Genomic DNA, 123,155 nt, shown 5'->3' with positions numbered 1-123,155 from the left:
CTAGCTGTCCTTTTAGTTTGCTTTTGTTTTAGGTGTGGTTGTTAATAACTGTGAGTTTGCTGTCCTTTCACTGTGCATCTTTTTTATCTTCTTTTTCTTAGATAAGTCCCTTTAACATTTCATATAATAAGGGCTTGGTGATGAACTCCTTGAATTTGATCTTATCTGAGAAGCACTTTATCTGTCCTTCCATTCTAAATGAAAGTTTTGCTGGATAGAGCAATCTTGGTTGTAGGTCTTTGGATTTCATGACTTGGAATACCTCTTTCCAGCCCCTTCTTGCCTGTAAGGTCTCTTTTGAGAAATCTGCTGACAGTCTGATGGGGACTCCTTTGTAGGTGACTGTCCCCTTAGCTCTTGCTGCTTCTAGGATTCTCTCCTTCATTTTAATCTTGGCTAATGTAATTATGATGTGCCTTGGTGTGTTTCTTCTTGGGTCCAACTTCTTTGGGACTCTCTGAGCTTCCTGGATTTCCTGGAAGTCTATTTCCTTTGCCAGATTGGGGAAGTTCTCCTTTATTATTTATTCAAATAAGTTTTCCATTGGTGGCTGTTCTTTTCCCCCTTCTGGTACCCCTATAATTCGGATGTTGGAACGTTTAAAGATGTCCTGGAGGTTCCTAAGACTCTCCTCATTTTTTTGAATTCTTGCTTCTTCACTCTTTTCTGTTTGGCCATTATTTGCTTTCTTCTGGTCCACTCCCTTGATTTGAGTCCCAGTTTCTTTTTCATTGCTATTGGTTTCCTGTGCAATTCCATTTATTTCAATTAGTTTCGCCTTCATATATTTGTCTAATTTGTGGCTATAATCAACCAGTTCTGTGAGGATCCTGATCACCAGTGTTTTAAACTGTGCGTCTGAGAGTTTTGCTATTTCTTCATTGCTTAGATTTATAGGTTCTGGGGCTTTGAGATCTTCTTGAGCCATTTTTGGTCTGTTTGTGCCCTTTAAGTGTGAGGAGCGGAGCCTTGGACTACCAGGTCGCTGGGTTGTGATGCTGTATGTGGGGGCATGGTCAGAGCGGGGAAATGGTGGCAACCTCTGCTGTTTCGCGGCACTGGGTGAGGAGCAGAGGCCGAGGTGGTTCACCAGGGTAGTGCCACTCAGAGTCGCTGGGTTATGATGCTGTATGTGGAGGCGGGGTCAGAGCAGGGAAATGGCGGCACCCTCTGCTGCCGCTCGCCACTGGGGCCTGCTGGGTCCTGTCCAATCGCCCACTCCCTCGCTTGCCTATCCACGCACGGATGCGAGACCACAGTCAACCCGTAGCCCTGCTCCCTTGCTGTTTCCCCTCAGTCGCTTGCTGAGTTGCCCACCAGGTCCAACCCCGTGCCTGGATTCCGCGCACCTGAGTCCGTCTGATAGAGTTTTCGTGTGCAACCCCGCTCCTCCAGCTGCTGGTTTCACCCTTCTTACTGGTCAGGCTGAAGAATTTGTTGTTATCAGACTTCCAAAAAGTTCAATTTTCTGTGTTCTGGCTGTGTTTTCTATTGCTAATATTTAGTCCTCTCTAAATTTGGTTGTGTGAGGAAGCACGGTGCCTCCACCTATGCCTCCATCTTGGCAGAAGTCCCTCAATTGTCTTTTTTTTAACCACTAAAAGTTTTTCATGGGCTGAAACAGAAACTCTGTACCCATTAAGCAATAACTGCCAGTCTCTCCCCTGTCTTTCCCAACCTCTCGTCTACCGTCTCTATGAATGTCCTATTCTAGATGTTTCATGTAAGTTGCAATATCCAATATCAGTTCTTTTGTGTCTGGCTAATTTCATTTAGCACACCACTTTCAAGGTTCATGTGGAAGCATGAATCAGAACTTCATTATGGAAGAATGATATTTTGTTGTAGGTTCATACTACATTCTGTTTATCCATTTTTCTGTTGATGGACACTTGGGTTGTTTCCACCTTTTGGGTATTGTGAACACTGCTGCAATACACATTAACATACAAGGACATATTTGAATCCCTCTTTTTAGTTCCTTTGGGTATACGCATATACCTAAGAGTGAAATTGCTGGGAAATAGGAAAATTCTATGCTTACGTTTTTGAGGAACCATTTGTGGGGTGGGCCCCACCCGCAGAGCCCCCCTGGCCACCACTCAAGTGAATAAGTCTACTGAGACATGATCTGCTAGCTAATCTCTCAGAGGAGAAGGGCCTTGAGCCTGTTCCTCAATGGGTTTTTATTGGGTTTGATTTGCACAGGAATACAGGTAAACTCATCAATCATTGTCCGCAGTAAGGACCAAACAATAGAAAACATTCAAAGGACTATGAAAACTTAGATTCTAAGTGAGGGTCAGTTAGCTCAAGGGCCATGAAACTTTGAAAAACGAACTCATTTTATGTCTGGACCCTTATCAGAAAATTGAGAGCATTCTCAGCAAAGCAGGTTTCACAGGATTTTATGCATTCTTTCTTAGTTCTGATCACCCAGGGAACTGTCTGTTCCTGCCCAGGGCTGCACCACCCTTCAGCATTGTTTCAGGCTTAAGTCGGGTGGGGGAAGTAAGGCAGCCAAGATTAGGAGACTTCTTGCAAACAGAATAAGGATTCAGGCTATGTCAAAGCCAAGGGGTGAGGGTCTGTCACCCCCTTTTTCTATAGCCCCCCAAGTCCTTCTCTGATGGCCCCGTGTGGCCCTGCTTGTCTTAGGTCAACCCTCCCTTGAGAAATCTTACCCGTCATTGGCTAACCAGTCAGCCGCCTGAGGCAAAGCAGGGTGAAGCAAAGGGGGCAGAGGCGTGCTCCTGCGGGGAAGATAAGCTTTATCTCTTTAGTGGCTTATGGTCCCAAGGTCTTTTACTCTGCCTTAGCCACTGGGGGGTGGGTGGGTGGGTTACAGTTTCTGAAACCAGGTAGAGCAATTCCCAACATCTCTCCCTTTTTTGTTTATGAAATCAATTGTAGTTGTTAAACCTGTGAAACCTACTATCTGCTGTTCCCGAATTCGATATTGAGAAAATAACCTCCATATACATCATAGAACACAAATAAAGAGAAAGACAAGGAGACACCCAAGGGCTGCTAGGACCCAAACTCATAAATTCAGTCCATCAAACCAGTTCTTAGGGTTCAGCCATTATAGATTATTGTGGAGGGTCTGGAACACTTTCTGTTCAGTTAGGCATTTGATGTCACCGAGCTGCTGGTAGAGCTCAAGCTGGAGCTGATCAAACTGTCCTCTGAGACTGGTGGAGAACGTGCCCTGCAGGCGATGATGAACATCTTCCCAGGAATGCTGACTGGAATTCCACCTCGGGGGTGACGCACAGCTTAGAGAAGTCTGGATTGCAAAAGTCCAATGGAGCAGAGGTGGGTCACAGGCCGGGTAACCTTTTCTATGACATGGCTTCAGCTGTCTTCGCTGGCAGTTCCAAAGGTCCTCCTGGAGAGGAAACACAAGCATACCCTCTTCCCGACGTCAGTAGTTCAACTGGGCCCTCCCATCTTCCTTCCCCTCAGGTCTCTGTAGAAGACCAAGGGGTGTGGGCCTACAGACCTGTTTTGCACAAGGTGTTTGTCTATGAGTGACTTTAAATTATCACCACAATTCAAAAAATTGTATGTATATATTGCTAGCATGGTTAAATTCCTGGGGCATGTTTCCTGCGCATATACCTAAGACTGAAATTGCTGGGAAATAGGACGATTCTATGTTTACCTTTTTGAGGAACCACCAAACTACTTTCCACAATGACTGCACCATTTGACATTCCCACTAGTAAGGTATTAAGGTTCCAATTTCTCCATGCCCTTACCAATACTTGTTATTTTCTTTTCTTTTTTTTTTTAATTGTAGCTTCAGATCTATTTTAACGGTGGTTGCGATGGTGGCAAATTTCATACCCTGGATTCAGATACACATTCTCATGAATGAAGAATACCCACTGCCACTCCATTGAGTGTTATTTCCTAGACCAGCAATTTTCAACCTGTTTGATCTCATGGCACACATACGCTAATTATGAGAATTCTGCAGCACACCCCCCAAAAATGTATTTTTTTGTCAACCTGACCAAAAAATAGGTGTAATTTTGGTTGATTTACAAAAAAATAATAGTAGTAATTACCTACTCTTTTTGCTCCACAGTGACTTTTTGAAAAATTAGGTGCCTATACTTGTATATAAGGATTTCTGATAACAAGTTAGCCAATGAGATGCAACCTTGTTATGCAATATACCCAATAAGATGCAACTCTATTGTATGACCTACATATTTATGTTTTAAGATAGAGCATTCATATCTGGCAGCTATTGTTGTGTTGGCTGGTGTCATTTTTTAATTTCACAATCTAAAAAAAAAGAGGTCTGTGCCCCCGATTAGTCAGGTATTGCATGTTTTAAGAATTTTTGCAGCACACTGATTGAAAATTGCTACCCTAGACCAATATTTCTTTACCAACAGATTCTAATGCAAAGTATAATTCATAAATACAAAACTCCCTCATAAGCACATAACACAAATTTTTGATACAATTCCAGGGACCTCATCACCTCCCGAAGTCCATTCAATCACCTCAAGTGAAATCCCTTGTTCCGACAATGGACAGCAGAGGCTTCATCTGATGACCCTTCTGTCCACTACTCTTCACCCCTGCCGCTACTGCCTAGTTCAAGTCACTATCTTCTCTCGAATGGTCATCTGCACTAACGTCCACTGGGCTCCCAATTCTCCTCTTGCCTCCCTTCAATCCATTCTCCACACAGCAGAAAGGTCTTTTACGAAAGTGTTTTAAAAGATTTTTATTTATTTTTAGAGAGAGGGAAAGGGAGGGAGAGAAACATCAACCCACTGCACACCCCCAGCCGGGGACCTGCCCCACAGCCCAGGCACATGCCCTGACCAGGAAGCAAACCAGCCACCTTTCTGTTTGCAGGACGATGCCCAACCCACTGAGCTACACCAGTCAGGGCAACAGAGAGGTCTTTTTTTTTTTTTTTTTAAAGATTTTATTTATTTATCTTTAGAGGGGAAGGGAAGGAGAGAGGGAGAGAAACATCAATGTATGGTTGCCTTTCATGCATCCTTGTGGTCGGGGTCTTTTAAAAACGCAAATCATGTTGCCTTGGTCCCCCTGCTTAAACACGACAGTGCGCTTAGCATAAAATCCTGACTCCTCTGTACGGGCAACATGACCTTCCCCACCCCTACAGCTTCTACGACTGCCCTCCACCTTGTTTCCTGCACTCCACTAGCCTTCTTCCTTTCACGCAAGCCGATCTCCCTCCCACCTTAAGACCCTCGCACTGACTTCCCTCTGCCTGGAATGTTGTTCCCTCCATTCAGTTCATGTCTGGCTCTTTCCTATCCCCAGGTTTCAGCTCAGATGGTACCTCTTTGGAGAGTCTTTCTCTGACCAGCCTATAAACCAGCAGTGCCCATCTCGATCTCATTCCTATTTATTTCCTCATGGCCTTTAGCCCTCTTCCAGATCATTATATTGACTTATTTGGTGAACTGTTTTGTAGTCTGTCGTCCTGGATGTGCACTCCAAAGTGATGAGGGCCTCATCTGTCATGTTCACTGCCATATCTCCAGTGCTTACTTAGAACAGTGCTTGGCACATAGTAGGTGTTTGGTAAATACTACATGAATGTACAAGTGAGTGAATGTCTTTATGTGTTTCTGAATCGTTTTCAGGTGTATGTTGAGTCTGTACGTCAGTGTTTGCTCACTCAAATAGACCTTACGCCAACTCTGGCTCCCTCCAGCCTCGCCTGAGCCCTGGACGGCCAGGACCACGTCCAATGCATCCTGTGCTGGGAGCAGCACTGCAAAGGCACTTCCTATAGTGAAGGACCAAGTTTGGCATTTCCAATCCATTACAGACTGGTACTTTTGTTAAAATGCAGTAAAAATGTGGCGATGTCATTTTGCTAGAGAATATTCTGAAAGCTTATTCTCAATTTCTGTACTTATATTGTTCTGCACAGGTAATAACCAGTTTACTAATAGGCACTAGTAGTTACAGTCTGTGCAGAGTTCAAAGGGTCTTTGCTATCAGGACTATAAGAAATTAGGGACTTTTTCTGTCTTTTTACAGTTTCCTTCCTTCCATTTAAATACTTGATCCATTTGGTGTTTTCCAAGTATAAGAGATGAAGTAAGGATTTAACTTTTTTTTTATTCCACAGAGGCTATCTAGTTGTCTCAAACCATTTATTGAATGAAATCCATTTGTTTTCCCCAATTTGAAATGCCACCTTTATCAAATAATAAATGCTTACATGTGTTTCGGTTTATTTGGGAATTTCTCTCGTCTTCCACTAATTTGTGGAATTAGGAACTTATATCTAATAGCTTTAATTAGTAAGCCTTTATAGTATGTTTACTATTTGGTCAGGAATTTTTAGAAATATTTTCTTGTTAATTTTTCCGTAAGAATTTCAGACATTGCCCTGGCCCGTGTCCCATAAACCAAAAGATCATGGGTTCAATTCCCGGTTAGGGTACATGCCTAGGTTGCAGGTTGGTCCTGGTCCAAGGTGTGTGGGAGGAGATATTTCTCTCATATCAATGTTTCTCTATCTCCTTCCCCTCATTCTCTAAAACTGGAGTGTCAAACTCATTTTCACCAGGGACCGTATCAGCCTTGAGGTTGCCTTCACAGGGCCAAATGTAATTTTAGAACTATATAAATACAACTACTCCTTAACTAGGTGCAAGGAGCTTGGTGCTGCCAATGGGTAGAAACAAAGTGCCGGGCTGGACAAAACAAGGTAAAGGGCTGGATTTGGCCCGAGGGACCTCGTGCTCGCCACCGGTGCCCTAAAATCAATAAGTATGTCCTGGGGTGAGAATAAAAAAAAAAGTCTGTTTTTTAAAATAAAAATTAAAAAAAATTTAGACATGGTTCATCTAATTCCAAAACAAAATCCTGTTTGTGTTTTTATTGTACTCTCATCAAATGTCTATCTTAATGATACAGAGTCTTGCGAGGTAAGAACATAGCTTATGTTTCTATTCAAGTCTTTTTCTGCATCCTTCTGTAGACTTAAAATTTTTTCTTCACACAGATATTGTGAATCATTACTGTCAAGTTTATTGCTAGGAATTTTTTAAATATATATTTTTATTTTATTGATTATGCCCTTACATTTGTTCTATTTCCCCCTTCATTCCCCTCTACCCTGCACACCCCTCCCCCACCATTCCCCCCTTTAGTTCATGAACATGTGTCTCAAGTTCTTTAGATTCTATATTTCCCCTACTATTCTTACCCCCCCATCTATTTTCTATCTATTGTCTATGCTACTTATTTTCTCTACCTTCTCCCCCCTTCTCCTCCTCCCACTCCCCTGTTGCTAACTCTCCACGTGATCTTCATTTCTATGGTTCACTCCTGATCTAGCTGTCCTCTTAATTTGCTTTTGTTTTAGGTGTGGTTGTTAATAACTGTGAGTTTGCTGTCCTTTCACTGTGCATCTTTTTTATCTTCTTTTTCTTAGATAAGTCCCTTTAACATTTCATATAATAAGGGCTTGGTGATGATGAACTCCTTGAATTTGATCATATCTGAGAAGCACTTTATCTGTCCTTCCATTCTAAATGAAAGTTTTGCTGGATAGATCAATCTTGGATGTAGGTCTTTGAATTTCATGACTTGGAATACCTCTTTCCAGCCCCTTCTTGCCTGTAAGGTGTCTTTTGAAAAATCCGCTGACAGTCTGATGGGGACTCCTTTGTAGGTGACTGTCCCCTTATCTCTTGCTGCTTCTAGGATTCTCTCCTTCATTTTAATCTTGGTTAATGTAATGATGATGTGCCTTGGTGTGTTTCTTCTTGGGTCCAACTTCTTTGGGACTTTCGGAGCTTCCTGGATTTCCTGGAAGTCTATTTCCTTTGCCAGATTGGGAAAGTTCTCCTTTATTATTTGTTCAAATAAGGTTTCCACTTATGGCTGTTCCTCTTCCCCTTGTGGTACTCCTATAATTCAGATGTTGGAGCGTTTAAAGATGTCCTGGAGGTTCTTAAGCCTCTCCTCATTTTTTTGAATTCTTGTTTCTTCATATTTTTCTGTTTGGTCATTTTTTCCTTCCTTCTGGTCCACTCCCTTGATTTGAGTCCCAGTTTCCTTTCCATTACTATTGGTTTCCTGTGCATTTCCATTAATTTCAATTAGTTTAGCCTTCATATGTTCCTCTAATTTGTGACTAAAATCAACCAGTTCTGTGAGCATCCTAATCACCAGTGTTTTGAACTGTGCATCTGAAATTTCGGCTATTTTTTCATTGCTTAGATTTATTGGCTCTGGGGCTCTGAGTTGTTCTTGAGCCATGTTTTGATCCATTCGAGCCTGTTATGTATGAGGAGCGGAGCCTTAAGTGTTCACAAGGGCGGGGCCACCCAGGTCGCTGGTTTGTGACACTGTATGTGGGGGTGGGGTCAGAGAGGGAGCTATGGTGGTCCTCTCTGCTCGCCTGGTCTGCCTCATCGCTCCCCCCCCCACCTGTTTATCTGAGCGCAAATGTGCCAGCCCGCCACCCTGCACTGGGGCCTGCGCGGTCTGTCTCAATGCTTGTCTCTTCACTGGTTTATCTGCATGCAAACGCGTGACCGCAGACAGCCAGCCGCGCCGCGCCTTCCCCGGGTCCGCCTGTAGCTACCCCGCACCTGGGATCTGCGCCCTCAGCTGCCTGCAAGAATCCTGGGTTGGGGGATCCTTTTTGCCCGACCCACTCCACTGCTGGCTTTGCCCCTCTCACCGGTTTAGCTGAGCAGGTCACTGTTTTCGGACTCCGTATTGTTCGATTTTCTGTCATTTGGTTGCGTTTATTATTGTTAAAACTTTATTGTTTTTAGATTTGGTTGTTCGAGGAAGCAAAGTGTTTCCACCTACGCCTCCATCTTGGCGGAAGTCTATTCCTAGGAATTTTTAAATTGCTTTATAAGTGGGATTTTCTACTATATCTTTTTTTATTATTATATCTTGTAACTGTTGTCACCCTAAGATGCTGGAACAGCCTTACAGGAGCAGTCTACCCCAAATAATGTTGAGGACTACTCATCTAGACTAGCAAGTAGTGCTCAACCTTGTTTCCCCTTGCAATGCATGGTACCCATCAATCTGACAGGTGTTCCTTGTTTTTCAGTGACTCCAGCAAAGATCAGAGAGGCTGTGGTTCATCAGCAGTTAGTGGACATGCATGTGTACTAGGCCCTGTGTTAGGGGCCGGAGACACCATTGTGACTAAGGTAGCGTGAGTACCTACCCCCTTGGAAATTGATCACATAGTCCTAGTCAAATGAGCAAATGCAACAAACAATTGAATAATTATTATATATGGGTGCAAAGTTGTGCAAAGGACTATGGGAGTAGAAAGGAAATCATCCGTCAGGTGTTAATAGCCACTACAGGCTATACCCAAAGCTTCAATTATCTCCCAAATGATATTCACATGTCGTGCCTCCAGCTACGCCTTTTCCCTGAGCTCCAGATCTGCCACTTCCACTCCCTCATCAGGAAGTAGAGTCTGATTCCCCTGCCCTTGGATCTGGACAGGCTTGTGTCTTATTGGTAGTCAGTAAATCATAGGGGATGGGTGGGGCTCTGTGTGATGTCCAACATTGTGTCATATGAGGCAATGCAGTGTGGCTCTGCCTTGCTCTTTGGGATGCTCACTCCTGAAGTCTTCAGCTGCCATTCCATTGCGACTACTTACTGTTTAACTATTCTGATTAACAACTGGAAGGCTCTGAGGCTGTCATGCTGGGAGGAAGCTCAAAGGAGCCCATGCAGAAACCACAGGGACAGGCTCAAAGGCACCTAGTCAGTGCCTGGGGGGGGGGGGCTCTATCCCCCCAGGGGTCCAGCCCTATGTTAGAGACCCCAAGTTAGAAGAACCTAGCCAAACTCTTTCTGACCCCCATCTATGTATGAGAGATAATGAAATGTTTGCTGTTCTTTTAAGCCACTAAATTTGGGAGCGATTTGTTTTGTAGCAACAGTAACTGGAGCCTGGGCCACGTGCTGTCCTGCCAAAGGGTTTTGCACATGTTTGGAGTACCTAGAACACTTCCCACTTGTGCCCAGTTACCACCTTCGTAGCCCTTTTAAAACATATATATAATTTTATTTATTTATTTATTTTTAGTAATTGAAAGCAGAACTTCTAGTTAGCAAGTGCTCTGAGGCAATGCGGTCTGGGTTTTGATCGGTTTGTGGCTTATGATCAAGTGGCCTTGCTGGATGGCCCATCTCTGCCTCACCAGCAAAAGTAGAGAAAAGCTACATTCCCTTCCACCTAAGGCCAGAACAGTGTCCTCTTGTGTCAGTCTCCTCTAATTTGAATTCTTTCCAGGTGGATCTTTACATTTTACTTCTTTCAGAAAAAGTTTTCTGACCACCATCCTCTTCCCACCGAGGAAAGGAGGAGATGCCCTTTCTTGAAGTATCTGCAGAATCCTGTAAGCCTCTCTCATTGCTCTCACCACATTATGCCTCTGCCTCCTGACCTCCCCCTCCAGTTAGTCAGGCCCTTGAGTGCAGGGACACTTCGTTTTCGGTCCCTCTGCCTAGTACAGTGCCTGGTGTACGGTAGATGTGTTTCAAAAATGGTGGTTGAATAAGTGAATTTAAGGGCCTCACAGGATGGTAGTTCTCTGCTGATCTGCACAGGAGACAACTTCATAATAGTCACCACTGATGCCATTGCCAAGCCCCTCTCAAAATACTTTTTTTCTTATTATTTTTAAAGATTTTATTTATTTATTTTTAGAGAGAGGGGAAGGGAAGGAGAAAGAGAGGGAGAGAAATGTCAATGTGTGGTTGCCTCTCACATGGCCTCTACCGGGGGACCTGGCCTGTAACCCAGGCATGTGCCCTGATTGGGAATTGAACCAGCTACCCTTTGGTTTGCAGGCTGGTGCTCAATCCACTGAGCTACACCACCAGGGCCACCTTCATAGCCTTTACATCTTTGCTACAGCTACTTGCTTCAGAATGTTAATAAAGTCCCCCATGATACCACATACCTTTTTTTCCTGCATTTATCATAATTGTATTTGGAAGTTCTCTCTCTGACAAGTCATCAACTCCATAGACCAGCCTTTGACCCACACAGTTACATGGTAGACCAGGCATTGCAAACTTGCATGTCAACAAACAGGAAAGTAACGTAAACAAGAGATGTGGGCAGTGTGGGACGGTGGTGAATGAAGTGAAAACAATGTCCATCTTCGGGGAGCAACTGCCACTCACAGGCTCTGTGCAGCCAAATCTGCCTCACTTTTATTTATTTATTTTTTAAGATTTTATTTATTTATTTGTAGAGACAGGGGAAGAGAAGGAGAAAGAGAGGGAGCGAAGCATCAATACGCAAGAGAATCATCAATGGGTTGTCTCTCACATGCTTCCAACCAGGGATCTGGCTCACAACCCAGTCATGTGCCCAGACCAGGAATCAAACAGGTGACCTTTTCTTTGTGGGACAATGCCCAGCCCACTGAGCCACACCAGTCAGGGCTGCCTCATTTTTAAAGAGATGATACAAACCCAGATTATTAGGTAACTGTTAGAGTGATAGCAACTAATTAAACCTAAAAACACAGAAGAAAAGAAAAACAACAATCCGAAGATTTAATACTCCTTATTTTTGAAGATGGCTCTGAACTTTCCCTTTGTATATAACTAAGGAATAGTAGAAGCATAGGTTAGTGTGGGGCTGGATAGAATTCAGAAGTGAGTCACTGAGATTTGTTTTTCTCTATTTGTACATAGAGACTGCCAGTCATATTCTCTTCTGTGGGCATAAAGACTTCTTGACTCTTGCCAAATAGTAAAAGAAGTGTTTATTTTTCTTTAGAAAGAAGGCAGAAGTAAGACACCATGACTATTAAGTAAGTTATAGAAATTCTGTGTATTCTTTCCCAGAAGACAAATTATATGTATTTGTAACAAGGCATGGGAACATGCAAATCTCATAAAAGCCCTGTGAGAAGTTGATTTTTATCTAAAAATTAATGTATCTATTAAAAATAGGAAAAGAAATGAGCTATAGAGTCATGGAAAGACAAGGAGGAAGCCTAAATGCATATTACTAAGTGGAAGAAGCCAATCTTAAAAGACTATCCTGCCTCATTCCAACTATGTATATGACATCTTGGAAAAGGCGAAACTATGGAGACTGGAAGATCAGTGGCAGGGGGTAAGGAGGGGCACATAGAGATGTAAGGGTGCTGGCCCTGGAATGACAGGTGATCCATCACGAATAGTAGCAGATAGTAGCTTGGGCTGCTCAGAGCATCACACTTTGGACATCATAACACTAAGGAGAGTCCTATCATTTTTCACATGGGGAAGATAAGACAGGGTATCAAGCTCTACTAATTCTTATGATTTCTGGGTAAGATAGGAAATCATTGTTCCCATTAAGGTGGAAATAGAGGCCCAACTGTATCAAAGGCCAAATCATAGAATAAAATCCAAAGCCTGGACTCAAACAAACAAACAAACCAACAAACAACAAAAGAGTGCCCTCCCCCTCAATGTATGGAATAAGGGAAGAAAGGTAAAACTGGGAGTCAAAGGCTCATCACCTAAGTCCTCACAGAGGATAGTAAAAAGGGGTCAGAACACCACCTTTCACCTTTATACCTTTGAAGGGAGCGTATGATGCTGCAGGGACCCCAACTTTGAGTTTAGGGAAACACCTCTGTGTTTGTTCCTTCATTCAGGTGAGCTATGGGATCAGCCAGCTTGGAAGTTAGAACGAAAAGAAATTCGCCTTCAGCAGAAGGCTGAATGATAGCTAAATGTTGTTTAGTACTGTCTTGGATGGGCGCTAAAGGACAGTGAAAGTCCTTCGACTGTTACCGGGTGTCCTGAGATACAGTTGCAATCAATTTACAAGCAAATTAAGGAGGCTCCGGAAATGAAGAGTCCTCTGTGGCTGAGACAATGTCCCAAAGGCTTGTTTGGAAAGGCCCCTTCAGTCACAGCACCTCATATTATGAATTTATACAAATTAAACTACATTGCCTTGTGAAGAAAGATTGAGCAACAGTTGGGTTGAGAGAGAGGCAGAGAGAGAATAAACTTTTTCAATAGTGGGGCGGCAGCTCTGACTGGGTGGCTCGCTGGGTTGGTCGTTGTCTAGCAAGCTGAAGGGTCACTGGTTCGGTTCATGTCTGGGTTGTGAGCCAGGTACTGGGTTGGGGGCGCGCAAGACGCAGCCGGTCACACATATTTCTCTCCCTCTTTCTTTCTCCCTTCCCCGCTTTCTAAAAAAGAAAAAAAAAAAAGTGGGGAAGCAAGTGAGAGGAGGACATCCGCCGTTCTTTCACTCAGCTTCCTGGGCCTCTCACAAAGCTGTTATTCTTCAGGATGTGATTCTAGAGGTCAAAGATTCCCCATCCCCAAACCCCAACATACCATAGAAGATGGCTGCTAAAATATACTTATCTAGAGCTGTAGGAAAGAAATAGTAATCTGGCACTTCTTGCCTTAACTCACTATAAACGTTACTGATTTTTTGTTTTACCTCCACTAAAATGGAAGCTCCTTGAAGGCAGGGACTTTTGTATGCCTCTTTAACACCACATTTTCAGCTCCATAAACATTTACGAAAAGAGGAATTGAGGGAAAGAGAAACGGTGGAATCAAAGCGGGGAAGAAAAAGGACAGAGAGAACAACCGGAAGAACGAACAAGGGTGAGAAAAGAAGCAAAGCCATCCCCGCTTCCCCGGTGCGGCCCACGTCTCCCGCCTGAACTACGACTCCCAGCAGGCCCCAGGGCAGGACTTGGCGGCTCAAGCAAAACCAGGCCCCAGCCCGCTAGGCTCCCGGCGTGCCTTGCGAGCCCATTTGCTGCCGCAGCGCCCGCCGGGACTTGTGGTCCGACTAGCTGGCGGGGGGTGGGGCTGAGCTGGAAGGGGGGGCTGGGGGCGGGAACAGGCCCCTCCCCCGTCACTTCCTGCTGGGCTGCGGGCGCTGGAGCAGCTCTTCAGCGTTTGTGCCCGCGGCGGCGGTGTCTGGTTCACCTACCCCTTCCTCTGACCCCCGGCCGGGCGGCGCCTGCCTCTTTCGCGGCCACTCCGCCTCTTCCCTCCAGCCGTTTCTTCCTTCTTTCCTTCTTCCTTCCTTCCTTCTCGCCGCCGCCGCCCAGGACCGCCGGTCAGGAGACGAGCTCCGGGCAGCAGCCAGGTGAGGCGGCCCGGCCAGGCCTGACGGAACCCGCGCGGTGGGCGCCGCGGTCGCGGGGAGGTGGGCGGTGAGTGGGGGATTAGGCCTCGGCGGGACGCGCACCCGGTCTCCTTCAGCCGGCCTTCTCTCTGTCCGCGGGGCCTCCCCGGAGGAGGCGGGTTCTCCCGCGCCCCCCGCGTCGGGGCGCCCCGCGGCCTGGACCCTGGTCGCTTCCAGTCCCTCCGCCCCTTGTTGGGGCCAGAAAACAGGTGCCACGCCGTCTTTTCTCATTCCTGCTCGCGCGCGGGGATGCCGAAGCTGTTCCCGTGGCGGGGGCAGAGGGTCTCCGCTTCAAGTTCTTGAGGTCCGCAGCCCCTAAATGTCCCCTGCCGTGTCTGTAGCATAGTAGTTAGGTGTACTGCCCAGGTGTCCAACGCGGGTACAAATCCCAGCTGTGCCTCTTTGGACAAGTCACTTAAACTCTTTGTGTCTTGTTTGGGAAAAACGGGCTAATGCCGTCCCTGCCTCTTAAGGCTGTTAAGGTTCAGTGAATTGGGGCGTGTAAAGCGCTTATCAAAGTGCCAGACCCACAGCGTGTCCCATTAAACCGTCTGCATAATTTATTAGCGTGATATTAAGCTATAACTTAGTGGGTAGAGTGGACAGAAGTTGACCTACCTCTCGTTGGGTTCCCTTAGCGGCCGAAATGTTCAGCGTTCCCACTTCCAGACCCGGTTTATTGTTTTGGGTGGTTAATATCAGAAAGGGGTGTACGTTAAATTGGAACACTGTAAGTAGGCAGTCTGTAAAAGATGCTGCTATTGCCATCTCTGCTGAGCCAACCGCAAGACTTTTCACCAGCTCCCTCTTTTGCCGTCATCCAGCTTCTTGTTGTCAGTCCATTCCTGGGAAAGTTACTGGCAGAAGCTTTGCTTGCGTCTAGCAAACCTTTTTGGAGCGCTTGTTGTTTGTCGGGCTCTGGAGGGGGGGGGTGTACGAAGCTGGAAAATGTCTGTCCTTTCTTGCGCTACATCTCTAACTTCTAACTTTTTTTTTCACTGCAGCTGTGCTTTTATTCCCTCCTCCTTGTTGGCCGACTTTCCTTTTAAGCCTTTGCCCCACCTCCGTGTCGCAGTATTGCTTATGTGGAAGTTTTCTTCTGTTCCGGTGAAGATGTGTGCTTCAGTCTGTTCTGCCCCTGTTCTCTAGCTGTGGGGACGTTTTTAAGGTCACTCTTCCCTTCTTGCAGCTTTAGTTTAGAGGGTGATGGATGATGGAAAGAGTTAAACTAGACTTTTTTGGTTGATTTTGGGCTTTCAGGAATCGGCGTGCTTACAACAGTGTAAATTACATTGCTGCTTGTTGAAGTAAAAACTAAAAATACAGTTGGATTGTTGAGGGAGCAGTTTCAGTCATCCTGGTGACAGATGGGATTTATAAAGCAGCAACTTTAAGGATACTGCGTTTCTTTTAATTCTGTACTTAGTTGTTTGGTGTAGGCTTCATTAGGAAAATGCAACTCATGGAGGTTCACATTTACAAAAGATTAAGAAGTATTCTGTTGAATGAGTCTCCTGTACTTGGATTACTTTAGGTAAACTTTCTTAAACTGTTTTGATAAACACCCATCTCCATAACATAATGCAAAGTGACCTCCCTGTTACTGACATTTAGTTAGAATTTTCTAACACACAATCTTGCCATCATTTCTAGCTTAAAATCTTTGGATGACTCTTTAAAAACATCCATGCAAACAACTATACAAGCAACAGAAGACATAATAAAAAATTGTTGGAAATGGCGTTTTAATATTGTAGTAGTTAACCTAATTTTAAAAAACCCCTTTATTATGGAAATCATGCAAAAGCTGAGTAGTATAGAGAATTGCCATGTGTTGGTCACTCAGCTGTGACTTATAGCCAGAGTCAATCTTGTTTCATGTAATACCTCTCCCCCAGACTGGGTTATTTTGAAACAAATCCTAAACATACAGTTTACCAAATGGCCCCTGACTCTTAATTTGCCACCACATTTACTTTTTATAGTAGAATCACAGTTCTCGTTTTGTTTGTTGGGTTCTCATCCTTATGCATGATTACTATACAACAGGGAAAAAATGTGCAGCCAAATTAGCTCTTGATTCAGTGCTTAACCCCTTCAAAGTCACATCCAAAAATACTCCCTTCTTTGTGTACAAAGGCCACAGTTCTTAAGCTATTAGTATAATTATAATTGGAAAGCAATCAGAAATACTGACATCCCTAATCCTATTTTGGTAGAGAGACCTATCTGTTAAACCACTTTTAGTGGAGAATAACTGTCAGAGTTAAACAGCAGTTAATATTCATAATAACTTTCAAAGTTTCTGTATAGTTCTCATGTAAATATGCTGCTATCACCTTAGGTTAAGAATTAAGCAAAGGATCCCTGATCATCGTGGCTCAGTTGGTTGAGCGTGGTCTGTAAAGAGAAAGGTCGCTGGTTCTACTCCTGGTCAGAGCACATGCCTGGGTTGCCGTCCAGGTTCTTGGTTAGGGGCATTTGAGAGGCAACCAATTGGTGTCTCTCTCTCTCTGCTTTTTCTCTCCCCTCCCCTCTCTCTAAAAAGAAAATCTTTTCTTAAAAAGAATTAAGCAAAGGATATATTAGATTTCAAAACTCTTGTAGAATTATTTACCTAAGACCCCCATCTGCTGTATTCACAAACAAATTTACTATGTATGAATTCATAGCATAGATGTTCATGTTTTTCTTTCTCTCCTAGAATGGAATTTGACAGGAATATTGTTTGTCATTATTACTTATTTTTCACGTTCCTGGTCATGAAGTTTCCAGCCTTTAGATCTGTCACGTTGTTATTTCAGTTGTGTAGGTTTATTTTGTGTTTGATCAGGTACGGTGAAAATATATGTTATGTTTCAGTTATTACAACCTAGGAGATGGGGAAGGTTGTGCATATGTCTTCACACTGACTTAGGGAAAGAAAACCAATTTGGTTGTCTAAGAAAGGACAGAAAATGTATTTTATTTTAAAAAATGTTTAGTGCTAGCTCTGGCTGGTGTGGCTTAGTGGATTGAGTGCTGGCCTGCGAACCAGGTCACCAGTTTGATTCCCTGTCATGGTACATGCCTGGGTTTTGAGCCTGGTCCCCAGTTGGGGGTGTGTCAGAGGCAACTGATTGATGTATCTCTTGCACATTGATGTTTCTCCCCATCTCTTTCTCCCTCTCCTCCCCTCTCTCTAAAAATAAGTAAAATCTTTTATTAAAAAGAGGTTGTACTAAAATGGGGACAATTATAATTGAATGAATGAATAAATAAATAAATAAATAAATATATAAATAAATATGCTTAGTGCTTCCCAGTAGGCTTCAAGTAAGCCTTTATGTTTTTGGAATTGTAATCCTAAATATTGTACAGTTTGTTCAGGCTAAATTGTTCTCTTTTAAAATTCATCCAGAAAATTTATCCATACAGGTTACCTTAAGTTTAGAAATTAGCGTGACTCATAGAATTCCCTCCCCTCCTCCAATTCTGAAGTCCAGTTGTCAACATTATTCTGGGTGTAATCATTAAACATGGGACTGTCCTGTGCTGCTTCATCCAGAGTCTCTCCCCCATAAAATAGTGAGGAAGTATTTAACGTAGGAGGCACAGAGTGGGACTCAGCTTGCAGGGCAACTTCCTGTGATGCTCTTTTCCAGAATGGAGTGAGAGTGAAATTTACCTGTTATAAAGTTGAAACGTTCATGAAAAAGGTATTTTTCGGTGGGATGTCATGGGACCTTGTTTTAATTTTTATTATTTAATTTATTGATTTTAGAGAGGAGAAGGGAGGGAAACATTGATTTGTTGTTTTACTTATTATTTGTGCATTCATTTGTTGATTTTTGTATGTGCCCTGACTGGGGATTGAATTTACAACCTTGACATATTGGGTTGGTGCTCTACAATTGAGCTACTTGGCCAGGGCCGGAGCCTTGTTTTTGTGAACTTCTAAACTGGATCATCTTATTTGTTGTCTAACTTAGTGACACAGAATTGCCTAATTGGGAAAAATGTAAACTTTTCCCCTCAAATGAGAACTTTTAGCATTGCTTTCTTTCTCTCAGAATGGGGTTTTGGAGCCTTCAGCAGTTTTTAGAGAATTTAAGGACCTTTTTTTTTTTAAAAAAAAAAAGATTTTATTTTATTTATTTTTACAGAGAGGGGAAGGGAGGGAGAAAAAGAGAGAGAAACATCAACGTGTGGTTACCTTTCACATGGCCCCCACTGGGGACCTGGCCCGCAACCCAGACATGTGGCCTGACTGGGAATTGAACCAGCAACCCTTTGGTTGGCAGCCCACGCTCAGTCCACTGAGCTACACCAGCCATGGCAAGGACATTTTGTTTTTTTACTACATCTGTGACAGGTTGTTTTAAATTAACTTCTGCTGATGGAGACCTTTGGGGTTAATATGCTTCTGGTGTAATTTCCTACCTGAGCTCTTCTTTAAATAAAACTTTATCAAAATCAAGACAATAGCATTTATGCTAGTCCCAAAATATAATTTACAAGGTAGAGATTGAACTATGAGAAGACATGGTTGCTTTGGTTATTTTTACCAAATGTTTTATTATAAGAATTTTCAAGTGTGTGTATAACAAAATGTAAAGGATTTTAATGTCACCTATGTATCTGTCACCTACACTCTGCCGTTAACATTTTACTACACGTGCTTTATCATGCCTATTCCGTCTGTTCATCTCTTTTAGTTTTTGATATGTTTCAAAGTAAATTGCAACATTGGGTCATTAAATACTTGCGCATGCATAACTGACACAGTTAATTTTAAATTGAGACAGCTCTGTAAGATATTCCTAGATCTTTAAAAGCTTTGTTGATATTTTTAATTTTGCTTTGACTCTAGGACTTTGCTTTTTAAAGGAAATTGTTTAGTAAATTTTTGCACCAAGGTGTGCTTACTGATAAATCAAGTATTAACAAGCTTGAACAGTGTTGACTAAATCCTGTGTTCTCACCTACTAAGGAGAAATTAGTGTTAGAATATACAGCTGTGGTGATTTAAAATGCCACCAGATGATGTTTTGCCCACAAATTATTACTCTGAAGTAAAAAAACTTGGCAGAGAAAATTGTTATTTTAAAAATAGTAAAATTGTGAACTTATTGCTAATAAGATATTTAAAAATATTTACATTCCCGTGGTAGTGAATAAGGTCGCTATATAACAAAAGTGATTTATATCCCTGTGGATGTAGAAGCAAATTCTCTGCAGACTTAATTATGTTTTCTGGAATTACACACTTTCATTTATTTGTTAAAGGAGTGTATTCAGGGTGCTCCCTCAAAATATACTCACTGAAAACAAAAGTAGAAATATTACATTCTAAATACTACGTCTGTCGCTTATCTGATTCTGTTTAATCTGGAATCTGATTTGGGAGGGAAGTGTGATGATTTTGTGAGTTTGTAGCAGTAATAGAAGCAAAACAGATCATTTTATTATAACCTGATACAGAGGTCATAACTGTCCTAAAGGGTTTTGTTTTGTTGTTGTTTTGGTCATGTCTACAGGACTACAAAATCTAAGAAAATCTCTTTAAGTGCCCCGGTGTCTTTTCCCTAAATCAGATTGTCTCAGATGTATGTAGCTTTGGAACTGGTTGCCCAGTGAGTAGGTTGATTTTAGTCATCATGTTCTCTCTTCCCATTTAAAGTACTTTTTAAACAAGTGGTGTGTAGTTATAAGTTTATATTTATAGATGTTTATGTGACTGAGCACAGGATTAGTGAATTTGCTGGATAATAATATTTGCTACTATTTATTGAGCTCTTTCTTACCATGTGCCAGGTTAGGATTACTGAGTGAGGGTTATTTGATGCAGGAAAGGAATCTGAAAGGTCAGATTGAATTTAACTAATAATATAAAAGCTGCTCTTCATTGAGCCTTTCTTTCTGTTAAGAGTTTAAGGAGAGACTGTATGTTTTATTTTTTAAAATAGAATTTATTGAGATGACATTGGTTAATAAAGTTATATAGGTTATGTTGTGTTTCTGATACTTGCAAACGTTGTTGCAAAGGAAGGGTCGTGATTGCTGAGGATACTGAGGTCTGTCTGGGAGGCCAAGTAACTGGAGTGGGGCCGGGCCATAAACTCTTTCCACTAAACCATACTTTGCCTCCAAAATAGGCCCAGGTGCTTTTTGTTTAGGATAATTTTATTCCTCCACTCTCCCACCCACTGCAGCTGGGGTGGATTTTATTCACTAGGACTTTAGGCCAGTTTTGGGGGTCAGGAGAGAGTCTGGTTTGGTAATACTCAGTTTTTAAAATCCATTTGTCATTTCCTTGAAATAGTTTGGAGATTTACAGTTTATTTTTGTTCGTTGAGCTAGATTGCGGCAGTCAAATGAAACTAAAACTTTTAAGTTGATTCAAAGGTTTGGGGGAATACTTAGAAGTAAATGGGGAGAAGGATATTTCAGTAACTTCTGTGTTGAAGCAGGCTCTCCCCTAAATTACTGCTATAATCCTTCATGAGGTTTGTTTAAAATGATTTATTAACTATACACAAGGTTGTTGCTAAGAAAATTAGTTTCTTTAGAATTATGATACTCCGCTCAATTAAAAGTGAGTTAATTGAGCTTCTAGGTTAATTTTAGGGTTAGGTGGTTGGGGCCATTTGCTTCCCAGCCATCGCTAATACCCATTTCCTGGCTAATGGTATTAGGAATATTTAGGGTAACATTCTGTTTGGTGTTGAACTGCCTCCTGAATAACTTCTTTTTTAATTTCTTTGAATCAATGGTCTTCTGAATAAGAAGCCTCTGTGCTTGTACACCCAGGCAGTACTCACAGCCAGCCTTTAAAGGCTGCTAGATCAATGGAATTAAACCTGCCTTTGGATTTTGGGTTTTAGTGAGATGGTGTATGAGTTTCCATTCTGTGTTTAACCTTAACCGAGGCAACTGTGTAATCAGTAATGACATACATGTTCTCATTAATTATGAAAAGGTGTTGGAAATGTCTTTTCTGGGGTTGAAGTGAGTAGATAATGCTTCTTAAATTGTTACTATATTGGCTCCCCTCAGACTTGAGCTTTATGATCTGCTCATTTTGTCTAGGTTTTGTCTGATTCACACTTATCCTTTTTGAAGTTCATGAATTTTCTACTCTTGCAGATTCTATCTTGATACAAATAGGCCTGTTGTCTGCTGATGCCGTTGTGATTTTGTTCAAAATACTAGGCAGTCCTTTCCTATGTCAGAAAGAAGATAATTTATATTTAATGATAAGTCTAATTGTGTTCTTTGTTGCACAATTTAACCAACCTGCTTATTAGGGCTCCATGACCCTTTACCTAGATGACAGACAAATATAGTTAGGTAAATAAGTTTCCTTCTGGTTTGTAAAAGAGTGAACCTTTACAATCTGGAACAGTTAGAGTGAGACTACTTCTAGGCACTACTTCTAGGTAATTTTCCTGTTTAATGAGAACATATCAATTTAAGCACCAAACATAAAAAAAGAATAAAATAAAAAAATTGTTTTGGGATTAATGAGGGTTTTTTTAAGTTTGCTACATTTCTTCTTTTTTAAATAGTATTTTTTAATGTGATTTATTAATACCATTTTATAATATCAGTTACTGTATATCCTAAGAAAGTGATGTTTAAAAGTTAACTTTGGCGTATGGCCTGTCATAGTTTACAAGTATTTTACTTATATTACTAGTCAATTCACTCAAGAACCATATGGTTATTGTTTTATTAATCATGAAATTGGTGGTGATAACCCCAATTAATACATTAAAAGATTGAGGCCCACGGGACTAACGTGGTCAGGGTTATTCACCTGAGCGCCAGAGTTGGGACCCAAACTCAAATCCCCAATCAACAGCTTTGGACACCTACCCAAACAGGAGCTCTTTTATGGTCCCTTGTGTCCTCTGTAATGATGAAGTGACGTTTATTATAAATGATTTGTTACTGCTAATTAAAATGCCACCGTGAATTATTTATTTACATTTGTGTTGGTTCAAGGTTATTTCCCTACAAGTGTGAAGTCCACGGAGACAGAGATTGCATCTTATTTCTGTGCTCCTCTCTCCCCAATGTGTAGAACAGTGCCTGCAAATAGTAGCTGTTCAATAATTATTTATTGAAGGGATAAAGCAATGAATTTAATCCACTCTCTTGGATTAAGGTATGCTTTCTTGAGTGGGAAAGAAAGCAAATTGGGCTTAATCACTGTCTTCTCTGCTGCAGTTTGGAGGCAGTACTATATCTATATCTACATATTAGTAATAATCCTGATGGCTTTGTATTATCATTTGAAAATGGTTGGAGGATTTAAAAATGTTTAAGGAAGTGTAAATGTGTATATGAATCTCAGCTATCACTCGTGCAAAGATGTTTGAAATCTAAATGTTTGCAGACCGATACTTCTCCCCCACTCCTCTTTTTCTACTTTGCTCTGAGTTGTTGGTGCTTGTTTCTTACCATTTTCGTATGTCCAACTTTAGCACTTATTTGTTTCCAATCTAATTTTGCTTTGGGCTGGAAACCTAGATACCCAAAATGTACCATAATTGTTCAGCATAGATGGGTTTGAATTGAGAAAAACCCCATTGGTAAAAGGCATGGGCTCTGTTAGGTGGGTGGTCTAGACATCTGTGTGGGCTGCTGGAGGCCGTTTTGTTTCCACTCATGCTAGTCTTTTGAATGGGTCATATTATGGAACAAAGGGTTCTAGATTGGAAAATTGTTAGTATCGTACACTGTTTACAAAAAGCTTGAGTTGTTAAAATACTGTAAAGCAAATGAGAACACCTTACTTTATTTCTAAATTCATTTGGACAGTGAACAGCTGCTTTTTATTGTTTATTAAGTCACAGTGGCAGTGAAAAATTGGAGTACAATTATGTTGTAAAAACACAAAAAGTATCCCAAGGTAAGGAATTAATTATATTTGCTACTGACTACTACCATTTAAAAAGAGGGGAACCTCAAGCAGCCCTGAGAGTTTGAGAATTAAACTCTCGTATCACTTGAAATCCATTTCTAAAGAAAGCTTATGATTTGAATTTACTAGAGGTAATGTGCTTTCTTGTATTTTGCAATTTGATGTTAAGAATATTTATGTGCAAAATGCCTTTTTGTAAAATTCCTGTGTAGTTGTATTTGCATTCGCAAGCACATGGTAAGGACATTTATAAATAAAATATTGAGCCAGTAGTTAAAAGTTTAAAAATCAGGTTTGTGTGATCAGTCAGTAGATGATGTCCAGTTCCTTTTTAAAAAATAAACCTTAGGTTGACAGCTCTGTCACCGGAAGTGACTGACAAGGAAGTTTCTGCTGTGCCTCTCCTGTTCATGTCCCTGCAGCTGTGCCTTTTGTAGGCTCCCCAGCCACAACGTCATGTTTTCAGAAGGTTCTCTGCTTGTAGATTTTAGGTTTCCCCCAAACTTTAACAATATGTATCTTCATTTTCAGAAAAAGATCTCCTCTAGTAAATTATTATTTCTTATTTTCCAGGAGTTTTCTAACCACATAACCACTCAGATCTGAACCAAAACAACATTGTTCCCGGAGCACCTCTTTTTAAGGTACACCTAATTTGGCTCTATAATTTCAGGCCTGTTGGTAATCCATAATATTTTTTAATTCTTCAGTGACTGGTATGGAAAATGACTTACTTCTGGCTGTAATATTAGAGAAACAGAAGAGACTTTATGTAGTTTTTTTACTTGAGGTTTAATTAGAAAGTAATTAAGTTCAGGGGAAATTGTTGGCAAGCGTGTAAAAACCCTCTGGCCAGAACTGCCATATACTTTGAGTGCAGAGCTGTGAAAATTGACCCTTGAAGTTGTCATTAATGTCACTCAGTCATTAAGCGTCATGGTTATAGAAACTTCTGTAGTTTTTCTTTGATTTCTCAGATCGTTTACATAAACTTGATTTTCAAACCTGTAGACCTAATTCAGTGCTGAGCACTGTTGTGAGATGGGGTTAGGAATCAAGGGCCATTTCCCACTGGCTGCTTGTGATTATCTAGATCAAAAAAGCTTTGTGAGAGTGCTCCTAAGATTTTATAGTCCTTTTTCACACTTTCCCTCTAAGAGCTGATTTGATTATTATATCAAATCTCTGAGGTGGTAATTAGTAGACAAGTTAACCCAGCTTTCTTTGGAAGGAGGAAATTGAAGCATTAAGGAAATTAGACAAGTTGTACAAAGCCCAGTGAATGGATTTACACTCACCACATTGAATTTGTATAATGCTTTTCTTTTGAAAGAACTGAATAACTTACCAAGCCTTAGGATTCTTTGAGGGTCTTATCTCTGATTGGTAGGACTGAAACTGTCAGACCTCCTGTTATAAAATGACTTGGGGAAACTGAGGCACTGGGCAGTGGATTGCCAAGAGCTGGATATATAATTGCTTTCTGATTTGGGAGTATAACTGAAAGCCACAACTCAGAAGCTTGGTCTGATTTAACATTGTTGGTTGCTACTTAGCAGCGAGGCTGGTTTCTTAGAAACTGGGTCTTGGCACTGGTTGTTTTGCATGAAGACGATAGTAAATGCATCATGTTTCTAGGTAGATGGCACATGGTTACAGAGTACAGTTTTTCTTTTTTGAAAGGAAAAGGCAGTTAACTGTTATGTTGAACCAAACCCCTCGTTTAAGAATATGTCACAAGGTACTGCTCTTAAAAATCTCTACCATATTACAAATAGAGATTTATTTTGGTTGGTTTAAAACATTCTTCTATGTTTTTATAAGTTTAGATCTTAAAAACACTTCCAGTTTACAAAAATAATGTGTTTGAGTTTAGTTATTTTTAAGAATTTCTCTAGGGAAGGGAAGAGGGGAGCTTGATAAGATTTCAAAGCTAGAAATTAAAGTTGCAGCTTGTTAGGCTGAGGGGGTAATTTTTTCCACTTCAGTGCACAATATGGTGTGATGATTTTTCTAGAATAAACAGTTAATAATGAATTTTCTTTTAGGGAGTGGTTCTTTAAATGGACCACCCAATGGTTACATTTGTGTGGAAGAAAAATCCTCCCTTGCCTAGTTGGCATCAGACCAATTACGAGGCAGGCCACATTCAGTCACTTATACTGGATGCAAAGGTCTTGAACAGCCTGGGTTGTTTCCAGGCATTATTTTTGGCTGATTTTATTGTCTTGTAAGTGATTGTGTGTTCTTAGGGCTACTTTTCCTAGGTCTTTCTCTTGAGCACCTAGTACATAATCTCCCCCCCCCCCCACCTGTTTTAAGTAGTTTGGTCATATTTCTTTTAAAGAACCATTTAGTGTTGTGTTTTGACATGTGGGCCTACAATTGGACATTATTTACTTGATATTGACATTGTCTTTTTGGAAATGATTATGTCTGATAATAGTGATTGCCATGTTTCTATACTTGTGGGTGCCCTATCTGTGGGTGTTTAGATACTTATTGTAGTCAATGAATTGCTGTTTCCAGGGTACAGGGGATGGCAGGTGCTGGTGAGGGGTGAATTGGGAAGTGAGCTAACTTGCACAAAACATACAACCACATTGCAACTACAAATATATGTCAGAAAAGTGTCTTGAAAATAACTGTCGGATGTAAAGATATTTTAGGTGTATCTCAAGGCTATTGTAGGAAAAGTGGTATATTCCTTAATGGTTTTGGTGGTGGTGTCAAAGTTTCTCTGAGAATGGAGCATCTCAAAAATTAGATGAGCAGATTTATAGTTCATTGCTTAAAGATCTCTTCTGTATTTTTGAGGAAAAGTTTAATAGATTAACTCCTTTGTATTACTGGAGAACGTGTAATTTGGCATATAAGGGTTCATATGTAGTACATGCTTAGTAAATTTTTGTTGAACATTGAATGAATATATCCTAAAATTGTTATTGATACTGTTAGTACCCTATCATGGCAAGGAACTGGAGTATTCCTATGTTCTCATACTACATAAGATTTAATAAACATCTTTGGGGAGATATTTAGTGAAATGTTTGTGGTTGTCTTAAAATCTTGTCTAGAATTGGGAGGACTTCTTTCTTTTTTTAAACATATCTTGTTTGGAGACAACAGTAACTACAATGGTAAATGACATATTGATTGCAAAAAAGTATAGCTACTTCATTTATAAATCATGAGTTAATCCAGTAAAAAAAAAAAGATGTTGAAAATGATGTTTTTCCATAATTTTTGAAGTAGTTACGTCATACTGCAGTGATTTAACAATCTGTTAGTTGAGAATGAATAAGACTACGCATCATTGTGGATATTTCTGTTAACTATTTCTAGGAGTCTGCCTCTTTGTGTATTAAACACATCATTCAGACTGTATTCAGTGTGGCCTACTCTTGATGATTCACTGCTTAGTGAAGAATATGCATATTGTGCCTGATCACTTTGTAGCACATCATGTATAATTTTTAAAAAATGCTTTCGTAGGGTTGGTGTGCCTATATTCCTCTTCCCCACAACCCATTAAAAAGCCTTGGCACGTGTAAAATGAAAGCTGCCGGCCAAGGTGAGATTCTGTATTTATGAGATTTTTTTTTGTCACCAAGCCAAAGTTGGGAGTGCAAGGGCTTGGAATTAGGAGTCTTTTCAAAAGAGGAACCCATAATGCTGTTTTATCACTCCTCTTTGTGTTGCAGTACTGATACATGCTTCATAAATTTAGAATTTGAGAATAAAATGAATGTGTTTTCCTGAATTGGTGTCTAAAACTCTTCAAACAGGAAAAAAACCAAGGACCTCATCTGTGCTGGAGGCAGGGGGCAGGGGGCAGGAGGTAGGGAAGTAGTAGCACAGCAGAGGCTGTGACCAGTCAAAGGTGTTTCCAGCCCAGGGAAAACCGAGGAGTCTTTGTGTTTCAAACTCGACAGCCTCATTTTACTGTGTGTAAAACACTGTTCTTTTATAAGGAGACTCCAACAAAGTATTTTAATATCTCTTGAATCCCTAATGTATCTGGTAGAAAACAATCCTTAAAGATAGGTTAAAAGGAAAAAAAAACATCTTTTCATTTAAGGGTTTAATCTTCAGGACTGAGTACTGTTGAGCAACAGGTTCTAAATTTATACCGAAGTAATATACCCCAAATTCCATGATTCCTCTGAAGGCTGCTGTGAACTATATAAACAGCAGTAGTCAAAAGCTACATTTGTTCTCTGAGTTACGTGGGTAAACAATATTTCCCCCCATTTATAACTGTGATGGCCTCTCTGGGAGAGGAGCATCTGTTTGGGTAAAACATTAGCATCTGTTTTTTTTAGAGCCTTTGAGGTGAAAAAGGGGTTTTCTTTTTCTGTTTAAGAAAATATAAGCTACTTGTTATATTAGTATGATTTTATTTTGTGAGTTAGTATATGTGCACTTGAAACAGCATCCTTGACCCCCCCCACCCACTAGATACTAGTGGGTCCCCTCAGCCCCTAGTTATGACAACCGAATAATATCTCCAGACACTGTCACATGCTTTTGGGGAACAAAATGACCCCTTCTTTAGAATGACTGCTTTAGATTCTCTTTTCAGGCCTAAAGACACATAGAAGTGTTAAATTAGCAAATGACTAAACATTTATTAGCAAATGAGTACTGTTTTGGGGGTCTTAGTATTGGTCATGTTGTAGGAATTAAAAATTCATGAAGTACACAGCCTTATTAAGAGGGCTTAAAATTTTTTTTATTTGCAGTTTTGAACTACTTGTTTCAACCAATTGTTGTAAAGACATAACATCTCCAGGTGAACTTGAGGTTAACATTTTGGGGACAGTTATTTAAAAGCCTATTTGTTCCCTTTCTCAACTTCTAGAAAACCTGTGTATTTTTGTCTGTGATGGAAATTCTGGCAGTGGGCCTGCTATAGACAGTGTTAGCCAAAAAAGATCCCTTTGGGCCCTTCTCTTTCTAAACTTAGTTCATTCATTCATTCTCAGACTCTCAGAGCCACCCAGAGCAGGGTCGGGTTGCTCCTTCTGGGGTATGGGTAGACCCTGATGCAGACACTTGCTTTGGCTACTTTTTGACCTGTGACCTGTGGTTGGTGTCCTGAAGTTGTGAGTATGCTATAAATGATTTTGGAGGGAGGGTAGAAAAATGCCCTCAAGACAGAGTTTAGAAAGACAGGGAGAGGGGGAAGAGCAAGAGAGAAATATTTGTATTTTGGCAGCTGAAGGAAATAAAGACAATAAAGCGAGGTCACATCTGGCTTCGGAGGTGTCCAGCCTGCAGCCCAGGATGGCTATGAATGCAGCCCAACAGAAAATTGTAAATTATTGCATGATGAGATTTAAAACATTATTAGGTTTTTTTGTGATTAGGTGTCATAATATATTTAATGTGTGGCTCAAGACAACTCTTCTTCCACTGTGGCTCCGAGATGCCAAAAGGTTGGACACCCCTGCCTTAAATGGTTTGGGGCTTCTTTCTGACACTGGCCGCTTGTCTGCTAAGACCATAGTCTAGATCTTTACTGGAGTTGTTACTTTGTTCTGATTCCAAAAGGAAACAAGGAACAACTGCAATATCGGGCAGTTTTTTCGAAGAGGGTAGTGTTTATGCTTCTGTGATCCAAAGTCATATTTCATCTGAGGTTTTGAGTTTGGTTTTAGATTTGGTTTGATTTAGTTGAGCTCTGCAGCCTTTTGCCCTAAGCAAGAGAGAATGTGCCAGGACTTCTCAAGTAACTTAATTATTCTGGTCATTCATCTCTTTCTAGAGGTCCAGCTTTCACTGAAAATCATTTTGAGACTTTTTAAAAAGTAAAGTGACAGTTACTCTGTAATAAAACATTTGCTGGTTTCTGCTTTGGTTGGCTTTTTCTGTTCTTTGTTGCTACTAGTTACTTTTGAGTACTTTTGCCTTTAGTATTTTCAGCTTTTTGACGCATGGTCATGAAAATGAGCAAAACTATCCTTGTTTTTGACTTGAGGAGAAATCAAAATTTATTTAGGAAGAATGAATGAATGCCTTTGGGGCTCACAAATTGCAGTAAAACATTCTTGTCTGTTTCTCGAGGGTAGAGGCTCTACCCCCACCGGCCACAGCAGTAATGTTGCCAATCTGAAGTCCGTTCCTTTCTTCATCTTCTCCATTTTTGCTTTTAATTGTATATATACTATAGAATGTTCTTTGCTATTTAGATGATTTCTCAGGGTCAAGCATTGATATGGATCTAACAGTTTTTTTCGTTGGGGTCTGTCTGTAGTTAAATGAGATCATTTCAAAACAAACCTCTTAGGAAAACAGATTTGATCTTTTATCATTATACAAAGAAACAGCAAAGCTGAGAAATACTTCTCTTCAGTCAACTTAAAGGAAGGCCCCGAAGGTGCCAGTCTGAGCACTTAATGAGGCCCTTAAATGGAAGCCGTGTTTACATTCACCCACTAATGGTGTAACCCGGTTTGCTTTCAGCTTCTTAATTTTGAGGCCAGAAACCTTTATCATATCCCATATACTATGGAAAAACCTCTCCATGTTTTAAAATTGTGTTTTTGAATATAAGCTGCAGTTTGCAATTCTTAATATTCGCCAGTAAATATTATTATACCCTACTGATTTTCTACCTTCCTTCCTTCCTTCCTTTCTTTTTAGAGGGAGAAAGAGAGGGAGAGAGAAACACTGATGTGTGAGAGATACATCCATCGGTTGCCTCTCAAATGCCCCCAACTGAGGACCTGGCCTGCAACCCAGTCATGTATGTGCTCTGACTGGGACTTGAACCAGTGACCTTTCAGTTTGCAGGCTGCTTCTCAGTCCACTGAGCCATACCAGCCAGGGCCTGATTTTCTTCATAAAATGAACATACAGAGCATGTGGGTATTGTGAGTAATTTAAAGACACTTGAGAAAATCACAAGGCCAGGAACCTTCTTGTATACCAAGGAGAAACATTTATAATACATCAACATAGCTACATACCAAATGGGGCTGTTTTTCATACTCGAGAAGGTGACACCAATTTTGACTAAATATTGGCAATTACATATCTCCTCTATAATTTACCTTTTTATTTTTTTTCTTACAACTTTTAGGTAGAACTTTAGACTTCATAGCACTGAATTAACCTGCACTGAAAGCTGTTTACCTGCAGTTATTCACTTTTGTTGAAAGTGACCATGTCTCAAGTTCAAGTGCAAGTTCAGAACCCATCTGCTGCTCTCTCAGGGAGCCAAATACTGAACAAGAACCAGTCTCTTCTCTCACAGCCTTTGATGAGTATTCCTTCTACTACTAGCTCTCTACCCTCTGAAAATGCAGGTAGACCTATTCAAAACTCTGCTTTACCCTCTGCATCTATTACATCCACCAGTGCAGCTGCAGGTAAGCGTATGAATCCAAGTGTCTTCTGTTTCAAATGTGTTCTCAGCCTGTTTTTTGATCTGATAAGTAGATTGCAGATGTAGGGAGCTCTCAAATTTACCTTCAGGAAGCAGAAGAAAATATTACTGCCCAAGCTTCTTTATCCCAGATGTAAAACACTTGTTTGTGTATTGGGTTGATGGAGGCCTCGTTTGACAGACCATTTCAAAGTGTAAAAAAAAGAGAATTGAAAACTAAACTAAAGCCTAGTCTGTTATAAAGTGGTCGCTGGCAGGAAGAATTGAACAGAAATTTTCACTTTGGATAGTCATTGTTGTATGGGGAAATTTTGCTTTTAAAATGATTTCCCAGAATTGACAAAGAACTTTTGTAAGTGTAAGCCTCCTTTTTCTATGTCTGTAAGATTTTATCCCAAGCAAGGGGGCAGTCAGCTTTACTGGCAAGCAGAAGAGTGCATTGGCATTTGTTAATGTTTATTTTGAATAAGTTTAAGTTGAAGAGATTCCTGGGATAGTTCAGAAATCATAGTGAGGACCACTTAGAGACTGAACAAAGAAGCAGGGATTTTTAAAAAAGGAAATAAGTTTAGACGCATTCAAATCTCATTAGGAAACTAAAAATGAACTAACTGTGCTTATTGATTAGGAAAGACTTGAAATACTTCAGAAAAAAACCCCTAAAAAACAGTATTTTCTCTCCCACCTCCCTAACGTGGCAAATCTAGTTCAGTGGAGTGTCCACATGTCTCCATGCTGGAGTCACCTTGTAACAAATGCCTTTCAGTCCCTTATACCTGACAGTTTCCTTTGCATTTCATTCTCTGATTTCCTTTACTTTGTAAACCTATTCTTAGAGCTTGCCCCACTCTGAGCTGCAGGGTTCTAGACATCGTCGGACCCGCTTGCCAGGTAGCCTACAGCATTCTTGACTTGTCATAGTCCCTAGAGATTTGACTTCCCCCACATTTGCCGTTTGAGACCGTCTTAAAAGGCAATGGCACCAACTATTTCAGTCCTCTGGGGTTTATTGCTTTTATTTCTAATATGTCTTATAGTTACGTCCTGTTGACTTTGTAAAGCTCCTGCCCACCAAGGCCATTTTGTATTTTCCTTTTATGATTTTCAGAAATAGGTAAGGTCTGAGGATGGCAGCCTCTGGAGATCAGACTAGGGACACCCAGTAATGAGAAGTTCAGTGCGTGGAAATCGACATTTATTGTTTGAGAGATGGTGTCGGCATGTTGCATTTTGTGAAATAACGAACAGAATACAGCTGACAGCTGTTGTGGTATCTGTTCAAAAGACCTTGTTATTCCCTTGGTTGGTTGTAATAGCAGTGCTTCATCTGATTTTAGGTCTTGCCTGCCTGCCATGGTTTAGTTATTCCCATGACTTCTATTCTCTCTCTTTAAAGACATCCTCTCCTAGGTGTCCTGGCCTTAACTGGTTCAGAAAAGATCCCAGCTGTCTTCAGGAACGTGCCCCAGTGTGGTTTGCAGATTTGCATCACTGCTGCTCTAAATCCTTAGACCTTCAGTTTGCTTTCCCTCTTTTTTCATATCCATAGGAGAGCAGCAGTCTGTATACTTGACTTCAATGCTCTTACGTTATTTTTCAGTTCCTTCTAGCATGGCACACCCCAAAGAGAAAACCCCAATGTGTCTTGTGAATGAGTTAGCCCGTTTCAACAAGATTCAGCCTGAGTATAAGCTTTTGCGTGAGCAAGGTCCGGCTCACTGTAAGGTAAATATTGTCATACTGCTTGTGCATTTATAACCCACCAGGAATGTTTTCTGTCTTTTTTTATACTGTTGCAAGTGGTGCTGTGATTCAGAATATGTATTTCAGACTGCTGAGGTTATTTTAAAGAGATGTAAAAGTATAGAATTTTGGCAAGTTACTTCCTTTTTTATCCTTGTAGAATGGGTTAAATAAAAGATATACTTCTGTTTAGGATATTTGACTTTTAAAGCTCCATTTAGTGTATGGTAGTTTAGGATTCTGAATAAAGACAGTTCTCAAGCACCTGTGAATGAATCCCTATGAGTTTGCCAGGCCCTGGCCCTTGTGGCTGCAGCCTCCCTTTGGCTCCTTTCCTGCTTGTTTGCATGTGTACCTTAGACTGAGCAAGGAGGGGTGAACCCGAGATCAGTTTTGCTATTTGTTAGTCACCAGGTAAAGGTTCGAAGATGAGAGGTAGAAATCAGTCCCAAAGTGACTACCCTAGATTGTCTCTGGTGTCAGTTTTCCTCATCATTCCCCTTAGAAATTGAAAGACTGATTATAATTTGAATATTTTACTATTTGTTTATCAGAAATTCAGTCCTTTAAGGTTGTTTGATATTCATGCTAATGCAGATCTTGGAACTTAAATGTTTGCATATCTGGCTTTATCTTTTGCTGCTGTAGTATGAGAGCATGATGTAGTTTGAGTAGTTACAGTATGAGAGGTGAGGGATTTGGCCTCCTGTTTCTGATCCTAGCCCTGTAGTAACATACAATTAAGGGTGAGTTACTTACCGTCTATGCCTCATTTTTCTTGACATGCAAACCTCAAGCCCTAAATGATACCAGGTTTCTTATTTCATCTGACTAGAAATAACACCAATCGCTATCATAAATAGGGCAGTTAGGTAAGTGGCCTTTGAGGACAGATCTGGGTTTGAACCCTAGCCTCTTACTAGCTGTGTGACCTTGAACAAGTTATAATTTTTTTGAACCTGTTTCCTCATCTGTAAAGTGGGCATAATAATACCTACCAAATAGGCCTCGTGTGAAAACTAAATGAGAGAATATATGTCAAAGTGTAGAACACAATGCTCGGTGTTTATTACATGCTTGAGAAATGGTAGCTATTACTATCAAGCAATATGTATTTAAGAAAAAACGAAGTTTCCACTCACTCGAAGCTAGTTTAACATTATTCTAAAGCATAATTTGAATTTTTTTTTTTATTTTCAGCAGGCAATTACTCATTTTTTATCATTATTCTGTTTCTTCTACAGGATTTTTTTTGCAGACCTTAACTTTGGGATTCCCTTTATAAACTGTTTTGGTATTTTTAAAGTATGTATTTTCTCTCTTCAACTTCAGTACTTTAGGTAATTTGGCTGTGTGTCTAACCTATAGCTGTGTTTTCTTAAAACCTACAAATCATTCGAAGTGCAAAAGTTATTCCCTCCTAGATGACCGTTAAGACTATTTAAAAAGTCAAGGTCTGGTGTACTCTTAATGCTGTCAAAACCAAGATTCTAACTTGTTACCAGTCGTCCACACAGAGGCAGCAGAGGGAGACAGCCGCTGGATGAGTGAGGTCCTGGAGAAAGGCAAGACTTAATGGAATTAACTCTTAATTTTGTTTTCTTAGCATCTCCCCCTTCAGTGTCTTTCATGAAAGGACCACGAACATGACCCAGGGCTTGCACAGCATTGCAGGCTTCTGCTCAGACCTTGCAGGCCAGCCAGGGGCCTGTGTTCGCACTATTGGTGCTTAAAATGACTAACCTTGTGACCTGCAGCATCAATACAGGGGACCCCTCATGTTTCGGGGGGGGGGTGAAGGAATCTTTCCTTTTTTTCCCCCTTTAGTGGAAGCTGTGCACTGAGGGAATCCTGAAGTTAAGACCTACAAGAAAAATCAGCTGTGAAGGCAAGTTGCCCCCGTCCCTTTAGGCACTGCACTGAAGTGACCTAGACCTAAAGAAATCAACATTTCTCATGTGCATTGTTTTAAATGAAATAAAGTGATACTCAGTGATAAAATCGGGAAGATAAAAGCTCCAAATAGGGGGCGTCAAACTTTGGAGTGCATCAGGATCATTTTGGGAGATTATTAAAATTAGACATGCTCAGTTGTCCCTCATGTTATTTATTTGAAATCTCTGGCCTTGTTTATTTTACCTAGTTGTTACTCAAATGCACAGCAAAATTGATGAATCACAGTGCTCCGATGGGTGATCGTTTTCTGACAATATTACTTCAATACTAATAGCATTAATATAACTTAATTTTAAGAGTGGAATGGAGTTACCTTTATACTTAAAGGGGAAAAAGAGGCTTGCCATTTGTCGAGAACGAAATTAGCTGTTTTGGGTGCTTCCTTAGAATTGAATTAAAAACCGTTTTTTAGCTCTTTGCTTGCTATAGATTTGATTTTCTTTTGCAAGTGGAGGCAGCGTCTGAATAGTGCAGTCTTAAGAAAGTGAAATGCAACATTTTACAACCTGGCTGACATTCCCAAATCGATTCAGGTTTTTGTCCTACTGGGGTTGTGTTTTCAGAAAGGAGTCCACAAGCACATTACATTAAAACAAGTATTGTCTTAACTTGTGTGAGATGTTGTGTGTCTGCATCAAGTTTGCTAAATTTCCTCCATGAGAAGTAATTGGAAGACAGTTGTTATTTGGATGGCTTCCAAATGTGTCTAATGTTTTAATAAGAAAACATTTTAAAACCTGTGTACTTACTCCCATCCTTCAAACAGTTTTTTCATGGAGTATTATCCATTACTAGTTTTATCTATATCTATATCTATATCTACATAGATATAGATCTCTCTCTGTCTCTGTCTCTCTTTTTGTGTTTGTAAAAACAAAGAAGGTGGTGATAGGGTAAATTACCAACATAATGGCCAGGCCTTTTAAACCATGACCATAAAAAATGTTCAAGGTCCAAGTGACATATTACAGTCAACATCAGGTTTCATGAATTGAGAGCTCACAATTTTCATTTGTAGGTGTTTACAGTACAGCTAACACTTGGAGATCAGCACTGGGAAGCTGAAGGAAGTAGTATTAAAAAAGCCCAACACACAGCTGCTGCCAAAGCTTTGGAAGGAACAAAATTTCCTAGACCCATAGTCCGCCCTTTTCGTAGCGAAGGAAGGAATCCAGGTATTATGCGTGGGCCAAGACAGGTTCCTTTCAAAAGTGTGTCAAGAGGTACCCATTTAGTATGTATGTGAATTCTTTCTAACTAACGTGTTGGTTTTGAAAGCACAGATTCCACACTACCAGTGGCAAATGCTTATCCTGACTCTGAAGCAGTAGTTCCCAATCTATGGTCCCTTGATTCCTGACAATCTGGAGAGGCAGTCATGGACGGTGGGGGGCGTCACCACACAATTTCTAAGATTTCAGAAAAGCTCAGTGACAATACATGTTTTTCCTTGTTAGGGTGTGCAGAGTGCCAAGAACACAGGTTTAGCTGGAATCATTTCACCTCTGTGCTAATAGTGATTATAACATGTTGATCAGAAATTCTAATTGTCAATTAATGTGCCTCCTATCTTTAAAAAGAATGAGAAAATAAGTTCAAATCAGTAGATAATATCTCTTCCAACAAGGGAACCAAGTGAGAGAAGACTAATAAAGAAGGGTGTCTGCTGGGAAGTTGGGAACCACTGTCCTGGTGGCTGTGGGAGGAGTGGTGTTTTGGCCATCACCCCTCCAGTGCCTGAGGTCACCCCAGGGAGGCCTTGATCACACCTTTCTCATTGCTTTTGATTTTCTTGTGGTATTACGTCTTTAAATTCATTCTCTACTGCAGATAAATTTGATGTCAGATCAAATTCTCTTCAGTGATTCAGATTATATTTCAATGTAACTATATGAATTATATAAAAATATAATTCTGATGTTAGGTAGAAAAGAGTTGGTTATTCATGTGACCCTCTAATTTTGCAAACCTGAAGGTATTCTTATACATTTGATTTATGCACTAAATTTAGTTAGACCAGTGACAGTACAGAATCAAGTCATTTTTACTGTCCTGTATATAATGTCCCACAGAGGCGTTTTAAAGTGGATTTGTGTGCACATTTAAATTGAACTTTGCCATTGCTAGTGTTGTTCTGTGTTTGATATGAAAGTGTTGCTTTTAAATGTGGTTGTACACTGACACTAATCCTTCCAGGTTGGTTTTCTTTAAAGGTTTATGAATTGGATGAAATTATAAAAAATTGGAAAATGAGTAGTATATGTTCTCTAAAGCTTAGAATTCTGGGGTAACCCAAGATACACTTGTCCTGTTGTATGTAAAAACAACTAATTTTTCCTAACAAGTATTATTACTACATGATTGGTTAAATCCTAGTATAAATAGTGAGAATGGAAGTATCTGAATATTTTGTGGATCTCATCTGACTTCTTCAAATAGAATTTACTTGTCTCCTTCTCAGTGATTCAACACTTGCCTTTATTACACCTCCGGTTGCATTGTAGCTCTTTGAGTGTATTTTGTGTTCTTTGAGCTTCTCTGGGACAAGAATTGTCCCCCAAGCTTATTAGCACAGTGCTTTGCGCCCAGTTAGTACTTAATAAATGCATTGTTCTATGAAAAAGTATGTACAAACATACTTCTAAGTGTAAGCCAATTACCCAGTAAGTCAGTACAGCCAGTTACAGTGGTTTAAGTGTTCCCAAACAGTAAAATGACTTGGGCAGTCACCCGGATTTTTTAATCATGGAAGTTGATAGATATGTACTGGAACTTATTTCTGGAGACTGGAATGTGTGGCTTTCACTGATAACATATTGTGTTGAATTGCTGCTCCCTTTAATAGCCCCATAATACATTTTGTGTATTAATATCTAGAGATCACAGCAGATTCTTGGATTTCCTCACCCGATGCCTAGCAGTGCAATATATAGATCCTTTCATGAAGTGTATCATGAATCCAATTAATTAAAAGCATGCTCTTTAAAAAAATTTTTTTTACTATCATTCTCATGTCAGAAAAGGAAAAACAGTTCTTGTGTTAATTCTGTGTTGCAGAAAGCATAACCCCTACTGTAGAGCTAAATGCACTGTGCATGAAACTTGGAAAAAAACCAATGTACAAACCCGTTGACCCTTACTCTCGGATGCAGTCCACCTATAACTACAATATGAGAGGAGGTGCTTATCCCCCAAGGTATGTATGTGTTTTAAATAGAGGTGAAGATTTATCTAATTTTTTAAAAAATTAATTTTTGAGAGAGAGCGGGGTAGCGGGAGAAGAGAGGAAGAGAAACATTGATTTGTTGTTCCAGTTATTGATGCATTCATTGATTGACTCTTGTATGTGCCCTGACTGGGGATCAAACCCACAACCTTGGTGTATTGGGACAATGCTCTAACCAACTGAGCTACCCCGTCCAGGGCCATCTGACCTTTTACAAAGAATAGTGAAATCTATAGATTGTGGAGCACATGATGATTTGGTCATTTTGGCTTGCCACATGTTGAAGTCAGTTTTCATTGTGTTGGTGTCTCTGGAATATATCTTGATGTTCTTTTATCTCCTGTTGTTGGAAAGGGCCTGAGCATGTTCCTCGTAGGCAGTGTGTCTTGTGCCCCCAAGTGGTCTTGTTGAAGATTGCCCTGCTTTGTGTAACTGAGTCATTTGATTATGAACATGAGTCCCACAGTACTGCGATTCTCAGCATTTACTGATTTCCTGATTATTATTTACTGGGAACCTTTTGACATTTGAACTTACGTGCTTCGTAAATAGCCTTGGCACACAGGTGTAAAAACAATCCTCATGGAAATCCGAAAATGCCACGTGCTAAAAACCTTCTGCTCTCAGTCATAAGCCATTAATGGATAGAGTAATGATCGTAGTTGGAAGTCTTTATTTCCCTGCCCTACTTGGGGTTGGGGACAACCAAAGCCATTTGAAAAATACAAACTCTGAAGTTTATAGCCCAGCCTCTGCCAGGCTGTAAGCTGTTGGGACTTGCAGAAATGAGGGTCCTTTTGAAAGGACTTCTGTTTAACAATTCCTAGCCTTTTGTGTGACAACACAAGTGTGACTCTCAGATATGAGAAAGCAGAGCAAGTTAAGTTTTCTCATTCTGCCAAAGCCTAATCCATTTTAGGTTTTGTAAATACTGTGTGACATTTCTAATCCAGAGTAAATTTACTCTGCGTATATGATGAGGACCTCGTTGGCCAGCAAACACTAATACAGTTAGGACCCATGATGGAGGAAATACCTGGAATTTTCCAGAGAATGTATGGGTGACTCATCGATCCGAGACTAATTTCTTCACCTCCTTTTATTTTCAGGTACTTTTACCCATTTCCAGTACCACCCTTACTTTATCAAGTTGAACTTTCTGTGGGAGGACAGCAATTTAACGGGAAAGGAAAAACGAGACAGGCTGCGAAACACGATGCTGCTGCGAAAGCTTTGAGGATCCTGCAGAACGAGCCCCCGCCCGAGAGGCTGGAGGTAAGGAGAGAGCAGAGCTGGAGCTCCTCCGCACTGCGGGGCCGAGCAGGGTGGCGTGGAAGACATCGCCTCAAGTTGCCTTTTCTAAGGGGGGGGCATTGAAAACTGTCCGTGACTTTCGTTGTTTGATAGCTTACAAGGTTTTGTATTCTGGTAGCTTTCTTGCCTTTTTTCTTCCCTGTAAAAATTTTCTTAGCAAGAAAGATGCCTTCTTTTTCAGTCCGTGGCATAGTTTTTAGTGAACATGTTAGAAAGAATGTTAGAAAGATTGTGACTCAGTTGAATTGTGAAGAACATGCATGGATGAATTCTGTGGTGCTAAAGGTCATGCTTGTCAGAATCTATTGTGATTTATGGTGCCAGGTTTCTGAAGCCATTTTTGAGTAGTCACTCTTTGTTATATTCAACTACCAGCTATCTGTTGCTGCACAACAAAGCATCACAAAACTTAGTGGCTTAAACATCTAAGGTACTTTGCTCATGAATCCGACTTTGGGTTGAGGCTTGGCTGGGAGACCGTGTCTGCTCCACACAGCTATGGCTAGGCAGCTGTGCAGGAGCTGCAGAGTCCACTTTCAAGTTGGCTCCCTCACACGGCTAGTGGGGCATTGCTGGCTGTCTTCCGGCTGTTGGCTGGGAATTAAGTGGGGGCTGTGGCTCAGAGACTTCAGTTCCCCTCTTAGTTGACCTGTGTAAAGGCTGCTTACACATCCGCATGGTCTGGTGGCTGGGTGCCGAGAGGGAGCATCCTAGAAGACGAGAAAAGGGAAGCAGCTGCCAGTGTTTTGTAAGGTCTGGGCTCAGAGATCAGCACAGCACCACTTCTGCCTTATTCTCTAGGTCAGACGGGCACATAGCCCACATTCAAAAGGAGGAGATAAAGAATCTCATTTTTAAAAAATTCAGGTTACATTCACATCATAAAAATTTACAATTTTAACCACTTTTAAGTTCCGTGGGTTTTAGTACATTTGTAGTATTGAGAACACTCCTTCTAGAGGAGAGGAGTATAGGAGAACTTGGGTCGTGTTTTAACACTACCACAATAGGAAAAGGATTTTTAACTTTCTGTGACTAAATAGGAATCTGGGTCTTAGGAAATCAGTGACTCTGTGCCACCAAGGGGCCAAAGCCTAGTGAATACCTCTGATGAGGCAGAGTCTAACTGCCATAGCTGCAAAAGAAACTCATTGAGCAGAAAACATGGAGACTTCGTGGTTCTATTGAATCATGGCATGGATGCCATCTGAAAATATCTCTGGGAAGCATTTGATTTTTCCTGTTCGAGGAACAAGTTCACAAATAAAGTCTTGCACAGAACATTGTCTGAATGTTTGATGATAGGTATGAGCCCAAGGGGACCCTTAGCAGGTGCCTGCTGCGCTCTCTCGTCCTGAGACTGTTCTCCAGGGCTGGCCACACGTGGACGGGGAGGTTGATTCATTACAGTGCATTTCTATCTTCTAGTGTAATCACACATTTTTACAGAGATGATCTCTTTCCAGTGTCTCTGCAGACCCAGTAAAAGAGAATGGACTATAACTTAGAAGAGGGGGATTTAGCGAAGTTAATAGGATGAGCTTTTCAATGGTGAGATTTGGTAAAACACCAAAGCTAGTGTAATTTGGGGCATTATGGAGGCTTCTCATTTTTTTTTTTAATTTATTTTTTATTGATTATGCCATTACAGTTGTTCTATTCCCCCCTTCATTTCCCTCCATCCTACCTCCCCATCCCCATTACCCCCCCTTTAGTTTATGACCATGTGTCTCAAGTTCTTTAGATTCTATATTTCCCATACTATTCTTGCCCCCTCATCTATTTTCTGTCTATTGTCTATGCTACTTATTTTCTGTACCTTCTCCCCCCTTCTCCTCCTCCCACTCCCCTGTTGCTAACCCTCCTTGAGATCTTCATTTCTATGTTTCCACTCCTGATTTAGCTGTCCTTTTAGTTTGCTTTTGTTTTAGGTGTGGTTCTTAATAACTGTGAGTTTGCTGTCCTTTCACTGTTCATGTTTTTTTAACTTTTTTCTTAGATAAGTCCCTTTAACATTTCATATAATAAGGGCTCAGTGATGATGAACTCCTTGAATTTGATCTTATCTGAGAAGCACTTTATCAGTCCTTCCATTCTAAATGAAAGTTTTGCTGGATAGAGCAATCTTGGTTGTAGGTCTTTGGATTTCATGACTTGGAATACCTCTTTCCAGCCCCTTCTTGCCTGTAAGGTCTCTTTTGAGAAATCAGCTGACAGTCTGATGGGGACTCCTTTGTAGGTGACTGTCCCCTTATCTCTTGCTGCTTCTAGGATTCTCTCCTTCATTTTAATCTTGGCTAATGTAATGATGATGTGCCTTGGTATGTTTCTTCTTGGGTCCAACTTCTTTGGGACTCTCTGAGCTTCCTGGATTTCCTGGAAGTCTATTTCCTTTGCCAGATTGGGGAAATTCTCCTTTATTATTTGTTCAAATAAGTTTTCCACTGGTGGCTGTTCCTTTCCCCCTTCTGGTACCCCTATAATTCGGATGTTGGAGCGTTTAAAAATGTCCTGGAGGTTCCTAAGTCTCTCCTCATTTTTTTGAATTCTTGCTTCTTCACTCTTTTCTGTTTGGCCATTATTTGCTTTTTTCTGGTCCATTCCATTGATTTGAGTCCCAGTTTCCTTTTCATCGCTATTGGTTCCCTGTGCAATTCCATTCATTTCAATTAGTTTCACCTTCATATGTTTGTCTAATTTGTGGGTATAATCAACCAGTTCTGTGAGGATCCTGATCACCAGTGTTTTAAACTGTGCGTCTGAGAGTTTTGCTATTTCTTCATCGCTTAGATTTATAGGCTCTGGGGCTTTGAGATCTTCTTGAGCCATTTTTGGTCTGTTCGGGTCCTTTAAGTGTGAGGAGCGGAGCCTTGGACTCCCAGGTTGCTAGGTTGTGACACTGTATGTGGGGGCGTGGTCAGAATGGGGAAATGGCGGCCCCCTCTGCTGTTTCCCGCACCGCTGGGTGAGGAGCAGAGCCTCAGGTGGTTCACCAGGGCAGTGCCACTCAGAGTCGCTGGGTTATGACGCTGTATGTGGAGGCGGGGTCAGAGCAGGGAAATGGCGGCGCCCTCTGCCGCCGCTTGCTGGCTTGCCGCTTGCCGCGGGGACCCGCTGGGTCTCGGTCCAATCGCCCACTCCCTCGCTTGTCTATTCGGGCACAAATGCGCGACCACAGTCAACCCGCAGCCCTGCTCCCTCGCTGTTTCCCCGCGGTTGCTCGCTTGGTCGCTCGCTGGGTCACTCACTACGTCCAACCCTGCACCTGGATTCTGCGCGCCTGAGTCCGTCTGACCGAGTTTTCTGGTGCAATCCCGCTCCTCCAGCTGCTGGTTTCGCCCCTTACCAGTCAGGCTGAAGAATTTGTTGTTAACAGACTTCCGAAAAGTTCAATTTTCTGTGTTCTGGCTGTGTTTTCTGTTGCTAATGTTTAGTTGTCTCTTGGTTGTGTGAGAAGGCATCGCGTCTCCACCTATGTGGAGGCTTCTCATTTTTTGATTTGACTTTGATGCTAATCTAATTGGAGTCAGGTGGAGTAGGTATTTCTTGGTTCCTTCCAGCCAGCAGTTGTTAAAAGATCGTTGATCACTGGTGTGTGGGTTGTCTGTTTCAGAGTCATTTGAGGAGTTTTTAAAAAAAATCTTTTGGCCCAACCCACAATGATTCTAATATGGCAGGTCTAGGGTGAGACCCAGGAGTGTGTCTTTTGCCTTTTTTTCTATTTTCATGTGCTCTTGGAGTAATTCTAAAACATGGTCAGAGTTTGGGAACCACAGGTTCTAAGTATTATCAGTGCTTTCCAAGCAGATCCCTGCTTCGAGTCCTCCTGGGAAGTACTCCGTTGATTGTCAGACAGGGAAAGTGAAGGAAACTCCTTCACTCCCAAGAGCAACAGTGCTTATTAGCTCAGGCCTGTGGGCAGGGGCTGTAGTAGACATGCCCTTCTGGGCTCACCTCACATCTGTAAGGAGCTCTTTGGAGAACAAAGTTGCAATCTGCTCGTGCCATTCGTCTCCTCCCTTTTGCCCCTTCTCTTCATTATGTGTAGTTGGAGGCAGAGACAGTGCCCTTCAGAAATGGTTCAGGGACTGGCCTTAGCCAGTCCCTCAGGAATAAGAATCATTAACACAGATAAAACATTTTCTTTGCAGTCCCTCAGGAACAAGAATCATTAACATGGATAAAACATTTTCTTTGAACTAGTAAATGAAACACTTGGCCTCCCACCTAAATGAGCTGCCCACTGCTCATTTAGCAGGTGGGCGGTTAGTGGGTAAAGAGAGACATTTTCAAGAGATAACTTGAGCCCTGGCTGGTGTAGCTCAGTGGATTTAGTGCGGGCCTGTGAACCAATCGAAGTTCGATTCCCAGTCAGGGAACGTGCCTGGGTTGCAGGCCAGTTCCCAGCAGGGGACACATGAAAGGCAACCATACACTGATATTCTCTCCCTCTCTCCTTTCCTTCCCCTCTAAAGATAAATAAATAAAATCTTAAGAACATTAAAAAAAATAAAGCAATGGAATTTGATTTAAAAAAAGAGATAACTCGAATATTTTTACAAGTAATGCATTTGAGAGATACAATTTTTTAAAATTCTCAACATGAGAAACAAATGGTTTATAAATTTACCACTTGTAGATAATCATAAACATTTCAGTAGGTATCAGTGCATATATAGGTAAATACACAAACAGGATTATATTGCACAGTAACAACTTTTTCCACGCATGTGCTTATCATGAATATGTTATCGTGCCACTTACTAGTTCCATGGAGGACTCAGGTTCAGCGTGTATCTAAGCACTTTTTAATGGCTGTAAAGTGTTGCATGGTGTGCACATACCAGTTTCTTTTTTCAACAGAGGCTTGGTTGTTCAGTTTGTTTGCAGTTTTTCCTGTTATAAAATAGGTCATGAAGAACACTTGTAATTAAATCTTTGTGTGTCTCTGTGGCTATTTTCATGAACCACAATCCTAGAAGTGGACTTGCACAGTCATGTATGTGGTCGGTTCCCCATCAGGAAGATGGTACCGTTTTGGACTCTGCCAACAGGGCGTGAGCATACTTTTTTGCCCGTGGCCTGCCAGCGTTGGAGATTGTCTGCTACTGAAAATTTCGGAGCATGTGATTGTGTGGCGGATCGTTTCATCTGCTCTGGAACATAGTCAAGGTAGCAGTTTCTGTCTCCAAGGTGTAGTCAGTCGGGTCTCTTGATGACAGGCATCGTACTGCGTCCCTTCCCCTGTGGAGCTGAATGGAGCTCACAGACCCTAACATTAGTATCGTCAAAAGTGCAGTGAGTGCAAGGATGGAAAAGCAAGTATTATGAGAGCATAAAATGCCTTGTTTTGAGTGGCCTCATGGTGGTATACTTCAGAGAAGTTCTTTCCGAGGAAGTCATTTAAGCTGAGACTATTACAATGAGCAAAAGAAGAGGGGGAGGGAAGTACTTTCCCAGCCAAGGGAGCAGCTCATGCAGAGCTCCTGAGTTGGGACAGCACTTTTCCTTTATTTTATTTTATATCTAAGGCTTTTGCTAATAAAGGATGACTTATTTAGTCGTCCCGAGCTGTCTGGAGTAAAATGATCTTAGTTACAGTATCTATAATAGAGAAAAACAGGAGCTAGCCTGAATGTCCATTAGGAGGGAAATGGTTAAATGGGTACACTTACTGAAGGGAGTGTCCGAGGGTGTTAAATCTGTGTACATGTGCATGAAAGGAGGGCCATGATTTGTTTAGTGGGGGGATCAAGATCCAGACCTGTTGTTATGTATATAGTGTAATCCTGTTCGTGTTTAAACAAAAAAGTCACATATGCGCATGTGTGGTGATTATGTCAAACTTAAAATTAAAAAAATATATATCTCTATTGATTTTGAGAGAGATGAAAGGACAGAGAGAGACACTGATGTGACAGAAGAAACACTGACTGGTTGCCTCCCATACACACCCTGACGGGGAATCGGACCCCCCAACTTTCGGTGCCTGGGATGGTGCTCCAACCACCTGGGCCACATGGGCCACGGCACAAACTTAGAAGTTTTCTTGCGGCACCACAGACTTAAAAAAGAAAAATTGTACTGTTTGAGGTTTTTCCCTGGCCTCAAGTCCTTGTCTTCACTTGGACCAGGAACATACTTTGTTAGAACTAAAACAAAAATGGGAGACTTTAATCCTTATTATGTGATCAGGGTCCCTTGAACTCAATTTTCATTTTTGAGCTTTTTTTCCAGTCTCTGTAAGGATTTACATTGCATGACTTCTGTTCTTTTTTAGAGGTTTTAGAAAGAAAAGAGAAAAATACAGTTTTTAAAAAACTAGAATAAAATTTATTCTGTGTTACACTGATTATGTGCGTTCATAGACCCTTTTACAAATCTTTACATCATGGAATCTTAATTTTTTTAGTTGTGGAACATTTTTGCTGTTTGTCACTCTCCATACCACTTCAGTACAGTTCACCGTATAACCCCAAATAGTGAGCAAGACTAACATGGTAAGAAAATGGAAGAGTGTTTGGAACCCCTAGGCAGATGATATAGTAATAAAATAAGTGTCATTATTGCATCATCCTTTAATGTTCTTATCACATTCCTGATGTGCTATATTGTCTGCCAAGAAGATACAAAAGACTAGAGACACCATCTTTTTACTGTTTTAGCTTTCATTGCATCCAGGCGAGAATTCAGAATTTTTCTCTTTCCATCCTTACTGGCAACAAGAAGGAAATTGACAGTGGGAGACATTTCCATTATTAGACAAATCGGAAGATGACTGCAAAGAGGCAGGTAGCACCCTGCACTCTCAGTTGCGATGGTGAGATTGGGTGTCTAAGGACGATCTCAGACTGTGAGTCTTAGATGATACTTTAGATACATTTCCCCTACTCGAGAATCGGTGAGTGAATGATACGGTCTTGTGGTACAGTCCAGAAAAAGGAAATGCACGTTGTCTTCTGGTCATTCAGCAGAACTTCGTCACAATATTTTGCAACATGAACCCAGACCATCCTGTGCTGATTTAAAAAAAAAAAAATTTGCGTGACAACATTCTTTCATTTTTTGTGTTGTTTGGCTACCAGAATTTCTTAATCACTGCCCACAAAATAAGTGGACAAATGCAAAAGGAGGTTTTGTGTACAAAGATGATAGGAAAGAAATAAGCGATACAATAATGAAAAAGATCATTAGCTTAATCTCTCCTAGGAGTTTATAACCATTTTAACTGGTCCCATCACCATTTTTTTAGTTATGGGACCACGAAGACGGTGGTTCTTCTGTAATTTGAGAAACTCAAAATTACGAGTTTCAAAAGTAGTATCTGATAATACTACTAAAGTAGTATTTGATAATACCGCTCCAAGAAGAATCGGAGTCATGATGAGCTAGAACCTACTGGAGGTGGGTTTGGAATCGGGCGTCGGTCCAGGTGGGCTATGCTCTGGGTTCTGGTGTTGCCAGCTGATGAACATTTAGTTGCATAAATGGACCTCACCCATTTCAGGTGCGTGTGCTTTCCAAACTACAAACCTGGGATAAAAACTTGGGTTTGCTATTTTAAATTCATATTGGAATGATTTTTGTTATCCTTTATTCTGTATGTTATTTGTAAAATGACTTAAAGACCCTTTTCATTTTTCTACAGTTTAAGTTAGATGGTAAATGGTGATGACTATTTTTTCCTGGCATACTGAGGGTTAAGCATGGTTCAGAGTGTTTTTTTCTTTTCTTAATGTTGCCTAGATTTTATTGCTGAACCATACACTATGGGATTGATGTTAACAGTAATTCCCACTTCATGAAGGTAAGACTAAGGGCCTACTGCACTTTCCCCATCTTACTGGGAATGGTGTTTGTGGATTTGTTTTGAGTCATTTGCTGCTTCCCCCATTGCAACATTTTGTCCAATTCAGATAATACCAAATTATTTTCATAAAAGAGCAACATGATCTCACTTCCAAATAAATGTATATCGTTGTTTCCTCTTTTGCATTTTTATTTTACTGGCTGCTTTGTCCCTATTGAAATTCCTTTGGAAGCAATGGCTTAGAGCAGTGAATCTCAACTCTGGTTGCTAGTAAAATCACCTGGGGACTTAAAAAACACATTGTACATAAAACGGTATCTAAGCCCTGCCTGCAAAAATTCGAAATCACCTGTCAGGGGCAGGGCTCCGACAGCCGTCTTTGTGAAGCTCCCAAGTGATTCTGATGCTGCTGTGGTTGAGAGCCACCAGCCTGGAGTCTCAATTCACCAGTAGATCACTGTTTCCTATCAGACTTATGTGGAACCTTAGTAAGTAAAAAAATAGCATTTCATTAGTGCAGACTTAAAAGTTTGAATTTTATAATATGAAGGCAATCAGTTGAAATAGTTTATGTGAATTTTCACAACACATAATTATACCATATATTGTTTCCATGCATTGAAAAAGACACACGACTGGGAAAGGCACAGTCTTGTTTTAGAGCAGTAGTTCCCGCCGCCACGGACAGGAGAGCAGCAGCGCATCATTGTGTTCCTTAAAAAAATAAGTAATGCCAGTGGTGCTTAGTGTTGACATTTGCTAAATCCAGTCGCCTGTTACATTCATATTTTTCTACATCTTTAAAATAGGTCAAATTAAAAAATAAAAATTAAAAATTGGGTTGGTATAATGAACAAAAAATAAAAACTTTGGATATATGCATGGCAATTGATGTCTTATATCAGCCTCATCACCTAGTTTATTTCCGACTTTTTTTTGGTTGCACATAAGGAGATCATTCTCACTGACACAGTTCCTGAGCATGAGAATGGACCATTTTTTAAAAGCTCATTTATTAAAAAAAATCTCTGGATAGTCTTCAAATAAATAGCTGTCAAAAGTTTGACAGTCTTCTGTGTGTTAATATTTGATGTGAAACACATACTTTTCTGTTGCTTTCAAAACCATTAAGATAAAATATACATAAAGAAGGTTATCATTGTAATCATTTTTAAGTGTACTGTTCCGTGGCATTAAATATATTCTCAGTGTTGTGCAGCTGTCACCATCATTCATTTTCAGAACTTTTTTACCACTTCGCATGGAAACTCCTGTACCTGTTAAACAGTAACGCCCCCGTCTCATCCCCATCCCTGGGTAACCTCCGTTCCACTTCTGTCTCCATGCACTTGCCTATTCAGACACTCATCTGAGTGGGTGTTGGTGTTTGGCTTACTGCAGTCATAATTTTTCAAGGTTTATCCATGTTGTAGCGTGTGTCAGAATTCCATTCCTTTTTGGGGCTGAATGGTATTCCATTGTATGAATATTTCATGTGTTGCTTACCCGCTCGTCTTTTGGCAGATGTTTGGGTTTTCACCTTTTAGCTGTTGTGAATAATGCTGTGAGCATGTGTCTCTCTGAGTCCCTATTTTAAATTCTTTTGAGTATATATCTAGAAGTGGAATTGCTGGATCACATTGTAAATCTATGTTTAACTTTTTGAAAAACCATCAAACTTTTCTGTAGAGTTTGTACCATTTTACATTCTCAGCAGCAACGTACAAGGGTTCCAATTCCTTCACACCTTTGCCAACACTTGCTATTTTGTGGCCATTCTTATGGGGGTGAAATGGTATCTCATTGTGGTTTTGATTTGCATTTCCTAAGTGATGTTGAGCATCATTTCACATGCTTTTTGTCTATTTGCATATCTTCTTTGGAGACATGTTTATTCAAATCCTTTTCCTATTTTTGAGTTGGGTTGTTGTTGAGTTTTGTAGGAGTTCTTTTTATGTTCTGGGTGTTAATTCTTTATCAAGTATATGATTTGCATATATTTTCTCACATTCCGTAGGTTGTCTTTATTCGGTTTATAGTGTTCTTTGATGCACAAAACTTTCTAATTTTGATGAAGTCCAATTTCTTTTTTATTTTGTTGCCTGTGCTTTTGGTGTTACATCCAGTAAACCATTGCCAAATTCAGTGTTATGAAGCTTTTCCTTGATTTGTTTTCTAAGACTTTTATCGTTTTTGCCCTTACATTTAGGTCTTGAGTTAATTTTTGTATATGGTGTAAGGTGAAGGTTCAGGTTGTGTGTGTGTGTGTGTGTGTGTGTGTGTGTGAGAGAGAGAGAGAGAGAGAGAGAGAATATCTGGTTTTCCCAGCACCATTTGTTGAAGATACTTTAAAATTTAACAAATAAATGTCAAACCAAATCGCCATGGAACCTGTGCCTTATAAGGTGCCTTGCTTGAAGATTTACAGCTTTAAGGATTCCCTCATAAAAAAGCAGGCCTTTTTTTTCTTTAGGATTTAACAAGAATAAAAGTGTGTTTAGCTTAATAAACCACCAGAAATGCTATGCAAATACTGTTGACCAGTCAGAGAGTGAGGGGAAGCCACGTTGGAAAGGAAGCAGTAGCATCGTGGGAGGGAGGGAAGGAACTATAAATATGTCTGGGATAAATGTGTTTGTACAGGACTATATTCTTGATCGCATTTGTTTTTATAAAACTTCATGTTTTATTTCTTTTAATTACAGCTTAATATGATGGCCCAGCGTAGGTATAGGATCTACCTGATAAAACGTAAGGAAATAGGGACAGTCCTGTACACCTTGCTCATTCAGCCATTACAGCCACAGGTTTCTGTCAGACACTTTTAATCTTGGAAATGGGATTTTATAATTTGTTGACTGACGAGTCCCAGTAATATGAGGAAGAGCACAGGTTGCTTGCCTGCCGTGTTTCGGGGGCACTTTGCTGCCACCGAGCTCCTCTCGGTCCCCCTCTGACCGCGGCATCAAGGTCCAGACTGTAGCCGGCAGCAGGGAGGGGGCCGCGGCCCTCCTTGGTCTCAGCTCTCACGGGGGCTGTGTGTGAACCTGGTCACAAAGGCGGAGACTCAGCCTCTGTTCAGGAGATTTGATTAGTTTGCACCTTGCGTTCTGCCAGAAACAGTAAGTCTGAGACACTTGGCACTTTTTAAATAATAGTTTCACTGCAAATTTTTTTTTTTTTAGTGGTTTCCAGGGACTTCATATCCAGATAAGAAACCCACATACTTAAGTGGAGAGACTTATATTTGAACTTGTTATGTCTCACACAGATCTATTTTGACTTTTTCCAAAATGTGACTTGTCAGTCCTCGAGGGGGGCTTTGGCAGGCCCTTTTCCAGAGCAGCTGTGGCATCTCGCCACACCGTGGTTAGGCTCACTCATACTCTGAGGTCTGTCGTGTGTGTGTTGTGCATGGTGGGTTTATGGGGTATAGCGTAACCCAAGTTCGATAGAACACTTAAAAAAAAAAAGATTGATTGATTGATTGATTGATTTGTAGATGGAGGGGGAGGGAGCGAGAAAGAGAGGGAGTGAAACATCACTGTGTGGTTGCCTCTCATGACCCCTCTACTGGGGACCTGGCCCACAACCCAGGCATGTGCCCTGACTGGGAATCGAACCACCATCTCTGGTTTTTCAGGCCGGTGCTCAATCCACTGAGCCACAGCAGCCAGGGCAACACTATTTTTTAACCTTTAAAATTTTCTGACACACTGTACATATGTGCCTTGTTCACTGGTTCGACACTCAGTCCAGAAAGCTAGGGTTCAGTGCTTTTAAGGTTTATCATCACAGCTGGGATGTCGATATTTTAGTAAGAGTTAATTACTAAACAGTTTTTCTTGTTTTAGGTGAACGGAAGAGAATCAGAAGAAGAAAATCTCAATAAATCTGAAATAAGTCAAGTGTTCGAGATTGCACTTAGACGGAACTTGCCTGTGAATTTTGAGGTGAGTTTATTTTATATGTTAGGACTCTTTATTATGAGATTCTGTTGACATTCATCATTGGAACTGTATTTGTCCTAAATAACGTTTTAGAGTCACAATCACACACATGTGAACCTTCGAATTTAAGAATCAAACTGCGTATTAGCAGAGTACTATTATCTCCTCCCAGGAGTCACTGGGGCAGCCTTGGCCCCCTGGATGGTCCGTGACGGATGCAGCGGGTCTGCAAGCCCCCCACAGTGGGTCGAGCGTTGTGTTTGTGTGCACGTGGGCATTTCTCTAGGGAGGGTCCGTTTTCATAATGTTACAGAACATGAGGGGCCAAGGTTCGTTATGTCCATCGCCCTATAGGAAAGATGTCTCCCAATGCCAGAGATTTGTGAAAAGGAAAGGAAATGTATATTTAATGCTCTACAGACTTAAAGTAGTGACCTAACGTCTTCATTTAAAATACCAAAGTCCTTTTGGATACCTACAGATGCACACAGTGCTTCCTTATCCCCCTGCTCTGATTTGAGGTACCGTATCTCAGGAAGAGAAGCACACATCTGTGTTTCAGGCCGCTGGCACCATCAGCTCTGTCGCCGTCCAGGCAGGATCTCCAATTAATCCAAAGCCATGTGGCACCTTCTCATGGTCTATTGGCAAGAGTTCTTTGTAACCACTTTCCAGGCAGTCTCTCTTACTTCCCAGGCCACGTGGCCAAATGGAGCACCCCAAAGCAGCGTGGTTCTCTTCTACTGAAGCTGCAAGGGTCTGCATTCTGGCCAAAATGCATGGATCTCTCCTCAAGGCTGTGGAGAGGGTAGGGTCGCCACTCTGGCAAAGCTGAGTGGTGATTCTTTGCTAAAGCCGCATGGTGATTCTCTCTACCCCTAGCTTCGGGGGTCCCCACGCTGTCCAAAAGCCCGTGGCTCTCCTCACCGCCACAGCTGTGCGGTCCTCTCTAATGGCTGCTGGGTCTGGGTTTAAATCCCCATGCCAATCTTCCTCTGCAGCCCCATTTCCGACAACTCCCACAATCTGCTATACTTGCCAGTACTCCCGTATCCTCCCAGCTTTACTGGGCTGCCATTGTGAGTCTGGGCAGGGGTGGCCCCATGTCGTGGAGCCAGTCATCTCCAATCTCTCACACAGGCACTGTAACTCAGGGGACCTGCCCCCAGTTACATCTTGGGTGGAAGTCACTTCCATCCCCCTGACTCAGAGCATGGCCACAGCTATTTAATACATCTATGCAGCCAGGTAAAGGTTATAGATATGTTAAATGACCATGCCAGAGGTTAGCTGCAAAGCTGTTGCTGTACATAACAGCACTCAATGTCCTTGCTTCATGGGCCCTTCCCCCAACTCACACCTGTGGGGGAACGGGTGAGGACATCCTAATATTCCCTGGACATCTCGAGTTCTGGACCCCATTCCAAATCCCTTTCGGGGGCCCCCTCTTGGCTGCACCCTGTTACAGTAAGACTGTCAAAAGTGTCTCTTACCCCCAATGTTAGGAATCTTAAGTGGTCCCTAAAAATTGTATCAGGGTAGTTTTATAAAGGACATAGGCCTTGTCATTGTCCAGCATCTGCTCCCCTGGGTGTTGGGGACTCTGGTCTACAAACCGTAATCAGCGGCTGTTAGTCGAGTACGGAGAACAGGTAACCTGTGCATTTTCTTCACAGGTACAGGGAGTGCAGAGCTAGGCAGGGAAGGGGGGATTTTTAAATGTTTTTCTTAGAACTTGCCATGCACCAGACTGTTTTCCATGCTTGGTTATGCAAGGCTGTGTTTTACCATCCAGTACAGGTTTTTCGCCAGTTGTTGGTCTTTCGGAGTTATAAAGAGTGTACTCGTGTACTTAGTCTTCCTAAGGGCTTTAAACTTAGACATTGTTACTTTAGGCAAATGTAATTTACAGTGGGACATGTGCATAAAACAGTTTTAAGTCATTCATAACCTTCTTTTGTAGCATTTTTGCAGTTACAGGTGATCCCAAATTTCATGCCTAACTTTCATAAAATACAGATATGTTTTCTTACATATATCACGTGCTGGCACCCTAAACCGGGTCCTGGTTTCAGTCCTTCATCCGTCAGCTGATCGATGATGATTTCTGACCTCCCACTTGGTGGTGCTTACCTGCCTGCCGCGGGGCTGATGGGGCCACCGGCACACCCTCCCCTGCCCTGTCCTGACAGGCAACTCCAGGTTTATATCACTTCCTTCTGGAGCGCAGAGCACAAAGGGCTGGTGTCTTCTTACTCTGCCCTTCATCCCTCCCAGCTTTTCTCCCTGGGTCGGAGGTGGTGGGAGGCAGGAATAGGGAGACAGTGAGATGGGTCGCACAGAATGACAGGACTGGGAACCAGTTGGGTGGGAACCAGGCGGGAGCTTCACCCCAAGAGGCCACACAGTCTCCTTGAGCACTTTCTGCAGGAAAGGGAAGAAATGTTCCTTCTCTCCACCTCCTGAGGGCTGAGTAGGCACAGGAATGGATTTGCAGATTGGAGGGAGTGGTACCCAGATTGCTGGAGGCAGAGATGTCTGGCTTCCTGGGTCTCCTCTGGGTTTCATAGGTGTTTGCTGGGGCCGGGGCCCTGGATCCCTGGGAGCTGGTCATCCACTCACACTGGTCACTGCCCTGCCCGAGTCCCGGGGCTTCCTGAACCTGAGTGAGGGACTGCGCTTTAGGTTTGGCTCTCTGGGGTTTGGAGACCAGGTTGCCTCCATCCCACTCGCTCTGCTGTTTAGGTTTCGGCTTCAGCTTTCAGGCGTGTGCTCAGGAACGTGTAACACAGGGCCCAGACTTGTCAGGTGGTCGCAGAAGAAATTGTGGGAGTGCCTTCTGGTGGCAAAAGATTTTAAAGTAAAAAGATTTTTAAAAACCCTCCCTCAAGGATATATTTATTGCTTTTTTTTTTCCTTTAAGAGAGAGGGAGGGAGGGGAGGAAGGGGAGAAGGAGAGAGAAACATCAGTGTGAGAGAGAAGCATCGACCAGTTGCCTCCTGTACACTCCCTGACTGGGGGTCGAACCCGCAACCTTTTGGTGTGTGGGATGACATACTGACCATCTGAACCACCCGGCCAGGGCTAAAGTAATCATTTAAAACGTTACAGTTCATGTTCAGTTTGGGACATTGAGTTTGTTGACGTGAGCACTTACATATTAAATAACTCATGTATCAAAGGTTCATGTTAACTCCCATTGTTAGGTTGAGCAGACTTCATGTTCGCGCACAGCCTTTGTCTCTAGCACCTGGGAGGTCGCCTGACATACGGTGGACGCCCTGCAAATAGTTAATGACTGAGTGGACAGAATAGTTTGGGGTTTTTTTAACTAAGTTTTTGATAGTAAAATCTTGTTGCATAGGCAGCTGGGTTGGGGCTTGGTAAAAGACAGGAGCCATTCATAATAGCGTTCTTTAGAAAAATGTATACAACTTGATTTTTACATAAAATACATAGTTTCAGTTCAAAACTATGATGGTGCTGATTGACTTAGTCACCGGAGGCACTTGTGACCCGGCCACAGTAGGTCCACTGCAGTCAGAATTCACGTGAACATGGGCGGGACGGCTCCGAGTACAGTGGAAATGTCCACCGCGGGGCCGGGTGGAACCGTGACTGGGACGTGGGTGTCGGGGTGGCTGCAGCTCTGAGGACACGGGGAGCACTGTTCAGGGAGGGGGTTTTGGAATGTCGGCCGTTGGTGTGGGAAGTGCAGTCTGGAAGGTGTTCTGAGGGCCGTGTGGCTCGGTAGAGTGTCGAAAGGGTTTGGGGTTTGATTCCCAGTCAGGACACATGAGCTGTGTTGCAGGTTTGACCCCTGGTTTGGGCCGGTATGATTCCGATCCCGGTGTGTACCAGAGGCAACCAGCCAGCGTTTCTTTCTCACATCGATGTTTCTCTCTCTGCCTTCCTCTCTCTAAAAGCAATGAAAACATGTCTTTAGGTGAGGATAAAGAAACAAAATAAAATCAGTCTGCACGGATTGCGCAAACTGGGCCCTTCCCGCAAACCTCTTCCTGGGGTGGAGGGCAGGCGAGGCCTCTGTGGAGAGGACGCCTCCCCGCTCCCACCTGACGCACACTCCTCCGTCTCATGCCTATTGGCCACTAAGGATCTTGTTTGTAAGGTACCGGTTCAAGCGTTTCTTTGAGCACTTTGTGTTTCTGTTACTGCCTTATGGAAGGTCTTTAAATATTCTGGATATAAATCCTTTGTCAGATACATGTATTGCAAATACTCATGGTCATTCTGTAGGTTCCTTTTTTTCACTTTAAAAGTATTTTTTAATGAGCAGTTTTTAATTTTGAGAAATTTTCATTTTCTTTATGCTTGGTGTTTTTTGTATTCCGGACTCTTTGCTAACTTTGTGGTCATGGAGCCTCCTGTTCTCTGAAAGCTGTATAGTTTTAGCTTCCACATTTAGGCTTGTCTTCTAATACAAGCTGATTTTTGTCGGTGGTTGAGTGTGATACCATGGTTCAGTTTTTCCTCGTGAGGATATCTAGTTTCTCTGATGGCATGTTTTTATTTAATTTTGTAAAAAAATTAGTGATTTTAGAGAAGGGGGGAGAGAGAAACATCAGTTTGTTGTTCCACTTATTTTCACGTTCATTGGCCGACTCTTTTGTACCCTGACTGGGGATCAAACCGCAACTTCAGCGATCAGGACGACTCTCCAGCTAGCCAGGCTGCCTGGTTAGGGCCTCCAATACCATGTTTTTTAAAGACGACTTTGGACTTGCTTTGGAGTGTTTGCCCCAAATCAAGCAATTATATGTATATGTATAGGTCTGTCTCTGCATTCTGTCTGTTTTATCAGTTGGTTTGTCCTTTAGCAATTCCGAGATGCTGCAGTTGCTAGAACTTTGTAGGAAGTATTGAAATCTGGTAGTATAAGTCTTCGTTTTTTTAGTGGTGTCTTGGCTGATGTAGGTAGGATTCAATTTTTATTTTTTTTCTGTGTGAGCATGTAATCATTTTGATACGCAGTTAAGTTTCTGTTCATATTCCATTTTGTTGTTTTTCCCTGTCTTTGTTGACCTTTTTTTATATTTTCAATATTTAAAATACTAAATGGTTCTAAAAGTCAATAGTAGATAAAAAGACACGTTTGCAGATGTCACCTTGTCCCCTCTCTACCCCAGTCCCTCCCACCTGCTGTAGGGAAGTAATTCTCTTGCTTTCTCCTTTATCCTTTCTGTTTATTTTTGCAGTGATCGCCATATAAGCACACGTGTCTATTTATGTGTATATGTATACATATATATAAAACAGAAGTTAGTGTACCATATATACTTTTCTGCAGTTTGCTTTTTTTTTTACTTACTATGTGTTGGAAATCATACTCAGTGCTTAGAGATTTTTTCCTTATTTTAAAGGTGCATAGCAGTCAGTATTTAATAAGGTCAATTTTGGCTGAAGGGTCAGAGCAAATATTAAACTTGAACTCTTTCTGCTGTAGTTATTTCTGGGCTTTGCTGGGTCAGCTTTCTTTCTGCCGTTTGCAGTGGGCTACCCTAGACTCAGGACAGTCGGTGACTCTGGGGAGACGCGAGCCATTGTTCCAGAAGGGCAGCAGTAGAAAGTGTTTTCTTCCTCCATGCCTCACAGTTCTGGGCTCATCAGACCCAAGAACGTGTAACATGTTTGGAAAATAAGAAAGGAGGGAAGAAAAAGCATTCAGCATGATCACTGTCCTTTTGCCGACATTTATGCTCCCTTCTTTAGTCGGTTTTGCCCCTCATTTCCCTTTACCTGTGTCTTATGTGAAGGGATGTGCTAACCAGTGTGCCCTACAGGTTGCGGTGTGTGTCTGTCACGCTTTCACTCAGTCTTTCCCTCTGAAACAGGTCGCCCGGGAAAGTGGCCCACCTCACATGAAGAGCTTTGTGACCAAGGTGTCGGTTGGGGAGTTTGTGGGGGAAGGTGAAGGGAAGAGCAAGAAGATTTCAAAGAAAAATGCTGCTATAGCTGTTCTTGAGGAGCTGAAGAAGTTACCACCCCTGCCTGCAGTCGAGCGGGTGAAGCCCCGAATCAAAAAGAAAACAAAGCCCATAGTCAGGGTAAGCATCTTTCTGAACGAAGAGGGCGTTTTCATTGGTTGTGACGGTCTCAGGGAGCTGAGAAGACTAGCTGCCGGCTCCAGTGGAAGTGGAGGGAGCTAACGTGCACATGCCGGGCCTGGGAGACCCTGTACAAGGCTACCTTTCATTCCCTTGGGAGTCCTGGGTCGGGCAGGCAAGGATGCTGAGCCGGGTTCAGTGGAGGCACCTGCAGGCCACATGCATCTGTGGATGTGGGTGTCTGCAGCCCTGTGATCACAAGGGCAGTCAGCACCCACCTGCGGGGAGAGCGGTGAACCGAGAGTCCTCCGTCTCATGGGCTACTGGGCTTGTACATCGTGAAGGAGATTTGTGGAAGGAAAGCTGGCGGGGGCAGGTGTAGGAGCAAGAAGTCTCACTACGTGAGGGGGGCGCCCTCAAAAAGCTGGAGTTATCTTCCGGAGGGCGGCTCCTGGTAGCACAGGGTTCCGCCGCTAGGTGAGTGTTCTGGGACCCCAACTGTATCAGTGTAGCAGCTGGCGTTGTTGTGAGAGGCTGCATTTGGTTTCAGTAAAATTTGTTTTGAAGACTCTTTCAGTGCATTTGCTGATTTCATGATGGATGATTTACAGTCACGCCCGCCCACCACACCAAGTGTTTAGCAGGTTTTGACCAAAAACGGCAAGACCCTTGTGCCCCACCCTCCCTGTTCACCCAGTCTTGCCCCTAGTGACTTTTTTTTTGTTTCCCTGGTTGAAAAAGGCCCTTAAAGGAAGATACTTCACAGATGTAGAAGAGGAGAAACAAAAAAAGACAGAAGCACTAAAAGGCATCAAAGTCCAGGAGTTCAAAAACTGTTTCTGAGCAATGGAAAAGATGCCTTTTTAAAAAAGATTTTATTTACTTATTTTTAGAGAGAGGGGAAGGGAGGGAGAAAGAGGGAGAGTAACATCAGTCTGTGGTTGCCTCTCACATGCACCAAACTGCAGACCTGGCCCACAACCCAGGCACGTGCCCTGACTGGAAGTCAAACCAGCAACCCTTTGGTTTGCAGGCTGGCACTCAGTCCACTGATTCTCACCAGCCAGGGTGGAAAAAGATGTCTTGATAAAGTGTATTGAATGGAGAGTACTTTGAAGGTGATGGAAGTTTAAACATGTAAGAATAAATACACAAATTTTTATAAATAATTCTAGGTTTGTTTTTGGGTCCTCCTCATACACCTTGTTTTGGAGTTTTGGGTCATGCTAATGGACCTATCGGAAATTGGGCTGCTCCTCCACCCCCAAACCCAAAGAGGGACAGGAGTCCCTGTGGGGACATTTGTGAATGTCAGGACTGTCAGTATGGTTTCATGCTGTATCGACAACACCCAGTTTTCATACACACATTAGTGTACTGTACATAGAAAAGTTAGCATATTTTTGCAGTTTCTTCGTTTTGCTTAATCTATCCTGGAAATCCTTGTCGGGCAGGTGAGGATTCCTTGGTGCCGGAGGTGCCCACTATAGGGTTCTTAGGTTCCTCCTTCTCTGTTTGAAATTTTTTTTTTGTATATTTTTAATGGTTTCTGGATTTTGCGTCATTGTTAAGAAAGCTGGGGACCCATCTTATAGTACAGAGTTTTGGGAAATTTTAGGCACAGTGTTCTTATTTTTCTACCTTTTCATTCATTGTAATATATTGAAATTGATAAAAAGCAGACATTGCAATGATGCTCATAGTGAGCACCCACTCATAGTGAAGTGTTGATGTTAGTTTGCTAAGAAGACCCTGAAATCACTCTAGAACAGTCATAGAAAATCATTTACCATCTTTCAATTAAAAATGTTTTAAAAAAGAGCAGATTAATTTTGAGCCATTAGAGCAATATAAAGTAACTCTTGTTATGTCCTGACCTCTGAATCGGCAAGGTCCTTTCTGTGACTAACAGGCGCACGGTCTGTGCGATCACCGTTCCTCAGGTACAGAGTGGCCCAGAGCATGGCCAGGCGATGAACCCCATCAGCAGACTCGCCCAGATCCAGCAGGCGAAGAAGGACAAGGAGCCGGAGTACATGCTCCTCACAGAGCGAGGCCTCCCACGTCGCAGAGAGTTTGTGATGCAGGTGGGTTGGTGCGGCCTGTGCACGTCCCTTCTCTGACCTTGTCCCGTCCCACAGCTGGACGAGATCCAGGGCCGGATGCCTTCCCGAGGAGGCCGGGGGCAGCACATCGGGCCAGTGGGCCGCTCCCTGCTGTCCACAGTATCAGGGTTAAGACTATGTTGGCTGCAGGAACTCGGTGCCTTAAAACCTTACTTCTCCATGCACCGCAGGTACTGTTTGTGGGTAGGAGGCTGGACGCAGTGTGTCAAGGTAGAAGAGTGTGGAGTGGTGGGATTGTGGGCAGATTTTTTCTTAAGATTTTATTTATTTTTAAGAGAGAAGGGAACGGAAGGAGAAAGAGAGAAACATTAATGCCTGGTTGCCCCTCGCTTGCCCCCAACAGGGCACCTGGCCCACAACCCAGGCATGTGCTTTAATCAGGAACTGAACCTTCGACCTTCAGTTCCTAGTGTGGCACTCAGTCCACTGAGCCACATCAGCTGGGGCTTGATTTTTTTCCCTTTGTTACATCTATTTGAAGATTTATTATTCTTTTCAGAAGATAACTTTGTAATAGTTACATCAGATGATCTTGTGCTGCTCCTCCTAATCCTTATGTAGAATCCGGAGTCTGGGTGGCTTGTTCTTAGATTGCAGTGACACTTCGGGTAGTGCAGAGGGCTTCTCCCCGTACTTAGTAAACAGATATCCATGTGGGCCGCTTAATTTGTGATTTGAATCTGGTAGTGTTTTCTACCAGGTGAAAACCAGGTTATTTAACTCTTGTGTATCAGCTTACCTCTTAAAGCATCGTCCCTTAGCCTGGTGTGTTTCACATGCCCAGGCAGAAGGCGAGAGGAGTAGTGACCAGTGCATTCTGCCAGAGAGACCTGCTGGTGAGAGAACCCGTAATGGACCCTCCCAAGCTCACTGGCTGGTAGATAGTCAGGATGCAACCCCAGGCCCTCCTCACAAGCCAGGGAAGGTCTCCCTGGTCCTCTCAGTTTGGTGACATGGGGCTTTTGGTTTTGGTCATACCCGCTTGCAAGGGCAGCTCCTGGGTGCCTCTGGGTAGCTTTCTGGCTTCTGACCAGTGCTGGACTCTTTGGCTGGCACATCACTTCCTGATCGATCGGTCTTTACTTTGAAGGTTTAGCACTGATCCGAGTCTGTCTTCTATGTGCAGGTGAAAGTGGGAAAGCACACTGCAGAGGGAACGGGCACCAACAAGAAGGTAGCCAAGCGCAATGCGGCCGAGAACATGCTGGAGATTCTTGGTTTCAAAGTCCCACAAGCTCAGCCCACCAAACCAGCCCTCAAGTCAGAGGATAAGGTGACTCTTTGGGGCTCCGTGTCCTTGCTCTCTATTTTCGAGATGACCTCCTTGCATCCTGGGGACTCTGACACCTCCAGGGCCAAGCTCTGGGGCAAGGCTTGGCCCTTCTGGCCGTGAGGCAGCCCTGTCGAGCGGTGTCTTCTCCATTCAGACCATTGTAAGGTGGTCAGAAGGGGAGTCACCTGTCCACAGTCACAGGAAAGGCTCTGAGTCAAGTTGTTCTTGTTTCAGTGTCTTTGTGGTCCAGGGTGCTCTGCTGGAGGGCAGCTTGCTCCTCTCTGTTGGTGAGATGCTGGGTAATTGGGCTCGACATGAATGAATGTGTGATTCCATCATTTGTGCTCTTAGAATGAGGCCTCCATAAAGTTTGTCATCTCGGGCTTTCATCCGCTGTGGAGCAGGCTTTGGTTTTTCGGGGTGACTGAAATAGCATGACTTTAGAGTCAGGGTCAAATCTGTGGTTTAGACTTGAGGTTTCTTTTATCTTTATAAATTTAACACTAAATAAAAATAACCCCATACTGAAAATTTTACTTCTTCCAAGACTGTTAAGCCGTGCCCCCACCAAGCCTTGCCTTGCCTGACCTTGTCTCCAGTCACCGAGTGCTCCTGCCGGAGTACACTCGCAAACCCGGGGCCGAGGCCTGTACCCCAGTCAGTCATGTCGGCCATGAGGGAGAGTGCCCACTGGGGCTGCTCAGTTAATAAGTAGGACCCCAAACACTTTGCGGAGAATCTGCTTGGATCGTGGACTTGGATTTGGGGTGTTTTATTCCAAAGCCTTGCAGAGCATTCGTAGGCATCCTTACCTTCTCAGAAAGAAGACCTGTGTTCGACAGAATTTTTTTCTAGTAACATTTCCTCCTCAGTTTGTCATCTCTGGAAATGTCACCTTGTTAGCTCCAGGAAGTGTCATTTAGCTTCAGTGGAAAAGCATCTTTCCCCACCGTGGGCTCTACTGATCTCATATCTCCTGGCTCCTGGTTTAATGTTCTCATCTCTTCTGTGCATGCGGATGGAGGCCCAGTGTTTAGGCTGGTGCACCTGCCTTTTGGACAGGCTGGGGCTGGGGTCTGGGGGGCTGTGCTTCTGGGCCTGCTGGGTGGCAGGGGCACACCGGTGGTCAGACTCTGGGAGGAGGGCTTTCTGCACATGGCCTCCTGATCTTTCAAAAGTGTCAAAACCAAGGGTCAATGCTAATTGGAGTTCGTAGCCTTTAGAGAGTAGGAACTAATTTTTCAAGTTTGACTTGTACTCATAACCGCCCCCCCTTTTTTTTAAGACACCCATAAAGAAACCAGGGGATGGAAGAAAAGTAACCTTTTTTGAACCTGGCTCTGGGGATGAAAATGGGACTAGTAAGTGTGATGTTAATATTATCTTGATCTGAATGTGATTGGGGGTTTGCTTGGTTCCTGCTAATAGCCTGTGCCTGTGAACGAGTTTGAACACTTTCAGCTCTGCGTCCTCCTTGTGTCCATGTGTGTGCTGAGGGCGGGCAGGTGGGGGGTGGTTGTAACCCCTTTCGGGGCTGGCAGTGCGTGTGGACTTCTGTTGATTTGTCTACATGTTCCTCCCTAGGCAATAAGGAGGATGAATTTAGGATGCCTTATCTTAGTCATCAGCAACTGCCTGCTGGAATTCTTCCCATGGTGCCCGAGGTTGCCCAAGCCGTAGGAGTCAGTCAAGGACATCACACCAAAGATTTTACCAGGGCAGCTCCGAATCCCGCGAAGGCCACGGTAACTGCCATGATAGCCCGTGAATTGTTGTATGGGGGCACGTCGCCCACAGCCGAGACCATTTTAAAGAATAACATCTCTTCAGGCCACGCACCCCATGGACCTCTCACGAGACCCTCTGAGCAGTTGGACTATCTTTCCAGAGTCCAGGGATTCCAGGTAACTGCTGGACCGGGCTGTGGGGCCTGTACCTTTGAGCAGTTGTCTTTGGGTTTCTCTCAGAAAACGAGCTTCCTACCTTGTTCTAAAGAATTGAGCTCTTTGTCTAGGGGGTGGGTGGGACAAGCGTGGGGAAAGGCCTTCCAAGGAAGGGTGGAGAGGTATGGAATGTATTACAGGCCTGTGTGGTAAGAGAAAACCCTTGACCTTGAATAATAAAAGTTAAAATATCCAGGCCAACGATAACAACAAGGCCTCTGATCTAGTGGTAGTCACAAAGTCAGATTTCGGTGAGAACAGGTTCCTTGTGCTGGCCCTTCCTGCCTGGTAGGAGAGGGTAGGCTTCTTTCAGATCAGGGCTTTTGAGTAGACATTTAGGTTCCTGGAAGGTTCTGGAAGCTGTGGCCATGATCTGCCTACAGCCCCTGGTGCCCCTCAGCAGCAAGCCCCCCCTGACAGTCTTTTGTACTGATGGAGCAGAAGTTGGTGTCCCGTGTCCAGCTGAGACCAGGCTGAGACCCCGGGAGAGGTGTCACTTCCCTCTTTGAGGAGCCCCAGGCCCGTTCTCAGGCACCTCTTCCCGACCCTTCCTCAGTTCTCCTTTCCCCCTTAGGTCGAATACAAAGACTTCCCCAAAAACAACAAGAACGAATTTGTATCTCTTATCAATTGCTCCTCTCAGCCACCTCTGATCAGCCACGGTATTGGAAAGGATTTGGAGTCCTGCCATGACATGGTACGTTCTCCCTCGCCATGGGCCGCTCCGGCCTGGGGCTGGCCCCCGGGAGGTAGCTGAGGGGCTGGTTTCTCACAGATCGAGTATTTCTGGAGAGCTTGTTTCCTAGTTTCCGGGGCTGGTGTCACATCCTGTGTGTGAGCACTTAGCAGCTTTGCACAGCCCCTTCTCGTGCAGTCCCTGGGGTGGGGAGCACCTCCAGGGGCCCAGGTTCAGGCAGCTGTAGAAAGGCCCTTCCTTGGTGTTCTGCTCAGATGCCATTTCCGTTGTAAGAGGTACTGAAACCGAGGACTGCTTAGTGTATGTAAACTTCGGCGCATTCATCCGAGGAGACAGATGCGTCCGTGACATCGATGTCTCCAAAGATGATGTATTCTAACAAGGAGACATGGTCGGGTTTTGCTTTAAAGCCGGATATAAAGTTTGTACAGCCCAGTTATCACAAGGTTAAAAATACTAGCAGGAAATATATAAGAAAATTAACAGGTGATTTAATGATGTAATTTATTACAGAGATAATTTATTTTTCAAAATTGAAAATTCAAAGATTAAAGGAGGTTATTTAGTGGGACCACCTGCTTTGCCGGGCCGCAGGAGGTGCCCCGCCTCTAACCAGTGTCTTGCACAGTGGCCCCAAGCAGTGGCCACAGCCTGACCTCTCTTTCGTCCCCTGCTAGGCTGCACTGAACATTTTAAAGTTGCTGTCTGAGCTGGACCAACAAAGCACAGAGATGCCAAGACCAGGAAATGGACCAATGTCTGTGTGAGTGAGCCGATCTGCATGGAAAGGCAGTTCTGTTCCTTGTTTGCGTTAAAATTCAAACTGGTCAACGCAGTGGTGAGACACTTTGCCTCAGTCACTTCCTGTCCCGTTCCCCGGATAGCTTTGCACGTTTGGGGCAGAGAGCTCCACTTTTTCAAAAGTTTTGAGTACCGTATTTTGCCATGGATAATGTACACTCACATTTTTGGCCCAGACTTTGAGGGGGGGAAATCTTGCATTTTAATTTTTTAATTCAGTCATTTATGTATCTATATTTACGAACAAAACCAGCTATTGTGTTCCATGCTATTACTTTGCATATGAATATCATTATTACTCTCTAGAGTCATACTTTGTTTAAAAAGATTTTTTTGTTTATTTTTAGACAGTGGGGAAGGGAGGGAGAAAAAGTGGGAGAGAAACATCAATGTGTGATTGTCTCTTGCACGCCCCCTACTGGGGACCTGGCCCACAACCCAGGCATGTGCCCTGACTAGGAATTGAACCACAACCCTTTGGTTCTCAGGACAGCGCTCAATCCTGAGCCACACTGGCCAGGGCTAGTTACACTTTTAATGCATAAGCATAAATAAAAGAATCAACATTTATATAGATATAGAAATAGAATTAGCACTACCCATATATAATATGTATCCTTATTTTTTCCTAAAAAAATCCAGACAAAAGCTCTGGCTGGTGTGGCTTAGTGGGTTGAGCACTGGCCTGTGAACCAAAGGGTCACTGGTTCGATTCCCGGTCGGGGGACACGCCTGGGTTTCTGCAGGTCAGGTCTGCAGTTTGGGGGTGTGAGAGGCAACGACACACTGATGTTTCTCTCCCTCTCTTTCTCCCTCCCTTCCCCACTGTCTAAAAATAAATCAAATCTTTAAAAAAATAAGTTTGGGCAAAAAAATGCACATTATACATAGCAAAATACGATACTTAATGTATTCACGATTCCAAATCAAAATTATTTTAAAAGGTGAGAAAGAAATGCTGCCCTCGTACAGTCCGCTGTCGCCTCATTCTCCCCCCCCCCCCCCACAGCACGCTGTGTGCACCCCCCCATGCTTTCTCCACTGGACAGCACACCTGGGGCTGGGCTGTAACCCAGTGACCATAAGCTGGGTCCTGTGCTGTGGGGCTCTCGGTGCCTGCAAATTTCTTTGAACATGGGTTTAATTCTCTTCATTTCAAACTAGCGTCATTTTCTTTTTTCCTTTTTTTCCCCCTTTCTTAAAGGTGTGGGAGGTGCTGAACCTCTTCTGGTCATGAACCGTTATATAAACTTCCCAACAGATACTGAAAATCCTGAGACTGCTTTTGAAAATTTGGAATTTCTGATACCTCGAGTGGGCCGAGAGACGCGATGGGTAAAGAACTGGAGACAGCAGTGGTGACAGAGGCTGAGGCTGCTCGCATGTGCTGTGGTTTGTCCCCACACGGCAGCAGCTGCTGTGGGGGAGGTTGGGACCTGCCAAGCAGCCCTTAATTGCAAAACCAGCAGGTCCCTGCCCCTGGCACTTCAGTGCTTGGGTTTTTTTTTTTTTTTTTTTTTTTTTCCTGTGTGAAAGAAGGAAGCAGAAAGCAGGACCCCTTCTCAGACCGGCTAACACACTTCGGGACAAACCCTGGACACCCACGCCGAGAGAGGCCTTAGACCGGCCGGCCCAGAGCTGCGAGCACCAGAGGAAAATCAGATGCTTCCCGCTCGGCACGAGCTAACCTCCCTCGCTTGCCACAGCTCCCCACCTCCCGTGGTACTCACCTGTCACCACTGCTTTCTCTTCCAAAAGAGATACATATTCTTAGTTGTATTATTTTCTTTGGATTGAAATGACACTATAAATTTTCATTTGAGTTTCTCAATTGTATCTAGTTACATAGCACAGTTTAGAAACTTATGAGACTTTATCAGTAACTTAACCGGCAGAGATTAAACCCCCTTTTATTCCATTGGACTAACCCAGGACCATTTCAGTGATGGAGACTGTGCCCTTGGTTTGGCTGGAACAGTCCTGGACTTCACAGAGCCCTTGGTGAAGCGTCCCACAGGTGTACAAATTGGACAATTTAGGAATTTTAAACTTTAAATGATCATTTGGCTCCTTTTCTATTTCATTTTTGTTAATGCAGCACAACTTAAATGAACTTTGCTCTCTGTTTTAAAGATTATTGAAATCGTGTGTACATACATATGGCTCTTGAGAACACAGCTTTCGCTACACTACAGGGTGTGGTCTCCATGTGGTCCATACGGAACTGCAGGCTGGTGTTCCCGAGTGCTTCATACTGTTGATTGCATCTCCATGTAGGGCTGAAAAGAACGACCCGTGCATATCTCTGAAACTGTTGCTTTTGGTGTTGTGTTACTGCGCATGGAAGTGTGTGCGGTAAGGTCCTGCCCACAGTCCAGCTGGAAAGCACCGGTAGCCTTGCGAGTTAAGTACTGCTTCGATTCATTGTTTACGCCGGAATTTTTTGTCCCCATGGAATGTAAGTAAAACGTAGTGTTTGTCACCAATAAATGGTAATACTAAATTTTTTTGTTAATTTATTCTCAGATGCCACTACTGCTAGGTTGGGTCCCCTCCCAACCTGCCCCGTCCTTTTTTTAAGAAAAGAAAATTTGTAATGCTTGTGATTCCATTTGGGCAAAATTCTGAAGACCTGAAATTTGTATCTGTTGATCAATAAACATCTAATGCATTTTTTGGTCCTGTCGAGCAGTAACTGAAGGGACGATGTAAGGGCACAGAAGCACGATGTGGTGGGGGGCATCACTGCCATGGCACGTGGCCACCGGGTGAAGGGACATGCCTGTCATCTGAACCTGACACCCAAAGAATGACCTGGAGGAGACTTCCCGACACCTCGAGTCCCTTCCCGTCCTCTGGTGCTCTCAGGAGTAAAGGTGAGGCATTGCTTTCTAGCCTGGCTGAGGAAGGGCTAGTGACTGTCTCTTGATTTTAGAGGATGATAAGACCAGCCTGTGGATTGGACTGGTGGAGTAACAGAAGGGATCGGAAAGTTAGGGAAAAATGCTGAGGAGTAGGGGGGATTCAACGCTACAGGCATAAAAGCAGTGAAAAGAGGACATTTTCCTTTGCCAATCCTAGATTTAGTCATTTCTCCAAGGAGCCCTGGTCCCTTTAGTGACGGATGGCATTTAAAAAGCAAGATCTGGGTGCTGGGAGCACTCACTGCTACTGGGCTGTTGTTTCCAGGCCCTCTGAGCTTGGACATAGGAATTATGTACATATATGTGTATATGCAGGAGTTGGCAGAGACAGGTTTACAGTTCATATGGGAAATAACAGTATTAATACAAGAATAAGCTTTTGCATACTCACAAGTGTCAACCTACTTTTGTCCACCCCAGTACATACGTGTACACGTTTATTTATTTGTACATATATTTAAAAGCCATGTATTCATACTGCTACCTCCAGCAACCATGAGTTCTTCACTACTTTTCTGTTTTCGGTACTTTCTGCAACACGGAGGTTGTAGCCAATCTCCCAGCACTGCCAACCATGTTCTCCTTTTGCCGCCTACTGTGCCCGTCCTTGTGGTCTTGCGATCTGTTGAGGGCACACTGCCCCTGCCCCTGTGTGCACACCGGCGACAAGTTTAGAAGTATTTGTGAGAGCTTCCTATGGCTGTTTTCACTTGGCCCTCATTGACTGCAGTACAGAAGTGACAATTTGCACTTAACATGAGGATGCTGGGAAGGATTTCTGGGTTCCTTCGATAAGAGGTTTTCTGAAGGTGATACATCTTTGGCTGCTTTGGGGAGAGGTCCAGATGGAACGTCCTTCAGTGTTCTGACTGTAAACTCAAACTTGCCTCTGCTCAGGCCCCACAGCTGCCGTCTGTGGAGGGCTCACTCAGTCTGCGGTACCTTTTGTCTCCACAGGCTTTGAGAGTGTTGCATGGGAATGCAGTCTGCACTGTGTCTTATCCCAACATGATCTCTCTCAGGTGCGGGGAGAATCCTTTGAGCCCAAACGATACTCCTGCCCTTGGGAGAGCAGATGCAGTCTTTATGTTTGTAGAGCACTGGTCTCCCTGGCAGAGGCTCCTTGTCATCCGAATGACTGACGGGCTTGGGAGTCTCTCACCCCATGGTGGTGTGCTGACACTGTCAAGTTCCTCTTAGTCACAAGATGTTGACGAGTGAAGATGATTTCCCTATAGCTGGGTTTGTTGTTTTTTAAAGTCTTGCAAATTGTCGCTTCTGAATCTCAGTTTCTTGCTACAGTGCGCTGAGCTAATGTGCGTGGTTTTTGCAGGGCAAATGCCCAGTGACAGACATTTTGGTCTGGATTCCAAGGTCTCATGGGGTAGGAAGGAGTCTGGAATGGTGACCAACGGGAAAGGAAACCAGCTGTTCCCGAGCACTATGCAGCTGCAGCTGTGCAGGCACTAACGTGAGCTCAGGAGAAGGTGACTTCCAGGGGAGAAACCCAAGGACAGAGGTGTGCAGCATTTTGTTTGCATGCACCTTTAGAAATTTCCATAGCCATCATCTTGGGTTTTAGTGCCTAAAAGCCTGTGTGCCCTTAAGACAAAACACAAAAGAACACACGTTGCTTGAAATTTCTGGATTGGCAGGGAGAAGTTAGCTAATAGGCTTTTAAAGAAATGTGTTTCTGAGAACCAGTGGCTAACTCAAAGATGGGAGGTGGTGGAGTTTCCATTCCTGAAATCAGCAGTTATTTTCTTACAATGTGTCATTTTGTGTATAGAATATACATGTGAAGCTAATTCATATTCTGCTTTGTACTTTGAACAGCATTCCCAGTTTTATTAGCAAAAATTGTATGTAATTTAGGAAATTTATACTGCTTTGCTTAATACTTGCTTAATCCAAATTTAATATTCTAAAAATACTTCCTTTGTACATTCTTCTACAAATATTCAGCAAAATCTTTGATGGAAATACCCACTAGTCTTGCAAGGACAATAGGAAATAGTAGTCTTTGTGCAGAGGCAGTTTTTTAAATGACTTACATTTCAGAGTAAGTTGCAAAGAGTTTGGAATTGTGCAGCACACACTTGGAGTGTCCATTCTAAAGGTTGGGAGTGCTGGCCCCGCCCTGCCTTGCCACAGGTGCAGCAGCAGTGGGAGTCTCTGACCTTGGACCTTGCTGAGGGATCAGGGGACAGTTCCTTCTGTTGTAGAGTAAGGCTTTGTCAGAATCCCGAGTAACTTCTTCAGATTTGTCAAGTACCTTTTTGTTTTGTTGTGTATTTATTCTTGGTCTTGTCCCAGGTCACTGACACTTTTTTCTGTTTTGGATTTTCTGCTACCTTGCCTTCCACATTGCTGACTTGACCCTCTGCTTCACCTAATCTGTGGTTGATTCCCTCTAACGTATTCATTTCTGACTAGGTTTTTTGTTGTTTTCATTTGGTTCACCTATTTCCCCCCTAAGCTCATTGAGAACTCTTATAGCCATGTTTCGACTTTTTATTGTTCTGTCCTTTGGGACCAGACTGTCTTATTGTGGCTGACTACCATGCTCGTTTCTGTGTCAGGTCGATCTGCTACATCTGCCAGTCTCGACAGAGTAGCCTTATGTTAGTATGTGTCTGTGACGCCTAGTGGGTTAGTCTCTCTGGTTGGGGGAGCCTGGTGCTCCGGAAGCACCCCACCCCTTGTGCAGGCTGTGCGCCCTCCTGTTGCCGCCGAGCCTTGACTGCTGTTCGCGTGTTGGTGGGTGGGACTGACCCTCCAGCTGATGAGTTGTGAGACTCCCAGTTGTTATGTGGGAGTCGATCCCATGAAGCAGAAGTTGCTTTAGCGGGGTTCTGGTTCTAGCCAAGTCCAGGTGTGTCGTTTGTGCAGCTGTTCAGATGTGGTCTGAAGTGTCTCAGGAGGGGCTCCAGTGCAGGCCAAGGTCAGCTGTTGTTCATAGGGCACATAAGGGACCTGCAGTTGGTTGTGCTGGGTTTGGAGGCTCCTGGGAGAGGCTCTGCTGCAAACCGAGGTCAGCTGTTACTAGTGCTGGACTTGGGGCCTCCTGATGGGAGTTACCACACCCTTTGGGAGGGATCGCTGTTTGTGCCAGGCTTGGGGTCCAGGGTACAAGTGAGGACAGACAACTAACTCCTTGTTGGGAATCTGTGGATAAAGGCCTCAGCACCCATGGAGGAGGTTGCTTATGTGGAAAAGCTGCTTGGTTGCACCAGTTTGGGGGGGAGGGGTGTCTCTGAAACAGAGGCCCAGGGGCAGAGTGGAGATCAGTGAAAGGTCAGTGGAGAGATTAGAGGGGCGCTAGCTCAAGTTGCCATGGAGGAAGCAGTGGTGCTGTTCGGCCCCTCCAACCCTCACCCCAAAGCTAGTCAGTTCAGTCCCTCCCCGTAGGACCCTGGGACATTTTGAGCTGATACCCTGGGCTGGGGCATCCAGTGGGGGGCTGGTATCCCTCACCCCTCTGGGGGGGACCCTTCCACAACCAATACTGCTCACGTGGATGTGCCTCCTACCACTCTCACCCTGGTTCTTTATACCCTTAAGTAAGAGGAATTTCGTTCAGTTAGTTTCCAGGTTTCTGGTGGTGGTTCTGTAATTCAGCTGTAACTTGGATGTGGTCATGGGAGGAGGTGAGCAGGTTTACCTACTTCACTGTGTCACAAGTCCTTGCCAGCTATGTCTGGGAGTGGCAGGCCTGGATGTCTTCTTGGCTGACATTTGCTGCAGAAACCCAGAAGCAGTAATCATTTTCCCCTCAAGACGCAGAAGGGTTGACTCAGACTGCAAGGTGGACATTTTCCTGGTCCAAGGTAAATACAAACCTCCATCAGATCTGGGAAACCTTTCCACAGACTTTATCAAGTTTTTCTCTCCCATCATCCAATTAACTTTACAAGGAGGAAAGCCAGGAATAGGTCAGTGAGTTCAGGGCTGCTTTCTCCCAGCACTAGCTTTACCACCTGGCGTGCAGCAACCCCAAAGAAGGGTTGTTAATGTTCCCTTGTATCAGGGAGCACCAAAAACCTGTTCTTGAGCGGTTCTTAGATACATAAAGTTTGGGTTGTTAATGTTCCCTTGTATCAGGGAGCACCAAAAACCTGTTCTTGAGCGGTTCTTAGATACATAAAGTTTAGGGCTCTTTTTATTGCTGATTACAGATTTAAAACTATGTAATGTGCACTTCTTGGCAAGTAATACAAGTGATTTACATTACAAATACTTACGGAAACACGAAAATACAAAGGACAAGAAAACCACAAATTGGCATCAGCCTCAAAACAAAAGGATTTAGTAACAGGAAAAAAAAATGTCTCCACAGTTAAGTGTCTTGTCAAAAATTTTAAATTACCTGAACAGTGCAAATGCTCAACTCAGTGTCATATACTGAATTATTAGTACTTGTTCCTTGAAGCAGCAAATTGAAAAAGTTAACCACTTTTTATGATCACACAAACCACCTAAATTGCTCAAGGTTTAGAATAAAGCAACATTTAATATTTTTTAAAAGATGGAACTAGTGACACATTCAAAAAGAAAAGTTGCTTTGTTTTTAAGCAGCTGTGTTCAGAAGCCTACCAACTTTCCTCAGAAACGTCCTGGGCTTTATTATTAGTCAAACTGCAGATCAAAGCAGTGTCACACTGGCCGCCTGAAGGTACCCTTGGAGGTACTGGAGCGCTTCTGCATTGAGGCTGGTGCTCACCATTGACGGAACCTACAAGAGACAGGAAACGCACAAACCTGATCTCTACCTGAACGATGGAGAGTGCTGCACCTGTTACAGGAATTCCCAAGTAACCCAACTACTTTCATGCCTTCAAAAATGAACAGGTTTAATAAAAAATCGATCCGTAAGGCGTTACTGTTGTTCACCATGGTAGAGGCAATGTGGTTATGTTTTTTAAAAAATCCTTATGTGATGCATAATGTAATAATACACTAGGGGTAAAATGACATGCCACCTAAAACTTGCTAAAAAAAAGAACAAGATCAGAAAATGGTTACTACTGAAGGTTAGCACATGAGGGTACAGTGTGCTGGTTCTATTTATTTTTTGAAGTTTTCCATAATAAAACATTTAAATATATAAATTTATCTTAAGACTCTCAAAAGTGATAGTAATGGTTGTATGGTTGTTCCATTAGCCAAGTATTCTGTTATTTGAGTGTGCTTCAGTTAAAGAAATACCTGCATTTTAATATTACAAGGATTATTTCAATCTGGGGGAGGGGGGAACATTTCTAGTCAAAGGGCTTTATCCCCTGATTTACTGCTAAAATTATTCCCTTAAAATATTTTTGTAGTCCATCATGTTAGCTAAAGACAAACAAGCCTTGAGTACTGCTCTGCGGGGTGTTAGATCCTGCTGAGCAGTGAAAACAGGCACCAGAACAACTGCCACCCCCCACCGTCCCGTAAACATCTTTGACAGCGAAGACACTCACCCTTCCTGGACACGCAGTAGACAGTTTGTGAAGTGACTGTGCCAAGTGAATCTTGGGGTTGGACACCATTGGACCTACAGGATCATGCTCTTTTTTCCCAGCAAATGCCAACTGTGAGAAGGCAGTCTGGTATCCTGGTGTATCTTCTATGTCAATAAAATGTTCTTCATCAGGAATGGAATCATCTTCAGGTAACTCAAAAAGGCCAATCAGAGACTGCAGTAAAGGAGTCCTGGATTAGAAGAAAGCAAAACAAAACAATTCCTTAGCAACAAAAATTACTCACAGTCTCAACAGTACTGAGGGACCACTGAAATTAAGATGGTTATCCTGGCTGGTGTGGCTCAGTGGATTGAGCGCGGGCCTTCGAACCACACAATCATGGTTCGATTCCCAGTCAGGGCACATGCCTGGGTTGCGGGCCAGTTCCCAGAAGGGAACTCACAAGAGGCAACCATACATTGATGTTTCTCTCCTTCCCTTCCTCTCTAAAGACAAATAAATTAAAAAAAAAAAAAAGTTATCAGTGCATATGGCTATCCACAAACAGCTTTCAATTCTTCTTTCAAACAGCACCCCAATTACTCTTTGGTAAACGACTCTACCCCAGACCTTCCAAGCTGGCTGTGTGACCTAGGCCTGACTAGTCAGAAGGCTGTGTGACTCAAGCCAAATGAAGAGTAAGAGCTAGAAGTCAGAAGTCAGCCTCAAGTTGTCAGATTACTTTACGGAAGGGCTGCTTGAGAGAGGCAAGAGGTCAAAGAAAGCCAGGTCTGCTGGAAACTAAGCACACACATGTAAGACCTGTTCACCTTCTCTTGAGACTGAAGCCAGTTTATTGAGCACCTATTATTAAAAAAACTCTTAGAAATCATCAAGAACAGAGACTTTTACCAGACTCTCAAGGGGTTCATGAATTCCTTCTCCCCAAAAAGTTAATCAGGAAACAAGATCATAGTCTGCCCACAAGGATCCATAGGTCATGTACTGGACCTGATGGTTGCCAGTGGAGGAGCAGAAATCAGAACCCAATTCTCCTGACCCTTCAGAGTAAGCTGGGTTGATTCTGCAGTCATAGTGAAAGGAAGCCATAATTTCTAAGAATTTTAGAATGGGGTACTTGCCATAGTTTGGTATACTCAGTGTCCATCATCGGGGGACATTCTGTTAGTAATTTGGTTATGCCAACTGCACAAATCTTTTTCTCTACGTTTCCAGACACTTTTTGAATTTCAGGAATAATGATTTTTTCCAAAACCATTCCAAACATTCTGTGAAAAAAAAAACCCAATCAACATTAAATTAGACTACCACTCCAACTGTTAAACACTTATTAGATGTTTTTTATGCTCACTGACTCCATATGAACATAAAACACAAAGAACAAGGCTGCAATGATGGAAGAGACTTGGAGGTGGCAAAGCATCAAACCTCTACCCTGTGGCCAGTCACCATCGTCTGGCTTCAACCTCTACAGCCATATTTTTAAAAATAACTTTTAAGACTAAAAAATTAGGAAAAAGGATTAAGCAACATCAAGAAAAAAAGAATCACTCACCACCTGGCAATAATTAGTTTTAATACTTCTGGATAATAAACTTCCCAATTTATATGCCTATATACCTGTACCTGTAAATGTTAATGGCTACAGTAAAAAGATGATTTAGCCAATCATTCTACACTGTTGCACACTCCTAGAATGCAAATGTCTCAGACTACACAAGCTAATAAATCCCTTGATGTGGAAATAGGGGGCATCAAAGAATAAGGACATTTTAATATTCTACAGAAAGGGCTTTTTGCTCCACAGAAAGAGTGCTGCCAGTTAAACACCTACTAGCACTGTGTGAACTGCTGACTTCCTCACAATCCTTTGTTAGTTAGAAAGCCTATTTTCTGATACTGCTCTTCAGGTTAATTAGTTTTCAGTACATTTTATTGATTATGCAGTTACAGTTGTTCCATTTTTTTCCTTCCCTGTATCCTCCTCTGCCCTGCATCTCCCCTCCCTCCAGCATCCTCGTCTTTACTTCATGCTCATGGGTCATACATATGTCTTTTGGCTTCTCCGTTTCCCATACTATTCTTAACTCCTCCTGTCTATTTTCTACCTACCAAATATACTTCTTAGTCCCTGTACCTCCATTCTCCCCGCTCTCTGCTGATAACCCTCCATGTGATCTCCATTTCTGGAACTGTTTCTGTTCTAGTTGTTTGCTTAGTTTCTTTTGTTTCCTGTTCAGGTGTTGAGTTTGTTGTCATTTCTACTGTTCATAGTTTTGATCTTTTTCTTAGATAGGTTTTACATTTATTCACTCTGGAATTTTTTGGTTTCACTATAAAGAGATCTAACATGAGTTCTTCTCCAGCCTCTATCATTTCTTTATACCCTTCCCTATTAAATGGGGAGTGGCACTCAGCCACATTCTTTGCATGCACACCAAGCAGTCTTATTGATGCAAACTTTTCAAATACTATGCTATCACTGCACCAATAACTGAAATCATGTATAAAATAGACATTGGTTTATGCTAAAGTCCAATTTTTCACTTTTAAAAATAAAATATAGCCCTGGCTGGTGTGGCTCAGTGGATTGAGTGCCAGCCTGCGAACCAAAGGGTTGCAGGCCAGGTCCCCAGTGGGGGGGGGGGGCGGCGCATGAGAGGCAACCACACATTGGTGTTTCTCTCCCTTTGTCCCTCCCTTCCCCACTCTCTAAAAATAAATAAATAAATCTTTAATATAATAAATAAAAACAAACTTACTTTGGTTGTATACCATCAAATATTTCTTGTAGTGCCAGTGCCCCGTATTTTATGCAATACAAATTAATAAAGACTAAGAAACCTGTTGAAAGAAGATGCAAATTATCAATACAGAGGATGCACTGCACTGAGCAAGTGATGTAGTAGAAGCCTGCCAGATGCCTAAGCATCAACACCTGCCTTCTCATACAATTAACACAGAATTTCTGCCTTTATAGCGCAAGCATAGTCTACATGCAGTCCCTGACTTATTTTCTTCATTGTATTTCTGTTAAACATTTTGGTATCTAAACATAAACTAACCTTTGGAACACAATATATTGGAAACTGATTTAATGTTTGGGGAATACAAACATCTTAATGTATTTTATAGATAACACTTATAACTGATGAAAGGGTTACTACATGTAACCATAATGCCTAGGGGTTTTAGCTACTTTCCTTCATTATTTCTGCAGGAACACCCAAATGGTCTTACTTACTCTTTATAAACTTTGTTGTTTTGGAATTCTGAAGTCTTTGGAATAGTAGAATGAAGATTTGCTTCCTGTATTGGTCAACTGATTCACTAAAGATTTGAATAAAAGCAATAATATAATTCAGCATTTTTGAGTACCTAACAGAATCCTTGATTAATTTACAACAAGGTTATATAAACAAACTCACGGAGGCATGTGCTCTATTATGCTGTTTAGAAGATAAAAACCTTGGTGGTCATTGGCTTTGGATGCAATGAGCTTCTGGAAAACACCTAATAACCCAGGCTACAACAAAACAGATCAAATATTAATATTAACCAGTGAAAGAGGCAAGGATTAATTATACCTAAAGTTAAACAGGTCATGTAACTTGGAAAAGAGCACATGTAATAATCTAATTAGTAATTTCTGAAGTGTAGAGAAAAATAATGCCACCACAGTGAGACCTTAAAAGTTCTTGAAATTAACCTGTTTGGCTCTTAATTTTTAAACATCTGCCACCCACATCCAAGTAAGTCCGACTCACGATTTTGTCGGCCGCAGTGCTCGCTATCGTGCTGGACCCACGTTCCAGGAACGCCTGAAGCAGCCTCACCAGTGCAGGGATATTGCCTGTTCTTTCCCAAAGCACTGGCTGAAGGAGGTGAGGAAATAAGGCCATGTAGGAAGACGGGATGTCATTTTTATGTGTTTCCAGAAGCAAAGACATCACTTGAAAGACATAGGGAATGAACTCTGTTGAGGAAGTAAAACAGCCGTCAGCTTCCGAATCGGTGGCTCTGCCACCAAAGGTCCCCATCTGTTACAAAGGCTACATTTTATAACCACTCGAATGACCTTGTTCAATCAGGGAAAACAACCACCCCCTTTGACTTACCTTGTACATCGTTCTGTAAAATGTCAGTAAACACCAGAAACAACGCCTCTTCAAAACTGACAACAGCAGCAGGGTTGGCTTTGCACGTTATTCTTATGGATAAACATATAGCTTCAAACATGTAGTGATTAAAGTGGGGTTTGCTTGGGTTCTGAAATTTTTTGAGAAAAGGCATATTATTCTAATAATCCAAGTGACTGTATTTACTGTCACTGAGAATAAAACACCTAACCCTTCTAAAACATTAAAAAAGATGCCTTGTTTTTAAAAATCAGTATTAAGACTACCAATGACAATAATTGACTATAAAATTCAGGAAATAAAGCAATACTTGTTAATACCTATTTGTTTGGATTTCTTCTTTCAATGAGCAAAAGTCTGCTACAAAAATGTACTGGGTGTGGCTCGCTGGATTGAGCGCGGGCTGTGCACCAGGGGCTCGCTGGTTTGGTTCCCAGCCAGGGCACATGCCTGGGTTGTGGGCCAGGTCTCCAGTGGGGGCGACATGGGAGGCAACCACACATTGATGTTTCTATCCCTCTCTTTCTCCTTCCCTTCCCCTCTTTCTAAAAATAAATAAAACCTTTAAAAATAATTTTAAAAAAGCACTTGAGAGTCCCAGGGAGGTGACAGCATGAGCCTCGGCTGCCTGTGCTGTGAGGGTCTAGTCTTGAACCCACGCACTCCCGTGCAGTCACCGTCAGCAGCAGAAACGAGCAGGGACGCACACTACGGCCCTGCCACTAGCCTCGTGTGGGACCTTAGGTAAACTGTTAACGACTACAGGCTTCACGTCCCTGTCTGCAGAGTGATGGCCCCTGGCAGCACTTTCCCAAGAAGGCTACTACACCTGGCTGATAAGCTCAGGAGGTGAGTACGGGGAGTGGGAGGGGCGGGCAGGGACCGTGAGGGGTGGTCCCCTGCGTCTCTTCTCTCTCAAGCTCTGAGACCCAAAGTAGCCTGAGACCCTCACCAGACCTCTGTGAAAAAAATAATCACTGTTCTCTAAAATCCCTCTAATACTGCCTATGAATTTATCTCCTTTTCATAGTTATTAGGTATAAGAATCCAAAAAGAAATTTTGTCAGTCTTAAACTGATTTTTTTATTATCTAAAACTTAAGAATGTTTAAATAGGAATCAAAATATGTGTTAAACTCCGGATCAAAGGAGCAGTGAACAGCCTCTTTTGTGTCCACTTGGTACAACTTTGGTCCACTTTCCTAAGATCACTTCATATTACTTGAACATTCCCAATTTCCTTCAGTGAACATGTTACTTGAAATTAAGGATAACAACGTTTTAATGTTTCTGAGCCCATACTTTTTAAAGGTGAGTGCTGCCACACCTCCCATCCGCCGTCATCCCCATTTTCAGGAACGTACACGAACTGCGGGGTCAAGAAGAATCCAAAGAGCTTTTTCCTAAGTCTGACCTACTGCAGGGAGTGGCTCACACAATCCCGACACACAGTTTAGAGCTGTACTTTCAAAAGTGGTTCTGTTACCTTACTAACAGCTAACAGCTTCTGTGTAAGCTGAGTGATGAGAGTAGGGATGTAAGGGATTATGGCTTCTTGTAGGAGGGAAAAACTTCTCATGATAGCTGTAAAATACAAAAACAGCAAAAACAAATAGTTTAGTTAAAATTCAGAACAGAACACTGGGGGGGGAAAAGTCCACTGATTCGTCAACCAAAATTTCCTGACCCTTAAACCCCAGGTACTTCTCTACATTTAAAATCTAAATTTCCCTTCTTTTAAAAATCAGGCCAAGGACTGACAACAGAAGTTAGCTGGAAAATAATATTTCCAGAGGGCATAAACCTTAAAAAAAAAAGGGACAGCCAAAATAAATAAATAAATAATGAAGTGACTAAAGAGGCAGAGAAGTAATGGCACTGTTTTGAGTCTTTTTCGCTGAGAAGTCAGTGGCAGAAAGTGTTCAGTCCTAGCCTATTGGGAACATGACTGCAGCCTCCTGGAAACGGAAAGAGAAGGCCACATGCCTCTTCCCCAGCCCCGAAAAAAAAAATTTGAGATTAAGAGCACAAGAAAAACCCAGAGATAAGTATAAAGCTTTGGAGGGCCCATACTGCAAAAATATTGATTAAAAAATGCCTACAATCATTTAGCATGGGAGGTAAAAACATTAAGCTAAAAATGTATAATAGCCATTTCTGCACAAACGGAATACTAAGCAGAACACCTACTGTATGCCAGACACACAGGACAGAACGTTATCCTCTCTGGTCTCCTCACCTTTGCAACGACGTTTCCTCTCTCTGAGCCAAACCTCACACTTCAACTATCTAACTGCTACCCAGCCCTCACGCCTCAGCTTAGACACCACTTCCTAGAGAAAGCCTGTCCCGAGCCAGGTTAGGGAGGTTAGTGGGTGGATCGCTGTCCCTCCTCTGGGCTGACACACAGCCTTTCATTTACTCCTGTAAGAGTGTTTACTGAGAAGTATTACGTCCTGGGTGTTCTTGCTTATCCTATGAAGACAGCAACAAAGACCAAGGGCTAGTTAGTTGCCTCACAGAGATGGACATTAAACCCTAGTCATTGCACATCATTGCTGGGAGAAGTACAGTGCTGAAAACACACACACAAATGCATGTACACACACACACACACACACCCCAGGGGTCCTGACCCAGAACGGACATCAGTTTCTATGATCCGACACCGTGCTAGTCTCCTGGGATGTGGCAGTGAAGGCGACTGTGATGGGTCCTGAAATCTGAGACAATCTCACTGCAGTGCCTGGCAGACGGTAGTAGCTGCCTGCGTCCGTGGCACTACGTCCCTGGAGCAGGATCTGTGTGGCGTCTATCAAGTGTGCCCAGGTCTCCCACCAAGAACTAGCGCAGCATGCCATCACTGGGTGTTGTCTGATCTAACCTTTGCCCTCGAGAAATTCAGTCTAGGGAAGGAAAAGAGGAGTTTGCCACTTTTTCTTTAGTAAGAAGAGCTCTGTATCAAATTAGGTAAAACTCTTTCTTGCAAATACTATTAATAGTAAAGACAACAATGTTCTTCGTTTAGAAATCTCTAATCCTAGCTAGTTCTTAGGCAGCGGCATACAGCTCAGTGTTCGCCCTTGCAGTCAGAGATGAGACACTTGTGTTCTGTGCACACCGGGGAGCGGCCTACCTTTCATAATATATTCATTTTCTGAAGAGCCAGGAAGTGTGAGAGCTTTGAAAAGGTTTGTTAGCAGAATCTCAACAAACGGTGCGATTTCTGCAGCTGTAAAGCTATAGATGAAAAAACAGCTTTCAGTCACTGCCAACCCTTGAGCTTGTCACTCTGGATTACCCTTGGCAACTACTAAGTCACACTTCTTGGCATAAAAGTGAGCCATCTCCCACCACTGACAATCGACAGCTTAGGAAAATAATTTTTTCTATGAGTGTATGTTAAATTCCTAAGAAGACATGTCTAAGACCAATCATAATTAAGCAAACCAAAACCTGAGCAAACCCAACATCATCTAAAGCTGTTAAGGTCACTCTTGGTTCATAACACTATTGAGACCAAACTCAAAACTCCCAGGGGGCTCAGTCACCTATCTCCCTGGAGGTGGAGCAGGTTTAGAACTGTTTTTTGCATAAATTCTAGTCCTGAAGACAGATACTGGCTTGATTCACCTCAACGAATGTCCTTTCAACCCTTATTGGCCTCTGGGAATACCTGCACTTCAAGTTCTGGATGAAGAGAACCTAGAATGTTTTCCATCTCTTACCCGAAGCTCAGTTTCAAGAAATAACACTGTTGAAGAATGGCCTGAAAGACATGCAGACCATCCACTCCTCTACAGTCCGGCCTGCATCAGGCCAGAAAAGCAACTACCTTGGGCCCTAGTGTGTCCTATCCCAGCACTGATTCAAACCGCCAGGGGAGGTAACTGCACATGCGGCCAAAGAACATGCTGCTACACACTCCCTTCCTGAAGGCCGACTTCTCAGGTGCCTCCTGAGTTAACAATTTTGACTGGAATCTCATGGAGACTGAAAATTTTAACTCGCCAAATTTCTCTCTCTGCTTTTGTTGCTAGGAGACTCCATGTAAAATTCAAGAGTTTCTTTAACTACTGTACAGGATCCTGACACACATTTCTGCTTATTGTATGAAACGCACCCTAGTTATTTTCCTTTGCTTGAACTTCCTCTACTTAACTTACTATAATGTGTCTATTTTGGCATGCTGCCTCAAATCCTTTCAGATTGAGACAGTATAAATGAGTAAAAAGTACACATTAATTTTTCTAACTACTAATGAAATACACTTGGAGACATCCCTGACCGGTATGGAACACCCACCCCAAGATGAAAAAACAAACTCCTTAGAATCCAATACTTACAGAGCGGCGTGGTTAGGCCCCCTCATGGTGAACAGCCGCTCCAGAGCATGTGCTGCGTAAGTATGAACAACGATACTTTCAGCTTGAAGATGATTTATCAAGAGAGGAACAGAGACTAAAAGCTGCTCTTTTGGTACCTGAAAAACACAATAATATACACGCTCTTAACTCAGTGATGCTAACTTTGAGTAAAAGACAGCAGGAAGGGTTTGCTGATTCTAAAAAGTGTTCTTTCAGCTGTTACAATGGAAAATGATGGGGGTGAAAAACCTAAACTTCTACCCAACACAATGGTTCAATTCAGTTCCCATTCACGTTTCCAGTCCTCTTTCTCAGAGCACACTGAGCATACACACTGCGAGGGGGGTAAAATCTTGCATACCACAGAAAAATATCACGGACAGACTAAGATTTCATTAATCTTAATAACTATACTTTTCTCCAATGGGCGCTTCTTGGAAAACTTAGTCAAGCTTTGTGCCTCATTTTCTCTTCTATAAAAAGGGAGGAGGACAAAAATAGGAATACTAATCCAATAAAAATCTCTTAAAATTTTTTAGACAATCCATTAGTCTTTAAAATAGAGTCTTTACATGAAACCTTCATAAGGTTGCGTGTAACCTTGGGTAAATACCTGCCAAAGACAAAAAAATTGTAAATCAAGAAATTAAAGAATCCCCCATAGGGAGTAAGCTATGGCATATTCTTACAATGGAATAGTACACGGCTATTGAAAATGAACTCTAACACCTCTACTAAATGAGTAGTAATTCTCTAAAATAATGCTAAGCACACAAATAACAAGATGTGTAGACCAACAACTGTAGCACGATATCAGGTATACAAATAAAAAATTGACAAGATGGAGGCATAGGTGGAGATGCCGTGCTTCCTCACACAACCAAGTTTAGAGACAACTAAATAATAGCAACAGAAAACACAGCCAGAACACAGAAAATTGAACGTTTCGGAAGTCTGATAACAACAAATTCTTCAGCCTGACTGGTAAGAGGGGCGAAACCAGCAGCTGGCAGAGCAGGGTAGCACAGGAAAACTCGGTCGGACGGACTCAGGTGTGCGGAATCCAGGTGCAGGGTTGAACCTGGTGGGCAACTCAGCAAGCAATCTCGGGGAAACAGCGAGGGAGCAGGGCTTCGGGTTGACTGTGGTCTCGCATTCATGTGTGGATAGACAAGCGAGGGAGTGGGTGACTGGACGAGAGCCAGCAGCCCCAGGGGCAAGCAGAGGGTGCCGCCATTTCCCTGCTCTGACCCCGCCTCTACATACAGCGTCATTATCCAGCGACCTAAGTGGCCCTGCCCCGGTGAACACCCTAAGGCTCTGCTCTTCACCCAGCTGTGAGAAACAGCAGAGGGGGCCGCCATTTCCCCCCTCTGACCCCGCCCCCACATACAGCGTCACAACCCAGCGACCTGGGAGTCCAAGGCTCTGCTCCTCATACTTAACAGGCACAAACAGACCAAAAATGGCTCAAGAAGATCTCAAAAGAGCCTATAAATCTTAAGCGATGAAGAAATAGCAAAACTCTCAGACGCACAGTTTAAAACACTGGTGATCAGGATCCTCACAGAACTGGTTGATTATAGCCACAAATTAGACAAACATATGAAGGTGAAACTAATTGAAATGAATGGAATTGCACAGGGAACCAATAGCGATGAAAAGGAAACTGGGACTCAAATCAATGGAATGGACCAGAAGAAAGCAAATAATGGCCAAACAGAAAAGAGTGAAGAAGCAAGAATTCAAAAAAATGAGGAGAGACTTAGGAACCTCCAGGACATCTTTAAACGCTCCAACATCTGAATTATAGGGGTACCAGAAGGGGGAAAGGAATAGCCACCAGTGAAAAACTTTTGGACCCAAGAAGGAACACACCAAGGCACATCATAATTACATCAGCCAAGATTAAAATGAAGGAGAGAATCCTAGAAGCAGCAAGAGATAAGGGGACAGTCACCTACAAAGGAGTCCCCATCAGACTGTCAGCGGATTTCTCAAAAGAGACCTTACAGGCAAGAAGGGGCTGGAAAGAGGTATTCCAAGTCATGAAATCCAAAGACCTACAACCAAGATTGCTCTATCCAGCAAAAATTTCATTTAGAATGGAAGGACAGATAAAGTGCTTCTCAGATAAGATCAAATTCAAGGAGTTCATCATCACCAAGCCCTTATTATATGAAATGTTAAAGGGACTTATCTAAGAAAAAGAAGTTAAAAAACATGAACAGTGAAAGGACAACAAACTCAGTTATTAACAACCACATCTAAAACAAAAGCAAACTAAAAGGACAGCTAGATCAGGAGTGGAAACATAGAAATGAAGATCTCAAGGAGGGTTAGCAACGGGAGTGGGAGGAGAAGGGGGGAGAAGGTACAGAAAATAAGTAGCATAGACAGTAGATAGAAAATGGGGGGGGGGGTCAAGAATAGTATGGGAAATATAGAATCTAAAGAACTTGAGACACATGGTCATAAACTAAAGGGGGGTAATGGTGGGGATGGGGGGGTAGGGTGGAGGGGAATGAAGGGGGGAATAGAACAACTAACAGCATAATCAATAAAAAAATAAATTAAAAAAAAAAGTACAGATAAGTTGTTGCAGAACAGCAATGGCGATGTAAAATACTGTATAGGAAATGGAGAAGCCAAAGAACTTATGGGCATGATCCATAGACATGAACAAAGGTGGGGGGATTGCCTGAGGTAGTAGTGGGCACTGGGTAGAGGGGATAAAGGGGGAAAAAACAGGACAACTGTAATAGCATAATCAATAAAATATAATTTAAAAATAAAAAAATTGAAACCTATGAGGAACTACAGATTTTTTTGTGGAAACAAATATGTAGTAAAACCACAGACGAACACTTGTAAGAATGGGTGTGAAACACACCGAATTCATCACACCTCTGGGGGAAAGAGACGAGAGAGGGGCAGAGCCAATGCTGCGCACACTCGCACAGGGAGGCGCAGAGCTGTGCGCGTTATGTCGTTGTGCAGGGCGGGCAGAAGCAGGTTTAAAACTGTGAGTATGCTAAACAGTTTGTTCTTGTATTCTTATTAATTATTGTATTATTTTCCACATGAATAACTGTAAACCTACTTTTGCCCCCCACTGTATTTTCTACTCTTGCTCATATATTTAAAATAATTTGCCCGATAGCTGAATTGTAATCTGACAGACGTGTTGGGTGAGTAAGATGACTATGTGTTATGTTTGTCATCTCACTAAAATTAAAGCAACATAAAGCGTTAACAATCTGAAGGATCATATACCCAATAACCAACCCCGCCCCCATGAAAACCCAGTCCGATTAAAAAGGGGCAGAGGATCTAAATAGACTTCATCCAATAAGACATACAGACAGCCTGCAGGGACATAAAAAAGTGCTCAACATCACCAACCAGGGAAATGCAAATCAAAACCACAATGAGATACTATCAAAAAGACAAGTAAGTAATAACAAGTGTTATTCGAGGGTCAACTTACTTCTACACAAACACTGAACCATTACATTACATACCTAAAACTAACACAGCTCTGGCCAGGTAGCCCAGTTGGCTAGACAGAGGTCTGTTATGCCAAGGTTGCAGTTTTGACCCGGGTCAGGGCACATGCAAGCAACCGATGAATGAATGCATAAATAAGTGGAACAATAAATTGATGTTTCTCTCAAAACCAATTAAAAACCCCCCTCATGGTGTTTACACACACACACACACACACAAATAAAATATAACTCAATTATATTTCAATTAAAAAATAAGAGAGATGAGAAACTGAGACCCACAGAGGGGAGAGTAGACACGGGAGTCTTCCCCTCCAAGGGGCTGTCGGCTCATTGACAGGCTTGAGTGGTGGAGTTTCTCTTCCGCTGTTTTCCTTCCTCTGCCCCAGAGTGCTACGAGTGGGCTGGGGCCTGGGTGTGATCGATTTGAATGGGAAATGATAATGTTTTATAAAGGGGATTTATGGTTGTATCACTAAATACTTCAGGATCCACAGATTCTTAATCAGAGTCCAAATTGTTTGGAACATATACAATCAATGAAAAATATTAAGAATATTTTGTTTTTGAATTTGAGCATGTTCAGGGAGCTGTTCTGATGAAGTTTAACAAGGGCTGTGACCAAAATGATGAACCAGTGACTTGAGGGGGTGACCCTGCATCTCTGTACTTGTTGGACTGACTTTTAACTTTTATTGGTTCTATGTAATAAAGAAAATTGATCATGTCTAAGAATATATAAATATAAACCAGATCAATACTTTGTCAGTTATGATAAAAGCACCCTACTACACTTGAGTTGCAATGAAATAAAAAAATGTTTATTTTTAAAAAATAAGAAAAATGTATCTTTTAAAAATTAAGACCAACAGTCATAAATATAGGTGCAAGTATGACTAAACAGTTCACAGAAAATAAATCTTTAAAGAATTGCAACATGATACAGTCAAACCCTCACGGAGGCCAACTTGACAACATCTGGTGAAACCCTAGTGCGCACTCACCCTCTAACCTAGCAGCCCCACTGCTGGGAATGTATTGCCAAGTGACAAAGGCATAAGCACTAAATGAAATACGCACACAAGGCTATTGAAAGTGTTATTGAGAATAAATGGCGTTATTTAAGACAGCGAAAGGCACAAAACACCCAGGTTATTTATCAATGAGGGGACTGGTTGAGTAAACCATGGGTGAGCTCCCCAATGGAGTACTGTGGCTATTGTAAAAAAAATGCAGAAAACCTATAAATATTAATATGGAATGGCATCCAGAATATAGAATAGATCCAGGGTCTATTAAGTGAAAAAAGCAAGGTGGAAAGTTGTTTTTAGTATACTGTCTTCTGCATAAAAGGAGAAGAAATAGAAACATATATAGAATAGGTATTAGATTGTATTTTCAAAATAAATAAAGGGAAATAAACCAAAACACGGTTAAAAAAAAAGTCACCTTTAGGAAGAGGGAGGGAACAGAGGTGGAAGCTGCACCTCTCTGAGTACATACACCCTGACTCGGGAGGCATGGGACGCACCCCTTCTGGTGCCCACGGCCCAAATCTAATCTCTCTCTCTCTCTCTCTCTCTCACACACACACACAGAGAAATGAACCTGTTTATCAGATTTGTGGCAAAATGCACAAATAATTTCAAGTTGCTTTAAACACGGTATTTTTTTTACTACACATACTTAATAAAATAATACTGTAAGAATATAAAAACCACAGATGAAAATGAATTCAGCAGTATTACTTTAGTAGTAATAATGCTGGCATTGTTATTTCCTGATTCTCTCCTGTGAAAAAAACCTAGAACCAATGACAATTCATGAGCAGTATCCCTAGGTCCTAGACTATGCTCTTTCAATAACATCCCCACCTTTAAGAGGTGGCTAATCGAGGTCTGGAGCAGGGAAGTGTATGGAAGAAGCAGTTAAAGGCTTAGTACTAAGTTTATGTCAAGTGGGCATAGGAATCTACATAATGGGGCTCTCACTGAACAAATACGGAACTAGGGCAACAGAAATACCCTCTGTCATCACCATTGGAAGTTGGTAAGGCACTGTCTCATAACTCTAAAAATTTACAAAGAGGGAAACCTACAAACACTGATCCTGCTTTTCCCAAACAAACTGATAATCAAAACCTCTAGGAGACCGTGGTGGTTGCTGCACACAAGAATGAATATACCAAAATCCATGTAAGTGCACATATGAAAATGGTGAATTTTCTATCAGCTGAAGAGTGTCTCCAAAAATACTGATGGAAAACTCCTCTTCACCTGAACCCACTGGCCACTCTTGCCATCACTAAGTGGACAACCAGACGCGGTACTTGTCCTAGTAAAACGGAACAAGGTGGAACTATAACCAATTCTTGCCTCCCTCCCAAAGGGTTAAGTGGCATGTAATATATAAATGAACAGCTACTTACTTGATTCCTAAAAATCATAATGTATTTGATACCATCAGCTTTAAGAACAGGAAACTCATTCACTATTGAAAAAAAAATAAGTCATAGTTATTTAAGTGCTAAGGACTATTACTCTCAAATTGGTGACAACATTATTAAATGTTTAAAAGATGCCTTTGGTAACTGAAATGTCAAGTAAATGAAGCTTAGTTAATTATATAATAATCTACTACATAGCTATTAATTCTAGTAAGATTACAAATAATCCCCCCCACCTTTAAGTTTCATTACAAATGAACATGTATTACTTAAATAACTGAATAAAAATGATTTGGACCATGACTAATAACCATTATCATCTTCTTCCCAAAACTGAAGCTATTGTAAATCAAGAGCATGTCTCTGGATGGGATTTGCTTTACATTGCTCTAGTGATGGGAAAATAAATCAGTGAAAAGGACAGAATATCGGCCAGTTGTTAAAAATTCTTACAGCTGGACAATATTAACATGGAAGTTCATTACAATACTCTCCCTATCTTTTAATATATCTAAATTTTCCATACAAAGTTTTTTTTAAAAAAAGTGACTATGTACCCTGGTCAATATCGTTTCATCAAAATAGTAAACTATCCTTACTATTCATCAGTTTCAAGTACTTTAAAATTACTTTAGTTTTAACAGCTTATTTTTTCAAATGAGAAGGAAAAGAAAACCAAAGTATAATTCCTAGACTTAATGCCAAGATAACAAAAAGCTGAGTTGCAAATTCATCTTACTCGTTCCTATTTTCCTTTCTATATAAGGCAACATGTTCTTTATAAAGAGTTCATTTCACTTGGGCAAAATTTGGAGGAACCAGTAGAGATTTTATTCAATAAAAGAAACACCTGCAGGCAGCACAGGAGCCAATGGCTGGAGCACTATCGTGACGTGGAGCCCGTCACGACTTTTGCCATAATGTTACTTATTTTAAAATAACACTGCAAATAAAAATCGCAGGTACAGTGTTGTACGTTGTATAAATAATTTCACACAAAACTCACCGTTGGCTGACTTTAAATCAGGGAGAATGTGATTCACAAAGAACTCAGTCAGGTTTACAAGTTCATTTGCTTGTGTAATTCCATGCTGAAAAGCAAATTTGTTACAGGGTAAAACAACATGAAATACCTGTATATATCCACCACACTGGAAATTTAGGTAACTTTAAAAAACCAGGTTAAAAATAGAGAAGACCACTTCAAAACACAAACTGCTTAAATATAAAACAAGACTGTTTTAATAGGTAATGAAGAAACTCCCTAAATTAGCAAACCCTGAGTCTAAGGGAACAAGTGTGGCATCTGTCAACTTTTTGGTCTATAAGAAACTGAAGTGTTTAATACATCAACATAAAGTCATCTTTGGAGACTCTGAATTCTAATCAGACCTAATAGGTTACCTCTTAGGATGGGTTTAACTTCTGTAGTTACTGACAAATCTGTTTTAGAAACAAAACTACATTGAAAAGACTCACCTTCTGTGTTTGGGCTTTTGATGCCAGAGACGTCACTAGGTAAATGGCAGCATCCTTATGTTTCCAGTTGACAGATGGATTTTTTGCATATTCCTGCAGCATGGAATTTACATAACCAGAGAAGATTCCTGTCACGGGGCCCTCAAAAAACTTGCATAATCCTCGTACCAGATCACACGCAGCCCTGCGTCTAGTATCAATATCTGTAATACCAAAGGGAAACATATCACGAGAAACAAGCACGAAACAACTGATCAGGTTAATAAGAAAAACCACTATCTGGCAGCCAGCAGCAAAATCATGAAAAAATATTTTTTCCCACAAGAAACATAAAATGAGTGAAAATTAAAAAGGTCATAGTAGTATAAAAACACAAATATGTACATTAAAAAAAGAAGTGAAGACAAATGATTCACCTCATATGGCCCATCTAAGAGCTGCTTTTTAAGGTGTGGAAGTTAAAGCAAATAGTTCTCCAACAAAGCTAGTTGAAATAACACACTAATCTTAACTCCCCTCTATCCCCATATTTACCAGAAAAAGAGCAAGTTTAAAACTGGCTTGCTAAGACTAACAGTAAAAAACTGAAATACAGCCCTGACTGGTATGGCTCAGTGGACTGAGCACTGGCCAGTCAGGGCACATGCCTGGGTTGTGGGCCAGGTCCCCAGTAGGGGGCCCATGAGAGGCAACCACACACTGATGTTTCTTTCTTTTTCCTTCCCTTCTCCTATTTCTAAAAATAAATTTAAAAAACCTTTTAAAGAGAATCCATACCAGATCCTTCCAAATCTCTTCTTATGTACTCTTCAGAATTATCTTCAAAGGCTTCTTCATCAGCAGCTATAAAGAGAGGTGACAGTTCAGATAATCCCTCAAAAGACATGAGAATCATTGTACTTTGCAGCTGAGTATGCAGAACAGTATGTAGAACTGATATGTTTTACAGCAAAGTATTGTTTCCCAACACACGACTACTTCACACATTATTAATCATTACTGAGAGCAGCAAATGCTACCCTGAAAGGTTAGGAAATAGGTCATCTGCACTGGCTCACATGCTCTAACATGACAATGCCCCCGTAATTGGACTTTATCACCAACTTTCAAACTCGAGTGCTGGCCCGCCCTGACCAGGTAGCTCAGCTGGTTAGTGTCATTCCCACGTGCCCCAGTTGCAGGTTCAGTCTCCAGTCAGGGCACACAATACAAAAAGCAACCTCCATGAAGGCATAAATAAGTCGAACAAAACTGTTGTTTCCTTTTCTCTTTCTCTCTCTCTCCCTTCCTCTCTTTCTCTAAAGTCAATCAATTAAAAAAGTTTTTTTTTTTTTTAAAGTGGGTATTGGGAACCGGTCTAGGGATGCCACTTTTAATTTTGCCAGGTAAGGACATTAAAAAAACAAGGTAACAACTACAATTACCATTGTTTCACAAAAATCATTTTTTTTGTTGTTTAAAATATTTTATTTATTTATTTTTTGAGAGAGGGGAAGGGAAGGAGAAAGATTGGGAGAGAAATATCAATGTATGGTTGCCTCTTATGAGTCCCCTGCTGGGAACTGGCCCGCAACCCAGGCATGTGCCCTGACTGGGAATCAAACCGCGATACTCTGGTTCACAGGCCCGTGCTCAATCCACTGAGCTATGCCAGCCAGGGCACAAAAATCATTTTAACATCGAAAAAGCAGGACAGGCAATATCAGAATAAAGATCTGTCCTCTGAATGTAGTTTTATGAAAACACAAAGGAAACAAACCTCACATTGTATCGTTCTTTATTTCCTCATTCTGTTCCAGATAATGTGAGAACCACTGATCTGAGGACTAACTGCTGTGATGTAGAAATTCCCCCCATATTTACTACTTCCTCTTCCCAGCTGGAAGGAATGACCTTCTGTACACGAACAAATACATTCTCTTAGGACTATCTTAACCTTAAGCACAAACTAAGGGGGCTTTCACTCTATTTAAAAGTTATTAATTACATCTAATCTCAAGCCAATTGTTGGAAAACAGCTATTCGCTTTGGTGAAATATTAAATCAAACGAAACCAAATTATTTCACATAAGGCACATAAGTTGCAATACTGGATAGTTTACTTCTCAATGTAACGGGACTGCAAGTCTTCTCGATTTTTCTATGGAAAACCCCCCACAGTACACAACAAACTCATCACAGCAGTATTTATTCCACAAGTGCCTTTCATACCACATTTTCTGTCTTAGTTTAGAAAGTAGGCAATATATGATCAACAAAAGTTTTACTTCAGTGATAAAGAAATTAGAATGTTACAGAAACCAACAGGGAGAAGACTTACTACATTTATACTAACACTCCTTTAAAAAACAAAACAAAAACAAGCTTTTGATCTCCCAAAAAAGCTTTACGCTTAGCTGTAATTACCTCTAAATTCCATGTTAGGCACAATAACCTTTTCACAGATACTTGTCAGTGTGTTCTGGTCCTCAAACAGATTCTTATAGTGAGGTCTCTCACAAACTGAAGCCAGAAATTGAATTGCATTACTTACCAACTGGAAGAAAACACAAAATAAGCATATTTTTAAAAGCAAAACCAAACCATTTATTTCTTTGGGAAGTAGGGGAAAATGTCTGAATTATTTGTCTCCACCAGCACCTTACCAAGTCATATTTGACTTCTTGACCTGTTGTAACTAGTAAATTCCAGATGGCTGTGACGAAACGAGGCAGGTACCGTTGAAACTCCTCATCATACTTTTGTGCATACAGTGCAGCATTATCACAAATCTGGGATTTTAAGAGCTCCAATAAGCCTGCTTCCTCTTCATCCTCACATGAGAGAAAACAGAAAACTCAAATACACAACTTTAAAAAAAATTATTTTTAAAGATTTTATTTATTGACTTTTAGAGAGGGGATAAGGGAAGAAAGGGAGAGAGGGAAACATCAATGTGTGGTTGCCTGTCACGTGCCTGCTACTGGGGACCCAACCTGCAACCCAGGCATGTGCCCTGACTGGGAATTAAACTGGCAACCCTCTGGTTCACAGGCCTCGCAAGCCGGCACTCAATTCACTGAGCCACACCAGCCAGGGCTAAACTTTCATCATGTCCATTATTTCCTATGCTGTGGATGAATTTTTAAAAAGAGACTATTATTACAGAGACCTACATTTTAAGTTTTCTTAATATCTTCAATGACAAATGATTTTCTATTTCATAAATGTTTACACTGTGAATACTCTAAGGCCTTCTTTCAATACAATTAAATAGCCTAATCTATATACTGTGACCAAAGCCAGAAGCATAACAAGTAATTGATTCTGCATACTAGAAATAACCAAATATGAAACATCCCACATAATCAAATATTACTTGCATTCTTGGAATTTTAGCTATTAACAATGCAAAGGTAAATAATTTTAAGGAAGCAGAATACTAAATGATCTCCAATAACTTTATTTCATTTTCTGAAGTCTAATTAAATATCTTCCAAGATTTTGAGGGTATCCAAATAAATTTTTAATTAAAAAAATTGAGATATAATTAATATATAACATGTCTCAAATAATTCTTAACTTTAACAAAAGTCTACTTGGGAAAAATTTTAAACAATACTTACATCAGTTTGTAGAAGCTTATTATCTAATGTCAAGAGGGTATGAAAATTGTTCATCCAAGTTTCCATATTATCTTCAAAAAATTCAGGGAGATCCTAAAGAATAAATGCTGACTTGAGTCTTTTAATTAAAATAATATGCTATTTATATAAGTTTCCAACAGACACCAAACACTGTCCACATGCCTACAGACCCAAGTCCACACTTCTTAGCCCAAGCCAACCATGATCTATTTCAATGAGAATTCTCTGTTCTAACCAGGTCTGGCAGCAGAACAAACCACTGTGACTTCTGTCTCTGTTTATATGCTTTCAACCAGAAATGATGCCATCTAGACTTCCTCTACCAGTCTGAAGATACTTATCCCTTCAAGGTCAGCTAAGACTACATGAAGCCTTTCCTCACAAAACTTGGTGCTTACCAGTATATTCCTTTTCCTGTCTGAACTACTGCATTTAGTGTAAGATGACAACCAATTAACTGCCTTATACAATCAATGGCTTCCTATGGAATGGTACTGCCTTCTTAATGAGGTTGGTTGATGAGGTCTCCAATGATAAGAGTATGTCTTAGGTGTCCCTGACTATGCCTCATTATACCTAACTTCTAGGAAGCAGAATTCAAAAGAAAGTATAAGCAAAAACAGTGGCATCCTTTAACTGAGAGTTTCTCAAACTGCTATCTAGCTGACACTGAGTGGGCATGCCGTTTTGGGCTGTTCATCTCCTACTTTACCTAACCCTTTCTGCAATGCTCTCTACCACTGTGAGCCATGCTGTAAGATGAGGTTGAGGTACTTGGCTCTGGCTATGAGCAATAAGGCCAGACCCTTTCTTTCTCTTGCCATTCAGTACAATAATCTGTACCAATAAGATCTCTTGGTTCCTGGAGCCCTGAATCATAAAGTACTGATTCAAGAACAGAAAGAATGAGTGACTGGATGCAACAGGGTGATCAGGCGTTTTCTGCTATAAAATTGTGGCTTTTGTTTCCCCTGAAAGGACACTGGTTCTTCTACTATTCAAAGCCTGGTTTTTCAGACTTCTGTCTCCCAGATATGCTTCCATTCAAAGCCTTTTTGTATAAGCTAGCCATAGACCTCTAATCAAAACAGGGCTCCCCCAGTGTTAAGATCCACTTAAATGAACAGGGAAAGCCTGAGAATGTGATCTCTCAGCATCTTCAGTGAAAGAGAAGAGGATGATTCTCCAAAACAGTGACTGAGGATGTGGGGTTTCCCTAACCTGGTTACAAGAGAATGCCACTTGCCCCCATGAAAAAGCTACTAGTGATCTCTAAAAACTACTATAAAGTAGAACACTATCTGATTAGACAAAGAATGGGAGGAGTCAGAGACAAAAATGAATTTCAGAAAAATCAACGCTGGCAAACAAGTCTTTATCAAATGAAAACCTGTATATTTATCAACAGTAAGAATCAAAAGCAAGAAAAAAAACCCCAAAACCCCAAAACCCCAAAGCTTACCTGAAAGTTTAAACTGTAGAACAGTTTTGAGATCAGAATCAAGGAAGAAAAAAGAATCCTCAGGGCAGCGGCATCATTTGCATGGGTATTACAGAGTTCAATGGTGGCCTTGGGAAGAAATTTAGGAACATAGTTTTAGCATATTGCAGACCTTCATGAAGCAGCCTGCACTAGGTTGAGACGACTTAAACCTCTTCTCCAAAACTTGACTTTTAAAAATATTTGATTTTTGAAGAATCAAATATATTGAAATTTAAAAAATATTTGATTTCATTTTTTAAAGATTTTATTTATTTGCAGAGAGATGGGAAGGGAGGGAGAAAGAAAGGGAGAGAAACATTCACATGTGAGAGAGATGCTGATCAGTGCCTCTTGTGTGCCCCAACGGGACCTGGCCTGCAACCCAGGCATGTGCCCTCACTGGGAATCAAACTGGTGACCTACTGCTTTTCAGGCCAGCATTCAACCCACTAAGCCACATCAGCCAGGGCTTGAAAAATATTTTAAAGTACATATATATACTTTTAATCCTCACCTGAGATACGTTTATTGATTTTAGAGAGGGAGAGGGGGAGAGGTGAGAGGGGGAGGGGGGGAGAGAGATCAAGAGGGAAACATCAATGCAAGAGAGAAACATTGGTCAGCCACCTCCCATATGCATCTGCCCAGGGGTCAGAATCACAGCCTTTTGGTGCACGGGATGACGGTCCAAACAAGCCACCAGCCAAGGCTTAAATTACATATTTTGAAATGACCTATATGGCACTACTAAAAACTCCAATGTTAGTATTTTAGACTAGATCCTTCCATTCTCTGTGCATATATAGATATATATTACACAAAATTGTCTTTATATGCTCTCATTAAATAATTCCCCTGCCATCTGGCATTTAAGTTGTTTCCAATTGTTTATTATTCTAACTGTATCAAATAGGCTTGTCTAGAGAACTCTGTGCACCTCTGATTTTCACAGGCTGACATTCTAGAAGTGTATTACTGAAGCAGAAGGGTATGCTATGAGCACAGATTTTTGGAAGCCAGAGAGACCTAAATATAACCCAAACTCTGTTACTCACAATAAGCATTACTTTGAGCAAGTTATTTTATTGAGACCAGATCTCCTCAACTGTAATATGAGATAATGGCTGCCTCATAGAGAGAATATGCAAATTAAGTGAGAAAAACTATACAAAATGCCCCAGTGCTTGCACATAACTACTCTGTTACAGACACTCAACAAAGTGTTATTTCGTATATCCTGGAGTTAGGAAAAATGAATATTAAGGTTTTTTAAATAAAATGTAAAACTCCAAAAAGCTGGTACCATTTATAACCCAATGGGCAGGACACCAGAATTTTCATTTCGATGTACTCTGGCTAAGACTTTTAGTATCATTAAAAAGAAATAAAAATCTTTGCCAAGAGGTAGAAAAAAATTGATCACATTTTGTCCAATGTTGTTTTTTAAATAAAAATGTACCATCGGTAAGACACCCTAACCATGAGAAACCTCATGCACACTCTCCATTTTAGCAAGCTGTGATTATCACACAACTTCCCTTTCAGAACCAAGAAATGAGCACCTTCTCGAGAGCCAGCAAAGAGGTGTGGGGCCTGTGTGATACTGAACCCTCTTTCCTCATCTCGGGGGCAGGGAAGGGGAGGCCGGAAGGTTAACAATACCTCTTTCAACCTTACAGGATTCTCACAAAGATAAAGATGATGTTTAGGTTTGAACATACCTAAATGTTAGATGAATAAGTAGCCTGTTCACCACAAGATGATATACAAAATAATAAACTACATAAATAGCCAACCCAAAATGTGAACCTATTCCTTTAAGAGACAAATATGCAAATACTTGAGTGCAATAATATGATGCCTGGAATTTGCTGTTAAATATTCTTTCAAAATGAAGGGAACAAATTGTTTAAAAACCAAAACATCGGGGGATGCTGGGAAGATGGCGACGGAGTAAGATGGAGCTGATACTAGCTCCTGTACTCATGGGTGAAAATCCTGGCAGATCTATAGAGAAACAGCACAATAAACCATCGGTTACCCAGCATTTATGAAATTAAAAGACCAGAGATTGTGACCGACGCTGAAACACCAGACGGCGGCAGAGTCAGCTACCGGAGCTGGGTCTCACGCGGCCCCTGTGCTGCCGCCAGAGCAACAGGCCTGGGAGCCGGGGAGTCAGGTACGTAAGCCGGACACTCCAAGCCCCTGTGACAGTCCTGGGAGACAGAGGAGTCAGGAACCGGAGCGGGGACACCCTTGTGCCGATGCCATAGCTACCGGCTTGGGCAACGGAAGGGTCAGTTGCAGGAGCTGGGACACCAAAGGCCCCTGTGACGCCGCCATAGAGACAGGCCTGGACCCTGAGGAGCCAGCTACGGGAGCCGGGAAGCTCTCAGATCCTGTGCCGCTGCCATAGCCACAGGACTGGACACTCCAAACCCCTGAGACAGTCCTGGGTGGCAGAGGATCCCTCTACGGGAACTGGGACGGTCTCAGCCCCTGTTCTGCTGCCATAGCGACGGGACTGGACACTGGGGAATCAGGTACGGGAGTTGGGACTTTCTAAGCCTCTGTGCCACAGCCATAGAGACAGGACTAGATGCCGGGGAGTTAGGTACGGAAACCGGGACACTCCAAGCCCCTGTGACGGCCCTGGGCGGCAGAGAGAGCCAGATACGGGAGCCGGGACATTCCCAGCCTCTGTACCACTGCCGTAGTAACGGGCCTGGGTGCTTGAGGAGGTGGCTACTAGAGCCGGGACATTCAGCAGTGGTAGGGGACCAACGCAGGGACCAGCGCGAGGACCAGCGTGAGTGTAGCTGGAGACTAAGAACATCAAGAAACTTCAAGGAGTCTGCACCACTGAACTTCACAAGGATCATACCACAGAAGTTTACACCATAAAACCAGTGTTTCAGAACAGATCAATTTTGGAAGCAGAGACTAACAAGAAGAGTCTCAAACAATGGGAAGACAAAGAAACAATCCCCAAATGAAAGAAAAAGCAGAAACTTCAGAAAGAATGTTAGATGAAATAGACGCTGATCAACTATCAGACAGTGAATTCAAAGCACTGGTTATTACGAAGTTCAAAGAGCTCACAGTGAACTACCAGAAACTACAGGGGAACTATAATGATCTCTCTGCAAACTACAGCAACATCAAAAAGGAAATGGAAACTATCAGCAAGAGACAAGAGGAAATGAAGAATACAATTTCCGAATTGAAGTACACAGTAGAAAGTTTCCAAAGTAGGATAGATGAAGCGGAGGATAGGATTAGTGAGTTGGAGGACAAGGTAGAAAGCATCTCACAGAAAGCAAGAAAATGAAAAGAGGCTCAGAAAGAATGAAGAGGGATTAAGAGAAATGCAAGACAATATGAAACGTAATAATATCTGAATAATAGGAATACCAGAAGGAGAAGAAGAAGAACAAGGGATAGAAAACGTATTTGAACGAGTAATGAGAGAAAATTTTCCTAATTTGATAAGAGAAAGAGTCTCACAAATCCAGGAATCACAGAGAGTCCCAACCAAGAGGAACCCAAGGAGGCCCACTTCAAGACACATCATCATCAAAATGGCAAAATTCCAAGACAAAGAGAGAATCTTAAAGGCAGCAAGGGAGAAAAAAGAAATAACATACAAGGGAGCCCCAATAAGGTTAGCTACCGACTTCTCAATGGAAACACTTCAAGCAAGAAGAGAATGGCAAGAAATATTTCAAGTAATGAGAACCAGAGGCCTACAACCAAGGCTACTTTACCCAGCAAGGCTCTCAATCAAGATAGATGGCCAAATAAAGAGCTTCCAAGACAAAATAAGTCTAAAAGAATATGCCTCCATCAAACCAGCTCTACAAGAAATACTAAAAGGACTGCTTTAAGGGAAGGAAGGATAAGAGGGAGACAGAGAGGAACACAGGTACAAAAATGGCAATGAATAAGTACCTATCAATAATAACCTTAAACGTAAATGGATTAAATTCTCCAATCAAAAGACACAGAATAGCTCAATGGATAAGAAAGCATGACCCACACATATGCTGCCTACAAGAGACTCACCTCAGGACAAAAGACCATCACAGACTAAAAGTGAAAGGCTGGAAACAAGTTTTCCAAGCAAACGGACAAGAAAAAAAAGCTGGGGTAGCAATTCTCATATCAGACAAAATAGACTTCAAAAAAAAAGGCTATAAAGAGAGACCCAGAAGGTCATTTCATTATACTCAAGGGAAGAATCCACCAAGAAGACATTAACATTGTAAACATATATGCACCAAACATAGGGGCACCCAAATATATCAAGAAAATCTTAGAGGACTTCAAGAAAGATATTGACAGCAACACAATCATAGTAGGGGATTTGAACACCCCACTATCAAAAATGGACAGATCTTCCAAACAAATTATCAACAAAGATATTGTGGCATTAAACAACACCCTAGATGAAATGGACTTAACTGATATATATAGAGCCCTTCATCCCAAAGAAGCTAAATACACATTCTTTTCAAATGCACATGGAACATTTTCAAAGATAGACCACATGATAGGACACAAAACGAGCCTCAAAAAATTCAAGAAAATTGAAATCATACCAAGCATCTTCTCTGACCACAAGGGACTGAAATTAGAAACCAACCCCAAAGAAAAAAACCCAAAGCACCCAAAAACATGGAGACTGAATGGTATGCTATTAAACAACGAATGGGTCAAGAATGAAATTAGGGAAGAAATCAAAACATTTCTGGAAACAAATGAAAATGATCTCACAACAACCTAAAACTTATGGGACACAGCGAAGGCAGTCCTGAGAGGGAAGTTTATAGCAATACAGGCCTACCTAAAGAAAATAGAAACATTTCAAACAAACAACCTAACCCTACGCCTGCAAGAACTCAAGGAACAACAACAAAGACAGCCCAGAGCAAGCAGAAGGAAGGAAATAACCAAGATTAGAGCAGAATTAAATGACATAGAAACTAAAAGCACAATTTTAAGGATCAATGAATCCAGGAGTTGGTTCTTTGAGAAGATAAACAAAATAGACAAGCCTTTAAGTAGGCTCATCAAGAAAAGAAGAGAGAGGACACAAATAAACACAATCAGAAATGAAAAAGGAGAGATTACAACTGATACCACAGAGATAGAAGGGATTGTAAGAAATTACTATGAAGAACTGTATGCCAAGAAATTTGAAAACCTAGGGGAAATGGACACATTTCTAGAAAAATACAATCTTCCAAAACTCAGTGAAAAAGCAGAAAATCTAAATACACCAATAACAGCAAAAGAAATTGAAGCAGTAATCAAAAAACTCCCATCACACAAAAGCTCCGGACCAGATGGTTTCACAGGAGAATTCTACAAAGCATTTAAGGAAGAGCTAACCCCTATTCTCCACAGACTATTTCAAAAAATCCAGAAGGATGAAAAACTCCCAAATTCTTTTTATGAAGCCAGCATCATCTTAATTCCAAAACCAGATAGAGACACAACAAAGAAAGAAAACTTCAGGCCAATATCGCTGATGAACATAGATGCTAAAATCCTCAACAAAATATTGGCAAATCGCATCCAACAATATATCAAAAAGATCATACACCATGATCAAGTAGGATTCATCCCAGGGATGCAAGGATGGTTCAATATTCGCAAATCAGTAAATGTAATACATCACATAAACAAAAGCAAAGACAAAAATCACATGATCATATCAATAGATGCGGAAAAAGCTTTCGATAAGGTACAACACCCATTTATGATAAAAACACTCAGCAAAGTGGGAATACAGGGAGCATTTCTCAAAATAATAAAGGCCATATATGAGAGACCTACAGCCAATATCATACTCAATGGGAAAAAACTAAAAGCTTTTCCTCTAAGATCAGGAACAAGACAAGGTTGTCCACTTTCACCACTTCTATTCAATATAGTATTGGAAGTTTTAGCCACAGCGATCAGGCAAGAAAAGGAAATAAAAGGCATCCAAATAGGAAAGGAGGAAGCAAAACTGTCACTGTTTGCAGATGACATGATAGTGTACATGGAAAATCCTATAGACTCTACCCAAAAACTGCTCAAACTAATTAATGAGTTTGGCAAAACAGTTGGTTACAAAGTCAATATCCAGAAATCAAAGGCATTTTTGTATACCAACAGTGAATCAGCAGAAGCAGAAATAAAGAGAAAAATCCCATTTGATATAGGAAAAAGAAAAATAAAATATCTGGGAATAAACCTAACTAAGGAGGTAAAAAACCTGTATGCAGAAAACTACACAGCCCTGAAGAACGAAATCAAGGAAGACACAAACAAATGGAAACATATACCTTGTTCATGGATTGGAAGAATTAACATCATCAAAATGTCCATACTACCCAAAGCAATATACAGATTCAATGCAATACCTATTAAAGTACCAATGGCATATTTCACAGACATAGAACAAACACTTCGAAAATTTATATGGAACCATAAACGAGCCCGAATAGCAGCTGCTCTTTTGAGAAAGAAGAACAAAGTAGGGGGGATCACAATACCTGATATCAAACTGTATTACAAGGCCACTGTAATCAAAACAGCCTGGTTCTGGCATAAAAACAGGCACATAGACCAATGGAACAGAACAGAGAGCCCAGAAATCAACCCAACTCTCTACAGTCAATTAATAGTCGACAAAGGGGGCAATAACATAAAATGGAGTAAAGATAGCCTCTTCAACAAATGGTGTTGGGAGAACTGGACAGCTACATGCAAAAAAATGAAACTTGAGCACAGACTTACACCATACACCAAAATAAATTCAAGGTGGATAAAAGACTTAAATGTAAGTCATAACACCATTAAAGTCCTAGAGGAGAACATTGGCAAGAAAATCTCAGATATTTCATGCAGCAACTTCTTTACTGATATGTCCCCTAGAGTAAGGAATGTAAAGGAAAGAATAAACAAATGGGATCTCATCAAAATAAAAAGCTTCTGCATGGCTAAAGAAAACAGTATTAAATTAGCAAGACAACCAACTGTATGGGAAAACATATTTGCCAATGATACCTCAGACAAAGGTTTAATCTCTAAAATATACAAAGAACTTACACGACTCCACTCTAAGAAGACACCCAACCCAATTAGAAAATGGGAAAAGGACTTGAGCAAACACTTCTCCAAGGAGGACATACAGAACATTCAGAGACACATGAAGAGATGCTCAATATCATTAGCTATCAGAGAGATGCAAATTAAAACCACAATGAGATACCACTTTACACCAGTCAGGATGGCTATCATAAACAAAGCAACAAACAACAAATGTTGGAGGGGTTGTGGGGAAAAGGGGTCCTTAGTTCACTGTTGGTGGGAGTACAGACTGGTACAACCATTATGGAAAACAGTATGGAATTTTCTCAGAAAAATAAAAATCGACCTGCCTTTTGACCCAGCAATTCCACTGCTGGGATTATATCCTAAGAATCCTAAAACATCAATATCAAAGAACCTATGCACCACAATGTTCATAGCAGCACAATTTACAATAGCCAAGAGTTGGAAGCAACCTAGGTGCCCATCAGTAAATGAATGGATCCAAAAATTGTGGTACATATACACAATGGAATTCTATGCTGCAGAGAGAAAGAAGGAGCTACTACCATTTGCAACAACATGGATGGAACTGGAAAGCATTATGCTGAGTGAAATAGGCCAGGTGCTGAAAGACAAATACCATATGATCTCACCTTTAACAGGAAGCTAAACAACAAAACAAGCAAGCAAGCAGAAAAAAAAAACCCACAAAAAACAAAGACACTGAAATAGAGAACAAGGGGATAGTGACCAGAGGGGAGAAGGAAGGGAAGTTAAGGGGAAAAAGGGGGAGGGATTTGGAGGAACAAATAGGAAGGACACAGGGACGAGAACTAAGGGGGGTGGAAATGGGAGGGAGGTGGGGAGCAAGGGGTGGGGGAGGCTGGGATGGGAAAAATAGACAAAAAACTGTACTTGAAAAATAACTAAATAAAATTTTTAAAAAAAATCAGTAACTGTTTACCTTGTGTAATAGATACATTATTTACCTTGTGTAATAGAGTTCATTATTTACCATCTGCTCTATTTCTGTGTAGGTTAGAAATTTTTCAAAAGAAATGCTGCTCTAAATATTACCTAGAAAATAAGCTTTCAAAGCATTCTCTTAAACAAAATTTATATAAATATTTCAGCAATTTTAAACATTAAGTAACTTAAAATATCACCAAAATATTATTCCATACCTTAAAGAGATTAGTCAAAGGCAAAGCAAAGGCATCCAGGACAAGTTTAATTTCAGTCCATAATTCGTTTGATTTAAATTCATGGCGGTATCTAGAAAATTAAGGTAAAGTAAGTAATTTACAAGTTTTTGTTTACCGACTTTAGTTCTTCAAGGATAGACTAAAGAAAAGCTAGAGCTAGGCAGCTTTCTGAAATTCAAAAGAAATTCTTTTAAAAGGAATGAAGCAGTTTAAGGAGACTAGGAGTTTTACAGGTGACAGGGCATTACGAAATAAACATCCTATTTAAGAACACACACACACACAGTAATGAATGAAGAGGCTTGTGCTCTTATTCCAGGGTTGTCACACTCAGAGGAGTGACGATAGTCACAAAAATATAACTGTTTACACAAGCAAAAACACTGAAAAAAAATGTTAAAGTATAAATTTATACACCAATACCTTTTAAAAAGAGAATGTGCTGTGCGAAGGACTCCATTAATAACATGAAAATCACCACTCTGAAAGCGATTCACCATTTCTGTCAACAAGTCAGGCCATTTCTGAGGGAAATCTTCTCTACCAATAATGCTAATGGCATCACTTAACTGAGGGGAGGAAAAATATGAATTAGATGAAAGCTTTACAAACTAGTCTATTTAAAAAGCAGGGTCTTACATTACCTGCTTCTGAATTTGCTCTGGGCTGCTAAGCATCAAATGAACTATGTTGGCTTTAATGGCTACTCGGTCGGCTTCACAAATTTTGTTTGGTTCATCTTCAACCTAAAAGCAAAACACTCATGAGCCAGTAACATTAAAATCCATGTCCATGACCAGATGGGTTTTTGAATAAATAGAACCATTTCTAATGTCCTGGTTTTCTAAGAAAAACATAGAGAAAGGTAAGGTGTTCCCTCTAAATGAATGGGTTACAGATTTCTTTAGTGATCTCATGAGAGCATGAACCCTTTGAACAAAACTTTCATATTTCATCCTAAATGCAAATACTTACCATACAAATTAATGAGCTACTGACTCCCTGATGTCAATTAAGAATCTCAGTTCTATATATAAATTAATCAGAACATGGGGTTAAAACCTTTACATATGCTACCTAGCCCACATTCATCTTCGAAAGCTTCAATGTTGAGTCTCACCTTAAATCAAAGGTCTTTGCAGTGAAACCGCTCGACCACTATGAGTCTGAATGCATCCAGGACTACACCCAAAGAGGCCGAGAGTCTCACTGGTTTTATAAATTGAGACAGAGGTAGAGAGGGGTTTATAAACATCTTAAGATTCACCAGGTTATTTTTTCACATGTGGTTATTGAAAATACAAGCTTAAAACAATATTTAATTATTGCTCAAGTACAGTTTTCTTTTATTCCCACCCCAGCCCACCCCCCTTTTTGAACCATTTTTAAACTCTTATGCAATGAAGAAAAAAAATTCTAAATAAAAATTTTAGAAGATTTAAAGTTGACTTTTTTTGCTACCCATAATACTTTCTAAATAAATATTATTACTGCTACCACTATAAAACAATTCTCATTCCCATCCCTTATCCTAAACCATGGTTTCCTTAACCTTGGATTACTGACATTTTAGGGCAGATAAATCTTTACAGTAGGGATCTTTGTCGTATATTGTAGGATGGTTACCAATATCCCGACCCACCAGATGCCCTAACACCCACACCCCACCCTAAACTCTAACCCTGGTGGGCAAAATCACCCCCAATGGAAAAACACTGTCCTGAGCTAAGGAGTGGAAAATAGCAGTTTCTTAATCATAATTTTATATAGGTCATTAAACTTGTAGGACAGTAAGATTCACCTTAGAATTAGTATTCATTTCCATATCCCATAAAGACAGAGGTCACAATCCGTTATCAAAAACTTCAACGTAAGTTATTCTGCAGTCTACAAATTTTCACATATAATACAGTTTTCAGCTTTATATAAATTTTCCCAGTCTACAATAGAAATTGCTTCAATGATTCATTTCGATGGCGTCTTCCCCCGTCTCTTCAGTACATGATGAGCTAGAGTTAAATTTCAACCACAACAGAGACTAAAGTGAAGTTCTACAACCCTCTAGCAACCTGGGTTATAAAGCTGAGGTAATCCATGCAAATTCAAACGAGACACAAGAACTTTCAAAAAGTGTCCTGATTAACTTTTGTCAGCTCTGATTTTCTGCATAGATGACCGTGCCATCTGTGAACGGACAGTTTTATGTCCTCCTTTGCAACTGATACCCCTTTTATTTCCTCTTCCTACTGCGCTAGTCAAGACTTCCAATACAACGTTGGGGAAAGCGGTAAGGAGAGATGTCCTTACTCTGCACCTAATCTCAGTGGAAAGCGTCACATTTCTCACCATTAAGTATGACGTTAGTCGTTGGTTTGTTTTTTGTTGTTTTGATAGTCTTTATCAAGAAAGTTCCTCCTCTATTCCTACTTTACTGAAGTAGTTTTTATCATGAATGAATGTTAGATTTGGTTAAAAAAATTCTCTTGCGTCTATTGATATAATCATGTTAATTTTTAAAATGTATAGTTTATTGATATGAATTACATTAATTGTTTATTCTTTTTATTGAATTTACTGAGGTGATATGGGTTAATAAAACTGTATAGTTTCAGATGTACAATTCTATAATACAGCATCTGTATATTATATTGTATGTTCACTACCCCAAGTCCAGTTGCCTCCTCTATCTGCCCCGAACTGGGCGCAAACCTACAACCCAGACATGTGCCCCGACCAAGAATCGAACCAGGGATTTCTCACTTCGCAGGATGACGCCCAGCCAACTGAGCCCCACCAGTCAGGGCAGGACAGTAATTTCTGAATGCCGAACAAGCTTTGCACACCTGGGATAAATCCCACTTGGTCATGGTATATATATATATTTTTATACTCTTTTGGATTTGATTTGCTATTATTTTGTTGAGGAGGGTCCTATTTAATTTTTACCTTTAATCTGTGTCTAAATCTCTCAAGAATACTGCAAATATAAATCTTACAAATATACAAGGCATTAAACTATGTATTCACCAAATACTTACAACTCTCCAGTTCCTTTTAATGTAGTTCTTGAATGTTACGGAGGCACACACTTTGATAACGTTATCCTGGGACTTCTCCAGCAGTGTTAAAAGCAACAGTGGGTAATTCTGACTTGCTTCTACAGACTCAAGAAACTTCTCAGCTGTAAGAGAATTTCCACGTTAGATTTGTTATTCTAACCAAATCTTCCCACATTATATACATATGTAAACTATGTGTATCTGACTGAAGCATCAAAAAACAGAAAAGATCAAGATATTTTTTCTCAGGGAACTCAAATTTTCTTGCCTACTGAACGGACTACATAGGATATTATATTAAATTTACATAGTACCTCAGTTTTCAAATCACTCATGTCACCTGATGCTCACAAACCTATAAAGCAGCCTGATCAGATGACCACCCATCTGAAGGAGAATGTGCTCCTCAGAGAGGCTAAGTGGCTCCAGGGCGAAAGTAACGCCCTGTCTCATTCCAGAAGGATTATTATTGGTACTGCAGGTTTTGGTAGTAATACTTCTTCTATAGCACCACTGTGATTACGTGAGCTAATTCATGCTAACACACAGGGTCTGGCAGAAGTTAATGCCTGCTTGAGTGTGGCTGGTAGGATGATAATAATAGGGTATAATAATTTATAGTTTTGATTTAAACATTGTACCTAAAATGTCACATGGTGTGCTTAAGTGTGATATTGTTATGTCACAGAATTACATGCTTATGATTTTGTAATGACAAGGGGGCATTACTTGTGCTGGGTCCTGTACACTATTATTAACTACATGGGTCTGGTACTTTGCCCACATGTATTATTTCATTAAGCTGTCATTAATTCACAGAGAAGTAGGCAACAATAACCTCATTGTAGAGACAAAACCACTGAGGTTAAGTAGCTTGTCAAAGACCACACAGCTAGAATGATTTCATCAATGAAAAGTTTTAGTCTAGTCCTTATTTGACCATACTAGACTTCAGTTTTCTTCTTGAAATAAACATTTCTAATACCAGCAATAAATTTATACACATTTAAAAAAATATTTATTTATCTTTAGAGGGGAAGGGAAGGAGAGAAGGAGAGAAAAATCAATGTATGGTTGCCCCTCATGTGTCCCCTGCTGGGAACTGGCCTGCAACCCAGGCATGTGCCCTGACTAGGAATCGAACCGTGATCCTTTGGTTCGCTGGCCCATGCTCAATCCACTGAGCTACACCACCAGGGCAAATTTATACACATTTTAACTCACATATTTACACTCATTACACTTAGGAATATTAAATCTCCTAGGTTTACTGACCACACAGTGAAGGTTTATAGCACTTCAAATTTTTCCTGTCTTAAGCCTCACCTATTCCAAGGATCCAATACTTCCTGCAAAGGTCTGCTGTTAACATCTATTATTTCCTACGACAATATGACAACACTTTTCTTCTTTCTGAATTGAGTCCCAAGAGTTTAATTTCTATCCTCAAACTTTCCCTGCTTTGTGTTCCCCATGTCTTTCTTGAAAGATGAGAAATAAACTGAAACATGTTTTAAGTAGCAGACACAGTTTTGTATGAGTCTGTTGGGCTTTTATTGTTTCCTCCTAGTGGTCGGCACTTAGCACAGGGCCACACACTGTATCTGTGGTTTGGAGGAAAGCCCATACAGACTGCCAGGTCTCTTTCCTAAATTGTAATTAATATCCTGGAGGCAATCTTCTCATGAGTTTGAGTCTATTCCCTTCTGTGTTCATTTCCCTCAACTTGTTCTCAGAGTATTCTCACTTACGTATTTCTACACACTCGACAAACCTCAAAAGTTTCTTCTAATTCACCTATGATAATGTCACATCTCAATAACCTGTGGAGCACAGTGGTACCTGTAGGCTGGGACCCACTACACACTGCCACCTCCAAGTAATTTTATAAATATGTGAAGTCGGTCTGCTACCAATCCCTGAGAAATAGTTTATTCCTACACTGTATCCTAGATTCATACAACAATTGCACCTTTACCTTAAAAGACACAATTAAAAATCATTTTTAATAGACAGTGTTGGCAGAGGCTTTCTAGGAAAGTCTAAGAAGATTAGAGCCATCAATTTCCCTTCATCCAAGAACACATTACTTTTTTAAGCACCAAAGGGAATATCACAAATTTTCCCTCTCAGAAACCGCAAAGGCTTTTCTAGACTAGGATGGATGCATTAACATGTTGATGATTCTACTTATTATATGTAACACCAATATGACACACACACATACTCATTTGTGTCTTTACTGGGCACTTCCAAAATCTTCCTCATGAGCATGCCCATTAGTAAATTCCGAAAAAGCAGAATGAGAGCATTTCTGGTTCATACGGCTCATATCGAGGCCCATCAGCTAACTACTCAGCTTGATTTGTGTTTCAAAATTGTTTGAAGTTACTAGTTGCTATCATTTAAAAATATAAACACCTCATGTAAATAGCCTTATTTTTCAAGTAAAGCTGTGAATCTGATCTTGCAAAACTGGTCTGAGTCCCGCAAAGTTAGGGGGTCCAAACAGCATCTGCCCCTTAACCAAGGCATAGAGTCACAGAACATTCCCAGTCCTCACTTGGCCTGCCTTACTCACTTACCTTTGCATGTGATTCCTGTGGACATCTGAGTTTGCAATTCGAAGTTTAACTGAGTTTCTAATGGAAACTGGTTATATTCAGGAGGAAGGGAGGAAAAGAGGAACCCTAGGTCTTAAAATGTATTAATTAAATCAAACCCAGCATGGAGATTAAGACAGTGTCTGATTGCCTGGTTTCATTCACTTAATCATTTTTTAGGCAATTAACTCTCATTTCTATGCCCTAATTATTATCTCTCTAAAACTGGCAGGTGTGGGGAATTTCTGAAAGATGAAGGGACAAAGTAGTCTAAACATACTAGTGCTTTGTATTCTAGAAGAGGTCAAATAAAAGGTATTTTACTCAAAAAACAAAACCAAAAAATAACCCCACACACTTTATAGCTAGAGAATGAAATATAAACTATGTCTGAGAATCCAAGTGTAATTTTTTTAAATCAACAAACAGCAGATTGCACAAAGGTTTCCCTCACCTGTCCTTTAAGAATAAATCAACCACAAAACAATATTTATTCTCTTTACCTGGACGTCTGATGGCGGGGTCAGGATCAAGAGTTTTCTTTAAATATTCTGTTAGCGTCTGCAAATTTGCATCGCTGAGCTCCATTGCAATAAAACCTGAAACAAGAAATGAGGTTTGGGTAATCGGTCACATGGGGACTCAGTAATTTGCATTAAAAAATCCTTTTATATTATCAGTCTTCTTCTCTCTCAAAGTTATCCACTTGTTATGTATGGGTTTGGGCTATAAGCCTGACTTAACTAAGATGGGCGGGCTTTTTTTTTTGAAACTACGGTGAGATAATTCTGAGATAAAGGAGAAGAAAAAACATATGATTTCAAAAAGACAGGCACAGAGAAGCAGAGTTGAAGAACTGATCAGTCTCCAAAAATGTGATCTAATTTAAATGCTATGAAACAGAACAAAGGTTAGACTCACTAGAAACCTTTTATAAGCCCTGCCATAAGAAATTAAAAATTTAAGCAGTAAAAAAAAAAAAAAAAAAAAAAAATTTAAGCAGGAAGAATTCCATAGTGTCCTGAGAGTAAGGAAATTAGAATAATGCCTTTGTGTACAACATTCCATCACAAGTACTGACAACAAACTACTGTTGAGAATTTGTATCTGGGGAGGTAATTTTAGGGTTCAGAAGATGACAGCTGTGATTAATTTTTTTTTAATTTTAATTGTTCAAGTACAGTGTTCTGTCAACTGTGATTAACATTAAAAAGTAACTTCCTACACCAAAAACAAAAACAAAACAAAAATGTACAAATGGGACTACATCAAACTAAAAAGCTTCTGTACAGGAAAGGAATCCATCAACAAAATGAAAAGGCAGTCTACCAAATGGAAGCAAGTATTTTAGCAAATCATATGTCGAATAAGGATGTGGCCCCCAACCTTTCTGACACCAGGGACCAATTTCATGGAAGACGATTTTTTCCCCATGGATGGGAGGAGGGAGCAGGGTAGAGGTTGAGACAGGAGGCATCAGGCAGATGCAAGCAAAGCTTGGCTAACTTACCCACTGCTCACCTCCTTCTGTGCGGCCCGGTTTCTGGTACCAGTCTGTGGCCCCGGGGGGTGGGGGCTCTCCTGACAAGGGGTTAATAGCCAAAAAATATACAAAGAACTTATACAACTCAGGGAGGGCGGGAACAACCCAATTTAGAAATGGGCAGAGGGTCTGAATAAAAATATGCCAAAGACATACAGATGGCCAACAGGTGCACAAAAAGGTACTCAACATCACTGATCACAGGGAAATGCACATCAAAACCACAAGACTTTACCTAACTCCTGTTAGAATGGCTATTATCAAAAAGACAAGAAATACAAAGTGTGGGTAAGGATGTGGAGAAAAGAGAACCCCTGTGTACTGCTGGTAGGAATGTAAATTGGGGCAGTCACTATAGAACAATATGAAGCTTCCACACACAAAAAAATTAAAAATACGACTAGCACATGATTCAGCAATTCTACTTCAGGGTAATTATCCAAAGGAAAGGAAAACACTTAACTCAAAAAGATATCTGCACTGTCTTGTGCGCTGCAGCATTAACAATAGCCAAGACATGAAAGCAATCTAAGTATTGATCAACAGATAAATGGACCCCCCCAAAAAAAAGTGGTATATATACACAATGGAATGTTATTCAGACACACACACAGAAATTCTGCCACTTGACAACATGTATGGACCATGAGGAAATTATCCTAAGTGAAATATTGGGTTGGCCAAAAATTCTGTTATTTTTTTTTTCATTGATAGCTCTAGTACTGTTTGGTTGTCTTTAACTTCATCTGAAACAGTTCTGTTACATTGTATTGTGACAGCTGTCATATGCATGCATTTAAAAAAACTTACCAAGACTGGCGAGTTTTTGTGCAGCCATTTAAATGCTGAAGATGGAAGAAACACAATATTTTCAATGTATTATGCTTTATTATTTAAAGTAAAAACACAACTGAAACACTAAAAATGATTTGTGCAGTGTATGAAGAAGGTGCTGTGACTGACTGTGTCAAATGTGGTTTGTGAAGTTTCTTGATACTATGGCATTCTGGCCAAACAATTCTTTGCTGTTGATCAGTCTGTCTCATGTATTGGAAGATGTTTAGCAGGATCCCTGGCCTCTACCCACTAGAAGCTAATAGCAGGAGATAGCTGACAAAATACCCATATCATAAAGTTACTGGTGAAAATGAAAAATGTGTCTTGGCACTTCCACCAAGATGGAGGCGTAGGTGGAAACACTATGCCTTCTCACACAAACAAGTTTAAAAACAATAAAGTTTTAGCAACAAAAAAAACATAGCAAAACCACAGAAAATTGAACTACACGGAAGCCTGACAACAAGGAGCCATTCAGCCAGACCGGTAAGAGGAGCAGAGCCAGCAGCGGAGCAGGTTGGGCAAAAAAGATCCCCTGACTCTGGTGCACAGGCAGCAGAGAGCGGACCCCAGGTGTGGGGTAGCAACGGGAGGACCCAGTGAAGGCACAAAGCAGCAGGCTGACCATGGTTACACATTCACGCACAGATAAACCATCGAAGGAGCGAGCAGTAAGACAGACCAGGCAGGCCCCAGCAGCAGGAAGGAGCAGAGGGGATCCCTATTGCTCCCTCTCTGACCCCGCCCCCACATACAGCATCACAAACCAGCAACCTGCGTGGCCCCACCCTGGTGAACACCTAACGCTCCCCTCCTCATACGTGACAAGCTCGAACAGATGAAAACATGGCTCAAGAAGAACTCAAACGCCCCAGAGCCAATAAATCTAAGCAATGAAGAAATTGCCAACCTATCAGATGCACAGTTCAAAACACTGGTGATCAGGATGCTCACAGAACTGGTGGATTTTAGTCACAAATTAGAAGAACACATGAAGGCTAAACTAATTGAAATGAAGGGAAATGCAGAGGAAACCAATAATGATGGAAAGAAAACTGGGACTCAAATTAAGGGAGTGGACCAGAAGGAAGAAAAAAATGACCAAACAGAAAAATATCAAGAAACAAGAATTCAAAAAAATGAGGAGAGGCTTAGGAACCTCTAGGACATCTTTAAACGCTCCAACATCTGAATTATAGGGGTACCAGAAGGGGGGAAGAGGAAGACCAACAAGTGCAAAACTTATTTGAACAAATAATCAAAGAGAACTTCCCCAATCTGGCAAAGGAAATAGACTTCCAGGAAATCCAGGAAGCTCAGAGAGTCCTAAAGAAGTTGGACCCAAGAAGGAACACACCAAGGCACATCATCATTACATTAGCCAAGATTAAAATGAAGGAGAGAATCCTAGAAGCAGCAAGAGATAAGGGGACAGTCACCTACAAAGGAGTCCTCATCAGACTGTCAGCGGATTTCTCAAAAGAGACCTTACAGGCAAGAAGGGGCTGGAAAGAGGTATTCCAAGTCATGAAATCCAAAAACCTACAGCCAAGATTGCTCTATCCAGCAAAGCTTTCATTTAGAATGGAAGGACAGATAAAGTGCTTCTCAGATAAGATCAAATTCAAGGAGTTCATCATCACCAAGCCCTTATTATATGAAATGTTAAAGGGACTTATCTAAGAAAAAGAAGATTAAAAAGATGCACAGTGAAAGGACAACAAACTCACAGTTATTAACAACCACACCTAAAACAAAAGCAAACTAAGAAGACAGATCAGGAGCAGAACCATAGAAATGAAGATCACATGGAGGTTAGCAATAGGGGAGTGGGAGAAGGAGAAGGGGGAGAAGGCACAGAAAATAAGTAGCATAGACGGTAGGCAGAATATAGATGGGGAGGGCAAGAATAGTATGGGAAATATAGAATCTAAAGAACTTGAGAAACGTGGTCATAAACTAAAGGGGGGGAATGGTGGAGGAGGGGTGTTCAGGGTGGAGGGGAATGAAGGGGGGAATAGAACAACTGTAATGACATAACCAATAAAATGTATTTAAAAAAAGAAAAAGAAACGTGTCTTTTTATTTTACAGAAAAAAACTAAAGGGACTTTTTGGCCAACCCAATACATTAAAGACAAATAAAGTATGATCTCATTTATATGTGGAATCTTTTAATAACAACCACCTTAACTCATAGACTGAGAACACATTGGAGGAAGATGGGTGAAAGGGGGTCAAAAGGTACATACTTCCAGTTATAAAATAAGTCATGGGGATATAATGTGACAAGAGTTAATAGCAGTATAATATACAGGGTTCAGCACAAATAACACCCCCTTTTTTAATTGTAACATCACAAGCATGTAATTCTGTAACATGACAGTACCATACTCAAACACACTATATGACATTTTAGGTGAAATGTGCAAATTAAAACTATAAATTATTATACCCCTATTATCATCCTACCAATCACACTCAAGCAGGCGTCACTTCTGCCAGACCTTGTATATTTGAAAGTGCTAAGGGAGTAAATCTTAAAAGTTCTGATCACAAGAAAACTTAAATTATGAGTGATGATGGACGCTAATGTTCATTGTGGTAACCATTTCGCAATACACACATCTATCAGATCATTATATTGTAAACCTGAAACTAAGGTCAATTATATCTTAATGAAAAGCAACTTTCTTATTAAAATATACAAAACTTAATTATGAAGAACAGAAGATGCCATAACTTACAAAAAATTCACATCTAATATATTACAAATTATAAGGTAAATAGTTTATGTAGATATAACTGATAACACAAGGCTAAGACACACACACACAAAAACAGCACATACACACAGATGACAAGTGTGTGTGCACACAAACGCACAGGTCATTGCCAAGGGACCAAAATGCTGGAGAATGCTACAAATGGAACTTTATGGTCTCCAATTTGTTGGTAAATAAATAAACAGATAAAATTAAGTGTGAAGCGAGAACTTTTGGGGGTGAAAGAACTGTTCTAAAATTGAACTGTGGTGACAGATATGTATAACACTCACCAAATAGCACACTTCAAAAGAATGAATTCATGGTCTAAGTTATACCTCAATAAAGCTATTTTTAAAAACCCCACTTCTACTTAGATCCTCATAGGCAGCTTTTAGGGACAAAGTCACATGTAGCTCCTAGGGAACTTGGAGAAATGTAGCCTTTTTAGGGTAACCATGCATCGAATAATTCTGGGGCCTCTATGACAAAGAAAAAATTAAATACATAATAATTTTTGTAAAATATATGAAAGCTAAGTGGCAAAAAGGTCAAGTATACCACAATTAGAACTGTGTTAAAAAAATTTTGCCCTGGCTGGTGTAGCTCAGTGGATTGAGCGCAGGCTGTGAACCAAAGTGTCACCAGTTCGATTCCCAATCAGGGCACATGCCTGGGTTGCCAGCCAGGTCTCCAGTGGGGGCCATGTGAGAGGCAACCACACATTGATATTTCTCTCCCTCTCATTCTCCCTTCCTTCCCCTCTCTCTAAAAAAATAAAATCTTTTAAAAAGTAAATAAAAAAAAAATTTTATATATGCCCAGACGAGGTCCTGCCAGGTGGCTCAGTTGGATGGAGCACTGTCCTGTAGAGCAAAAGGTTGCAAGTTTAATGCCCAGTCAGGGTGCATTCAGGAGGCAACTGATTGATGCTTCTCTCTCACATCCATATTTCATTCTCTCTTCCCACCTCCTCTCTCTCTCAAATCAATAAATATCCTTGGGTGAAGATTTAATTTTTTTTAACATATACCCAAGTGTATTGAAAAAACTAAAAATGTACTCCAAATATAAAGGGTGTTAATGTCTACATGATGGATACAGGGATTTTTATTTTCTTCATATTCTCCTAGATATTTCCAATATCCTACAACTATATATACCACACTGGCTATCAGAAAATTATCAAATTCAGGTGCTCAAAGGAGCTTACAGACTAGTTAGAAGACAAGACACAACTGAAATACTAACTACAAAAAGAAAGAAACAGGGAGAGAGAGAGAGGGAGTGAGGGAGGGAGGTTGGGGGGGGAGAAATACCAACTACAGACCTATAATCCCTTTCCTTTCAGGCAGCTAAACCTGGCCTGAATAGCCTGAGGCTATAAATCTAGTCTTTATCTCACACTTAGAATATAAATTTTTCACTAAAGAAATAATGTGTTTGATTGCAGGGTGCTACCCCAAGCCCCACTGGGATGTTGTACAGTGCACAGTAAAAATTCTGAAACACCTTTGTTCCCTGGAGTAGAAACACCAAAAGAATCACACAGACAGAAACTTGACTGCTAGGACGTTAAAAAGAGAGTTACTGGGCATTCAGAGATCCAAGACTTCCCAGATGCTGTAAGTCTTGAGCTAAACTTGAAAAATACATAGATTCGGTTAGACGAAGTACAACAAGGATCCATCTCATGTGGGAAATAGCGTGAGCAAAGTAACAGACACAGGAAAAGTACATAGCTCCTTTTGGAAAGAGTGAACTTGGAGCCTGAGATCAGTTCATATGGGCTCCTCAATACTTAGCTTAAGAGTTTCATGATTTAATGTACAATAGGAAGCTACTAAAGGTTTTTTTATAAAGATTTTATTTTTATTTATATTTAGAGAGAGAAGAAGGGAAGGAAAGAAACATCAGTGTATGGTTGCCTCTTGTGTGCCTCCAAGTGGGGACTTGGCCTGCAACCCAGGCATGTGCCCTGACTGGGAATCGAACCAGCGACACTTTGGTTCACAGCCTGAGCTCAATCCACTGAGCTACACCAGCCAGGGCTTACTAAAGGTATTTTTAAAAGAAATGGTTAAAAACTTAAAGTGGACTTTTAAAACAAATAGAACCTTTGGGCTGGTAATGGCTTGTAGAATGGAGATGAGGAAGAAAACAAGAGATCTCTTAGGACACTTTTTAAAAATAGGGCAAAGGTCACATGTGTGGACCAGCACTAGATGTTTTATATGCTTCTTACTCCACATAATAACCATTTAACACACAAGGAAGAAGACTCAGAGTAACTAACTTGCCCCCAGTCATGCACAGCTAAAAAAGATCAGATTCAAATGAGCCTTTCTACTACTTAAGGTTAATCTCTCTAGTAGAAATAATCAGAGGACTGAATGAGAGTGGGATGCACTGAGAACAGCAACAAAAAAGGGTGATGTGAAAAAGAGCAGCCAGATGGGAATTAGGGAGAGGAGGAAATCAAAGATGACACCGACATTCTAAGTAAGATTGACTCGAAAACGAAAAAAAGCCAAAACCCTTCATCTTATACCAAAAAAAAAAAAAAGCCAGAAATGGGCTATAAGCTAATCCTGTGCTTGTGCAGAGTACTACTCCACAACTAGAGACCACACCTTAGGAGAACAATCTGTTTGAAACTATCTGTATTCTTCTTAGTACAGTCCTTTCCCTCAATTAACAAATGTTTTCATCATAAGGGAAGTCAATATTCTGATTTAATAGATATCACCACTTATTCACTTCCTTTGACCCAGGACAAACCACTCTATGGGCATGAGTGTCAAATCCCATTCAACCATACACACAAGTAAGAGGCTACCCTTTCTGGCTTTTTTGTCAAAAGTTTGGAAAATGCCCCAGCCCTGGCTGGTGTAACTCAGTGGACTGAGTGCAGGCCTGCGAACCAAAGGATCGCGGTTCGATTCCCAGTCAGGGCACATGCCTGGGTTGCAGGCCAGTTCCCAGCAGGGACACAAGAGAGGCAACCATACACTGATGTTTCTCTCCCTCTCCCCTTCCCCTCTAAAGATAAAAAAATAAATAAATAAAAATAAAATAAAATAAAAGTTTGGAAAATGCTATACATTATACTCATTCCTTTTTGGAGATTCACTTCAAAGGTTTCGAGAAGTCCAACAGTAAATTATCAGTTTAACATTGTTTAACCTCAAGTTTCCCCCATTTCTTGGGCCACTTTGTAATGGAACACATTTTAGAGAGCAGTAATTTAATCACTTCATTTCCCATTCTCTTTTCCTATATGAGAATTTTGACTTTGAGATCTTGAACATTTGCTAATGCCAAGCAAAATCATTTACATCAATATACATGAGAAAAAGTAATCCAGCTGATCTTTCTTCTCCACATGAAAATTTATTCTACTTTTTGGGATTTATGCAAGGCAGCATATTAGAAACTGTGTGTATTTGGGGGATTACAGAGGTTAATTATCTACTTTTTTGAGTTTTTAAATATATTCTTTGATAAATCTGCATTATACTCCTATAGCACTGTGCCTATCTCAACCAAAATCTCTCAGATCCCTCATAACTATCTATATTAAAAACCCAAATTCTTTCACCAGGGCAAAGAGTCCCATGCAATCTGGCACCTGCCAACCTCACTTCCTACCTTCTCCTTGTCTGGCCTCACACTATATTCCAGCCACAAAAACCTTCTTTCTGTTTCTTGAACCAGCCAAGACAGTTCTCACTGCCTGTAATGCTGCCCCTCCTTCTAATTTGATAGGCAGGACCATTCAGCTGTCAGCCATCAACTCTTCAAAGGGGCCTTCCACACCTACCACCTACCTCATCCGTGTTATACTGTTAATAGCATTAATCCTCAGCTGAATTATCTTTGACTTGTTACCTCTTATTTGTAAACTCCTTATGGCAGGAACTTTGGATGTCTTTGTGCTCAGGACCTTCACCACTGCCTGGCACATAGACGTTCAGTAAGTATTTGTTGCATGAACTAATGGATGAGTCAGTATGTCAAGTCTGCCAGCTAGAACACAGATTCCCAGTGTGAACTGGAGACCATTATTCTTTGAAGATGAGCTATTAGCAGCCCCAACAAAATGTAGGAACTCAGTTACATCTGTCATATAAACAAAGGACCGACTTGCCTGCCGTAATTAATTTCAGTTCATTCTAAGGAACTTCAAGAAAGAAGTGAATTTGAAATCTGTCCTGTGTTACTGTTCACATATGGCAGTGCTTCTACTTCTGTCCCAGGGCTTTGCACTCACTGTCCCACCTGCTGACAGCTCTGTACATGCAGCGCTGCATGGCACACTGCCCACTTCATTCAGGTCTCTTTTACAGTGTCATCCCTTTTCAGAGATGCCTTCCTGGACTGTCCTCTCTGAAGAAGCACTCACCCCTGCTGCTCTCCATTCCTTTACTCTATTTTTCCAAGTAAATTTTATCAAGTGTATAAATTTGCTTTGTCTGCTGTGCTTTTCCCTTCACTAGACTGTAAGCTCCCAGAGCAGGGACTTGGTGTTTTGCTCACCGCAATCTTCCTAGAGCTTCACAACAGTGATGGGCACCTACTATACATATCAGTTGTACTATATGCAAAAGCTACATATCCTGGACTAATTTTTCCATCAAAAGCACTATCACTCTTCCCCTTTATTCTGGTCAATTGTGACAAACGGTTAGAGGTGGAGACAACTGACAGAAGAACACATGATAGAACAACCCTAAAATGACAAAGCTGAGGTGCTAGGACTATTTTTAGGTGTTTTTTTAAAAAGTGTATGGGGGGGGGGTGTATGTGTGTATGGGGGGGATGGTGTTAAATAAATATGCATGCTACAATCCCTGAAAGTTAAAATACTACATAGGTCCTAGAATTTTAATGTTATAGATATGGAGCTAAATTCAACAAACCCTTTTTATATACCCCTAGTGATAATGACTGTAAAACAGAATTGTAAGCTTAGTCCTGATTTGGGAAAGTATAATAGGTAATTTTAGAAAATACTACACAGGAATTCCCAATATATCAGCAAGATCGAGAGCTAATTATCTTAACTGGCCACAGGTGAAGGTTCTTTGCCCCTTTAAAATATTAGTTATATATAAATGTAAGAAGTGTTATTGACTTTAAAATAAAGACTCAAACTAAAAATAGAAGATTCAAGCCCTGGCTGGTGTAACTCAGTGGGCTGAGCACGGGCTGTGTACCAAAGTGTAGCTGGTTCGATTCCCAGTCAGGGCACATGCCTGGGTTGCAGGCCATGTCCCCACTTGGGGGTACACAAGAGGCAACCACACATTGATGTTTCTCTCCTTCCCTTCCTCTCTCTCTAAATATAAATAAAAATGAAATCTTAAAAAAAAAAGGAAGATTCATTACTTTGCCTTTAAATAAGGGGTGATACTTTTTCCACCCCTCCAATCCAAAGCTATCTTTGGAAATCCCTAACAACACACACACACACACACACACACACACACAATGTACCACAATAAATCAATGACAGACGTATCTAATTTCTAAGTTCTTCCTGTTGAATAGATGACTGGACCTAAGTCTAGCCTCTTCCCATAGGCCCTCAGTCATAGATGAAGATTTCTGGAATAAAAGCTTGCTTTCCAATGCTGTTTCAGACATCTGTGACATGAGCTAATCCAAGAAGCGAGCTTTTTCCTTAGTTATTTGCTCCACATTAGAGAACCATCCCCGAGGCCCTACGTCTGGGGAAAGGGAACAAGATCCAAACATATCCCCAACACCACCCCGCCCCACCCTCTGCTTTCAAACCACAGGAACATACCACTCAGACTCAGATTCAAACTCTTTACGTTCCTACCAAGCGATCCCTGGATACCTCTCCCTTCTCATTCGATACTACAGCAAGCTGGATATTCCTCAAATATTCCATTATCCCAAGCTTGCCCCTGTCCTTGAGCTCTTATACAATACTTTCCATTCCCTGTGCGAGGAATATTGTTCCGTACCGTTCTATGACTGGTCTCAGCTCAAATGTCACCTCCTCAGAAGCCTTCATTTGTCACATCACCCTGTCCCTTGTCACATATGCAATTACTTAATTCATTTATCTGTATTCTTGCTTCTCTCCCTCACTGACATAAGCTACCCAAAGGAAGGAACCTCGTCCATTTGTTTCTTCACTGTATTCCCAAAGATTAACGGGCTGCTCGATAAAGTCATGAAATGAAAAGAGGAACAAATTAACTCAGGAACTAGAGCAGTGTTCTCAAACCTGTTCAATCCTGTAGAGAAAATGTTTTCCCTCGGTCCCAGCCCCCACCTAGCAGAAATCAAAGTAACCACAAGGGGAGAGAGAATCCCCTTACACTGATGGAAGAACTGAAAGACAGAGACAAAGAGTCTTAAGAGGGAAGAGACTAGACTAGATCAAGAGTTCCAGGAATTATGCAAAAAACAAAGACACAAAAAGGGGGCCAAAAATTCAAGTATGGGGGCCCAAAGGAGAAAATGAGCACTGGTGAGATCCAAGAGTAAAAAAAAAATCGCCTTCTGTGCCTCCAAAGAATAATACTTGTGCACCTCTCATGTGGCAAGCACTGGCCACCTGGAAACAGCAGTAAACAAGATGGGCAAAAGCAAGGTTCTCGCTCTTGGCTGTCGAGAAAGGCAATACACAAGTAAGCAAACTATCGAGTGATTATAGATAACGTTCAATGTTATGAAGTAAATAAAACTAGGGTGCTATGATGAAGAGTTGAAGAGTTTATTCAGCTAAACTGAATAAAACCTGAAGGATAGGGAGCCAGCCTTGCAAACATCTAACGTTGGTAATTCCCAAGAAAACGTGAGGCGCAACCAATCGCTTCCTGGTGGGCAGGTCGGTCAGTGTGGCTTAAGTGGCTAAAGAGATGGGTGGGGAGGAGGAAAGGGGTCACCGGAGGCGGGACTCGGTCAACCACGGTAATAACTCAGCGCATCCTCACAGCCAATTTCACAGGCAGACTGTTTTCAACCCCGTTTTGCAGATAAGGAAATGGAGGCTGGGGCAGAGGCGGTGACTACCCCGAGGGTGAGGCTAAATCTGGAACCAACCCAGGCGCTCCAACGCCAAAGCCCAGGCTTCGAACTACCAAGCCATATAGCATTTTCCCCCAAGCGGAGCACCCCGTATGGACCAGAATTTAACCCTCACAAACAACTCAGCAAAGTGAGACTACGGTGCCCACTTTACAATCGGGGAGGCTGAAGCACACTGAGGTTACGCTCCCTTTTCTCCTTAAAAACGTGAGTCCAGGGAACAGGCGGTCAGGTGGCGACCCGCATCCTCCGCTCCACAACCCGACCGGCGTCGACGCTGCTCTCTGCTCACGTTGAGGAGCGCCGGGAGCCCAGAGAACGGACGCGCGGCCGTGACCAATGAGAGACGGCCTTCCCGAGGGACCAGCAGCGGCGCGACCAATCAGAGCGGCGCTGGAGGGGAAGGGGCGGGAGACGGGCCGTGCTAGGCCGCGCCGCGGCTGCTCTCGCCTCCTCCAGGCCCGGGGCCGCCCGGTCTAGGCCGAATCGCCGAGAGGCTGCGAGATAAGGCGAGGGCGGCGAGCGAAAGCAAAGACTCCATCCGAGGACTCTGCCAGACATATGGGCCCACATTCCGCTCTCGTCCAGAGGCGCGGTCCTTGCTCCCCAGCGCTAAGAAATGCAGGGACCGCTTTATCCCTCTCCCAGCGGCATTCCCAGAGGCCACCTCGTCAAGCCGTGCACTCCCCGACCTTACCTCGTGGAAATACACGAATGGAGAAGAAAATCTCAGCCGCGGACTGTACCTGCCACCACCCACTCCTGCCACCGCTCCACCTCACATTCAAACCCCGGCAAAATGGCGCGGCAGCGAGGCTGCGGTAGGGGCGCATGCGTGAACAGTGCAGAGGCAGGGGGCGGGGCCAAGGGTGCTTCGGCCCCACTGAAGTTTTCGAATGACCAATCTCTAGCTTGCGTGACCCAGCTCTGTGTTTGCGCTGACGTCACAAGCCACAATGCCGTTGGGTTCAGACAGTTCCAGCGGGCATCACAATCACCGTTTTCCTGAAACGAATAGATTCAGTGAGTGGCTGCTGGATTGTGACCTATTTTGATGTCAGGGCTTGATATAAGGCTAGTAGTGAGTCTTATATAACTTTTGAACTCAGTGCCCAAAGTCCTGTCCTTAGCGTCTCGGGCAGAAGAGAACTTCTTGCCCCTCATGGAGCTTATGTTTTAGAAGGAGAAATGGAATGGACAAGTAAGATAATTTCAGATATTGGTAAGTGCTATGAAGAGAAAATTAAAAGCAGGATGATATGGCAGGCAGTGACTTGGAAGGTCAACGGGATAGAGAAGATGTCTGAACGGGTGAAAATTGACCTGAATTGCAACAAGCGGACAGCTGCAAGCATCTCAGCCTGGAGAGCATTTCAGGAAGAGGGGATGTCAGTGCGAAGGCTCTGAGTCAGGAATGAGCTAGGCTCGGCTTTAATGAAGTGGAGCATGTCTGGACGTGATGCCAGGCCAGGCCAGATGATGTAGGCCAGGGTTTGAACTAGGTCTGTATAGGACCACCAAATTTATATATTTTTCCTTTTATTTATTTATTTTTATTGAATTTATTTGGGTGACATTGGTTAATAAAATGATTTAGGTTTCAGGTGTACCATTCTACAATACATCATCTGTGTATTGTACTGTTTGTTTACCTTTCCATGTTGTGTCCTTCTGTAACCATTTATCCCTCTTTTTAACACTTCTACCTCCCTCTTCCCTCTGGCAATCACCATGCTGTAGTCTATGTCCATGAGTCTTTTTTTCTTCAGGTCTTAAAACTTTTTATCTGCATATTTAAAAAATTGTGCATTCTAATAATTAAAATCATTTTAACAAAAAAATGGCACTCTGATTAAACTGCATTTTACATTCTTCAGGACACCTTGGACCAACTTCGTTTTTACTTAGATTTCACTGCCTTCCCACCCAGCTTCTTCCTTCATCAACATACAAGTTCTTTTTCTTCCCTGCCAGCCAGGGAGGCAGATGGGAGAGGCAGGTGTGGCCTTCATTGTCAGTAGTTCTTATGTGAAAAGAGGCAGCACAGTCATTTAAACTGATCCAACCTCTTCGCAGCTTACAAAGTTAAACAGCTAAAAGAAGTAAAATAAGAAGGCAATGTTTGTGGAATGTACAGTGCATATTGGTGGTTTGGGCCTCATTACGATTTGCTTACTTGCTTCTTCTGTTCAGTTGTTTCTTTGGAAAGCAGTGGATGTTTCTCCTGCATTTCTGTCTTCTTCAGATTCAACTTACCGAGTTTCTCAATCTCAGCCATATCGGGTTGATCAGACATGTTCTCTGAGGAAGCCAAGGGAGGTGCACGAACGAGAGAAGAGTCTGATCTGCTCGGTGACTGCGCCGAATCAAGTCTTTTTCTTTGCCTAATCCCTTCACCCTTCTCACCCATCCCACCAACCTTCTCCCTTCTTGCAGGTGTCAGTGTGTTCTCCGTATCCATAAGTCTGTCTTCACCTTGTTAGTTTATTTTGTATAAATAAAGATTCCACGTATAAGTGAAATAGTAATTTCTTTATTGATTTTAGAGAGAGAAACATCAATTTGTTGTTCCACTTATTTACCCATTCATTGATTGCTGCTTGTGTGTGCCCTGATTGGGCACATGCAACCTTAGTATATTGGGAAGATGCTCCAACCAAACGAGTTACTTGGCCAGGCCTACCAAATTGATATTTTAAGAGACCCACCAGTTACTGCTTGGAGAAAGGACTGTATGGGGGGAAGAACTTGAAGCGGGAGACCAGTGAGAAGGCTGTAGGAGGCATCCAGGCAGCTGTAATAGCCTGGGATGGGGAGTGTAGCATGAATATGGAGAGAAGAGAACAGCTTCAGGTCTATTTTAGAGGTAGAGCCCTTAGGATCTTATGGTACACTGAATGCGGGAAAGAGAGGAACCAGAGGTGACCAATGGAAATCCCAGCTCTTAGTTTTGGCCTCCTTCTCCCTCTTCCACAGGCCCAGCAATCTGTCCACTCACAGTACATCCCATGGAACTGCTAGCTTGCTACTCCTGAGATTGAAAGTTACACTGTTTGGTCATCATTCAAGGAAACAAATATGAAAACACAAAATTATATAGACACTGAGAACTGCAGAGTTCTCAACACATAACGAATGACTGTCCAAACCTCTTCCGTAAAAGGTGACCAAGCTTCAACGTGGCATCTAGCAGCTCAATGCTGCTAGGAAAACTTACTGTTTTTCTAGCCAGCATCGGAGGATAGGCCCCAACCTCCCTTTGTTACAGCTGTTACCAAAAAGGGCTTATAATTGTAAATTTTGCCCCTGTCCCTTTTACAATTCAGGTGTGTCCTTCCTAAGGGCCTGAAAGCCATTCCTTTGCAATCTGATCAGGTAGGTAGATTCTGGAAGCCTAACTTTAGTAAATGCCAGCTAACAGACACAGCTGGCATAATCACTGTTTTTTAAAAGATTTTATTTATTTTCAGAGAGAGAGAGGAAAGGGAGGGAGAAAGAGGAGGAGAGAAACTGATCTGAGAGAGGAACATCAGCTGACTGCCTCTCCCAAGCCCCCAACCAGGGACCTGGCTCGCAACCCAGGCCTGTGCCCTAATTCAGAATTGAACCAGTGACCTTTCAGTTCACAGGCTGGCACTCAGTCCACTGAGCCACACCAGCCAGGGCTGGCCTAATCGCTTATTTACTCATCAGCCCTTTGTAACTTTTCATTGGGCCCCTGATTGCCCCCCTACTCCCTCACTTTCCCTTTAAAATACCCAATCAGCTCTGCAGAAGTCAGAATGGAGTTCAGCTTTCTCCCCTACTGTCAGTAGTTATGAAGAAAATCTGTTTTCCCCGTGTTAACAATGGCTGTGTTTAGCTTTGACAGCACCTGTCACATATAAAAGTAATTCCTATGGATAAAATGTAAAAAGTTCTACTTGAGTAAAAAAGGTTATGGACATAAGGGGTTTTTGGTTAAGGATTTATTTATTTTTTAGAGAGAGGAAGGGAAGAAGAGAGGGAGAGAAACATCAATGCGTGGTTGCCTCTTGCATGCCCCCACTATTGGGGACCTGGCCTGCAACTCAGACTTGTGCCCTGACTGGGAATCTAACTGACAACCCTTGGGCTCGTAGACCGGCACACAATCCACTGAGCCCCA

At 41.6% G+C, this 123,155-nt stretch overlaps 2 protein-coding genes across 16 annotated transcripts; one reads left to right on the top strand and one right to left on the bottom strand.

Moving 5' to 3' along the window:
• The first annotated feature begins 14,062 nt into the window (after positions 1–14,062).
• STAU1 (staufen double-stranded RNA binding protein 1) lies at positions 14,063–64,922 on the top strand. 15 transcript variants are annotated; one of them, XM_037164408.2, is made up of 16 exons: positions 14,063–14,152; positions 23,676–23,746; positions 30,190–30,478; positions 32,096–32,220; positions 35,213–35,369; positions 37,252–37,390; positions 38,530–38,695; positions 50,399–50,497; positions 56,348–56,560; positions 58,504–58,647; positions 59,813–59,959; positions 61,245–61,320; positions 61,544–61,863; positions 62,477–62,599; positions 63,277–63,362; positions 64,605–64,922. In XM_037164408.2, exons 3-16 carry the CDS (start codon positions 30,274–30,276, stop codon positions 64,618–64,620), a joined length of 2,016 nt encoding a protein of 671 aa, XP_037020303.1. In that variant the 5' UTR covers positions 14,063–14,152; positions 23,676–23,746; positions 30,190–30,273; the 3' UTR covers positions 64,621–64,922. The 15 variants fall into 15 exon arrangements, with proteins under 15 accessions (XP_037020303.1, XP_037020299.1, XP_053527340.1 ...); XM_037164404.2 differs by having other exon boundaries at positions 56,330–56,560; XM_053671365.1 differs by having other exon boundaries at positions 35,213–35,417.
• CSE1L (chromosome segregation 1 like) lies at positions 64,895–119,825 on the bottom strand. Its single transcript, XM_037164464.2, has 25 exons — positions 119,706–119,825; positions 107,300–107,395; positions 104,173–104,315; positions 101,779–101,880; positions 101,558–101,703; positions 101,114–101,204; positions 92,820–92,927; positions 91,337–91,429; positions 90,377–90,544; positions 90,138–90,267; positions 88,509–88,574; positions 87,732–87,934; positions 87,259–87,343; positions 86,235–86,296; positions 80,277–80,413; positions 79,067–79,170; positions 77,417–77,514; positions 75,911–76,061; positions 75,560–75,768; positions 75,221–75,318; positions 75,037–75,122; positions 74,555–74,636; positions 72,914–73,060; positions 71,790–72,021; positions 64,895–71,059 (listed from the first exon to the last, which is right to left on the bottom strand). Exons 2-25 carry the CDS (start codon positions 107,382–107,384, stop codon positions 70,970–70,972), a joined length of 2,916 nt encoding a protein of 971 aa, XP_037020359.1. The 5' UTR covers positions 107,385–107,395; positions 119,706–119,825; the 3' UTR covers positions 64,895–70,969.
• Between the last annotated feature and the right edge of the window lie 3,330 nt (positions 119,826–123,155).

This window comes from Artibeus jamaicensis, unplaced genomic scaffold (assembly GCF_021234435.1).
Source record: "Artibeus jamaicensis isolate MK-2021 breed Jamaican fruit bat unplaced genomic scaffold, CSHL_Jam_final contig_685, whole genome shotgun sequence".
Classification (NCBI taxonomy): Eukaryota; Metazoa; Chordata; class Mammalia; order Chiroptera; family Phyllostomidae; genus Artibeus; species Artibeus jamaicensis.
Note: the sequence above shows the minus strand (reverse complement) of the source record. Positions and strands in the feature narration are given on the sequence as shown.

Bases quoted from the DNA above. Each gene is read 5' to 3' on its own strand.
- CSE1L (XM_037164464.2), bottom strand. From the start codon at position 107,384: ATGGAGCTCAGCGATGCAAATTTGCAGACGCTAACAGAATATTTAAAG. The intron at 75,769-75,910 runs GTAAGTCAAAGG...CTTCCTCAACAG, and splicing joins TTTACAGAACGATGTACAAG to AGTTCATTCCCTATGTCTTT. The intron at 71,060-71,789 runs GTGAGTGTCTTC...TGTCTCTTGTAG, and splicing joins CTACTGCGTGTCCAGGAAGG to GTTCCGTCAATGGTGAGCAC.
- STAU1 (XM_053671362.1), top strand. From the start codon at position 30,274: ATGTCTCAAGTTCAAGTGCAAGTTCAGAACCCATCTGCTGCTCTCTCA. The intron at 35,418-37,251 runs GTACCCATTTAG...TCTGTGTTGCAG, and splicing joins TTTCAAAAGTGTGTCAAGAG to AAAGCATAACCCCTACTGTA. The intron at 61,321-61,543 runs GTAAGTGTGATG...GTTCCTCCCTAG, and splicing joins TGGGGATGAAAATGGGACTA to GCAATAAGGAGGATGAATTT.